Raw genomic sequence first — 144,179 nt, forward strand, 5'->3', positions numbered from 1 at the left:
GACTGAGGGTCCCAGTTTGTACAACGACCCGTGGTCGTACGGCAGATAAGTAACAAGTACCTATATGCTGAACGATTGGACCGCGCGTTAGTGGGTGCGATATATAGCGCAACTGGATACCCTTTTACGAGCTTTTGCGTAAAATCGCGGTATCATTAGCGCTGTATAGAGCATACGCAAGCGTGATTTGTGTATAATGAAGTGCATAGGGAGTTTTCGCTGGTCTCTCTCAGGAAGATCTCCAACAACCGATACTTTACTGGAAAGGGTAAGTTATTCCTAAAAACTTCCAGTAAATATAGGTTACTATAGGGCCCTAGGTTGGGTACATTGCCTTTGCTATCAACAGTGTATGGTAGTACTGGCCAACGTGGGCGTGAGTGGGTGGAAGCGCTCGGAGAACTTTCACCGTCCATTCGTATCGTGCATTGGGGATTGCGTAAAAGGAAAAAGTCCGCGATGGGATCCAATTGCACAAGCGGTGGACGTTTTGTAACCAGGGTTCAGGTTGAATAGCCGCGGCCCAGGGGGGTCAGCGAGGATTGTTACGTGTGGTAAATATGGATCACACACTGAAGACTTTTTGTCTGAATGGGTACGTATGACTGACAAAGATAGGGTACCATTCCCTAAGGTGAGCAGCTTTGGACCAGAGGTATTACAGAACTTAAGGTTAAGGATATGTCTGATAAAATCCAAGAAAACAAAGGATTAGACATACAGATTGTTTAAATTTATGGCAACAGGAGGGGGATATACAAAGAGAATTAGCTCGCGCAGCAGGTTCCAAACCTAGCGGGAAAATAATGGCGACCGCACCACCACCACTACCGTATATTGCGGGGGAGAAGATGGCTACAGTCAATGGTATATCCGTAAAATATAGTAGTATGTAAAAACAATGTATTAACCCTAATTATTTTTTGCAAGATGTATCCTGTTTTTGAAGTCTTTTCAAGGTTATAGGTCACAAGAGGATGATGGACTTGCTGGCAGATCAGTTCCTGTATTTATTTACACAGAGAGAGAGAGAGAGAGAGAGCCATAAGATGCACTGGAGGGAATGGTAATTGTATCGCTGGCCTGTAACTGTAATTGTATGTAACTGTATGTTTTAACTGCTTACTGTATGAGTTGTAACTATAGGTATACTGTACTTTGTAATATATATATTGAATCTATATCTTTTTTTTTTAATAACAAATATATCCAGCCAAATCGCAGCTCTCCTCCAAGCAGTCACCTTGCTGCATGAAACTCAGGTGGGGCCTGTCCAACCAGGTAGAGCAGTAACAATATTCCCCAATGAAAGAACTGGTGAGGTCACAGCTACCGGTAAGTGTGAGATGGGTCATTGCACAGAGACAACAACACCTCACAGTAAACAGATTAGGAACGGAATGGTAGGATTACACCCTGTCTTGGAAATAGTAACCCCCAATGGGGGAACCGATAATCAGGGAATAATCCTCACCAGGAATAATGCAATGTATTGCCCGTGGCCCAGAGATGAGCTGCGATCAATCATTTCAGAATTCCCCGACCCTCGGAAGCATTTAGCCAGATGCCAGAAATTTTTCAGAGATCTGGGTAATGCGTATGAACCGACAAACAAACACTGGCGGATATTTTTGAAAGCGTGCCTACCTCCTAATATTGACACCCAAAAATGTATCACTGATTGTAGATTAGAGTCGGATAGTCTTATGACTGACAAAACACAATCAGGAGAACTTAGAGCAAATTAACATGCAACTAGAGTTGTACTTCCCCACAACTGTTAAGTGGAGAAAAATGTTCTTCATAAAACAGAGGGAAAATGAAATGACATCTGAATACTTCCATCAGGACCTGCAAATAATAGATAGATACATGGGGGTATCCGATACAGGGAACGATGCGAATTACAGGGAGGTAGCTGTTTCTGTATTAATGGATGGACTCAATCAGACAGTAAGGGACAGGGTACAAACATTTTTTGCCTGATTGAAGAGGGGCCACAGTAGCTTGTCGTAGAGAGTGCGCGATTGAACACCATAAGAATATTGCTAGGCGTAGAGAACTGCAGGAGGAGAGGCTGGGGATTGAAAGTATACAGGCTCTTACACCAGAGTCTCATCAGCCTAAACCCCAAAAACCCTGGTGGTAAGAAAAGACTGAGAAATTGTTACATTTGTAAAAAAATAAAGGACATTTTGCTAGAGATTGCAAGAGTAGTAGAGCACATAGCCAATATGGACCCCTAGACAGAGAAAACAAGCCACATTACTAAACACATAGACGGGATCAAGGGACATATAGTAAGGAGTCACGAGCCATATAGAAAACACAGATTCGGTTAATGGGAAGAATGGAATAAATGCAACTTTACCCTTTTGACAGAACTTACTGGGGTTGGGAGGAGGTCTCTAAACTTCTGCTTCTTTCTCTAGCAGAAGTGACCTCTAATTAATTTAGCAGAAGTTTTGTTAGAGATGGTATACATATAGCGTGCTCCCGCCCAGGAAGCACAAAGTATGTTGGATACCCACGTAGACTAATGTTGCATTTCACTGTTCTAGATACATGTCCATCACAGGTAGAGGAAATTATCTCAAAGATACCGGGTTCCCTATGAATTTAGAATGGACAGTACACTGGATTGATGGCTGGGATAGTCCCAGTAGAGATATAACACACATAGATTCTTTTGGGGGGGAGCAGACCGAGTAGAGAATCATTCCCCTTAGTGCCCAATCCAGATGTCAAACTTTGTAAAATCTTCTTTGCCTCTACCAACTTATCTGTTACTAAACTCTATGTGATTTGTTTTCAAAGCTTCCTCTTCATCTCTTACGTTCACCGACAGGGTTACAGTTCAGACGCCACAGGCCTACTCGGTCTTTCAGAGTTCTGCCCAAATCCAGTATATCTCACCAGCATAGGGACACCAGTATCAGTGTGCCAGTCATGCACAAAGGGTGGAGAATGGGAATATGGGTGAAGGGAGACTGTATATAGACACCGATATGCATGATGGCGTGACAGCCTGATGGTGAACGCAAATCTGAAAAATTTTCTTTTTATTATTTCCTTTCTCTTTTCACTTTCTACAGATGGTTTACTTCACACAACTGATAATACACAACAGTTAAACACATTGAAATGCAAGATTTATGTTCCCTACAGAAAGGCCGCTGACCCGGAGAGAACTCGTGACAAAGAGCAGAGTGTAGAGAACCTCGTATCACTGGAGTGTCTGTTCCGGGAAGGTTGAGAGGCAGGACTGTTGAAGGGCATCCGAGCACAGATCTAGAACGGTTGTAGTATCATTCTTTTTTTTTCACCTCCCCCTGCATTTTCCTGTCTTTTCCCCTTCTTATTTTCCTCATTTCCCTAAACGAAATGGATCGATCACAAGAGACTGCGTTTAGGGTTCTATTAGTAATTCTGGTTTTGATCAAGGACAGTTTGTTTTGGTGAGGGTCTCAGAGAGGTCGAGCAGGGATCTGGAATGGGTTCTGATGGCAAGTATGAATTTGTAGGATCTCAGGATCAGCACATCGCTCAAGTAAAGGCTAGCATCAGTAAGCGCTCTGGTAGTCAGGGAGCTCGGAGGCACTGTGAGGGGTTATTGTCTGATTAATATTGTATTTGTAGGAATTGTGAGAATATAGTTGAGGATGGGTGCATCCAGAGATGTCAGTCCAACCTTAATATCGACATGGACCGTCATCCGTTGAGTGATTACCACTCACTAGTGGGTAAGGTGTTAAACCAGACAGAATGCTGGGTGTGCTCACAGGTACCTCAAGGTCAGAGCAAGTCAGGATTAGTACCGTACCCTTTAGCAATAGATGAGGTACTCGAATTACGGGGTGGGAGACCGGTGGACAAGAAATTCAATATCTCTAGGCCCCCTAGTTTGAAGCTCCACCAGTATCATGTAGACAGGTCCTTATTGTGTTTTAATATTTCCAATTACCGAAAACCGGGAAATTGGGAAGTGACGTGGAATAACCAGACAATGACCTTTTCACACAGAGCTGATAGGATACCCATAGACTCTGAACTTGTACGCCAAATAGCCAACAGTGGGAGGTATTTTCGGTATAGGTATACTCGTGGAAGCAAGACCATGTGGGTTGGAAAAGTATCGCCAGAGTATTGTGCCCATATCATCCAGCCCGATACTTGTACTGAGCAGATGGGAGAACTAGGGATTGGTTTCTTCACTTGGAAAGTTTGTAATATGGTGATGTCATATTTTGTCCCCTATGTTCTCCCAGATGATGCCTATTTCATATGTGGGAGGAAGGCATACAAGTGGCTTGCCCCGAGCTCAGAGGGATTGTGTTATATTGGGAGAGTACTGCCAGAGGTCATGACCATAACCCATGATAAGATGAAAGACGTTCACTGCAGTGCTCAGGCTCCTTATACTCATACTCACTAGGAACACATCATCAAGAGACACCTCATAGATAGGACAGAGCACGCAGCCTCTGATTTGATCCACGAATCCACCGGGATTCAATTCCTTCTCGCATTAGACATCACCCGTACTGCCAGAGGAATTATAAATGATAGGTATATCCATGCGCTAGCGAACTTGATAGATAATATCACTGAGATGTATGACGACACCGGGAAGGGAGTTACAAGCTTACAAGCAGGAACTGATTCCACGCAATTGGTTCTCAGGTTTAGGAGAGTGGGCTCAAAATGTCATCATGAGTGTAGGGAAGTTTCTCCTTTGTATCCTGGGAGGCGTCATAATTATTGGTTTGATATTTAGGTGTGTTCGAATTCTGACGCGGCACAAGCATGGCACAAAATTGATGAGTCTAAGGAGCAAGGGTACTGTTACAGCAGCAGATTTAGTTTACGACCCATCCATAGAGACTGTGATATGATAAGGATTGCAAATGAATTTCATGGCCTGTTTCGTTCACCCGTTTTTCTTTTGTCTCCCCCTCTGCCCAGATACATCCATCCGGAAAAAGACATCAGCCCTACCCAAAATGTTTATGTGAATGTATTTTATTTATATGTCTTACCTTCATCTCTGCAACCTTCAGTTAATGGCACACATAGTCGACAGGTGATATCCACATATACTAGCACTCACATATGTTTCCCCCTCCATGTATCATCAACTAAATGTGCACCCCATTTGTAGGAACAAGAAGCCGAAAAGAGCTCGGTAGTGTTTGTTGGCCCACTTACAGACCCTTAATACGGGATAAGAAGGATTTAATGTATACTTCGCAATACCTCGAAGCTTATTTAGAACATATACGGCACGGTGATACATGCCCCTCAGACATGGATTCATACATACATGCTTTTTACTATCCCACTAGGTCATACATTTCCCACCTACAACTCTCCCCGATCATCTGTAGATATTGTATTGATATTTTTCTGTTTAGTGATTAGATAGTGGCAGTTATTGGTGACTGCCAAAGGGTGGACTGTCAAAGTCGAAAAATATTGCAGTACACACATCACGTACAAACTACGCACAGATGGCCTCCGTGCACGTACTTGCTCTGCTGTGCGTGCACATATTCGCAATTTGCGTATGGTCGCTCCCGCGGTCCTGCGCATTAGCGCGTGGTATGGGTATTTACTGTAGAGTTTGTGAACGCATGGAAGGCTATCAAAACACATTACATATTTAATCCAAATAGTGCACAATGTACACATAGTATCCCTGCACCACATCAGAAAGTAACAGCAGTTTAAATGGTATCAGAACAAAGGGATTCACCTTTACAGGATAGGAGGGGACAGAACAAGGTTATAAGGTGGTGTTTGGTATCCAGCTGAAGGGTATTTTAAGGGTAACATTCCGGTGTTGGTTTGAGAAAGATCGCATGTTCCTGCGGATAGTTATGTGCAGGAGCAGAATATAGATATAAACTGTATTTACTGTACATTATGTATGCGGCGGGAATCCAGAGGAGACCACCCACAAGAGCAGTTGGGAAAGACATCGCCTACCTATTCAAACCGACCTATGACCTCTCCTGTACTGTAAATGTGCATCCCTGTGTCCAATGGACAAAGAGATTACAGTATCCATTGTGTAAGTTTTGGATGAATTGTATAAAGAGAGCCTGCAGCAGGCCTGGTCAGATACAAGACCCACAACGTTATCTATCAGATGACAGAGGGCCAGACTGGGTAGCGCGGCGAATCCACTCACGTATGTAACATTGACTGTAGCCATTTACTCTGTTATTGTATTGTATTATTTGAATTGTAACCCCCTTTCAGCAATAATATGCTGTGGTGTCGGAACCCAGTGGTTTGGCCACAGACTGGTGTCGTGTCTTTCTTTCCCTGCTAACGTTTAAAGTGTAATAGCATCACACTGCATTGCTGCATAAGGTTTAAAGTGTAATAGCATCACACTGCATTGCTGCATAAGGTTTAAAGTGTAATAACATCACACTGCATTGCTGCATAAGGTTTAAAGTATTAGTAACGCATCACATTGCTGTATAAGGTTTAAAGTGTGTTAATTGGGTGTGTACGCGCTGTGTGTACTTTGTACCGTCAGCGCGGCGTTTGTACGCTAAGTCCGTACACAGCACGGGACTTTGTACGCTAATAGCGTACAAAGTACGTAGAGTGTGTATTAAGTACAGCGGCCGCAGCGGCCCCATGGTAAAGTGTACTTAAGGTGTGTTTAAGGTATAGCTTTCATTCCTGCATATAAAACAGCATTGTCAATATAGTCGTCCATCGCCGCCGTTGGGTAGCGTGTACCCGCCTTAACCTATGGATGACAAGTAAATACAATTAATTATATCATTTATTTATTTTTTGTCTTATGGCTCAATAAGAAACTTTTGGTCTAGGGGGTGACGAAAAAAATGCTGATACTCTAGGATGCTGTGATGTAAGAAAGCTTGGGAACCACTGCCCTAATACATTCAGGTTTTTCTACCTCCTTATACGTTCAGTCATTGTTGAGCTCACCAGTATTCATTTTCTATCCTCAAATTTGGAGACATACAGTAGGAAACATGTTGGAAATACTGGGTGCTGTATGCACTTAAAATGTAAACACTTGTCTGTGCTCCCTCTCTATATGCCAAACCAGGCAGGAACACTCTATTTAGTTAAAGGTGCTCGGCAATGTGCAATAGATTCTTCTTTGGGACTTAGTAGTCTTTTGTGGTTAACTTAATTTTTACTTTAGATCTTTGCGCTGGACCTTGGTTGTGGTCCAGAACTTACCGCAGAAAAGCTTCAGTGACTGTGTAAGACTGGAGGTACCAAAGCATTACCTTTATGACAGGACCCCCTCTCCTGGAGCAGGAGGCTCGAGAGAGAGAGAGAGAGAGAGAGAGAGAGAGAGAGAGAGAGAGAGAGAGAGAGAGAGAGAGAAAGAGCAGGGTCATCCCTGTGCAGGGGCATCAGAATGTTTTTCAATTGGGGTGGGAGCAAGATAAAATCTCAGTTTGGCGCCCCTAACTTCTTGCCACATTAGACAGGTCATGTGTACCTGTATGGAACTCTATGGAGCAGCTGGGAGTGAGTGGCCCCTTGTACACATTTACACCTGTAAAGCCCCTTAAAGATATATGCCTGGTAGAACTCCTCCTCATTCCTCTGCGTCTCTCCCCTACCCCTTCCCTATGACCAGTAGCTATGCTGTTTACCTCAGTTGTCACCTCACAGGCAGCACATCGCTGCAGCGCTCAGACACTGCAGGAGACAATGTGAGGGGGCGGAACACATGGGGCAGGCAGCTTCAGCGCTACCCGCACTGTATTAGTAGCAGTGCTTCTGATACTGCTACTATTACATTACACAGCGAGCAGCACTGCAGTTGGTGGTGGCAGACACAAGCGGGCAACTGTGGGTCTGGGTGATGGCGCCTCTCATGTTTGGGGGGAGTGAGCTGCCCCCCCCCCCATTCTGATGCCCCTGTGGAAGGTTTTGACCAGATCAGTCTACTATTCCATAGGTGAGACCCAGAGGACAAAGCTGGGGATTGTAAAATAAACTATATGGACAAAAGTATTTGGATATCTGACCATTACACCAACAGGGACTGTAATTACATTGTATTTAAATATATATACTTTGATATGAAGTTGGTCCTCCTTTTGCAGCTGTAACAGCTTCAACTCTGTTTGGAAGGCTTTCCACAAGATTTTGGAGTGTTTCTGTGGGAATTTGTGCCCATTTATTCTGTAGAGCATTTATTAGATCAGGCACTGATGTTGCACGAGAAGACCTTGCTCGCAATCTCCATTCAAGTTCATACCAAAAATGCTCGATGGGTTTGAGGTCAGCGCTCTGCGCGGGTCAATCGAGTTCTTCCACACCAAACTCATCAAGCCATAGGCGGGATGTAATGCCGCCCAAGTCCGGCGACCATGCGGGATGCCGGCCAAACTCAGATGTTTTTTAAAGGAGCAATTACTTACAAGGCATGGTATTGCCTTGTAAGTGATAGCCCCTTTAAAAAAACGTCCGAGTTCGGCCTCATCCCGCATGGCCGCCGGACTCGGGTGGCATTACATCCCACTGCATGTTTTTATAGTCCTTGCGTTGCGCACTGGGGTAGTAATGTTGGTTTAGAAAAGGGCCTTCCCCAAACTGTTGCTACAAAGTTGTAAGCATAGCATTGTCCAAAATGTCTAGGTATGCTGAAGCATTAAGATTGCCCTTCACTGGAGATAAGGAGTCTAGCCCAAACCCTGAAAAACAGCCCCAAACCATTATACCTCCTCCACTATACTTCACAGTTGTCATAATGCAGTCAGGCAGGTAACATTCTCCTGACATCTGCCAAACACATACTTGCCCATCCGACTGCCAAAGAAGAATAATTCGTCTCTTCACAGAACATGTTTCCACTGCTCCATAATCCAGTATCTGTGTGTTTTACACTACTCCATCCCATGCTTGGCATTGAACTTGGTGATCCAAGGCTTCCATGCAGCTGCTCATCCATAGAAACCCATTCCATTAAACTCCCGCTGCACAGTTTTTGTGCTTACATTAATGCCAGTGGACGTTCAAAACTCTTCAGCTATGGAATCAGAAAAGCGTTGGCGACTTTTACGCACCATGCGCCTTAGCAATCGTTGACCACACTCTGTGATTTTACTTGGTCTTCGACTTTCTGGCTGAGTTTCTGTTGTTTCATAACGCTTCCACTTTCTAATAACATCACGTACAGGTGACTATGGAATATCCAGCAGGGATGAAATTTCATGAACCGTCTTATTGCAAAGGTGGCCTCCTATCACAGTACCACACTTAAAGTCATTCAGCTCTTCAGAGCAACTCATTTTGTATCCAAAATGTTTGCAAATGGAGACAGCATGGCTAGGTGCTGGATTTTATACACTTGTGGCAACAGGTCTGATTGAAACACCTGAATTCAATAAATAACAGGTGTGGTCAAATACTTTTGTCCATATAATGTATCTGATCATGGAAAAGGGAGTACATTATTCTTTATTAGTGATAATGTTAAAATATAACGTTTAATTAATTAATTAATTAAAAATATAGCCCAAAGTGATGTACAATATATGGCAGTGATTTTCAACCTTTTTTTACTCGCAGCACACTGAACAATATTTAAAAATTGCCAAGGCACACCATCCGTTCATTGGCCCTCACAGTAATAAAAAATCCACACATACATTGGCCTACACAGAAAAAACAATCACATTGCTCCTCACATAAATCATGTTGCTCCTTACATAAATCTTATTGCTCCCCACATAAATCAATCACATTGCTCCCCACATAAATAATGTTGCTCACACATAAATCAATCAATCACATTTCTCCCCACATAAATCCTATTGCTCCCCACATGAATTATTCACATTATTCCCCCCATAAATCCATAAATCCTATTGCTCCCCACAGGAGAAATAACATAACAAATATTAGCCCCTACCGGTCAGCTGTCCTCCTTCCTGTCCCTCAGTGGCGGGGGTTGTTCATAGTGGATTGCTGGGAATACTGAGCAGCGGGCGGTCGGGCAGGTGTGGATGTGGGTGGGCAAGGAAAGCTGTGGATGCAGGTGGGAAAAGGAAGATGTGCATGCAGGTGGGTGGGCTGGCTGGGTGGCAAGATGCGGTGGGAGTGACCTATGATATCACGCCGCTGCGTCCAAAGGCGTAGGGAGGGCGGTTCCAGTGCAGCTTGAGCTCCAGGCGCCCAAGACAGTACAGGGCGCTGCAGCTCGACTCCGCTGGAACCTCTGCCTGGCCGCAAGCAGCTCGCAGCAGCAGCTGTCAGTCACTGACAGCTGGAAGCCCGAGCTGCTTCAAATCTGTCCCTCCCCTCCTCTCCCCTCCCATGCCTCCTCTACGCTCCCTTCCCTCCTCCCCTCTGGTCCGTGACTTGCATGTGACGTCATGCGTCACACGCATGGACGGCGGATACGCGGCCAGCAGCAGTCAGGAAGCAGAAGCGGGCAGGTGAGTTTTTAAAAAAAATATATATTTTATTTTGTGTTTTTGGCGCTACCAGGGGGCACAGCTACAGGGGGCACACCTACTGGGGCCATAGCTACAGGAGGCACACCTACTGTAGCCACAGTTACAGGGGGGCACACCTACGGGTGGACAGCAGTTGTCAGTCACTGACAGCTGGAAGCCCGAGCTGCTTCAAATCTGTCCCTCTCCTCCTCTCCCCTCCCCTCCCGTCCCTCCTCTCCGCTCCCCTCCCTCCTCCCCTGTGGTCCGTGACTTGCGTGTGACGTCACGCGTCACACGCTTGGATGGCGGAGACGCGGGCAGCAGCAGTCGGGAAGCAGGAAGTAGATCTGGCCATTGAGGGAGCAGAATTGGAGTATCCATCAACATTCTCTGCAGATCTATGTACCAATGCCTTCTGGGCCAAGCCGGAGCTATTAGAATCACGGCACCCTCTGCTTGTTTTATTTTCCTCACCACCCTGGGTAACAGGGTGATCGGAGGAAACAGATATGCCAGATGAAAATCCCACTTCACTGACAGTGCGTCCACAAGGACCGCTCCCGGGTCCTTTGTTCTTGACCCGTATGCCGGAACTTTGTTGTTCAGATGGGACGCCATGAGAGCTACCTCTGGCAACCCCCACTTGTCTGCTAGAGTCTGAAATACTTCCGGGTGTAGAGCCCATTCGGTTGCACGAATGGTGTGTCGACTGAGAAAGTCTGCTTCCCAGTTTAGTCAAGACTTGCTTTCTAGAACGAGACAGACCCACATCTAACATGACCCTAAGTATTTTAATTTTTATTCAACTCACCTAAATATTCAACACTTTCAAAATCTGACACTTATTGGGTTCACTCCAAAATAATTAAATTGATGAGATCAGGTCAATCCTCTCTTTCATTAAATCACCAGCTGCATTTTGGTTTCCCGCTCATTTGTGGATCCTCCTCATCAGTAGAGGATTTGCTGCATTATCCTTGAATGGTGGCTTCTAAAGATTTCTCTCCAAACCGATTTTACCCCGATGAAGTCCCTTTAAGGATGAAACGCGTCGGTTTCAGAGTGCATTCTCTTCTTAAAAGGCAGCAACCCCTAAAAATGGATTGTAACATATGGGTTTGACTGCATATATATTTGTTATAATCTTGTACAATTAACAAGTGTACAATAATTTTTTATCTATATCTGTGTTTGGTAGCTGAATGTTATATAACTTTTAATACAATTTATAATATAATAGCGTATTGTGCGCACTCAAAATTTGTTTGTAACATATATATACACACATATATATATATATATATATATATATATACACTGCTCAAAAAAAATAAAGGGAACACTAAAATAACACATCCTAGATCTGAATGAATGAAATATTCTTATTAAATACTTTGTTCTTTACATAGTTGAATGTGCTGACAACAAAATCACACAAAAATGATCAATGGAAATCAAATTTATTAACCCATGGAGGTCTGGATTTGGAGTCACACTCAAAATTAAAGTGGAAAAACACACTACAGGCTGATACAACTTTGATGTAATGTCCTTAAAACAAGTCAAAATGAGGCTCAGTAGTGTGTGTGTGTGGCCTCCAGCACCATAACTAGGTGTGTGCCGAAGGGGCATTGCCCACAGCGCACAGCTAGTTAGAGCGCATTTCCCCTCTGCGCTCCCGCGCCCTCTCTTGGCCCGCTCTGAAGCCGCTGCCTCCGGGTTACCCGCTGCGGCCAGAGAAGAGCCGCTTCCGCCGGGGGGACAGCCGCTGATTCCGCCGGGGGTGGGGGAGAGTCGCTGCCTCCGTTACCTACACTGCTGCCGGGGAAGAGCCGCTTCCGCCGGGGGGGAGAGCCGCTGCTTCCGCCGGGGGTGGGGGAGAGTCGCTGCCTCCGTTACCCACTGCTGCCGGGGAAGAGCCGCTGCCTCCAGGTAAGCCACTTACGCTGGGAAGGGGGGGAGCCGCTGCCACCAGGGGAGAAGCGCTGCAGCAGGGGGAAGAGCTGCTGCCGCCGGGAGGGAGTCGCTGCTGCGGCTACAGATGTGGTTGAAAATAAAAAGTGGTCGCTGTCTACTGTAATGTGTAAGAAGGGGATGCTGTCTGCCGTAATGTGTAAGAAGGGGATGCTGTCTGCCGTAATGTGTAAGAAGGGGACGCTGTCTGCCGTAATGTGTAAGAAGGGGATGCTGTCTGCTGTAATGTGTAAGAAGGGGATGCTGTCTGCTGTAATGTGTAAGAAGGGGACACTGTCTGCCGTAATGTGTAAAAAAGGGACGGTGTCTGCCGTAATGTGTAAGAAGGGGATGCTGTCTGCTGTAATGTGTAAGAAGGGGATGCTGTCTGCTGTAATGTGTAAGAAGGGGATGCTGTCTGCTGTAATGTGTAAGAAGAGGATGCTATCTGCTGTTATGTGTAAGAAGGGGACGGTCTGCTGTAATGTGTAAGAAGGGGACGATGTCTGCCGTAATGTGTAAAAAAGGGACGCTGTCTGCCGTAATGTGTAAAAAAGGGGAATCTGTCCGCCATAATGTGTAAAAGGGTGTCTACCTGGTGTAGTGGCGCTACTGTGTGGCGTAATTTGAATAATGGAGACTACTGTGCACCGTTATATGAATTGGTATTATTTTGTGGCCACACCACTCCCCCATGAAGCCACGTCTCTATATTTTTTGCGCACGCCTACGGCGCGCACTGCCCGTTTTGCATGGGGGGGCGCCAATGCCGTTTTTTGCACACAGCGCTAAAATGTCTAGTTACGGCACTGGTGGCCTCCATGTGCCTGTATGACCTCCCTACAACGCCTGGGCATGCTCTTGATGAGGTGGCAGATGGTCTCCTGAGGGATCTACTCCCAGACCTGGATTAAAGCATCCGCCAACTCCTGGACAGTCTGTGGTGCAACGTGGCGTTGGTGGATTGAGCGAGACATGATGTCCCGGATGTGCTCAATTGGATTCAGGTCTGGGGAACGGGCGGGCTAGTCCATAGCATCAATGCCTTTGTCTTGCAGGAACTGCTGACACACTCCAGCCACATGAAGTCTAGCATTGTCTTGCATTAGGAGGAACCCAGGGCCAACCGCACCAGCATATGGTCTCACAAGGGGTCTGAGGATCTCATCTCGGTACCTAATGGCAGTCAGGCTACCTCTGGCGAGCACATGGAGGGCTGTGTGGCCCCCCAAAGAAATGCCACCCCACACCATTACTGACCCACTGCCAAACCGGTCATGCTGGAGGATGTCGCAGGCAGCAGAACGTTCTCCTTGGCGTCTCCAGACTTTGTCACGTCTGTCACATGTGCTCAGTGAGAACCTGCTTTCATCTGTGAAGAGCACAGGGCGCCAATTTGCCAATCTTGGTGTTCTCTGGCAAATGCCAAACGTCCTGCACGGTGTTGGGCTGTAAGCACAACCCCCACCTGTGGACGTCGGGCCCTCATACCACCCTCATGGAGTCTGTTTCTGATCGTTTGAGTAGACACATGCCCATTTGTGGCTTGCTGGAGGTCATTTTGCAGGGCTCTGGCAGTGCTCCTCCTGTTCCTCCTTGCACAAAGGCGGAGGTAGCGGTCCTGCTGCTTGGTTGCTGCCCTCCTACGGCCTCCTCCACGTCTCCTGATGTACTGGCCTGTCTCCTGGTAGCGCCTCCATGCTCTGGACACTACGCTGACAGACACAGCAAACCTTCTTACCACAGCTCGCATTGATGTGCCATCCTGGATGAGCTGCACTACCTGAGCCACTTGTGTGGGTTGTAGACTCCGTCTCATGCTACCACTAGAGTGAAAGCACCGCCAGCTTTCAAAGGTGACCAAAACATCAGCCAGAAAGCATAGGAGCTGAGAAGTAGTCTGTGGTCACCACCTGCAGAACAACTCCTTTATTGGGGGTGTCTTGCTAATTGCCTATAATTTCCACATGTTGTCTATTCCATTTGCACAACAGCATGTGAGATTGATTGTCAATCAGTGTTGCTTCCTAAGTGGACAGTTTGATTTCACAGAAGTGTGATTGACTTGGAGTTACATTGTGTTGTTTAAGTGTTCCCTTTATTTTTTTGAGCAGTGTATATATATATATATATATATATATATCATGAAAAGGAATAATGAAGGCGCACTCAGTGAATCAAGAATAAAACAGATTTACTGGAAATAACAAGCTCACATACATCAAGGTAAGAAATCACCGGCTCATGGAAATCGACCAAGCTGCATCTCATATCACTCTCAGCGGTCCGTCACACCCCCTGACGAAGTCATATCGTGACGAAACGCGTTGGACGTGGCCTAAACCAAGACGTGGTTGTTCCAACTGTGAACTTTTGTCCTGCAAGCTAAGACGCGGACTTGAGAACTACCACATGCCGGCAACCTGAGAAACGGACCGCTGAGAGTGATATGAGATGCAGCTTGGTCGATTTCCATGAGCCGGTGATTTCTTACCTTGATGTATGTGAGCTTGTTATTTCCAGTAAATCTGTTTTATTCTTGATTCACTGAGTGCGCCTTCATTATTCCTTTTCAGTTCATACCAACAGTGTGGTTACACTGTTTAGAAGCGCCTGCACCATCATCAAAAATATACATGGACTTTATGGATTATTAAGGACGTTAAACATTGATTGCACAGCCTTCTATTCCTTGCAAACTACAATAACCAATTGGTTTGTTGCTATCTGTTTTTGTCCTATGTTTGTGAAATTGCTATATATTGTCTGGTTTTAGGTCACTTTACTGTGGTCATTTTTTATTATGGAAAAAGACACACCCCCTGACGAAGTCATATCGTGACGAAACGCGTTGGGCGTGGCCTAAACCAAGACGTGGTTGTTCCAACTGTGAACTTTTGTCCTGCAAGCTAAGACGCGGACTTGAGAACTACCACATGCCGGCAACCTGAGAAACGGACCGCTGAGAGTGATATGAGATGCAGCTTGGTCGATTTCCATGAGCCGGTGATTTCTTACCTTGATGTATGTGAGCTTGTTATTTCCAGTAAATCTGTTTTATTCTTGATTCACTGAGTGCGCCTTCATTATTCCTTTTCAGTTCATACCAACAGTGTGGTTACACTGTTTAGAAGCGCCTGCACCATCATCAAAAATATACATGGACTTTATGGATTATTAAGGACGTTAAACATTGATTGCACAGCCTTCTATTCCTTGCATATATATATCATGTATTAAAGTCAGCCCCTAATTTATCGTTATTTTACCAGCAGTGCAGGAGTCAGCAGGACTACACCTCACCTCAGGACAGGAGTATCTTTATAGAGCAGCCTAGCTGCCTACTCAGAGGCCGTCACTGTGCAGCAGCTGCTGCTTTCTTCAGATCATGTGCGGTGGTGCCGGGGCGGCGCTCTATGACGTCACACATCCTGACATCACTGTATACACGGCGCAATGAGCCGGGGGAGCCAATGCAGGTGAAGCAAGCCTTCCATTGCGCCGCTGTAAGGGCACAGTTTATGCCGCTGCTGCTGATGGAGGGGGTGAGGGGGGGTTGAGGCAAGGGGGTGGGACCTTGGACGGACCTTGGCAGGCTGCTGTAGCAGGATTTTTTTTTCCCCTGTCTACAGTAGCACAGCAGATGCAGTGGGCCTATTTTGATGGGGGGCTTGGAGCTGCAGCTCCATCTTCCCCATTGTTAATCCGGCTCTGACTGTACGGACAAATCTGGATTATTTGCTTGGACTGTTAGCCCTCATTATGCCTACTTTTAAGAACTGACCCACTGCCCTAAAGTGTATCGATTTTCCTTTTTGGTATTTTGTGATATGTTGTCTACTGAAAACTTTTAGTAAACACATTTTGAAAAATAAAAAAATAAAAAATAAAATGAGTAGATTGACTGTAACTGACTCATAAATCCTGAGATCATATATAAAGCATTGGAATAGCCTGAGATACTAGAAATCTATCATTGTATTGACAAACTCCTAAGATTAATCAGTTGCCATTTTGTTATATGTGTGTAATACCACTATTCCTGTGGATACACAGTTACTATCATTATTATAGTTTACCACTATAATAGCTGAATAAGCTGTTAATAGGGTACATTTTGGTTATTCATAAATATCAGTATCTTTGACAGATTAGCAGCAAGACTAATAGTACTTTTAATTAGCCGCCAGATTTATTACCTTCTCTCTGATACACTTTAGCACTAATGTAATTATTTATCGTTGTGTTAATATTGTAACCAACTACAGTGTATATACTAATTTATCTTAATAATAACAGTGAGAGGGTTATTTATTTCCTGACATTAGGTTGCTCAGAGGGTATATTTAAGCTTTCTATAATTCCACTACTTTACCAACAGCAAGCTTAATATTGTCACGGTCCGGCGGGAGACTGTGCAGGGGAGCCGGCTCTTATCTGTCCGGTTCCTTTGGAGAGGTCCAGCTGGCGGAGGTGCCGGCTGCTGGCGCCAGGCAGGGTGTGCTGGGAGGACAGGCAGGGGCACTGTTTGGCAGCTCAGCAGACTGGAAGCATGTTCCTCCGGCAGGGGTTAGCAGTGCTGCTGTGGAGCCAGGGCTTCTGTGAACAGGCTGGGCTGTGTTCCCGGTGGCCATCTTGGATGTGTGCAAAAAGCCTGTCTTGCCCACACTTCACCAATTTATCACTTTCCTGTGGCCAATTAGCTCTGAGCAGCTGCTATAGACAGGAAGGCCTGGAGGAGGGAACTTGGCAGTGCAACGTCTTTCATGGTATCTGTGAAGCTAGTTCTCTGTGCTCCCGCAGCGTCTCCAGTGTCAGGTTCTTGTTACAGCAAATTACCCAAGCTTCCTGATATAGCCTTACGCAGACTGCCGACTCTGTTCCCGTGTCCTACCCAGCTACCTGTTCTGGACGCCGCAGTATCCAGCCTTCAGAATTCCTCCTTTTAAGTACTGGATCACGGTCCCGGTATCCTCAGCCACCCGCTAACCTACAGGAGTATCTCTATTCAACTGTCTTTGGCGAACTCTGTTAAACTACTCCAAGTAATAAATGCGCAAGACCTTCATCCGTCCCGCTCGTTTGTTATTCAGAGATCCAAGTGCACCAGAATCATCTTCCCCAAATATATATTGTATATACTGTACTGGGAGATGTATTTCTTTTTGTTAAGCTATTGGCTCCATGGTTCAGAAATTAGAGTAGTCTAGGGGCTCGGCCATGTTGGGTTTCATGACAATATGTAAGGCTGGGTACACACCTGTCACATCCCCCGACCAATCTACTGACTGGTAAGTGTGTATGCACAAACGATCTTGTGCGTACACACTAATCTGCCCACTTGTGACATCATATTTAATGGCTGCTGTGGCCGACCTATTACGTGGTCCACAGGTCAGCCATACACACCGACCTGAAATGTCTGTAAATTACATTCACAGACATATCAGGTATACACACCCGCCAACGTGCTAGCAATATATTGTTTATCAAATGATATATTGAAAAGTGTGTACCCAGACTAAAGGTGCATACACACGGTGCAATGTAACCTTACAATTTTGACTATATAGTTAATATCATAAGGAAAGTTAATGCAAATAGCACCGCGTGTATACAGCTTGCGATACTGATGCGTTCTCCTGTGGGGTCGTTATCGCAAGAAAAGATAGACTGTGCAGGCAAGTCAATCTTGACCATGGGCCTATTTCAGACGTGTTCGTAGCAGCAAATTTGTTAGTAGATGGACAAAACCACGTGCACTCCACAGGGCTGGTTCTACACCTTGTGGCGCCCAGTGCGAAAGTTTACACTGGCGCAACCCCCCCCCCCCGGTGGTAAAACAGTTAGTGCGCGCCGGATTTGCGTGCCAAAAAATAGGGGTGTGGCTTCATAGGGGAGGGGCGTGGCCACAGTTATGCCCCCCCAGTAGCTGTGCCCTCATGCCCCCAGATTTGCCCCTAGTAGTTGTGCCCCCTAGTTGATTTGCCCCAAGTAGTTGTGTCCCCCCACTGATTTGCCCCCAGTAGATTTGCCCCCTGTAGCTGTGCCTCCAGTAGCTGTGCCCCCTGAAGCTATGCCCCCAGTAGTTGTGCCCCCTATAGCTATGCCCCCAGTAGATTTGCCCCAGTAGTTGTGCCCCGTCGCTGTGCCCCCTGTTGCTTTGCCCCCAGTAGTTGTGCCCCCTATAGGGGGCACCCAGTAGTTGAGCCCCCTGTAGCTATGCCCCCAGATTTGCCCCAGTAGTTGTGCCCCCTGTTGCTTTGCCCCCAGTAATTGTGCCCCCCAGTTGATTTGCCCCAAGTAGTTGTGCCCCCCAGCTGATTTGCCCCTAGTAGATTTGCCCCCTGTAGCTGTGCCTCCAGTAGATTTGCCCCAGTAGTTGTGCCCCGTTGCTGTGCCCCCTGTCGCTGTGCCCCCAGTAGTTGTGCCCCCTGTAGCTATGCCCCCAGATTTGCACCAGGAGTTGTGCCCCCTGTTGCTTTGCCCCCAGTAGTTGTGCCCTCTGTTGCTGTGCCCCCAGTAGTTGTGCCCCCTGTTGCTGTGCCCCCAGTAGTTGTGTCCCCTGTCTCTGTGCCCCTTAGTAGCCGCTTACAAACACACACACACACACACACACACACACAAATAAAACCAATCCTTACCACTGCCCCGCTCCTGCTTCCCGACTGCTGCTGCTGCTCCGTCTGGCCTCCCGCGGCTCCTCTCTATGGGAGAGACGTCATGACGTCTCTCCCATAGCAGCGCCGCACAAACACTAGAGGTCAATGATGACCTCTAGTGTCTGTCACTGGAGCCGTCTGCAGCGGACGCCCACGGCATCTGCTGCAGCCGGGGAGCGGGTGCAGGTAGGCGGCGGTGCCTGAGGGGTGACTGCGGCCAGAGCGCCCCGGGCGCAGGCACTGCTTGCCCACACCAAGAACCGCTTCTGGCACTGCAAAAGGGGAGGGGGGGGGGAGATATAACAGGTGCAGAAAGAGTTAGATTTGGGTGGGTTATATTGTTTCTGTGCAGGGTAAATACTGGCTGCTTTATTTTTACATTGCAATTTAGATTTCAGTTTGAACACACCCCACCCAAATCTAGCTCTCTCTGCACATGTTATATCTGCCCCCCCTGCAGTGCACATGGGAGGTCATTCCGAGTTGTTCGCTCGCAAGGCGATTTTAGCAGTATTACACACGCTAAGCCGCCGCCTACTGGGAGTGAATTTTAGCTTCTTAAAATTGCGAACGATGTATTCGCAATATTGCGATTACAAACTTCTTAGCAGTTTCAGAGTAGCTTCTGACTTACTCGGCATCTGCGATCAGTTCAGTGCTTGTCGTTCCTGGTTTGACGTCACAAACACACCCAGCGTTCGCCCAGACACTCCCCCGTTTCTCCAGCCACTCCCGCGTTTTTTCCGGAAACGGTAGCGTTTTTTCCCACACGCCCTTAAAACGGCCTGTTTCCGCCCAGTAACACCCATTTCCTGTCAATCACACTACGATCGCCGGAGCGAAGAAAAAGCCGTGAGTAAAAATACTATCTTCATAGCAAAATTACTTGGCGCAGTCGCAGTGCGGATATTGCGCATGCGCACTAAGCGGAAAATCACTGCGATGCAAAGAAATTTACCGAGCGAACGACTCGGAATGAGGGCCTTGGTTTTGCCCAACTGCTAACAAATTTGTTGCTATGATCAGGTCTGAATTAGGCCCTATATTGTACATAGTATAGTCAAAATTGGCACATAGTCCAAATCTCACATAGTAAAAATCTCAAGTAAAGTCAGGGCTCCGGGGAGTCCAGGGGAAATCGCAAAGTCAAAATGGAAGGTAAACAAAATCTCACCGTGTGTATGCACCTTAGCAGCAGCAGGCACAATCTTCAGACTGGGACCTGGGGGAGATGTTCCCTCCTTCTTCATACACTTCCTCCCTGGCAGGATCTCACACATTGCAGCTACGATTTCAGCAACTTTAGCACTCCTTGTTTGTACTCTGTTTCCTTTGAGGAGCCAGAGTTGGGGTTGTATTTCTGAGTCGTTAATGGCCTCATATTTACTGGGCTCTATGGTCTGTCTTGCAGGTCAGAGGCGTAACTAGGGGTTTTGGAGCCCAGGGCAAGATCAAAAAATGGCGCCCCCCCCCCCAAATGAATAAATAAATAAATAAATAATAATAAATAAAATACAAAAGGAAAGTATGTGCGCACGCTAATGGCGATGTGCCAACATGACACGCCAGCTGTTTCAGGTCATACTGGGAACATTCTTTTCAATTCCACATGCACCTTACCATCATCATCTCCTACACAAATAGGTGTCACTGTGTATAAAGATGTTAGAGTGTGTATGTATAGATGTAGGTGCAGTGGTCGAAGTTTAATTTTGAAGGGGGGTATGAAAAAGCGGAGGTTTGCATTATGCGCGCACCGAAGGCGGGCGCGCGCCCTGGAAAAGGGGGCGTGGCCATTCAGAAGGGGGCGTGGCCTTTAGTGTAGTAGGACCCATTATACTATCTAGTACTGGTGCCCCTTTCATATTATATCACACGGTAGGAGCTGAAATTCACATTATAGAGTGAGGGGATTCAACCCCCTTAATTAACAAGACCTCTGGGGCACTGTGGTGAGGGGAGCCTACCGCCTTAATCGACTAATTGCAGAGTTTAGCAGTGGAAGGGTTGCAGCGGTTTCTCACCCCAAGCTGCGGCGCTTCTGCCACCTCCGACACTCCACATCTTCGGCGCCACCGGGGATGCAGAGCACCGCACCGGGGATGCACCCTTTTCAGTGTGGTCTGCTGCGCTCCGAAGGGGAATCTTCTCTCCTGCTGCAGAATCCCGATCTGCGCCATCCTCCCCGCTGTTCCGCGCCGTCTTCTTTAAGCCAGCCAGGGTCTTCTGCCGGTGCTCCCATTGTTGGTCAGTCTCCTCCCTTGCTGCAGTGTCCCGGTCCACCGGAGGTTGGATGTCCTTCCCCAGTCTTGCGTCTGGCTGGACTCCTCTTCTGCGGCATCTTCTCCACTCAGCGCGGACGGCTCTGGTCGCTCCGGTGACAGGTGCAGGCGTGAATCCTCCAAGGCCTCCTTCCTACGTGCTGCTGCTGTCTGCTAATTAAAAAATAAGTAAGTTACGCCTCTGGTCGTCTCTCACTCAGCACACCATCACCTCCCCCTGCGTCGTCACTCAGCACACCATCACCTCCCCTGCGTCGTCACTCAGCACACCATCACCTCCCCCTGCGTCGTCACTCAGCACACCATCACCTCCCCCTGCGTCGTCACTCAGCACACCATCACCTCCCCTGCGTCGTCACTCAGCACACCATAACCTACCTCTGCGTCGTCACTCAGCACACCATCACCTCCCCTGCATCGTCACTCAGCACACCATCACCTCCCCCTGCGTCATCACTCAGCACACCATTACCTACCTCTGCGTCGTCACTCAGCACACCATCACCTCCCCCTGCGTCGTCACTCAGCACACCATCACCTCCCCTGCGTCGTCACTCACTCAGCACACCATCACCTCCACCTGCGTCGTCACTCAGCACACCATCAGTTGGGAAATCCTAGGGTTAGTAACTGACTTTTGGAAATTCTTGTTATAGTTCGAAGACCAGCTACGACAAAATGGATGATACTTCTCAGGTCTCATCCACTGTCAGTCTTCCATTAGTTCTAAATTACTAACTTCGTGTGTGTGTGTGTGTGTGTGTGTGTGTGTGTGTGTGTGTGTGTGTGTGTGTGTGTGTGACAGTGTGACTGTGTGTCAGTTTTTGCAGTCCAGTGTGTGTGTCGGAGGGGAAAGAATGAGAATGTGTGTGTAGTCTGAGTGGGTGTGTGTGGAGTTTGGGGGTGGCCAGTCTGTGTGTGTGTGTGTGTGTGTGTGTGTGTGTGTGTAATCTACAGATTACACACACACAGACTGGCCACCCCCCAAACCCCACACACACACCCACTCAGACTACACACACATTCTCATACTTTCCCCTCCCCCCCCCCCCCCCCACACACACACAGGACTACAAATATTCACTTACACTCACACTGTCCCACACACACACACTTAACCCACACACACACTGTACCGCACCCCCCCCCCCCTCCCGACAATAAACTACTGCTGCCGCCGCCTGCCTTCTCACCTGCCACCTCTGAAGCCGCACGCGCGCACCTCCGAGGTCGTGTACGCGCGCCTCCACAATTAGACACTGCTTGGGGGGGGGAGTAGGGGGAGGCTCCGTCCTAGCTGCTGCTGCCTGTACAGTGTGACAGGCACAGCAGCCGGGGCTGGGGAGCCAGGGAGAGCCCGCCGGCGGAAACCATGTCGCATGGGGCGAGCGGGCCGTGCAGGTGGCGGTGGCGCCCCCCTCTGCTGGGGCTGCCACGGCGCCCAGGGCACGTGCCCTGCTCGCCCCATGCTAGTTACGCCTCTGTTGCAGGTTCAGTTTATTTTTTTCTGCAGCTGTTTGCTGGCTTTCATGTCATATCTGACAAGAGGAAAGGCATTTAAGAACACCCACATCAAGTGGTTGCCTGCCTCACCTCCTTGTTAACTTGCTAATTGTACTGTTGCTTTTTGTGCAACCTGACAAATAAGGGCTCTGTTGTTGCCCTGTGCTATGTGGTTTTTCATTTGATGTGTAGGTTGCATTGCAGCCACTCAGTGTTGACTTGGGTTAGAAGTTGACAATCAAGTTTTAACATTGTGGAGTCAACATTATGACTTTATTTATTTTAATAAAATATTTAAATATATGATTGAAAATACTTTTTAAAGTTTATTAAGTAATTTTAAAAAGCTGCCAATTTCTGAGTGTTTTTTTTTTTTTTTTTTTTGGGGGGGGGGGGGGGGGGGATGGTCAGTTAAGTGAATAATTTACCTTAAAGTCAATGTACAAGTATTGATAAAATAAACACACATGGACATCTTTTGTACAGCATTGTGTTGGTACCATTTGCATAAATGCGAAGGATGTATATAGTAAATTTTAAGGATATTAGCGTTCACAACCTAAGTCTGGATATAATTTTTTGTTTTTCACAGCTGTATGTAAAACATAATAGTGGGGGCGTTACAGGTCAGGTAACTGATAATATGCTCATAATTAGTAGAGATGTGCGGCTGGCACTTTTCGTGTTTTGTGTTTTAGTTTTGGTTTTAATTCCACTTTCGTGTTTTGGGTTGGTTTTGCCAAAACCACCCTTTCGTGTTTTGGTTTTGGATCTGTATGATTTTTGAAAAAAACATAAAAACGGCTAAAATCACAGAATTTTGGGGTAATTTTGATCCTACGGTATTATTAATCTCAATAACATTCATTTCCACTCATTTCTAGTCTATTCTGAACACCTCACAATATTGTTTTTAGGCCAAAAGGTTGCACCGAGGTTGCTGAATGACTAAACTAAGCGACACAAGTGTGCAGTACAAACACCTGGCCCATCTAGGATTGGCACTGCAGTGTCAGACAGGATGGCACTTTTTAAAAACTAGGCCCCAAACAGCACCTCATGCAAAGATGTAGAAGAGGTGCAATGAGGTAGCTGTATGACTAAGCCAAGCGACACAAACAATTGGCCCATCTAGGAGTGGCACTGCAGTGACAGACAGGAGGGCAGATATCAATAAAAGGTCCCAAACAGCACATGATGCAAAGAAGTAAAAGAGGTGCACCGAGATTGCTGTATGACTAAGCCAAGCGACACAAGTGTGCGGCACAAACACCTGGCCCATCTAAGAGTGGCACTGCAGTGTCAGACAGGATGGCACTTTTTAAAAACTAGGCCCCAAACAGAACCTCATGCAAAGATGTAGAAGAGGTGCAATGAGGTAGCTGTATGACTAAGCCAAGCGACACAAACAATTGGCCCATCTAGGAGTGGCACTGCAGTGACAGACAGGAGGGCAGATATCAAAAAAAGGTCCCAAACAGCACATGATGCAAAGAAGAAAAAAAGGTGCACCGAGGTTTCTGTATAACTAAGCTAAACGACACAACCACCTGGCCCATCTAGTAGTGTCACGCAGTGGATGAATGTCGAGAGTGGGCCGCAATTGTTTGGTCCACTGACAGCATCTCCAGCACGCCCCTGTCATTTTTTAAAAATTCTGCAATTGGTGGACTTATACGCCAGTACCCCAGGACTAATACAGCAGTACCCCTGGACTCATACGGCAGTGTCAGACAGGATGGCACTTTTCAAAAACTAGGCCCCAAACAGCACCTCATGCAAAGATGTCGAAGAGGTGCAATGAGGTAGCTGTATGACTAAGCCAAGCGACACAAACAATTCTCACTGGAATTATACGTCCAAATCACTGGAATTATACATCCAAATCACTGGAATTAAATGGCAAAATCATTGGAATTATATGTCCAAATCAATGTAATTATACATCCAAATCACTGTAATTATACGTCCAAATCAGTGAATTTATACGTCCAAATCACTGGAATTAAATGGCAAAATCACTGTAATTATAAGTCCAAATCACTGGAATTAAATGGCAAAATCACTGGAATTATACTGTAAAATCACTGGAATTATACTGCAAAATCACTGGAATTATACGTCCAAATCACTGGAATTAAATGGCAAAATCACTGGAATTATACATCCAAATCACTGGAATTAAATGGCAAAATCACTGGAATTATACATCCAAATCGCTGGAATTTAATGGCAGTACCACTGTACATCTACTGAAGTGTCAGACAGGATGGCACTTTAAAAAAACACCTGGCCCATCTAGTAGTGTCACGCAGTGGCTGAATGTCGAGAGTGGGCCGCAATTGTTCGGTCCACTGACAGCATCTCCAGCACGCCCCTGTCATTTTTAAAAAAATTCTGCAATTGGTGGACTTATACGGCAGTACCCCAGGACTAATACATCAGTACACCTGGACTCATACAGCAGTGTCAGACAGGATGGCACTTTTCAAAAACTAGGCCCCAAACAGCACCTCATGCAAAGATGTCGAAGAGGTGCAATGAGGTAGCTGTATGACTAAGCCAAGCGACACAAACAATTCCCACTGGAATTATACGTTCAAATCACTGGAATTATACGTCCAAATCACTGGAATTATACATCCAAATCACTGGAATTCTACATCCATATCACTGGAATTATACTGCAAAATCACTGTAATTATACGTCCAAATCACTGGAATTAAATGGCAGTACCACTGGACATATACGGAAGTGTCAGACAGGATGGCACTTTAAAAAAATAGTCCCCAAACAGCACATGATGATAAGAAGAAATAAAGGTGCAAGATGGAATTGTCCTTGGGCCCTCCCACCCACCCTTATGTTGTATAAACAGGACATGCACACTTTAACAAACCAATAATTTCAGCGACAGGGTCTGCCACACGACTGTGGCTGAAATGACTGGTTTGTTTGGGCCCCCATCAAAAAAAAAAAAAGCAATCAATCTCTCCTTGCACAAACTGGCTCTACAGAGGCACGATGTCGACCTCATCCTCATCCTCCGATTCCTCACCCCTTTCACTGTGTACATCCTCCTCCTCACAGAGAATTAATTTGTCCCCACTGGAATCCACTATCACAGGTCCCTCTGTACTGTCTTGAGGCAATTGCTGGTACAGGTCATCCCGGATGAATTTATAATTCATTTTGATGAACATCATCTTCTCCACATTTTTTGGAAGTAACCTCCTACGCCGTTCGCTGACAAGGTTACCGGCTGCACTAAATACTCTTCCAGAGTACACACTGGAGGGGGGGCAACTTAGGTAAAATAAAGCCAGTTTGTGCAAGGGCATCCAAATTGCCTCTTTTTCCTGCCAGTATATATACAGACTGTCTGACATGCCTACTTGTATGCTAATACGCCACCATTCTTTCAATGGTGACAGAATCATATGCAGTGACATTAGACATGTCAGTAATCGTTGGCAGGTCCTTCTGTCCGGACCAGATGTCAGCTTTCGCTCCTGACTGCCCTGCATCACCGCCAGCGGGTGGGCTAGGAAATTTTATCCTTTTCCTCGCAGCCCCAGTGGCGGGATAAATCGAAGGAGGAGCTGTTGACGGGTCACGTTCCGCTTGAGTTGAAAGAGAGATACAACGTAAGCTTTAAACCTAGGATCGAGCACGGTGGCCAAAATGTAGTGCTCTGATTTCCACAGATTGACCACCCTTGAATCCTGGCAAAGCGAATGAAGGGCTCCATCCACAAGTTCCACATACTTTGCGGAATCGCTCTGTCTTAGCTCCTCCTTCAATTTCTCCAGCTGCTTCTGCAAAAGCCTGATGAGCGGAATAACCTGACTCAAGCTGGCAGTGTCTGAACTGACTTCATGTGTGGCAAGATCGAAGGGTTGGAGAAACTTGTACAAGACGGAAATCATTCTCCACTGCGCTTGAGTCAGGTGCTTTCCACCTCCTTTGCCTATATCGTAGGTGGATGTTTAGGCTTTAATGGCCTTTTGCTGCTCCTCCATTCTCTGAAGCATATAGAGTGTTGAATTCCACTTCGTTACCACCTCTTGTTTCATTTGATGGCAGGGCAGGTTCAGGAGTGTTTGCTGGCGCTCCAGTCTTCGGCACGCGGTGGCAGAATGTCGAAAGTGGCCCGCAATTTTTCGGGCCACTGACAGCATCTCCTTTACACCCCTGTCAATGTTATTATTATTATAATACTGGAGCAGTGGACATATAGCAGCAACGTATACCACTGTAACTGCCTGGTCACTGGAATGACTGATGGCTGATGCACAGGACACTAGCACTGGTCTGATGCAGGACAACACAGATAATTATACAGCAGCACTGGGCATATGCAGCAGATGACACCATCACTGTGAATGGTCCCTGGACTGACTGATGCACAGGACACTAGCACTGGACTGATGCAGGACAACACAGATAATTATACAGCAGCACTGGGCATATGGCAGCAGATGACACCACCACTGTGAATGGTCCCTGGACTGACCGATGCACAGGACACTAGCACTGGACTGATGCAGGACAACACAGATAATTATACAGCAGCACTGGTCATATGGCAGCAGATGTCACCACCACTGTGAATGGTCACTGGACTGACTGATGCACAGGACACTAGCACTGGTCTGATGCAGGACAACACATAATTATACAGCAGCACTGGACATATGGCAGCAGATGACACCACCACTGTGAATGGTCACTGGACTGACTGATGCACAGGACACTAGCACTGGTCTGATGCAGGACAACACAGATAATTATACAGCAGCACTGGACATATGGCAGCAGATGCCACCACCACTGTGAATGGTCACTGGACTGACTGATGCACAGGACACTAGCACTGGTCTGATGCAGGACAACACAGATAATTATACAGCAGCACTGGACATATGGCAGCAGATGCCACCACCACCACTGTGAATGGTCACTGGACTGACTGATGCACAGGACACTAGCACTGGTCTGATGCAGGACAACACATAATTATACAGCAGCACTGGGCATATGGCAGCAGATGACACCACCACTGTGAATGGTCACTGGACTGACTGATGCACAGGACACTAGCACTGGTCTGATGCAGGACAACACAGATAATTATACAGCAGCACTGGACATATGGCAGCAGATGCCACCACCACCACCACTGTGAATGGTCACTGGACTGACTGATGCACAGGACACTAGCACTGGTCTGATGCAGGACAACACATAATTATACAGCAGCACTGGGCATATGGCAGCAGATGACACCACCACTGTGAATGGTCACTGGACTGACTGATGCACAGGACACTAGCACTGGTCTGATGCAGGACAACACATAATTATACAGCAGCACTGGACATATGGCAGCAGATGACACCACCACTGTGAATGGTCACTGGACTGACCGATGCACAGGACACTAGCACTGGTCTGATGCAGGACAACACAACAACACTGTAAGGGACTTATTATACAGCAGCACTGGACATATGGCAGCAGAGGACACCACCACTGTGACTGGACTGATGCAGCACAATACACCACCCTGAAGTGATGCAGCACAACACAGCACCCTATACAGAAGCACTGGACATATGGCAGCAGAAAACACAAGCACTGTATCCACTGGACAGATTCAGCACAAGACATGGACACCGAGGACACTGAGAGAACGGAGACACGTCCTCTCTACACTCTCCAATGCCGGAGTGAAAATGGCGGCGTCGCGCGGCTCCTTATATGAATCCAAATCCCGCGAGAATCTGACAGCGGGATGATGACGTTTTGCCTTGTTCTGGTTTCCGAGTCAGGCGGGAAAACCCGAGCCTTGCTCGGAACCGGACTCGAATGGTGAAGTTCGGGGGGGTTCGGTTCTTTGAGAATCGAACCCGCTCATCTCTAATAATTAGTAACAGTGAATTTTAATATAGGGAAGAAAAACATTTTAAAGGACTCTGGGGGTTATTCAGAGTTGTTAGCAAACCAAAAAAGTAGGCAATTGGGCAAAACCATGTTGCACTGCAGGGGGGGCAGATGTAACATGTGCAGATAGAGTTAGATTTGGGTGGGTTATATTGTTTATGTGCAGGGTAAATACCGGCTGCTTAATTTCTACACTGCAATTTAGATTTCACTTTGAGCATACCCCACCCAAATCTAACTCTCTCTGCACATGCACATCTGCCCCCCTGCAGTGCACATGGTTTTGCACAATTGCTTACTTTCTCTGATGTCCTAGTGGATGCTGGGAACTCCGAAAGGACCATGGGGAATAGCGGCTCCGCAGGAGACTGGGCACAAAAGTAAAAGCTTTAGGACTACCTGGTGTGCACTGGCTCCTCCCCCTATGACCCTCCTCCAAGCCTCAGTTAGATTTTTGTGCCCGAACGAGAAGGGTGCACACTAGGTGGCTCTCCTGAGCTGCTTAGTGAAAAAGTTTAAGTATAGGTTTTTTATTTTCAGTGAATCCTGCTGGCAACAGGTTCACTGCACCGAGGGACTAAGGGGAGAAGAAGCGAACTCACCTGCGTGCAGAGTGGATTGGGCTTCTTAGGCTACTGGACATTAGCTCCAGAGGGACGATCACAGGCCCAGCCATGGATGGGTCCCAGAGCCGCGCCGCCGCCCCCCTTACAGAGCCAGAAGACAGAAGAGGTCCGGGAAATCGGCGGCAGAAGACGTCCTGTCTTCAATAAGGTAGCGCACAGCACCGCAGCTGTGCGCCATTGCTCTCAGCACACTTCACACTCCGGTCACTGAGGGTGCAGGGCACTGGGGGGGGGGCGCCCTGAGACGCAATAAAAATACCTTAGATGGCAAAAAATACATCACATATAGCTCCTGGGCTATATGGATGCATTTAACCCCTGCCAGTTTTTCCTTATAAAAGCGGGAGAAAGGCCGCCGAGAAGGGGGCGGAGCCTATCTCCTCAGCACACTGGCGCCATTTTCTCTCACAGCTCCGTTGGAGGGAAGCTCCCTGACTCTCCCCTGCAGTCCTGCACTACAGAAACAGGGTAAAACAAGAGAGGGGGGGCACTAATTTGGCAGATAAATCAATACAGCAGCTATATAAGGGAAAAACACTTATATAAGGTTATCCCTGTATATATATAGCGCTCTGGTGTGTGCTGGCAAACTCTCCCTCTGTCTCCCCAAAGGGCTAGTGGGGTCCTGTCCTCTATCAGAGCATTCCCTGTGTGTGTGCGGTGTGTCGGTACGTTGTGTCGACATGTATGAGGAGGAAAATGGTATGGAGGCGGAGCAATTGCCTGTAATAGTGATGTCACCCCCTAGGGAGTCGACACCTGACTGGATGGTCTTATGGAAGGAATTACGTGATAGCGTCAGCACTTTACAAAAGACTGTTGACGACATGAGACAGCCGGCAAATCAGTTATTACCTGTACAGGCGTCTCAAACACCGTCGGGGGCTCTAAAGCGCCCGTTACCTCAGAGGGTCGACACAGACCCAGACACGGACACTGACTCCAGTGTCGACGGTGAGGAAACAAACGTATTTTCCAGTAGGGCCACACGTTACATGATCACGGCAATGAAGGAGGTTTTGAACATTTCTGATACTACAAGTACCACAAAAAAGGGTATTATGTGGGGTGTGAAAAAACTACCCGTAGTTTTTCCTGAATCAGATGAATTAAATGAGGTGTGTGATGAAGCGTGGGTTTCCCCCGATAAAAAACTGCTAATTTCTAAAAAATTATTGGCATTATACCCTTTCCCGCCAGAGGTTAGGGCGCGTTGGGAAACACCCCCTAGGGTAGATAAGGCGCTCACACGCTTATCAAAACAAGTGGCGTTACCGTCTCCTGAAACGGCCGCCCTCAAGGAACCAGCTGATAGGAAGCTGGAAAATATCCTTAAAAGTATATACACACATACTGGTATTATACTGCGACCAGCAATCGCCTCAGCCTGGATGTGCAGTGCTGGGGTGGCTTGGTCGGATTCCCTGACTGAAAATATTGATACCCTGGACAGGGACAGTATATTATTGACTATAGAGCATTTAAAGGATGCATTTCTATATATGCGAGATGCACAGAGGGATATTTGCACTCTGGCATCAAGAGTAAGTGCGCTGTCCATTTCTGCCAGAAGAGGGTTATGGACGCGACAGTGGTCAGGTGATGCGGATTCCAAACGGCATATGGAAGTATTGCCGTATAAAGGGGAGGAGTTATTTGGGGTCGGTCTATCGGACCTGGTGGCCACGGCAACGGCTGGGAAATCCACCTTTTTACCCCAGGTCACCTCTCAGCAGAAAAAGACACCGTCTTTTCAGGCTCAGTCCTTTCGTCCCCATAAGGGTAAGCGGGCAAAAGGCCACTCATATCTGCCCCGGGGCAGAAGAAGGGGAAAAAGACTGCAGCAGGCAGCCTCTTCCCAGGAACAGAAGCCTTCCCCCCGCTTCTGCCAAGTCCTCAGCATGACGCTGGGGCCTTACAAGCGGACTCAGGCACGGTGGGGGCCCGTCTCAAGAATTTCAGCGCGCAGTGGGCTCACTCGCAAGTGGACCCCTGGATCCTGCAGGTAGTATCTCAGGGGTACAAATTGGAATTTGAGACGTCTCCCCCTCGCCGGTTCCTGAAGTCTGCTTTACCAACGTCTCCCTCCGACAGGGAGGCGGTATTGGAAGCCATTCACAAGCTGTATTCCCAGCAGGTGATAATCAAGGTACCCCTCCTACAACAGGGAAAGGGGTATTATTCCACGCTGTTTGTGGTACCGAAGCCGGACGGCTAGGTGAGACCTATTTTAAATCTGAAATCCTTGAACACTTACATACAAAGGTTCAAATTCAAGATGGAGTCACTCAGAGCAGTGATAGCGAACCTGGAAGAAGGGGACTATATGGTGTCTCTGGACATCAAGGATGCTTACCTCCATGTCCCAATTTGCCCTTCTAACCAAGGGTACCTCAGGTTTGTGGTACAGAACTGTCATTATCAGTTTCAGACGCTGCCGTTTGGATTGTCCACGGCACCCCGGGTCTTTACCAAGGTAATGGCCGAAATGATGAATCTTCTTCGAAGAAAAGGCATCTTAATTATCCCTTACTTGGACGATCTCCTGATAAGGGCAAGGTCCAGGGAACAGTTAGAGGTCGGAGTAGCACTATCTCAAGTAGTACTACGACAGCACGGGTGGATTCTAAATATTCCAAAATCGCAGCTGATTCCGACGACACGTCTGCTGTTCCTAGGGATGATTCTGGACACAGTCCAGAAAAAGGTGTTTCTCCCGGAGGAGAAAGCCAGGGAGTTATCCGAGCTAGTCAGGAACCTCCTAAAACCAGGCCAAGTGTCAGTGCATCAATGCACAAGGGTCCTGGGAAAAATGGTGGCTTCTTACGAAGCGATTCCATTCGGCAGATTCCACGCAAGAACTTTTCAGTGGGATCTGCTGGACAAATGGTCCGGATCGCATCTTCAGATGCATCAGCGGATAACCCTGTCTCCAAGGACAAGGGTGTCTCTCCTGTGGTGGTTGCAGAGTGCTCATCTTCTAGAGGGCCGCAGATTCGGCATTCAGGACTGGGTCCTGGTGACCACGGATGCCAGCCTGAGAGGCTGGGGAGCAGTCACACAGGGAAGAAATTTCCAGGGCTTGTGGTCAAGCATGGAAACGTCATTTCACATAAATATCCTGGAACTAAGGGCCATTTACAATGCCCTAAGTCAAGCAAGGCCTCTGCTTCAGGGTCAGCCGGTGTTGATCCAGTCGGACAACATCACGGCAGTCGCCCACGTAAACAGACAGGGCGGCACAAGAAGCAGGAGGGCAATGACGGAAGTTGCAAGGATTCTTCGCTGGGCGGAAAATCATGTGATAGCACTGTCAGCAGTGTTCATTCCGGGAGTGGACAACTGGGAAGCAGACTTCCTCAGCAGACACGACCTCCACCCGGGGGAGTGGGGACTTCACCCAGAAGTCTTCCACATGATTGTGAACCGTTGGGAAAAACCAAAAGGTGGACATGATGGCGTCCCGCCTCAACAAAAAACTAGACAGATATTGCGCCAGGTCAAGGGACCCTCAGGCAATAGCTGTGGACGCTCTGGTAACACCGTGGGTGTACCAGTCAGTGTATGTGTTCCCTCCTCTGCCTCTCATACCCAAGGTACTGAGAATCATAAGAAGGAGAGGAGTAAGAACTATACTCGTGGCTCCGGATTGGCCAAGAAGGACTTGGTACCCGGAACTTCAAGAGATGCTCACGGAGGACCCGTGGCCTCTACCTCTAAGAAAGGACCTGCTCCAGCAGGGACCCTGTCTGTTCCAAGACTTACCGCGGCTGCGTTTGACGGCATGGCGGTTGAACGCCGGATCCTGAAGGAAAAAGGCATTCCGGATGAAGTCATCCCTACCCTGATCAAAGCCAGGAAGGATGTAACTGTGCAACATTATCACCGTATTTGGCGTAAATATGTTGCGTGGTGTGAGGCCAGGAAGGCCCCTACAGAGGAATTTCAACTGGGTCGTTTCCTGCATTTCCTGCAAACAGGACTGTCTATGGGCCTAAAATTAGGGTCCATTAAGGTTCAAATTTCGGCCCTGTCGATTTTCTTCCAGAAAGAACTAGCTTCAGTTCCTGAAGTTCAGACGTTTGTCAAGGGGGTACTGCATATACAGCCTCCTTTTGTGCCTCCAGTGGCACCTTGGGATCTCAATGTAGTTTTGGGGTTCCTAAAATCACATTGGTTTGAACCACTCACCACTGTGGACTTAAAATATCTCACATGGAAAGTGGTAATGCTGTTAGCCCTGGCTTCAGCCAGGCGTGTCTCAGAATTGGCGGCTTTATCCTATAAAAGCCCTTACCTAATTTTTCATACGGACAGGGCAGAATTAAGGACTCGTCCTCAATTTCTCCCTAAGGTGGTTTCAGCGTTTCACTTAAACCAGCCTATTGTGGTACCTGCGGCTACTAGGGACTTGGAGGATTCCAAGTTGCTGGACGTAGTCAGGGCCCTGAAAATATATGTTTCCAGGACGGCTGGAGTCAGAAAATCTGACTCGCAGTTTATCCTGTATGCACCCAACAAGCTGGGTGCTCCTGCTTCTAAGCAGACTATTGCTCGTTGGATTTGTAGTACAATTCAGCTTGCACATTCTGTGGCAGGCCTGCCACAGCCAAAATCTGTAAAAGCCCATTCCACAAGGAAAGTGGGCTCATCTTGGGCGGCTGCCCGAGGGGTCTCGGCTTTACAACTTTGCCGAGCAGCTACTTGGTCAGGGGCAAACACGTTTGCTAAATTCTACAAATTTGATACCCTGGCTGAGGAGGACCTGGAGTTCTCTCATTCGGTGCTGCAGAGTCATCCGCACTCTCCCGCCCGTTTGGGAGCTTTGGTATAATCCCCATGGTCCTTTCGGAGTTCCCAGCATCCACTAGGACGTCAGAGAAAATAAGAATTTACTTACCGATAATTCTATTTCTCATAGTCCGTAGTGGATGCTGGGCGCCCATCCCAAGTGCGGATTGTCTGCAATACTTGTACATAGTTATTGTTACAAAAATCGGGTTATTATTGTTGTGAGCCATCTTTTCAGAGGCTCCTCTGTTATCATGCTGTTAACTGGGTTCAGATCACAAGTTGTACGGTGTGATTGGTGTGGCTGGTATGAGTCTTACCCGGGATTCAAAATCCTTCCTTATTGTGTACGCTCGTCCGGGCACAGTATCCTAACTGAGGCTTGGAGGAGGGTCATAGGGGGAGGAGCCAGTGCACACCAGGTAGTCCTAAAGCTTTTACTTTTGTGCCCAGTCTCCTGCGGAGCCGCTATTCCCCATGGTCCTTTCGGAGTTCCCAGCATCCACTACGGACTATGAGAAATAGAATTATCGGTAAGTAAATTCTTATTTTTTTTTGGTTTGCTAACAAACCTGAATAAGGCCCTCTGTTTCCTTATTTATACACTGGCAAAACAGAGACAACACTAAGGGGTATATTCAATTGAAGTCGGATCCATTCTGACATTCATTTGTCGGAATGGATCCGACCTGGGCTATTCAATGCATTCTCAATTCGACTTTAAAAAAAGTCAAATTGAGATGCGGGAGCTTAGACGGGAGAGAGCCACGGGCAGACGGGGGAGAGCAGTGCCAAAGCAGTGGCTATATACAGATGTAGCCACCTTTATCTTGAGTGGCTGCGGCGTTTGTCCCGTTCGACCATACGCAGCGTACTGTGGCGTAGCGAGGCGCGCCTAGTCACAGAGAGGCTATCTAATCGCACGGAGACAGACATTTGACGTTTGGCGTTACCTTTACGTGTAATACCTGCGATCAGCCACCAGATGTCGCTTTTTACAATCACCACTGCGCATGCGTGTGGTCTCCCGTAAAATACAATACTGAAATACATAATAAGGACTACTTTACTAAGGCGTCTCATTACGCTGCATACAGTAAATACTGTACTCATTACGCTGCATTATTTAATACAGTACTGTACTGTATATACGACACCGACGCAAATAGTACAGCATACAGTATATGATCCATCTACAATACTTTATGAATACTGTATGTGAGCGTCCAAGTCCCGCAGACAAAACATACAGTACTGTAAAACCAGTAGTGTACACTGTCGCAAATGGATGTGTGTTACAAGTTCACTATTGCCTCTCAAGATTAGGAATTTTGTACAGTATGTTATCGTCCTAATCCCGTAGCCATTACAGCATAATCAAAACCAACGGATTTATACATTTGTCTGCGGCGAAGTGGTGAAGTGTTTCGCTTCCTATACTCAGAGTCCAGGGTTCGATTCCTTAAGTACGAATGCATGTTAGTTTTTTTCAGACACTTTATTATTTTTTTTATTCACATACTGTAAACCAGGGCATACAGTAGCTGCATGAGCGGTTCTATGCGATCGAGTCCGGTGTACCATAATGTGCAGGTTCTATGCAGGTTAAGGTTCTATGCTCCGTACAGTACACATACAATTCTGTAGCTGGGCAGACTGAATAGAAATGGCTACCACCTATGACTCCTTGCCCCACAGAGGCCCTAGGCTACGGAGCAAGTAATAGTCCAGATTGTACAGACTATGGGGCAATGCTGAAGGAGCGTCACAATCCCCTAGCTAAAATACACAGTATGCATATTATGGTACACCGGACTCGATCACATACTGTAGCACACTGGCAAAATGGCCGCCGCCCCTGAACCCTTGTGCAGGTTATGGGGCAATGCTGAAGGAGCGTCACAATCCCCTAGCCAAAAATACACAGGGGAGATAGGGATAAGCTACAGTACTGTAGGATTGCATACAGTATTACGGTACACCGGACTCAATCGCATAGCACACTGTCAAAACGACCACTACCCATGACCCCCCACCTCCTGAACCCCCACCTCGTGGCAGGCAGCAGTTGGGTATGGAATGAGAAATGGCATAAGCTGTGTAGGCTACGGGGCGATGCTGAAGGAGCGTCACAATCCCCTAGCCAAAAATACACAGGGGAGATAGGGATAAGCTACTGTAGGATTGCATACAGTATTACGGTACACCGGACTCAATCGCCAAGCACACTGTCAAAACGACCACTACCCATGAACCCCCACCTCCTGAACCCCCACCTCGTGGCAGGCAGCAGTTGGGTATGGAATGAGAAATGGCATAAGCTGTGCAGGCTACGGGGCGATGCTGAAGGAGCGTCACAATCCCCTAGCCAAAATACACAGAGATAAGCGAGGTCTATGCACATTACAGTACGTTACACCGGGCTCGGTCGCATAGCAAACTGACAAAACACAAGTTTTACAGTACAGTACATACAGTAAAGCAGGCCAAAGCTGCAGGAGAGTTTCTACTGTAAAGGTTCTATGCACCGTACGGTAATGTACACATACTGTACCTGTACAATTCTATAGCAGGGCAGACTCAATTGAAATGGCTACCGCCTGTGACTCCTAGCTCCTAGGAGGCACTCAGCTATGGAGCAAATAACAGCACAGATTTTGCAGGCTACGGGGCAATGCTGAAGGAGCGTCACAATCCCCTAGCTACAATACACAGGGGTGATAGAGATAATCGAGTGGCTGGAGGGGGGTCCCCTTGATTTAAGGGGCCCCCACTCCTCCAGGGTACTCCGGCCAGGTGTGACTAGTTGGGTATTTAATTCCATGGCCGCAGGGACCGGTATAAAAGTCTCCCCCGGCTGTGCATTATCTGTCCAGCTAGTGGAGCCCAGTGCTGATTCAAAAAATATGGGGAACCCCTACGCTTTTTTGTCCCCCTTATTTTTTGCACCAGGACCAGGCGCAGAGCCCGGTGCTGGTTCTAAAAAGATGGGGGATCCCGTGTCCATTTTTTCCGTATTCCTGCCGGAATTCGACTGCAATTGCATATACAGTACTGTACCCCTTAATGTCACTGCTTACAGTATACAGTATTTAGACATGAGCTTGTGTACAGTATCTGTCATGAGGTGCTTTTTTCACTGACACTATAACTTTTTTCTATTGTAATATACTGTACAGAGGCGGCAAACTAGCCAAACGGGAATAATCAGCTTCTGCAGAATAAAATGAGATGCTACAGAACATGCCTATATTCTGTGAGTGACTGCGGCTCTATGAAATTAAATCAGAAAATTTAAATATGAAATGCATTACTAATGTGTGGCATTACTGTACTGTATGTGTATAAGGTGTACTACAATATTTTCTGGTGTAACATAAGGAAAGGGCACTACTGCATGGTCTAATGCAGTGGTTCTCAAACTTGGTCCTCAGGACCCCACACAGTGCATGTTTTGCAGGTAAACCAGCAAGTGCACAGATGTATTCATTACTAACTGACACATTTTAGAAGGTCCATACAGTAGGTGGAGCTAATTTTTTCACTTGTGATTCTGTGAGACCTGCAAAACCTGCACTGTGTGGGGTCCTGAGGACTGAGTTTGAGAACCTGTGGTCTAATGTAAATAAAGATGAATGTGGTGGGGTGTAATGTGAATAAGGGGCATTACTGTTAGGAGTAATGTGGTACTATGATATGATGTCATGAGAATAAGAGACACCACTGCATGATATAATGTGAATAAAGTTGCAGTACTGTGTTGTGTCATTTCATCTTCGGGTATTATTGTGTTACCATGCCCCTTCCCAGCAAGAACATACTGTACACTGTTTTGGGCTGGCACTAAATGTGCACATTGTTCTTATTTAGATTATAGGGGGTAGGAGCGCCAAAATGGGTGATGGTGCTGGGAAAGGGGTGCAGGGTTAGAGGCGGAACTACGTAGCATCTGTGCAAGAGGGCATCAGCCAAAATCTAGCCTAGGGCATCATGTTGGTCAGGTTTGGCTCTGATAATACTGTATACTGTACTCTTACTGTACTTTGCATTCAATACAGATACTGTTTGCACACAGGTTTTACATGAATCATTGGCAATGCTGCAGGAGTGTCTCATTAGGCAATCTAAAATATACCACGACTATGGGTGGGGATACAGTAGGGAAGTTCTGTCACCATAAGCTGTCTGCTGTGTATAGCATATTTCCATCTGAGATGCATTTGTGTGTTTGTAATAAGAAAAAAACATTTTACTGTACATTTAGTGGATACAGTATTTCTCCCCCATAATGACGTATCATACTGTACAGGTACCCTCATGTACTGTACCATACTGTAAAATTGAATATTTATTGGAAAAACATCAATATTAATGTAAAAATAAAGTATTACAACATCCGATTCCATGTACTGCACTGATCAAAATGTACAGTACTCTTATTCAGGACTTATAAAACTGAAAATAACTGTTCATACACATCAATAACATTACTACTGTATAATATTCTACATTAGTTTATGCAATAATCAGACAAAGGCAATTTTATCATTTTTTTTAATAATGCACCAATTTAAAATTTTAAACAGAAAATACAGTACAGAACTACATATTTGTGGCTTGACCATTTCTTTCGACTACAACAGGTAATACTTTATACAGGTGATTTATATAATTATTACAATGTTCAGGTGTGAGTACTTCTAGCCAAAATTTCTTTATCCCATCCACCAGTTGCTGTTTTGTTGTTGGCTTTGCAACACTCCTAACGTACCTCTTCAATTGAGCCCACACTAATTCGATTGGGTTCATGTCTGGTGATCTATATAAAAATAAAAAAAAAGCGTATAGAAAAAATTAATTACATTACAGTAAATAGAGAAAATTAAACATACAATATTGTACTGTTTATTAAACAAATTTTTTTTTTACAGTACTAGAGTGCTATCCAAAATTTTACTTGTACACTGTTGAAAGAATACTCACTCTGGTGGTGTGCGTTCCCAATTCATACCTTTCTCTTCCATAAATTTGGCTGAGGCGGAGTGTTTAGGATCATTGTCTTGGAATATCCTATGGTGAGTTGGGTAATATTTATTCACAAATGGCACCATACATTCCTCTACTATTGTTTCTTGGAAAAATTTCTTATCCATGATTCCTACAGAAATCAAAAAATGTTGTTCATTAATAAGCAACTCCTTTTATTGTGCAGTTACACGTACTCTACAGTACAACATGTATTTTTACAGAACACAGGCACAGAATAAAGTATAGTACTGTACCTTCGAAAAATAATAGGGGACCAGCTCCTAATCGTGATATGCCTCCCCATACATGGACTTTCAATGGATGCTTTGGGCGTGGTTTTAAAGAGATATGGTTACGTTTCCTGAATGACATTCTGGAGAACCGGTCAAGGGCAACAGACGATTCATCTGTGAAAATGACATCATCAAATGTTTCACCACTCTCAATCCATCGCCGTGCCTGTTCCACTCTCTTTTCTTTATTCACATCTCTTATCATTGGAGATATCCTGTGAAGAGCCAAAAATAATGAAATCAGATACAGTTATGAAATTACAGATTTACAGATTACTGTATATACAGTAGACTGTATGTGCAGTATACTGTATTATATACCTACTGTATACATTAAACTGTACATACAGTACATTAAGTTACATACAGAGTAATATATATATACATACTGTACATACACACAAACACACACACACAGTATACAGTATGTAATCATCACAATAAGCCGGCAATGCTTCATTGCTGTCTCTGAGTGCCTATACAGTAGGTATCTCTTTTGGGATAGAATATATACAGTACTGTATATACACACACACATACTGTATATAGTATAAAGTACACACTCTGTATAATGATTTATGGCATTATTATATCACGTATCAAGGGATTATTAACAGTGCATTTACTGTATGGTTTATACTGCTTTCAGTATTTTACCTTGTTGCGCCAAAGGTCCATCCCATTTTCCGTCGCATCCTTCTGATGCTGGTGGCCGATATGTCCAGGTCATACTTGGAATGGAGAATTCGTTTTATTTGCAGAGCAGTACGCTCATCATCCTCACGAGTTAGTTCCTCCACAATTTGTTGCACTCTCCTACAGTACAATACAGTATGAAAAATATGAATTCATGAACAGCACAATCACAGTTACAATTGATGAAGTTTTTATTTTATTTCAAAAAAATTGTTTATGGTATAAAGCAAGTCATTTAAACATTACAGTAGTGTACAGTACGTACCATGTGCATTTTGTAGGAAATACAAATCTGGGCGTTGTTCTCTCGAATGCATGATAGCGCACCGTTTCTAAAGTGACTATAATGCCACTTTCCTTGAGCCATGCATGGATCTCTTTGATGGTTTTATTTTCTTTTTTCATGTTGGCGATTATCTTGCTCATCGTTTTGTTGATAGTTACTGGCATGTTGTCCAACTATAATTCCTGTATGGAGAGAAAACATTTGTGAATACTGTAGTCTAAAATTTACACATCTGAAAATGCATAAGAGTTTTATGATAGAAGTTAATACTGTACATGTTTACTATCCAGTACCTGATGTTCAAATTTAAGTATTGTATACTGTACAGTACTGAAAATACCACTTCAGTGTTATGGACTGCAATTAGTTTCCTGTAGGAAACAGATACAGTACAGTAAATAACCCTCCTTGGAAGTGCATGGGCCCTGTGAGACTTACAGTAGTGTACAGCATAAGGGTCGACTGACATGATGTACAAGCATTACATACAGTACATGTCAGTACTGTATGTAAATTCTTCAATTATTGCCTAACAACAATGCTGCTTACTGTATATTAAATACTGTAGGCCTAGAAATGTGCATCTCAATATAGTAGTTAAAAACACAGGGGCCTATGTGGATAAGCGAGTTCTATGCACACTAAAAATGGCCACCGACCGTGAACCCCCAGCACGTGGCAGCGCTCGGATATGTAGTGAGATACAGTATGGCATACATTTCACACTCCAGGGGGCAATGCTGAAGGAGCGTCACAATCCCCTAGCTCAATTACATTGGGATAAGCGAGGTCTATGCACATTACGGTATACCGAGCTGGATCGCTTAGCAACCTGACAAAATGGCCGCCGACCGTGAACTCCCAGCACGTGGCAGCGCTCGGATATGTAGTGAGACAGTATGACATACATTTCACAGTCCAGGGGGCAATGCTGAAGGAGCGTCACAATCCCCTAGCTCAATTACACTGGGATAAGCGAGGTCTATGCACATTACGGTATACCAAGCTGGATCGCTTAGCAACCTGACAAAATGGCCGCCGACCGTGAACTCCCAGCACGTGGCAGCGCTCGGATATGTAGTGAGATACAGTATGACATACATTTCACAGTCCAGGGGGCAATGCTGAAGGAGCGTCACAATCCCCTAGCTCAATTACACTGGGATAAGCGAGGTCTATGCACATTACGGTATACCGAGCTGGATCGCTTAGCAACCTGACAAAATGGCCGCCGACCGTGAACTCCCAGCACGTGGCAGCGCTCAAATATGGAGTGAGAGATGGTATACATTTTAAAATACACCGGGATAAGTTGTACAGGCCATGGAGCAATGCACAGGGACATTCATCATTTACGTATATAAATAATTGTAAACCGTAAATGAAAGAATTACCGGTCAAATACTGTATGACGAAACTGTGTCAATGAGCTGGAACAGTATGAGCTGGAACAGTATGAGCTGGAACAGTATGGCCTGTGAAGAAGTTTTCGAAGGCAGAAACAGAGAGCAAATTATCAGGAGATTTCTGAAAGGTCGGAGAAGATCCACACAGCAAGTCTGCTTACGAGGAAACAGCTTTGCAAAGTGGGTAGCGGGGCGGTGACTGAGACGCTCTTTTATTCACATTCACACAAAAGGAATTCTTACCGCTGTGATTGGTGCCAATATAGGCGCATTCATCCTTACACCAATCACAGAGCATACTGTACTTTTGAATGTGAATAAAAGAGCGTCTCAGTCACCGCCCGCTACCCACTTTGCAAATCTGTTTCCTCGTAGGCAGACTTGCTGTCTGGATCTTCTCCGACCTTTCAGAAATCTCCTGATAATTTGCTCTCTGTTTCTGCCTTCGAAAACTTCTTCACAGGCCATACTGTTCCAGCTCATTGACACAGTTTCGTCATACAGTATTTGACCGGTAATTCTTTCATTTACGGTTTACAATTATTTATATACGTAAATGATGAATGTCCCTGTGCATTGCTCCCTGGCCTGTACAACTTATCCCGGTGTATTTTAAAATGTATACCATCTCTCACTCCATATTTGATCCAGCTCGGTATACCGTAATGTGCATACTGTAGACCTCGCTTATCCCGGTGTAATTGAGCTAGGGGATTGTGACGCTCCTTCAGCATTGCCCCCTCGACTGTGAAATGTACTGTATGTCATACTGTATCTCACTACATATCCGAGCGCTGCCACGTGCTGGGAGTTCACGGTCGGCGGCCATGTTGTCAGGTTGCTAAGCGATCCAGCTCGGTATACCGTAATGTGCATAGACCTCGCTTATCCCAATGTAATTGAGCTAGGGGATTGTGACGCTCCTTCAGCATTGCCCCCTCGACTGTGAAATGTATGTCATACTGTATCTCACTACATATCCGAGCGCTGCCACGTGCTGGGAGTTCACGGTCGGCGGCCATGTTGTCAGGTTGCTAAGCGATCCAGCTCGGTATACCGTAATGTGCATAGACCTCGCTTATCCCAATGTAATTGAGCTAGGGGATTGTGACGCTCCTTCAGCATTGCCCCCTGGAGTGTGAAATGTATGCCATACTGTATCTCACTACATATCCGAGCGCTGCCACGTGCTGGGAGTTCACGGTCGGCGGCCATGTTGTCAGGTTGCTAAGCGATCCAGCTCGGTATACCGTAATGTGCATAGACCTCGCTTATCCCAATGTAATTGAGCTAGGGGATTGTGACGCTCCTTCAGCATTGCCCCCTCGACTGTGAAATGTATGTCATACTGTATCTCACTACATATCCGAGCGATGCCACGTGCTGGGAGTTCACGGTCGGCGGCCATGTTGTCAGGTTGCTAAGCGATCCAGCTCGGTATACCGTAATGTGCATAGACCTCGCTTATCCCAATGTATTCGAGCTAGGGGATTGTGACGCTCCTTCAGCATTGCCCCCTGGAGTGTGAAATGTATGCCATACTGTATCTCACTACATATCCGAGCGCTGCCACGTGCTGGGAGTTCACGGTCGGCGGCCATGTTGTCAGGTTGCTAAGCGATCCAGCTTGGTATACCGTAATGTGCATAGACCTCGCTTATCCCAATGTAATTGAGCTAGGGGATTGTGACGCTCCTTCAGCATTGCCCCCTGGAGTGTGAAATGTATGCCATACTGTATCTCACTACATATCCGAGCGCTGCCACGTGCTGGGAGTTCACGGTCGGCGGCCATGTTGTCAGGTTGCTAAGCGATCCAGCTTGGTATACCGTAATGTGCATAGACCTCGCTTATCCCAATGTAATTGAGCTAGGGGATTGTGACGCTCCTTCAGCATTGCCCCCTGGAGTGTGAAATGTATGTCATACTGTATCTCACTACATATCCGAGCGCTGCCACGTGCTGGGAGTTCACGGTCGGCGGCCATGTTGTCAGGTTGCTAAGCGATCCAGCTCGGTATACCGTAATGTGCATAGACCTCGCTTATCCCAATGTAATTGAGCTAGGGGATTGTGACGCTCCTTCAGCATTGCCCCCTGGAGTGTGAAATGTATGCCATACTGTATCTCACTACATATCCGAGCGCTGCCACGTGCTGGGAGTTCACGGTCGGCGGCCATGTTGTCAGGTTGCTAAGCGATCCAGCTTGGTATACCGTAATGTGCATAGACCTCGCTTATCCCAGTGTAATTGAGCTAGGGGATTGTGACGCTCCTTCAGCATTGCCCCCTGGACTGTGAAATGTATGTCATACTGTATCTCACTACATATCCGAGCGCTGCCACGTGCTGGGAGTTCACGGTCGGCGGCCATGTTGTCAGGTTGCTAAGCGATCCAGCTCGGTATACCGTAATGTGCATAGACCTCGCTTATCCCAATGTAATTGAGCTAGGGGATTGTGACGCTCCTTCAGCATTGCCCCCTGGAGTGTGAAATGTATGTCATACTGTATCTCACTACATATCCGAGCGCTGCCACGTGCTGGGAGTTCACGGTCGGCGGCCATGTTGTCAGGTTGCTAAGCGATCCAGCTCGGTATAACGTAATGTACATAGACCTCGCTTATCCCGGTGTACTATGTGCAGTAGTACTGAATGATTGCTATCACTTGTGGTGAAACACCTATCTTATCAAATACAGTAACTACTGTACAGTATAGTTGTTCGCACAGGTGATGGTAATCATACTGTATATTTAAACTGAAGTCCGTAACAGAGCATTCTGTCCCTCCTGCAGAGGTTCATGTTGGGAGGCACAGGGAAAAAAGTATAATACTGTACAGTATTTGCACTTTACTGTTGTGCACTTTATTTGAAAATGTACAGTTGTTTGCTATTTTTAGCATGCTGTGCTTTACATGTATTCTTATTGTGGTTTTTATATTTTTAGACAAAAGACAAAGAATGCAGACTACCAGATTTTACGGGAGTGCCAAAACCCACGCATCAGTGGCACCGAAACTTGCTGCAGTAGTCCCACAAAAGAAGAAGAAAACTGCCAAGGCGGCTCAGAAAGAAAATGTGGTGAAACCACGAAAAAATGCCAAGGCAAAGAATAATAAGTTGGAGCTGATATGTGGTGTGGCAAATGATGTAATTGTTCCATCTCCTGCAGATCACAGTGTTCAGCCAATGAATCTGGAAATACCGGTGCTAGAGGACGTGACAAACACGCTGCATCAGGAAGCTTCTTTTTTGGACCATGTAGCCACCCCTGGACAAGAAGACATGACACATTCACCACGAAGAAGGTTGCATTTCACAGATGTGAACACCAAAGTGCAGGACTGCCAGTGTACCTGTCCTGTTTTACTAAAGGAGCTACTCAGTAAGGTGACCAATATGGAGTCAGAAGTTGGTGGACACGTCAATCAGCTGCAGACCGATGTGGCTGGCCTTAAAGAAGGCATAAAGGAACAGATGGTAGAAGCCATGAAGAAAGTCATTGAACAAACGAGGGAAGAATGGCAAGTTGGAGTTTGCCGCACCATAATTGCAACACACCACCAAGCGGTTCAAGTCAGCGGCCTGGACGACCGAGGCCTGGAGGACCGCAGAGGAGGCCTGGAGGACCGCAGAGGAGGCCTGGAGGACCGCAGAGGAGGCCTGGAGGACCGCAGCGGACTGGACGAAGTCAGCGGCATGGACGACCACAGAGGAGGCCTGGACGACCGCAGAGGAGGCCTGGACGACCGCAGAGGAGGCCTGGACGACCGCAGAGGAGGCCTGGACGACCGCAGAGGAGGCCTGGACGACCGCAGAGGAGACCTGGACGACCGCAGAGGAGACCTGGACGACCGCAGAGGAGACCTGGACGACCGTAGAGGAGGCCTGGGGGACCGCAGCAGCGGACTGGACGAAGTCAGCGACTTGGACGACCGCAGAGGAGGCCTGGAGGACCGCAGAAGAGACCTGGAGGACCGCAGAAGAGACCTGGAGGACCGCAGAGGAGGCCTGGACGACCGCAGAGGAGGCCTGGACGACCACAGAGGCCTGGAGGACCGCAGAGGAAACCTGGAGGACCGCAGAGGAGCCCTGGAGGACCGCAGAGGCCTGGACCACAGCAGCGGACTGGACGAAGTCAGCGACTTGGACGACCGCAGAGGAGGCCTGGAGGACCGCAGAAGAGACCTGGAGGACCGCAGAGGAGGCCTGGAGGACCGCAGAGGAGGCCTGGAGGACCGCAGAGGAGGCCTGGAGGACCGCAGAGGAGGCCTGGAGGACCGCAGCGGACTGGACGAAGTCAGCGGCATGGACGACCACAGAGGAGGCCTGGACGACCGCAGAGGAGGCCTGGAGGACCGCAGAGGAGGCCTGGAGGACCGCAGAGGAGCCCTGGAGGACCGCAGAGGCCTGGACCACAGCAGCGGACTGGACGAAGTCAGCGACTTGGACGACCGCAGAGGAGGCCTGGAGGACCGCAGAAGAGACCTGGAGGACCGCAGAAGAGACCTGGAGGACCGCAGAGGAGGCCTGGACGACCGCAGAGGAGGCCTGGACGACCGCAGAGGCCTGGAGGACCGCAGAGGAAACCTGGAGGACCGCAGAGGAGCCCTGGAGGACCGCAGAGGCCTGGACCACAGCAGCGGACTGGACGAAGTCAGCGACTTGGACGACCGCAGAGGAGGCCTGGAGGACCGCAGAAGAGACCTGGAGGACCGCAGAAGAGACCTGGAGGACCGCAGAAGAGACCTGGAGGACCGCAGAGGAGGCCTGGAGGACCGCAGAGGAGGCCTGGAGGACCGCAGAGGAGGCCTGGAGGACCGCAGAGGAGGCCTGGAGTACCGCAGAGGGCTGGACGACCGCAGAGGCCTGGATTCAAGTGTGCTGTTGCCAGGAACACCAATGATGACCAGCACACCTGCTCACAGGCCACTTCTCAATACATTCGGAGGCTCTCTGAACAATATTGCCCTGGCTGTCATCTCAACTTCCCTGGACGACCATCTGTACAGAGCTTCAAATGGACATATTCAGAAATATGCATATTCTCTGTTCCAGCACCATGTACGGTACGACAAATACTTGACGTGGGCCAATCGTGTGAACTTTGATGGTTCCAAGGGCAAACTTCCGCTGCCCAAAAATCTGGTACATGACATCATGGCTAGGTGTGAACGCCGCGTGAGGATTGGTGATCCAGAAAAGAGGAAGATAAGGGATACCATAAACTCTGTGCTGAGAACGAAGAGGAAAATGACTTGGAAGCTCGACTATGATGAAACCAGATCATTACCTACCTCCTAGCTTCAGCACATCAGCTTCACACAGCTGAAGCTAAAAAATTGTGTCAATGTACCTGTATGACCTGTACATTTTCTGGGGCTGCATGCACTGTGCTGAATCCACTTGGAGCAGCTCGGTTACTCAAAGGGGAGTGCATGAACTTGGCTCACCACATTCCTGGTAATGTAAGGGCCTGTTACAAGTTGCCCCTTTTATTCCTGTTGATTTTTTGGGCGCTGCTGTATCTATCCAGTAGCAGCCGAGTCCATTGTGCTGTGTCCATCTGGGGCCTTGGGCTGCGTTTCCATCCAGGGGCTGCTGTTGTCAGTCCTCTATTCTGGTGTCCGTATGCGACAGTGTTAAAAAGCAAAAGACAAAAACGAAAAATAATTCAAAAAAGCAAAACCTAAAAATAAAGTACAAAAACCATCACCCCGCACCACCACCACAAAAAAATAAATTATAAAAATGTTAAAGTTGATATTGTTACTGTATTTGTGCTGTTACCTTTTGATTAAAGTACCGTACAGTATGTGTGATGTTGGCTTTCTTATTACAATACAGTACAGTATGTGTGATGTTACATGTTCCAAATGATTTTGTCCGTAAATAAAGTGTTTCTTAAAATAAACATGACGTGGTTTCCAATGTTTGTATTCCCAACTTCCTGTACTGTATAAATTAGTACTACTGTATGATGGGAATTCAATTAAGAGTGGTATACTGTATGTAAAACAACTTGGTTAGGCATCTTGCATTTCATATTTTAATAAAAACCACAGGAAACTTCTATTTTTAAAAGTTTATTGAAGAAAAAAAAGGTGTTTTTTTTAAATAAAGTTTGAAAGTTAATTAAAACAAAAAAGTAGTTTGTTCTTCGTTACATTCTTTTCTTGTGTATATAGATATCTGTGGAAAAAAAAAAAAAAAAGTATTAAAGTAAAGACACTCATGTTCATTTGTTTTCCAAGAAAATTTGTGGAACCACACAGCCCAGCAATAAGTCATGCTGGGCTGTGTGGTTCCACAAAAGGCATGCGGTCCAAAGTGAAATAGTGGTGTCAGTGGTCAGCACTTTGACACGCTAACATTTGTGGAACCACACAGCCCAGCAATAAGTCATGCTGGGCTGTGTGGTTCCACAAAAGGCATGCGGTCCAAAGTGAAATAGTGGTGTCAGTGGTCAGCACTTTGACACGCTAACATTTGTGGAACCACACAGCCCAGCAATAAGTCATGCTGGGCTGTGTGGTTCCACAAAAGGCATGCGGTCCAAAGTGAAATAGTGGTGTCAGTGGTCAGCACTTTGACACGCTAACATTTGTGGAACCACACAGCCCAGCAATAAGTCATGCTGGGCTGTGTGGTTCCACAAAAGGCATGCGGTCCAAAGTGAAATAGTGGTGTCAGTGGTCAGCACTTTGACACACTAACATTTGTGGAACCACACAGCAATGCCTGACACACATAAAATGCCTGACACACACAAAATGCCTGACACACACAAAATGCCTGACACACACATGCTGGAGGGAAAACACATGTTTGCCAAACAGTCGACAGCACATGTCGGCCAGATGGCCGACCAAACTTGCTCCAAATCACCCCAAACTGGACAGAAAGCACGCCAGCACACTCAGGAGGTACACCACAGCTAAATTACGAGAGAATTTCATTACAAACAGCCAGATCTTGCAGATTATCTGCCAGATAATTGTATGGTGTACAGTATGCCTATCTTATACAGTAGAAAAAGATACTATACAATGGAGTACAATAACAAACATTTATTAAAAAAAAAAAAAAAAAATTTAAAATGATCTTAATAACAAATTAAAAAAGTGGTCCACTAAGAGGTGGACCACCACCCGCAGGAGCAGAACGGCACGCTGCAACTGTTCTGTGGGAAAAAAAGGACAGTATTACAAAACAAATACTGAATACTTTACAGTGTAGTAATGGCAATACAGTACTTTACTCTATATTAGACAATCTTGTTATTTACAATGTACAGTACTGTATTGTCAGTACAGTAAATCAAACACTACTGTATGCTGTCGAGGTAATTTAAACATTGCTTTAGTTTACCTCTTGTATAAGTGGGCTGCTGCCTGCCCGCTTCTGGGCCAGCCCACCTATCTTGCCCCTGTCTGGGGCCCCCATAAATCATTGGCACTATATTGGAGAAAAAAAAACATTTAGTCACATTCAAATACTATACAATTATTACTGTATACTGTAGGTACAGTATTATACTGTATTGCTGGTATTCAAAATATAAAGTACTGTACAAGAGTTTAGCTTCAATAGGTCATAAACAAATTGTCAAAGGAATAAAACACCACAGTACAAATACTGTAGACATTTACTGTATGTATTAGCAGTCATGACATTTCATGACCGCTTCAGAAAAAAGAGGGTTACAGTACTGTAGGTGGTGTTGTAGGGAGTACTATCAATAATAGTGGACTGTACTCAGAGCCAGCCATAAATAATATGATTCCCTAGTCAAGTTTTTGGATGCTGCCCCCTTGCACAGACGCTATTTCCGCCTCTGATCCTGTACCCCTTTCCCAGCACCATCACCCCTCAACCATAGCAGTCCTCATTTTGGTGCTCCTCCAACCTACAGTACTGTATGTTTAAAATAGCAACAGTGTGCACATTCGGTGTGCATCCCAAAACGGTGCATGTTCTTGCTGGGAAGGGGCATGGACACACAGTAATTCCCCAATCTGAAATGACGCCACACAGTACTGCAACTTTATTCACAACATATCATGCAATAGTGTCTCTTATTCTCGTTATGCTTGCTTCGCTCGCCATGCGGTGGGCACGGTGCCTCGCTACGCTCTGCACACTATTATATCAGTAGTCAGGAAAGGCAGCATGCATTTGTGGAGTGAAGAGGGTGAAAAAAGAGAGAAAGTACAGTATGTACTGTAAGGTTATGTCAGAGGGTGTGAAGATGATCAGCTCAGTGTTATACATGTTACAGTAAGTTAGAATACAGTACAGTGCATTATGTATTTATATTTTATTACCAGGTGTCTCCTCCACTGGTTGGCGACGGACTGTAAAAAGATAAAATACAGTTAGTCATATCAGTTTGACTTAAAATAATGTTGGAGAAAAAAAATACTGTAATTACAGTACCAACTATTGCTACTGTACAGTATATTTACCAAAAATGTATTCTGGCTCGTCGTCTGTGGGTAAAAGAGAAGAATATTATAAGATACAGTATACAGTAAAAAGTATAGTAATAGTACACTAGTGTCCAGGCCCAGTGCAGTGGCGTAACTAGAAATTTTTCTCCCCCAAGCCAAAAGTTTCTGGCGCCCCCCCCCCCATTTTTTTTTGGGGGGGGGGGGGGAGGTGCAGGGAGAGGAAGAAAAAAAAACACAGGAAAACAATGCTTGCGATTAGCCATATTTAATTTGTTTTTCAAAATAAAATTTTACAATACAAAACACCAGGGTTCTGTCATTCTCAAATGACTACTGTAAAGAATGTGTTACAAAATTATATCTTAGCAAGTCGACTCATAAATACATCAGCAACACAATTACAGTATAAATAGTTTGCTCAGACATTGGGCCGGATGTAATGCTGTGTGAAATGGCCACTGTTCCAAGATTCCGCCCGTAATCGTAAGTTCTTTTTAAAGGAGCCAACATCTACAAGATGAAACCAGGTTTGTTTTGCTTAGTAAATGATTGAAGCTTTATAAAAAAAATAAATTAAAAAAAATATGAGTTTGGCCGGAATCTCGCAGCTCCAGCCATTTCACACTGCATTACATCCGGCCCAATGAGTACCAATAAGTCCACTTGTACCCTTATGCGCAGTCAGCAGTTTTAAAGGGATCCGTCTCCAAAAAATAAAATACTGTAAACAATATTGAATGCACAATGTGGGTGCAACAATAGCAAGGTAATACTGTCATGGGTTATCTGCGGACTTCAAATATCACCTCAGAGACCAAAAGTGTCCAGCAATGAAACATATGTAAGAATGAGTATATTTGCTTATTAATTCTGCAAGCAGCAGATTGTACATCTAAAACAGTGTTAGCATCACACACACAAAACTAACACAATATTGAGAAACCTAAAGAGTGCAGCTGCAGCATAAGTAACTCTGAATTATTTTAATACTAAAAATGGTCCTGTAAGGGTCTGCACAATATCAATATTGCTCAGAAAACCTGTCATGCACATGTAATGAATCCAGAATGATGCAATGCTGTTTACAAGCACCTGTGAGGTTGTGTACAGTGAAACAATACTGAGAAAGCCAAGGAAAATGCAGCTGCAGCATTAGTAACTCTGCATAATCTTAATGAATCCTGAATGATGCAATGCTGCATCTGCGGGCACCTGTGAGGTGGTGTAGTGACTGACAATCCTGAGAAACCTGAGGATAATGTAATTGCTACTAAAGTAATGGTAATCTTATAACCATTAAATACTGTGCAGTTACACAGCTTTGTGCCATAGCTTGCTCCAAGTTAGATAGCAAGTATATCCGTAATGAGAGGCATCGATGAGTTCAGCGATGAGTAGCATCTACAATGGTGTCCAAGAGTTATGGGCCCTACACACTTGCGATCCGCCGCCGAGCTACCACACTCCCACGTCACCATAGCAGTGCAGGCAAATATGGACGAGATTGTCCATATTGCCCTGCAAGCACAAGAGACGGTGCAGCAACAATGAACAAGCGTGGGGCCGCGCATCGTTCATCGTTGCTGCCTCCACACTGAAAGATATGAACAAGATTGTTAATATTTCTCAGTATTATCACCCAGTGTGTAGGGCGCATAAGAGTCAGAAATCCCCTCTGCGGCCTCTCTTCACTGAGCAGAGGGAGGAAAGAGTGATCGCAGACAATGCTTTTGGAAATAGAGCGAGTGTGGGTCACTGAGACTGGTCATAGGCGGAGAAACATGTCAATTTGACCTGTTATACACCATCCGGTAATTAATTTGGTCCCGTTGCTCTGGGAGAATCCAGCCAATTTTTTTTATCATATTGCACCTTACAGTGGTGTGGTGTGCCGACGGGAGCATTCAGCGTGTCTTTGCAACTCTGCCACAACTCAGCTGCAGACTGACGCTGTACAGCTTGGGGAGACAAGTCCCCATACCATCTTTGTCACCAATAAAATCCTCCTCTGGATAAGACCGCGATTAAAGGATGGATTACCACCGGCCGGGAGGACTGCATCCGTGGATGGGTAACGTGTCCCTGCACCTTTTAAATAAATATAAGGCATTTTCTCTCTGCTGGACACTTATGATAATAATTATCATTCTCCACAAGTGCTTAAATTTGCAGTGGACCAATTTAGTAAGTGCTCCTTAATTTTGGGACTTTATTCCTATTTTACGGGTAGTAATTAAATATATTTTTTTAATGTGTCTTTTATACATTGTGTTTTTTTTTTTGTTTTTTATTAATATGTATGTATTATACAGATTATTAAACTGTTACATTTGTCCAAATACCAGCGCTTTTTTTCTCCACTAGTGGAAATTTTGTGCAAGCTTACGATCAGGTGGGTTGAGTATACCTACTTAAAAGCAGCGAGTATTTAGACAAGTCAAAATCCTTTTTTTCAGTGTATAGGGGAGTCTCTGCCTTAATGCTGCCAGTAGTGGCTTCCCCCTGCAGCAGTGATCCGATCAGCTGATTCAGAACACTTTTTGGAATTAGTAAAATAAATTTAACTTATGCACTGCCACACATTTCCTTCAGTTAAACTTTATTTTTTGGAGCTATCTGAATTTCTGTTTCCGTGATTTAGCTTCAGCAAAGTCATCGATAACTTTCTCCATGTTAATTTTTCTAGCCGCGTCACATTCGATGCTTAGGATTGAAAGACATTTCAGCCGCTCCTGAGACATTGTGCTTCGAAGGTAATTCTTGATTAATTTGAGTTTAGAGAATGATCTCTCACATGAAGCCACTGTGACTGGTATGGTCAAGAACAAAAGTAAAGCTGTGCATATGTTACAAAAGCTGCTTGCAATAGAACAGTTTTCCACGATCAGCATATGTGCAAAATCAGCTATGTTTTTTAACTTCTGAATGTCCACTTTTAATGCAGTTTTCAAGGTTAGCAACTCTTTGGCTAGTGAGCTGGACAAAAAATTTGGATAAAATGTTACAATCTTATTTGCCGACCTTACAACTTCTTCATCTGTAGCCTTCAACAAGTTGGCAGGTATAAGAATGCCAAACCTGTCTACAACTTCCTTCATGCCTTTAAACCTGTTTTTAAGCTGTGCAGTAACTACATCAAGTGTGGCATAGAACACGTTAACTCTAAAAGCATCCTCAGGATCTTTGAAGGGCTCATGTTTGGCCAAATCATCAAAGTGTTTTGACACAGCGCGTAAGCGTTTTCTGTAAAAACTGGCATCAATCTTCCAAGTTTTCGCTAATGTCACAGCTTCCTCCTTGGTTGGCTGATAATTCTTTCTTAGTTCAGTCATGTCATTGGTAGCCTGTGCCAGAAAGTTTACACTTTTTGACAAGTCTGTATCTTTTGCCTGAAGAGACTTTGAAGTTGCTTGAACTGATTTCAGGACCTTGTACCAAATAACAAGGATGAAAACAAATTCAAAAGATTCCATAGCTTTTTTCAGGCCCTTAGCCTCAGCTTTTTCATCTTGTTTTCCTTCCAAAATAATTTTTGTTAGTGCCTTCATTACTGTAACAAATCGACACTTCACTGCCAATACAGCATCAAACCTACTAGCCCATCGAGTAGGACACAATTTCTTCAATGTAACATTAGGATGATCCTGTACATGAATGCTTTTAAATTCAAGGTACGGTTCTAGAAGACTCCACCGCTTAATGCTTGCTGCTAAAAAAGTGTACAACTTCTGCAAGACGTCAAAGAACTTTTGAACATCTTGAATTTCTGCTACAACGTCATTCACAACCAAGTTCAGATTATGGGATGCACAATGGACATACAAAGCATTTTCTGATACCTTTTTAATTTTAGCTTGGACACCATTGTAGATGCCACTCATCGATGCAGCTCCATCGTACCCTTGGCCAACACATTTTGACACATCAAATTTTTTTTGCTGTAAACCATTCAGAATTTCATTAGACATCCCCAAGGCACTTTGATCAGTGATACGTCTAAATCCAAGAAACGTCTCTTTAATCAGTACTTCTACTGGTCTGCCACTCTCATCTTTATTTACAGTGACATATCTGAAAACTTCACTCATCTGATCACACTTAGAAATGTCTTGCGTTGTGTCCATGAGAATTGAATAGAATGGTTTTTCAGCAATCTCATCTAGCAATGTCTTCTCCAAATGTGATGAAAGTACATGAATGAACTCATTTTGAATTAGTGGACTTAGGTACTTCACTTTATACTTCGCAGCACCAGAATCCTTCCCCAAAAGTTCTTTAAGAACAGGATCGTATTCGGCCAAGAGCTCAACAATAGCAAGAAAGTTCCCACTGTGTGACTGCCCAATAACTTCACGATGACCACGAAATGGCAAATTACAAATTGCCAATGTCAATGTAACATTTAGCAGACGATCCAAGATTTTCTTCCAAAACTTTTTCTCATTTTGTATTCCGCTCTCCAACTCCTTGTCTATTCTTCCATGCAACCTCCACTGATCAAACACGCAACAGGCACAGGTATGTATGGCACTATGTTCGTGATCCATCACTTTTCGAGACAGTCCCTTCCAATCAGAAATTCCTGATACCCAGGTTTCATGGTATCCTTTCCTATTACGATCGGCAAACAGCCAACAAGGTTCACAGTACACTTTGTTTAGTATTGGTGAATAACATAGCCACATTCTTGGTATTTTAAAGCCACAACCAGACAGTTTCTCATAGTAGAACTCAGTAAAACTTCTACGGTTTTCATCACGTGGAAATGGCCCCACAGGCCTGCAGGAACCATGTTCTATGATGAAAGCTTTAATGTGTGGATCAATAATATTTACAGGGTAGTGTGCTCTGTCCGTTGGATTTACTGCAGTAACTGGTAATTGAAAGCCAACATTGTCATCCTGGCGAGGCTGCGTTTGTTCAGGAACTTGACTAGCGTCTGTGTTTGTATGGCTGTTGGCTGGCAGCGGCAGAAGGGTGTCATCATTATTATTATCATCCTCCTCCTCCGTGATTAAGGCTGTGGATACTTCCTCATTTTCTGAGCATGACACTGGCATGGACGTTGAAAGGTCTTCCGTACATTGACATTCTGTACTTGCCACTATTTCCCCATTTTTTGAATTAGAAGGTGTTTGTACTCTTAGAAAAAAACTATCCAATTTCAGCAGTTTTTTAGCAGCTTCTTGTTCCTTCTTGCGTTTTTGTCTATTCTGCGCTCCACTAAGTTTTTTCATAATGTGCGACATTTTGTATTTGCTTGAACCTTCAGAGTCCACACTCCAAATCAGAGCCCTTTATGGCCACCAGAGGACAATGCAATCCTAATACAATAACCTGTCCACTAATTCAAAATGAGTTCATTCAGGTACTTTCATACAATTTAAATTGTATTAAAGCCAAATGAAGCAAAATAAATCCTAGGGAGGGGCAGTAATTTTGTAAACTGAAATGCTTATTAATAAAGTTAAAATATAGATTTTATTAAGAGGAGCCTCTAAAATATAAGCGTTATATGTAGTTGTTATTTTATTCTCCCTTTTTTGGTCAGTAGGAAATTAATATATTTGAGAAATATACACATAAAAGGTAAAAACAGATACCACAAATGGTCCTGTAGTGAGAATATAGAACAATTGTAATTGATTACAGGAGTGGATGTAGTTATGTATGAACAGTATGAATACGCAAAAGGTACAAGTGGATCATATTGGCGGTTCTTTCAGAAAAAAATTGTAGGTAGAATACCATATGTCTGGGAACCATTCATTATACTTTAAACAACTGAGAGGTAATTATAATAACATGCATATAAATATAGTGAATAAAGTCACTCTCAACCTCCAAAGAGTACCAACATGAATCAGCGTAACGACAGCAAGTTAGTAGATACTATGAAAATATCTGGTTTTAGCACATAGTCATAAGTAGTAAATTGCAATATGTGCTGCAGCTAGAGATTGCAAATATTACCCAATGCAAAACCTGATACAATGGAAATGCCAATTAATATCATACATTTATATTACTCATAGTTTATAAATTTTGGCATAGCCAAGGGTTAACAATCCTTGTAAAGGATACTGCAGATAATTGTAAGAGATCAATCTCTGCATGAAGAACTTTAGCGATTGATACAAGGTAATTCAATTATGAATCGCATCAGCAACTATAGCATATACAAGTAGAAAATAGTGCAATTGGTATAGCATATACAGCTTGTATGGTTCAATTGTTGCTACTACATATGGTGAACTGAGAAACCAGATAATGTGTGTGCTGTTGTATACATAACATATGATAACGTGAAGCACAGTAAATATAGTAAAACTAGTAAGGCCTCTGACGGCTGACCCTTCAGCTTTCCACTGTCTTCATATGAGCTGGCAGCGGATGAGAACTGGAGTGGGGAAGCGCTGATAGAAATAGATCAGAGTGTGTGGGAGACTATTCTGTATTCAGTTAGATGGTCCCTAATATAGTTCAAATGTCGCAGGAAAGTCCATATTCACACCACAAGAAAACATGGAGGGGGTGTGCGAGTATAAGTTGTTGTGGAATCCTGTGCAAGTCAGCTGTGTTGTATCCCCTTGCAGTGAGGAGTCATTGGGTGTTTCATAGAACGATCAGTTCACCATGTTTGACTTGATCACCAATCAGCCTCAATGTAACCCTGCAAGTGGTTCTGCTGCTGCCTGCAATATCAAACTGGAGGGGGGGAAGGGGGGGTTAGTGAAGGATTTCCAGTCCTCTCTATTGTTGCCAACTCAGACTTGGCTAAATATCCCTCCTCCTTAACCCCTGTTTTAATATTGTACTTTTGTTTTAAACAGATGTACACACTTACAGTATGTTTTTGGATTGTGAACCCACACAGGTACTGGGAAATTACACAACCTCCACACAGTTAGGGCCATGGAGTGTATCAAACCCATGACCTCAGTGCTGTGAGGCAGTAATGCTAACCAATACACCATCCGTACTTATAGAATGGAAGAAGAATATTTGTGAAGCTTGTACTTGCTCCAGGCACCATGGGTCCTCTGGCCATGAGATCTTTCACAGAGATTATCTGTCAGGCACATTCACTTGTTATGGGCTGGATATTCCATATAAGCTACAAACTGTGCCTAATGGACATGTAGAACTTTATTAGAGTTTTTTTGGTTTGTTTTTTTAAACAGTTGTTCATCATGGTGGTCATTCCGAGGTGTTCGCTCGCTAGCTGCTTTTAGCAGCATTGCACACGCTAAGCCGCCGCCTACTGGGAGTGAATCTTATCATAGCAGAAAAATTCTCGTAACGATTACCCCGCAGTTTCTGAGTAGCTCCAGACTTACTCAGCCATTGCGACCAGCTCAGTCCTTTTCGTTCCTGGTTTGACATCACAAACACACCCAGCGTTCACCCAGCCACCCCCCCCGTTTCTCCAGACACTCCCGCGTTTTGGAACTCGAACGCCTGCGTTTTTCCGCACACTCCCATAAAACGGCCAGTTTCCGCCCAGAAACACCCACTTCCTGTCAATCACACTACGATCACCACAGCGATTAAAAATCTTTGTTATGCCGTGAGTAAAATACCTAACTTTTGTGTAAAATAACTAAGCGCATGCGCTCTGCGAACATTGCGCATGCGCAGTTAACGGAAAATCGCAGTATAGCGAAAATAGTCAAGGAGCGAACAACTCTGAATGACCCCCCATATGCGATACCACAAATGATAAATTATTGTATTTTTAAATTGCATTTGGAAAAATAAACAACATTGATATAAATTTGTATTTTAAATAATACTCTGAAACATTACAACGGTGACATGGGGCCAGATGTATTAACCTGGAGAAGGCATAAGGAAGTGATAAACCAGTGATCAGTGCAAGCTGATAAACACACCAGCCAATCGGCTCCTGTTAATTTACATATTGGAGCTGATTGGCTGGTGCGTTTATCACCTTGCACTGCACACTGATTTATCACTTCATTATGCCTTCTCTAGGTTAATACATCTGCAGTGGTTTAAATGTAATTATACGTGTACACGACTACACCTGTAATTTAAACGTGTGCTTTATACTTCAATTACATCACACAACACCGCTTAAACTAAGCAAACAAAGTTGATCAATGGCATAGCTACCCGATCAGCAGACAACTCAGTAAAAAAGTGTATGGGAGCTGGTGGTGCATAGAGGAGGGAGAGTACTTTCATATATGGTGGAGACTTTTTGCAAACTCATTAACATGACTCTTACCTGATCTGGAAAGGTCTACATTGAAAATCTGAATATACTGTATTATTTCAAATAGCAGACGATACCGGGAATCAAAGTCAGCAAATGTATCACCCTGTGGACAAGAGTCATTACTTTTTAGCTACTGATATGAATACGACTTTTGTAAAAAAAATGTAAAAACATTTTTTTTTAGGAAAATACCACCATCTATTAACTAACTTTAACAAACTTCTCAAATGCATGCTGCCTCTCCTGCCAACTGATTACATCCTACCAACAAGGTTTTGACTGTGCTGCTCCCTACCTCACTTCACCTTCAGAATGTAAGCTCTCATGAGCAGGGCCCTCTTCTCTCATGTGCTTTTCCTTCTCTTACTTACGCTATCTTCTCAATACTCCCTACAACGGCACCTGACCCTCAGTTGCAGCTATACTGATGCCGACAGTATATCAGTGTCTTGTTTCCTAATGCAGAATTCTTTATATACCATGTACTTGTCCTACATTATTTTTGTACTGTAAGTCACTGTTCTTGTTTTGATCATTCGTTTATGGATTTTGTTAGGCGCTGGGGCACCAGATAAATAAAGGATAATAATACGTTTGGTGTGATTCTGTATTTACTGTATACTGCTACTTTAAATGCCTTTAAAAATACACAACTGTAACGTTCATTTTACACATACACCCTGCTAGTATCAGAAACAATCCACATCACTTTTGGCTACACTACTTCAAAGTACAGATTACTTATTTGTTTGGAACTCTAATAATTCCATGGCACCCTCAGAAATTAATGAGTAGCCAAAGGGAATCTGCACCTTCCATTTTCTCACATATTTGTACGTTTTGCTGCCCTTTGCATATGAAGCCGATGCCAAACAGAATCTAAGAAATTACATCACATAGAAAACCATAATTTAGAATAGTCATCAAGTACAAAAAAAACATGTATTCAATTAATCACACCTGGTTTCTCTCCAACAAAAGGAAGTCTTTGCATCCACCAGTCAGTCGAAGCTCATTGTATGTTCTTACTAAGCATAGGTCAGACTCAGCGTCGTGAGCACTATTGCCTGTCATAAAAACATAATAACAATCACTGATGCACCATCACCTGGAGTTTTCCCTCTTAAATATAATTAGAGATCAGTTCTCAAGAATTATGGGGCAGATTTATTAAGCTCGGTGAAGTGATAAAGTGGACAGAGATAAAAGTACCAGCCAATCAGCTCCTAACTGTCATTTTTCAAACCTAGCCTCTAACATGGAAGTTAGGAGCTGATTGGCTGATCATTTATCTCCGTCCACTTTATCACTTCACCAAGCTTAAGAAATATGCCACTCACTCCCTAATAACTGCCCCCTGGGGTACATTCAATAGGCGTCAAGTGCAGAAGTGAATTATTCATTTTACACATTCTCTCAGTCTCTCCAGACCAGAGACCAAGTGGAGATGGTTCCTGACTCATGAGTCCTTACTCATGGTCTGGGGACTGGGGCAGCTGCATATGTTCAGGTTCAATCAGCCGGCCTCTCTCTCCACACACACCAGCACCACACCATGCTGGAGTGGAGAGACTGACTCGCTCTGCACTGCCTGCGGCACGCTCGGCTCACTGCGTATGTGTGACTGAGAGTCTCACATGATGTCACACAGTGCTGCACGGCACATACAAACAGTATGGAGCTCCTGCTCTGCGTGGCCGGCGACTGCGACCCAGGCTCTGGTTTAGAGTGTCCCAAAAGCTGCACTCGTTCTGCAGGATAAGCAGAGAAACTAGGTCATGTGGACGAGGAGATCCCAGTGATATACTGTAGGTCCGACACTCACTCATTTAATCAAGATAAAGGCCACGCCACATAGATATTAATGAGCATGAACAGTACATTTACATCTACTGCATTAGGGGCTGTAAATGACTGAGAGTCTCACTTGATATCACACAATGCTGCAGTGCACTGTAGCACTGTGTGACATCATGCGAGTCTTGTGAGACTCTAAGTCAGTCATTCACAGCCCCTCACTGGCGTAACTACTGCCCCCGCAGACCCCGCCATGGCGTGGGGGCGACGCCACTTTGAGTGACTAGCTTTGGCGTTCAGCTAGGCTGACAGACAGAGTGGCCAGCCAATTACACAGAGGTGAGGGAGGAGCGGTTTGTAGTAGATGTAAATGTACTGTTCATGCTCATTAATATCTATGTGGCGTGGCCTTTATCTTGATTAAATGAGTGAGTTTCGGACCTACAGTTTATCACTGGGATCTCCTCGTCCACATGACCTAGTTTCTCTGCTTATCCTGCAGTACGAGTGCGGCTTTTGGAAGACTCTAAACCAGTGCCTGGGTTGCAGTTGCCGGCCACGTGGAACAGGAGCTCCATACTGTTTGTGTGTGCAAATGCATTGCACTCACAAACAGTATGGAGCGCCTGCTCTGCATGGCCGGCAGCTGCGTATTACACACAGACTAACTAAGAGTGAGTCAGTCTGTGTTTAGCAGTGAGTGCCCGGTGGATGCCCCCCTTGACAGCCTCCGCACCATCTCTAACACCAAGCGGCAAGCACAGGCAGCGGCGGGCCGGCGGCAATGTATTCCCAGGCCGGGCAGCGGACTTCCAGCTCAGATCCTCAAGTAGACTCCAAAATTTCAGGGAGTGTGTCTTAGAAACCTGGTTGTTCCTCCCGCATCTGACCCACACCCTAGTGAAATTGGCAGGATGGGGAGAAAAATACCAGTAATTGGTGGTTCATGGAGAAGAGACGAACTGTGGCATATATGATGTGATTCAATGAAAAATGCATAATCGCCCCCCCCCCCCCTCCCCACTGCAAGAGGGCAAGTCCTAATGACACAAAGGGTGGTATTCAAATGATATATGACGCCCAATCTCCTTTCTAAAGTGATCCCCGTTATTGTGTATATCGCATCCATGGCAATCAGGTTTAGCTGCGTAAAGGGCTAGGGTGCCTTGCTACCAAATGATGATACCACAACCATCAGCAAAAACAGAACGCCTTTGAGGCTGAGCTCTATGTCTGTCACCAGCACAGCACTGTCACCGGGCTCATGGGCTGACAGGAGACAGTCAGTGTGGGCAGGCGGACGGGAGGCTTCCCAAGCGGCGCGGGGCGGCGGGACGGACCGACTATCACTTACTAAGACAGCGGGCGGGCAACAATAAAGGGCAGGCAGCCGGGAGTGACAGCGATGTCTTCCCAGGCGGTGCGACCCAGACTAGGCCGCAGTGACAGCCACACGCAGCCGCGCACTTACCAAGAGAGCTGGCGGGCGGCAATAATGGGCATGGATGGCAGCAGCCGCGGGCGGCAATGAACTCCTGGCTGGCCTCCACTGCTTCCAGACCCTCCGGCAGCAGTAGGACTCGGAGGACCCTGCACAATAAGTCATAAAGGATTATCTAAGATTTTTAATTGCAGTTAGATAGACTTCAAGTTTTCTCTTGCAGACTTTAAGTTAATGTGAAAAAGTGATTAAGTACATTAATTTCTTTCACATTCTTTGGGAGCATCCTATTACCAATACATTAGCTGGGGCTGTCAATCATAGTTCTATTTTTACTACATTTCTTATTGTTTTTATGGGGGAGATGTACTAAGCCTGAAAAGTGATAAATATCACTGTGATAAAGCACCAGCCAATCGGCTCCTAACTGTCATGTCACAAGCTGTGTTTGAAAAAAGACAGTTAGGAGCCGATTGGCTGGTGCTTTATCACAGTGAAATTTATCACTTTTCAGGCTTAGTACATCTGACCCTATGAGTTTTTGAGCAATTAAGATAATGTCAAGATCACTCTGACGAAAGGATATTTTTGAAATGTTAAACTGTAATATAATGTTATGTAGCTTTATATTCAGTGTGGTAGAAAAGGAAATATTTGCACTTTTTGCAGTACAACAAATGTAACACACAGGACTACAGGAGCACAACTAGAAAGATGCAGGCAGTGAGGCTGAGCTGAGCTCTATGTCTGTCACCGACCCGACACCAGCACAGCACAGCACTGTCACCGGGCTCATGGGCTGACAGGAGACAGTCAGTGTGGGCAGGCGGACTGGAGGCTTCCCAAGCGGTGCGGGGCGGCGGGACGGATCGTCGACTATCACTTACTAAGACAGCGGGCGCCGGGCGGGCAACAATAAAGGGCAGGCAGCCGGGAGTGACGGCGATGTCTTCCCAGGCGGCGCGGCCCAGACTAGGCCGCAGTGACAGCCGCACGCAGCCGCGCACTTACCAAGAGAGCTGGCGGGCGGCAATAGATGGCAGCAGCCGCGGGCGGCAATGAACTCCTGGCTGGCCTCCACACACTGCTTCCAGACCCTCCGGCAGCAGTAGAACTCTGAGGAGCCTGCACAAACGCTCAGCGTCGCGACTCGCCAGCCTCTCCTCACTCGGTCTTCCCACGTGCAGGGGAGTGTACACAGCTGTCAGCTGACCTAACCCTCCCTCCTCAGTCACAGATATATAAATAAATCCGCCCACCCTATAAACCGCTCCTCCCTCACCTCTGTGTAATTGGCTGGCCACTCTGTCTGTCTGCCTAGCTGACAGCCAAAGCTAGTCACTGAAAGTGGCGTCGCCCCCACGCCATGGCAGGGTCTGCAGGGGCAGTAGTTACGCCAGTGGCCCAGTGTCAGGTGGGTAAAAAAAGGTATGCTTGTGACAGGCATGGTGATTCCAAGGGACCCCACCGAGACCATCAGAAAATTTGTGAGTGACCCGTATGCCGGTGATTATGACTAGAATAAGGTAGCAACTCTTTTTTCTTTTGAATTATGTATACTGTACAGTACTGTATGTGCATATTGTACAGTACACTTAAAATATTTAGCAGTTACTGTAGTGGTAATTTTTGGGATGACAGTATTAGCATACTGTAAGCATCCAACTGAGGCCCCCAAACAGATGCCGCCACTAGGTACAGTACGTGCCTCTCGTGCCTAATGGGAAATTCATCACTGACAGTATCTAGAGAGATGAATGGAGAGACAGTGACAAGGGGTGAGAGAGAGAGAGAGAGAGAAATTGAGTAAGATGGGTGTTTTTTTTAGAACAGGATGTTGTCCATACAGTAGCAACCAATCAAATATTACCTACTGTACTGTATTATCGTCTGTAAGTGTAACTAGATACTGTAAATGTTAATGTGGGATGTGATCGGTTGCTACTGTATGGGCAATATCACCAGTTCAAACAAAAACAATTTTCATCCGATTTCTACGCATTTGCCAGAAAAATCTGATGAAAAGTGCTACTCTGATGGCATCAGATCAATGTCAGTAATAATTCTTACCACTAAATGCAGCAGCATCATCATCATCATCATCCTCCTCCTCCTCCATGGCCTGTTCCAGTGTAGGGCCTGTGAAAAAAAACATTAATGTGAAAAAAAAAAAGGTTCATTCCAGGAAATACACATACCCTCCAACATGACCCGCCCCACTAGGTACAAAATGCTCTGGTTCTGGACTTCCCTCTTAATTTATTATTGCCATCACCTGTGAAGAAACAGCTTTCTTATCATATAACTAGTTCAACACAGGTGATGGAAATCATAAATTAAGAGGGAAGTCTAGAAACAGAGCAGTGCGGCGGGTCATGTTGGAGGGTCTGCATACAGAAACATAGAATTTGATGACAAATACTGTAAGAACCACTTTGGCCATCTAATCTGCCTCTTTTTTTTAACCTTTTTTTTACATCAAACCTTATTTGATCCTTATTTCTTTGTAAGGATATCCTTATGTATGTCTCTTCCATGCATGTTTAAATACTGTAGCTCTACTGTTTTAGGCTCTATCACCTCTGATGGGAGGCTATTCCACTTGTCCACTGCACTTTCTGTGAAGTAATTTTTCTTAAAATTCCCCCTGAACCTCGCCCCCCTCCAGTCTCCGTGCACATCCTCGTGTCCTATTGCTTGCAGTGTCTTCATTAGGAGAATGTTTCCCTCCTGGACTTTATTAAAACTAGAGATGTGCACCGGAAATTTTTCGGGTTTTGTGTTTTGCTTTTGGATTCGGACTTGTTTTGGATCCTGGTGCTTTTTTTCAAAAACCTCTCAAAAACAGCTTAAATCGTAGAATTTGGGGGTATTTTTGATCCTACTGTATAGTGTTATTAACCTCAATGACCATAATTTCCACTCATTTCCAGTCTATTCTGAACACCTCACAATATTATTTGTAGTCCTAAAATTTTCACCGAGGTCACTGGATGACTAAGCTAAGCGACCCAAGTGGCCGGCACAAACACCTGGCCCATTTAGGAGTGGCAGTGCAGTGGCAGACAGGATGTCACTTATAACAATTTTCCCCAAACATCACATGATGCAAAGATAAATAAATAAAAAAAGAGGTGCAAGATGGAATTGTGATTGGGCCCTCCCAACCACCCTTATGTTATATAAACAGGGTCTGCCACACGACTGTGGCTGAAATGACTGGTTGGTTTGGGCCCCCACCAAAAAAAGAAGCAATCAATCTCTCCTTGCTCAAACTGGCTCTACAGAGGCAAGATGTACCGGACTGGACTTACTTAATGGGTGCAGTGAGGTGATAGACATAGAGTCCTGGTCCTCCTCCTCCGCCACCGCCTGTGACAGTGTAGGGCCTGTGAAAGCAAAAATTCCATGAAATATACTTTTGTATTCTGTGTTGAATACAGTAAAGCAAAAATTCAGTCAGGAATTGGAGGAGGAGAGTAGATTTCGCACACAGAGACGAGAATGTCGAGGCCAGAATCAGGGGGTAGTGGAGGAGGGTTAGGATACCGTACCTCACCCTGTTGGGATTGCTGCAATCAGGATGCCACTGTCGGTCACCTGACCGCTAGAATCCTGACTGCTGGTCACGCAAACCCAACCCATTGGTTTAACACAATGTACAGTACAGTACAATACTGCAGTTTACTTACCAAGTTGGGGAGAGGGTTTTTCATCCTCATCCTCATCCTCACTGTCAATAATTACTGAGTTGAAAATAAAAAAATATTATAAACAAAATACAGTAGAGTACAGTTACTACAAAATTGCACAGTAGTACAGTGCTACAGGAGGCAGAGATATATTCATAATACAGTAGGAGCAGAATGACTGTCCAGCGGTAGGGGACATACAGTACTGTATTTAAAAGACCTGCTGTCTGGATCCCGACATTCAGAATGCAGAGTGTGGATTCAGAGTATGATTGGAGGGTTAGGCTAGTGGAGGGTGGGTAGGATGCACAATTTTGGGCACCATAATACAAAATGGATATCGTGGAACTACAAAAGGTTTAGAGGCGGGCGACCAAAGTGATGAAGTGGATTGAGAAGATGGAATACAAGGAAAGGCAGGCTAGGCATGTTTACATTGGAAAAGAGGAGATTAAGAGGGGACATGATTAACCTTTACAAATATACTGTATACAGTAAGGGGACAATACACAGGAACTGTTTTTGATAAGATGGACACAGAGGACACGTGCACAGTAACTCTTGTTGAAGTAGAGGCGATTTCGCACAGAGGCGAAAAGGGGTCTTCACAGTGAGGGAAATACTGTACAGTACATGTTTGGAATTCCCTGCCTGAAAAGTAATAAAAGTGGACTTGGTCAATACTTTTAAGAATGGGCTTGAGAAAATCCTACTGTACTTACTATAATCTGGCTCCTCTTCCTCCCCCGACTCAATGGAAATGAGCTCCTCCTCCGCCTCTGTATCAATTACGAGGCGGTCTGTGTGTAAAAGATGACAAGTATTGTAAAATACAAAAATTACAGTAATACTGTAGGAAACTAGTGTGTCTGTAACAAAAAGTAATTATTACCACTTCCGGAGCTCTCGGATGGTGTCGGCGGTGGTGGTGGTGGTGTTGGTACTGTGGGAAAAAAAATAACAGTACTGTAAGTGAAGCTGTCAATTGGAAACATGTACTGTACAGTATCCAGGACACATGTACAGTAGTGTAACAACGATGACAGTAGCACCAGAATTCTCGTTACACAATACCTGGCAGCGCAGCAGGTGGTGGTGGTGGTGGTGTTGTTGGTACTGTGGGAAAAAAAATAACAGTACTGTAAGTGAAGCTGTCAATTGGAAACATGTACTGTACAGTATCCAGGACACATGTAGAGTAGTGTAACGATGACAGTCACACCAGAATTCTCGTTACACAATACCTGGCAGCGCAGCAGGTGGTGGTGGTGGTGGTGGTGGTGGTGGTGGTGTTGTTGGTACTGTGGGAAAAAAAATAACAGTACTGTAAGTGAAGCTGTCAATTGGAAACCTGTACTGTACAGTATCCAGGACACATGTACAGTAGTGTAACAACGATGACAGTAGCACCAGAATTCTCGTTACACAATACCTGGCAGCGCAGCAGGTGGTGGTGGTGGTGGTGGTGTTGTTGGTACTGTGGGAAAAAAAATAACAGTACTGTAAGTGAAGCTGTCAATTGGAAACATGTACTGTACAGTATCCAGGACACATGTACAGTAGTGTAACGATGACAGTCACACCAGAATTCTCGTTACACAATACCTGGCAGCGCAGCAGGTGGTGGTGGTGGTGGTGGTGGTGGTGGTGTTGTTGGTACTGTGGGAAAAAAAATAACAGTACTGTAAGTGAAGCTGTCAATTGGAAACATGTACTGTACAGTATCCAGGACACATGTACAGTAGTGTAACGATGACAGTCACACCAGAATTCTCGTTACACAATACCTGGCAGCGCAGCAGGTGGTGGTGGTGTTGTTGGTACTGTGGGAAAAAAAATAACAGTACTGTAAGTGAAGCTGTCAATTGGAAACATGTACTGTACAGTATCCAGGACACATGTACAGTAGTGTAACGATGACAGTCACACCAGAATTCTCGTTACACAATACCTGGCAGCGCAGCAGGTGGTGGTGGTGGTGTTGGTACTGTGGGAAAAAAAATAACAGTACTGTAAGTGAAGCTGTCAATTGGAAACCTGTACTGTACAGTATCCAGGACACATGTACAGTAGTGTAACAACGATGACAGTAGCACCAGAATTCTCGTTACACAATACCTGGCAGCGCAGCAGGTGGTGGTGGTGGTGGTGGTGGTGGTGGTGGTGTTGTTGGTACTGTGGGAAAAAAAATAACAGTACTGTAAGTGAAGCTGTCAATTGGAAACATGTACTGTACAGTATCCAGGACACATGTACAGTAGTGTAACGATGACAGTCACACCAGAATTCTCGTTACACAATACCTGGCAGCGCAGCAGGTGGTGGTGGTGGTGGTGGTGGTGGTGGTGGTGGTGTTGTTGGTACTGTGGGAAAAAAAATAACAGTACTGTAAGTGAAGCTGTCAATTGGAAACATGTACTGTACAGTATCCAGGACACATGTACAGTAGTGTAACAACGATGACAGTAGCACCAGAATTCTCGTTACACAATACCTGGCAGCGCAGCAGGTGGTGGTGGTGGTGGTGGTGGTGGTACTGTGGGAAAAAAAATAACAGTACTGTAAGTGAAGCTGTCAATTTGAAACATGTACTGTACAGTATCCAGGACCAAAAAGGGGTCCGGCCAATAAACAATCTGCATCAGAGAAGCAAGATACAGTATGCTTAAAGTATACAGTACTATATACTAGATCGCCAACAAACGTAAATTAACAAACAACTATCACTGGAATTGACCATCCTCATCCCGTAGCGAAGCACGGGTATTCAGCTATCTACAATGTTATTTATACTTTGTGTTTAATATTTACATTTAGTTTTGTAAACAGACATTCTTAACATTAACGGATTGCAGCGAGTTATCTGTGATGGTCAGGACAGGGGGTTGGGACTATAGAAATCACTATGTACTGTACACTACTGTATTTGACAATACTTACCAGCTTGGCGGCGCCTGTCCCGCCTCCTGTGACGTCGTGCTACCAGCCCTGTAAAAATATATATATATACACAGTATAATGGCAGCATACTGTACAGCCAATGAAATTCAACATTGACAGCATCTTTATGACATCACAATAAATGGAATTGTTCATTCTAGTACCCTGCACCTAATCACTCAGGAGGGCATAGTGTACTGTACTGTCTTCAAAACTTAAGGGGCACATTTCTAAATGTGACATACAGTACAGTACACTTACAGTATCGCTACAGTACAGTAGGTCCAGGGTATTAGACAGAACACTACCTTTATAGACATTGTAACACACATAAGCATTGCCCTTATAAACATTATGACACACATCAGCATGCAGCCCTCCCACCCTTAACCATCTCAGTACTGTTCATTACATTACAAATTGATTTCATGACAGATGATGCAGTACTCACCTGAATTCATCTTATTCACGTCATGTCACAGTAGTGCAGTTTATTCACGTCACAGTACTGTCCTTGATTCACGTTGTGTCACACAGTAGAGCACCGTATTCACGTCACAGTACTGTCCTTGATTCACGTTGTGTCACACAGTAGAGCACCGTATTCACGTCACAGTACTGTCCTTGATTCACGTTGTGTCACACAGTAGAGCACCTTATTCACGTTACTGTACTGTACGTCACAGTAGTGCAGTAGTATATCCACATTACGTCACAAAGTAGAGATCTGCCACAGTCATGAACCTTATAACACATTATGCAAGAGTAATGCACGTCAGAACACATTAGGCCACTGTAACATCCCTTAGAATAATTTCTGCCAAAGTAACATCCCTTAGAACACTGTACTATCTGAAACACAAATTTCTGCACACTGCACGACACACTGCAATTAAACCACACAATGCACTGCACGACTGCATAGTGTATGCACTGCGTGATATGACAAACTGCACATTTCCCTGCAAAATATGATACAATGTACACTACACAAAAAACTGCAATTACCACATGTGTATACAGTACACTGCACGACAGTGCTGGCCCTAGCCAGATACAGATACAGCCGCAGTCACGCAAAATATAGGCATGCCGCATATCATTTTAATCAGCAGAAGCTGCTGGTGCCCCTAAGCATAGCAAATGCCCTAGGCATTTGCCTACTGTAGTTTGCCTATGCCTAAGGCCGGCTCTGCTGCACGATGTGATTCACTATGCATTACACTCACTGCACAATACCATATACTGAATGTACACTGCATGACACGCTGCAATTACGCAGCACGATACACTGTGATACATTGCATATACTGTACACTGCATGATACTGTACACTGCACAATCGTAGACCACGTGGATTGTAAAGAACTACTGTATATACACAAGTTTAAAAAATAACAATTGTTTTTGTAAAACGCATGTCGATCTTTTTCCATGTCAACTTAACGACCATGTCAACCTACAGTAACTGGTGTCAACCAATTTCAAAAGCCGCACCATCTAGGTCGACGAAAAAAAACAAATTGACCTTTTGACCCGGGTTAATGTTTGGTCCTTGTTTAACCATTTGTTTACCACAAATACTGTACAGTGCTGTATAGACCGGATACCTGCTGCTACAGCAGCCCCTGCTATAATGTACTGTACCTGTAACTACAGTAACTTAAAGTACAGTAATCTACAGTAATGTACTGTACTTACAATCCCTTATGGCCTGCAGGCGTCGTGGGGTCCTCCTCACGAGGTCACTCCATCTCCTCTGGAGAGACCTCACCGTTCTCCTCCGGTTGTAGGTCCGGAGGATAGCCCTACTTGCCCTCCTGTATGCTCTCACCTTCTCCTCGTTGCTGGCGAGAGTTCTGTCCCGCCAGCGAACGAGGAGACGCAGCTCACCCAGAGCATAGGGACGGTCCCGTACAGCAGCCATGACCGTCCTTATGCTCAATGAGCGTCTCAGACGTCGTGCGCCTCAGACGTCGTGCGTTCCAGGCATTCAACGTACAGTACTGTAGTTACTGTACTTTGTGACAGTTTCCCTTAGTTTTAAATATGCCCTTTCTTTGACCACAGTATTTTCCACTGTCTTGCCCTACGCCCTTCCCTCCTGGGAGCCTTCACAGGTCTTCTGCTATACACAAATACCGAAGATGCACAGTCCGTCAGAATACACTCATTTCATTCCCGCTGTTTAGGTGCATTTAGCGTAAAGAATCGCTCCTGCAGATGTACTTTGATTTATGTGAAACCTGTGTGCATCCTTCCATTGGATGTACTGTATTGGAGAGGAAAAAAAAAATGTTAAAGTGAATGTCACGGGAACACATTAAAAATAAGGTTGGCACTTCCTTCCCATTGGTGTTGGTTTACAGTATGCCGTAGTGTACTCAGACGCTCATGTAATTGCATTTCAAAGGCACAGTATTTTCCATCGTCTCCCCCCTACCCCCATCGCCCTTCCCCCCTGGGGGCCTGCACAGGGAGGAAATTCATGTCCTGTGCAATACACAAACGCTGAAGATCTACAGTACTGTTTTGCTTAGTTGGTAGCGTCCGAATACACTCATTTCATTCACGCTGTTTGGGTGCATTTAGCGTAAAGAATCGCTCCTGCAGATGTACTTTGATTTATGTGAAACCTGTGTGCATCCTTCCATTGACTGTCTTACAATGTAAATAAAATAATACAGTGCATTATTACAGAAAAAAAAAAAGAAAGAAAGCACATCATGTCTCGAACCCTGGACCCCCAGCGAGGGAGGTGGGAGCCTTCACCCCTAGCCCACGACGCCTCATGAGAGATTTCCAATTTCATGTGTGAAAGTACTGCAAACAGCGCCCGGCCCCCGCCCCATTGCTGTTGGTTTATGCCTTAGAGGACTCGGACGCTCGCATTTGTAAAGCACGGTGTTTTCCTCCGCCTCCTGCTAGCCTGTTGCCCTTCCCCCATGGGAGCCTGCACAGATCATGCAGTAGACAGGGAGGGAATGCAGGTCATGTGCAATACACAAACGCACACTGTAGTACTGTTTTGCTCACTTACAGTACCGTACTGTAGGTTGCATTTAGCGTAAAGAATCGCTCCTGCAGATGTACTTTGATTTATGTGAAACCTGTGTGCATCCTTCCATTGGATGTACTGTATTGGAGAGAAAAAAAAAAAATGTTAAAGTGAATGTCACGGGAACACATTAAAAATAAGGTTGGCACTTCCTTCCCATTGGTGTTGGTTTACAGTATGCCGTAGTGTACTCGGACGCTCATGTTATTGCATTTCAAAGGCACAGTATTTTCCATCGTCTCCCCCCTACCCCCATCGCCCTTCCCCCCTGGGGGCCTGCACAGGGAGGAAATTCAGGTCCTGTGCAATACACAAACGCTGAAGATCTACAGTACTGTTTTGCTTAGTTGGTAGCGTCCGAATACACTCATTTCATTCACGCTGTTTGGGTGCATTTAGCGTAAAGAATCGCTCCTGCAGATGTACTTTGATTTATGTGAAACCTGTGTGCATCCTTCCATTGACTGTCTTACAATGTAAATAAAATAATACAGTGCATTCTTACAGAAAAAAAAAAAAAAAGAAAGAAAGAAAGCACATCATGTCTCGAACCCTGGACCCCCAGCGAGGGAGGTGGGAGCCTTCACCCCTAGCCCACGACGCCTCATGAGAGATTTCCAATTTCATGTGTGAAAGTACTGCAAACAGCGCCCGGCCCCCGCCCCATTGCTGTTGGTTTATGCCTTAGAGGACTCGGACGCTCGCATTTGTAAAGCACGGTGTTTTCCTCCGCCTCCTGCTAGCCCTCCATTCCCATTATGCATTAGCGAACTCAGACGCTCATATATTTTAAAAGCACGGTGCTTATACATTGTACTGTACATTCTTCCTTTTACACAATTACTGTAGTTGCGTCTCCATACACATACAGTACTGTACAGTACTCCATACTTTTTCCACCGCCTCCCGTTACGCCTACAGTATTGCCAGAGCTGTAGATCAATCCGCCGCTATACTGTACGATCGAAAGTACTGGATTAGTGGAGCATTAGCCACACAGTGGTGGAGATGTGTAATGCATGATGAGTATCTAGATCGTCTCAACGCGCCTGCCTGTGATTAAACTCAGCTATCGCCTTAGCGTGGCTAAACGCCCGTCTCGGCGGAGAAACAGTCAAGATAAAGGTGGCTACATCTGTAGCTGCTGCTGTAGCACTGCTCTCCCCTGTCTGCCCGCGTCTTTCCCCCGTCTCCCCCCCATCTCTCTGCCTCTCCCCATCCCTCCTCTCCCCGTCCCCGCATCACAACCGCTGCTCACGGCAGCGTCCACCCAGCTCCAGCAAGCGAGGTCTCGCTTGCTGCTGTGAGCGGCGGTTGTGACATCCTCCGGCGTTGCTCTCCCCGTCTCTGCTCCCGCATCTCACTTCGACTTTTTTTAAAGTCGAATTGAGATGGTCGACAGGTTTTGGCCCCCGTTTTCGACAAAAGCACACGGATCGGCAGCTATTCCGTTGATCCACGTGCTTTTCAACAAGTCGAGGAATTTGGGGTTAGATTGAATAGGTCGGAACCCCTTCCAACCTAAAAAAGTCGAAAACTGCCGTCTTTTCGACAGACGGCAGCTTTCGACTTCAATTGAATATATCCCTAAGGTGGAATTAAATAGTTTTTTTATTTGCTGGCAGCCAGCAAATGGCACCCAACGAAACTATTCAATTGTAGCTGTCCAGGCACTATAGGCTGGAAGAGCCAGAGCCAGCATTTCAGCTTGTACTCACCCGGGGTGGTGAGCTGAAAAGCGAGAAAGTGACCTGTTTGAGTGCTCAAATGGGACTTTTCTCATTGCGCCCATTATCTTGGTCAGGTTTAGCTGCTTTATGCAGCTAAAACCACATCTTTCTGTGCGAAAAAAACCCCATACAATTGAATTGTGCCCTGAGATCTTCCGTCATTTTAGATGGGACATCGGGCGTGCAAAACAATTGATTTCCCCACCACCAAATGTCGTTTATATATGAGATATTGAACTACAGTACATACTGCACATATTAAAGGACTCAAAGGCGTTCTATCACTATATATCTTTTATAGAGAGCACATATGTTTTGGGAGGATTATTATTCCTTTTGCTATGTTTGTTTTCCTAATGAGCATGGAAGTGATGACATCTGCTCTTGTTGTTTATAAAGATATTTTCCGCAGCAGTTTATACATATAGTAAAATTGCTGGTTTATTATAAGAATACAATACATGGTTTTCTTTTTCTATTACAACTGTACTTAAGATGTACAAGCTGCAGGTGATGTTAGAATGATTTTAGAGGAATTGTGGGAATTTTGGCTATTCAGGCTTATTCATATGACTAATCTGTCACACATCCGAATCTGGGTCCCAGTTATCGGGTCTGAGCGTGTCACCTTACAGCCATCTGTGTCCCCAGTGCCAGCCTGCGGCATCCCCAAAGTCGTCACTTATCTATATACGTGGCTGGCGTTCCACACACGGTAGTTTCCGCTATTCTACTATTACTATTCATATACTATTCTGCATAATGGGTGCAGCCATCTTGAATGATATCACATTATCTGCTCCATTAGCCAATCTCCCAGAAACTCTGGACACATTTCACCTAGCCTGTCAGTTCTAAGGGTGCCATATTTTAACCAGAAAGTAGGGATGACTATCGGAATGCCTGGCCAGCTTTGTGCTATGGTTAGTTAGTACTTCTGACTCGAGGGCGAGCATGAGGGGAGAAGTCTAGATGGACCTCTCACCACACTGTATGTATGTGTGAGACAGGATAGTGCAGGGCTGCTGCCAGCTAAGCCTGTTAAGTCATTTATAGAGTGAGGCGTGCCATTGGCATCCCGACACACTGTATGTGTGTTATTCACATATAGTGTTACAGGATTTTGATGGCCTGTCTCGCTTGACAGGCTCAGCTATCAGTCAGCAGCCTTGCACTACCTCTGCCTCTTACACACGGTGCAGCACTGTGTAAGGAAGTAAGGAAAAAAAAAACATTGGGGAAGAGGGTACTATCGAAAGCAGACAGCTATTAAAATAGCAGCCATTGATGGCAAAACTATTCAACATTTGTAGGAGACCATCAATGGTTTTAAATCGTCAATAGCTAATGGCCATCCCTACGAGGAAGTGCCAGTACATTCTCTCTCTCAGAGTATCAGTACCCTGGGTCCTGGTTCAGTACTTGCTCCTGTATTGCTTCACAGCATTCTGCCTCCATGTGTTCCAGCAAACTTGGTTCAGTATTGCTTTACAGCATATATCACTGCAATCTGCTTCATTTGTGCTCCTGCCACCCAGTTGGCGTGTATTCTTGCTGCCTGCTTTAGCTGTGTTTCTGACACCCACTTTCAGTGTTGGAGACATAGGCATTTCTATAATAGGTGCAGTGTGTGCGGTGCACACGGGCCTCTAGGTTCGGGGTGGGGCCCACACCGCACCCTGAGTGATTTGCGCATACACCCTGGAGATGTCTCCCAGGAACAAGGTGCCATGTTCCCGGAGACCTGCGCATGCGCAGTAAACTCTGGCTTTATGGCAGAGTCTACATAGCTATCGGAGAGGAGAGGGCAATGCCAGTCCCCTCCTCTCTTAAAATGCCCCTGGTTGGAGATGTTGCCCATAGCAGCCAATCAGATTCTACTTATTTATCTAGCACCTTCTAGAAGATAATAGCTAGAATCTTATTGGTTGCTATACCTAACATATCCCCAAACTCCTAGTGCCATGACATACTGTAACCTTTAAAAACAACAGAGTTTCAGGAAATAATATGTGTTTTGGAGAATAACAACAGCAACTTTTGTCATTATAATACCCAAAATACACAGTTTACCACTAACCAAATCAGTGTTATGATCTGTAATGGAAACAAAATACATCCATATTACTATGCCAGTTTGATAGCTATTCATTTAACACTGGTGTGTGGTGCCCTCTAGTGGAAAATGTACTGAAGCTTGGTGGCAGGAAATTATATAGATCTAGGGAAATATTGTCAATCACACACACTATATATATATATATATATATATATATATATATATATATATATAGCAAATAAAAAATCTGCGGCACTCAGGGTCTTGTAGAAAAACAAATTGTATTAAGACATCAAAGTGGTATCCATCAACGTTTCGGGGAATTGAACCCCTTTGTCAAGATGTGACAAAGGGGTTCAATTCCCCGAAGTGTTGATGGATACCACTTTGATGTCTTAATACAATGTGTTTTTCTACAAGACCCTGAGTGCCGCAGATTTTTTGTTTGCTATCTGATCCTACACTGAGGGCACCGGGGCACTTTTGTCATACAGAGGAGTGCCGGGCTGCTTCCATTTGTTATATATATTGTGACAAGAACACTGGGATAGTGTTTGAGGGCAGGTATGTTTGTCCCAGGTTCTTGTCTTACATGTTTTAGAAAATGAAAACTTCTAGGAAAATGCTTTTGTTTTGTTAGAACCTTTTCATTTTGCTGGAAAAGCTGGATAAGGGCTCTGAGAGAGAGATAGGGCGAGTTCCAGACATTGGGCCCAGTTCGGATCTTTGGCCTCACAGAGGGCTAATCAGGGCTTTCAGCTGTGCAAGAGTCTTATAGGGCTTCTAGCCTGATTAATGTGTGCAGACTGCCTGGGAAGACTGCAGGATCTCTGTGAGAGAAACACGCTTCCTGATACAAGTGAGCTATACAGTGTTTACTGGAAAACTCTGTGTTTTTTTGTTTAATGACAGTTAGGAACATCTTGTGTTTAGTTAGTGCCGGACAGGCAAGGTATTTTCTTTTGGTGTTTGTTTTATTTTCTGTATAATAAAACTGGCTGGGGCCAGTTGTACCAGAAACTGGACTTGTGTGGTTCCTCAGCCGCTGCGTGCTGCCAGTTACCCCAGGAAACGGCACCTTGTACCCTTACAGTGTTACAACTTGGTGGAGAATGCGAGCACGCCGTTCTGCGCATGAGTGAAAGCAGCAGCTTTGTGAGGCCTGCAGAAAACAGTGGTTTATGCAGATACAGCCCAGTGTGAAGTTACTGAGACTCGCCCTGAGGATTTGATATATGTCCTGGGTGAAAGCAGCTACAAAGCCGCCTGAAAAGTCTGTCGACATGGAGGAACTGCTCAAAGCCTTGCTGCAAGCTACAGCGGCTCAGCAGGAGGCCAACAGACAGCAGCAGGTGGCAATGGAGGAAAATTGGAGACTACAGCGAGAGGCCTTAACTTAAGTGGTGCAGAGCCTTGCAGCCCGGATTGAAGATATGGCCGTCAGTGCTCCGACCAGCTCTAGTTCTATACCGGCCAGTCACTTCCTGCAGAAAATGACAGAGGCTGATGATGTGGAGGCCTACCTGACCACATTTGAAAGGACTGCCGAGCGTGAGAACTGGCCGAAAGCACAGTGGGCCAGTCTGCTGGCACCTTTTCTGTCAGGTGAACCCCAAAAAGCGTACTTTGATTTAAGCCCTGCTGAGGCTCGGGACTATGATAAACTAAAGACTGAGATCCTGACCCGCCTGGGAGTCACGCTGTCAGTACGAGCACAACGGGTGCACCGTTGGGTGTACGCCATGGAGAAGCCTCCCCGCTCCCAGATGCACGACCTTATTCAGCTAACAAAAAAATGGTTACAGCCAGAGACATTAACTGGTCCCCAGATGGTTGAAAGAGTCGTCATGGACCGCTACTTGAGATCTTTGCCCATGGTCCTGCGCAAGTGGGTGAGCCATGGAAACTCGTGTACTGCTGACCAATTAGTGGACATGGTAGAGAGGTATTTGGCAGCAGAGGAACTACTGATGACCACCCAGCAACCCATAGATCCTCGACAGCGCCCTTCAGTAAAGACTGGTAAGACTGTTCCGTGGGAAAACGTTGCTGGGCGGTTAAGAGAACGCAAGGCTGGAGAGACTGTAAACACTGGCCCTGGAGACAGGCCAATGGGGCTAGAACGGTCTATGCTGCCCAAACGGGTTGATAATCGTGTGGTTAAATGTTTTAGGTGTGGTATGCCAGGTCTTGTTATTGCCAATTGCCCAGTCACGCAAGAACCCATGCAATGTGATGCTGCCTTTGAATGTCGCAGAATGTCTTTCTTTGCTAGGTTAGCCTGTACTGTGGTACCTTCACCTGAGCTGGAAAAACAAATGTGTGATGTGTTCTTAGAGGGTAACCGGGTAGAGGCCTTGCTAGATTCAGGAAGTTTAGTTACCCTCGTGAAAGCTGGGTTAGTGAACCCCTTAAAGGTTCAGCAAATACCTATTGGGGTAACTTGCATACATGGGGATACCCAACATTATGTCACTGCTGAAGTGAATATAGAAACTTGTTGTGGGTCAGCAATTGTTAAAGTAGGACTGGTCCCCACCTTGGTGCATGAGGCCATAATAGGGAGGGATTTTCCTCATTTTTGGAAACTGTGGGAATCACGGTTATCAACAGATGTGAGAAGTAAAGAGCCAGTTGATAATACCGGTGATTTTATGGATGTACGTGTGTCTTCGGAACTTTCTGACCCTTTGCCTTTTGCTAGTTTGGCTGGGGAAGTGACAGATGGGGAGTCCAGTGAGGACCCTCTTGCTGGGAACAGAGACATAGTAGTTAGAACTGAAAGCGTGCCTGACCTGGAGGTAAAGAAGGATCTGTTTGCATCTGAACAGTTAAAGGATCCTACCTTAATAAAGGCTAGGGAGAATGTTAAGGTTGTTAATGGGGAACCTGTGGTACCAGGTGACAGGGTTACGTATCCCCACATGGCCATCTGTAATGAGCTCTTGTACCACATTGTCAAAAGGGGTGAGGATGTGGTGGAACAGCTGGTAGTTCCCCAGCCTTATCGGAGAACGGTACTAGACTTAGCTCATAGTCACGTTACCGCAGGACATTTAGGGGCAGAAAAAAACACTGAAAGAGTTTTACAAAGGTTCTTTTGGCCAGGGGTTTATAAAGCAGTGTCTGAATATTGTTCTTCCTGTCCTGAATGCCAGTATCATGCCCCTAGACCCCATTTCAGGAGCCCACTAGTTCCCATGCCTATTATAGAGGTCCCGTTTGACAGAATAGCCATGGATCTCGTGGGGCCCTTGTTAAAGTCTGCTCAGGGCCATCAGTATATCCTGGTAATTATGGACTATGCCACTCGATATCCTGAGGCTGTCCCTTTACGCACTATCACAACCAAGGCAATAGCAAGGGAGCTGGTGCAGGTTTTTAGTAGAGTGGGAATAACAAAATAAATTTTGACTGACCAAGGTACTCCATTTATGTCAAGGATCATGAAGGAATTGTGCAAATTATTTAAGGTCACTCACCTCAGGACGTCCATCTACCATCCCCAAACTGACGGGTTGGTGGAAAGGTTTAATAAAACATTAAAAAGTATGTTAAAAAAGGTTGTTGAGAGAGATGGGAAAAACTGGGATAGTTTGTTGCCCTACTTGTTAATGGCCATCAGAGAAGTTCCTCAGTCCTCTTCGGGGTTTTCTCCATTTGATTTGTTGTATGGTAGACACCCCAGAGGGCTGTTGGACATTGCCAAAGAGACGTGGGAAGGACAGCCCACTCCTTATAGAAGCGTTATTGAACATGTAACACAAATGCAGGATAGGATTGCAGCCGTGGTACCTATTGTCAGAGAGCACATGGAACAGGCTCAAAGTGCTCAACAGAGGGTATATAACCGGAGTGCCAAGATACGGGAATTTGCTCCTGGAGATAGAGTTCTTGTTTTGGTACCCACTGTGGAAAGCAAGTTCCTAGTTAAATGGCAGGGTCCATTTGAGATTAGGGAAAAAGTGAATGAGGTTAATTACAAAGTATACCAGCCGGGAAAGAGAAAACCCGAACAAATCTACCATGTTAACTTAATCAAACCCTGGAAAGATAGGTTGTCTCTGTCAGCGGAGCCTTGCCCTTCGGTGTCTTCACCTCGGTTGCTTCCCGCAGTAAAGGTGTCAGAGACATTATCAGCTGATCAGAACAATCAGGTTAAAGAATTTCTCATCCAAAATAGGGAGATATTTTCAGAGCTGCCTGGCCGAACGACCATAATAAAACATGACATTGTCACAGAACCAGGGGTCAGGGTTCATTTAAAGCCATATAGGATTCCTGAAGCTCAGCGAGAAGCTGTTTCTAAAGAAGTTAAAACCATGTTAGAACTTGGAGTCATAGAGGAATCTAACAGTGAGTGGTCCAGTCCCATAGTTCTCATCCCGAAGCCCGACGGTAGCATACGCTTTTGTAATGGCTTTCGTAAGTTAAATGAGGTGTCCAAGTTTGACGCGTACCCCATGCCCCGTGTGGATGAGCTTATAGAAAGGCTGGGAACAGCCAGGTTTCTCACCACGTTGGACCTGAACCAAAGGTTACTGGCAAATACCTTTATTTGATAGCGCAAAAGAAAAAAAAGCCTTTTCGGTTCCGGAGGGGCTGTACCAGTATAAGATGTTACCCTTTGGGTTACATGGGGCTCCAGCAACCTTTCAACGGGCGATGGATAAAATTTTGAGGCCCCATAGAAAATATGCAGCTGCCTATTTGGATGATGTGGTAATTCACAGTACAGACTGAGGGTCCCATTTGGTTAAAGTACAAGCAGTACTGGACTCAATCAGAGAGGCAGGGTTAACTGCTAACCCAAAGAAGTGCTGCCTCGCAATGGAGGAGGTCAAATACTTGGGCTTCACCATAGGCAGAGGTCTGATTAGGCCCCAACTGAATAAAATTGATGCTATTCAAAACTGGCCTCGTCCAGTGAATAAAAAACAGGTAAGGGCTTTTTTGGGAATAACTGGGTACTATAGACGGTTTATTCCCAATTTTGCGGCCACAGCGGTGCCGTTGTCAGACCTTACCAAAGGGAAGCAGTCAAATATGGTGAAATGGAACCCTGATGCGGAAAAAGCGTTCCAAGCGTTAAAAGTGGCTTTGTGTTCACAACCGGTATTGATAACACCAGATTTTTCAAAAGAATTTGTGGTACAGACAGATGCCTCAGAGGTAGGGATAGGGGCTGTGTTGTCCCAAACCAGAGATGGGGACGAACACCCTATCATTTATTTGAGTAGGAAACTCAATGAGCATGAAAAAAGGTATGCCATTGTGGAAAAGGAGGTTTTGGCCATTAAGTGGGCACTAGATACCTTGAGATATTACCTCTTGGGTAGACAATTCAGACTAGTGACAGATCATGCCCCTTTAAAATGGATGTATGTAAATAGAGGCAAGAATGCTCGTGTAACTAGATGGTTTCTAGCGTTGCAGGATTTTAAGTTTACTGTCGAACATAGACCGGGTACACAATTGGCCAACGCAGATGCATTGTCCCGCATCTTCTGTTTGGGGGCTACAAGTGTTCCGGCCCCTAGGTCGAAACAGGGGAGGGGGATATGTGACAAGAACACTGGGATAGTGTTTGAGGGCAGGTATGTTTGTCCCAGGTTCTTGTCTTACATGTTTTAGAAAATGAAAACTTCTAGGAAAATGCTTTTGTTTTGTTAGAACCTTTTCAGTTTGCTGGAAAAGCTGGATAAGGGCTCTAAGAGAGAGATAGGGCGAGTTCCAGACATTGGGCCCAGTTCGGATCTTTGGCCTCACAGAGGGCTAATCAGGGCTTTCAGCTGTGCAAGAGTCTTATAGGGCTTCTAGCCTGATTAATGTGTGCAGACTGCCTGGGAAGACTGCAGGATCTCTGTGAGAGAAACACGCTTCCTGATACAAGTGAGCTATACAGTGTTTACTGGAAAACTCTGTGTTTTTTGTTTAGTGATAGTTAGGAACATCTTGTGTTTAGTTAGTGCCGGACAGACAAGGTATTTTCTTTTGGTGTTTGTTTTATTTTCTGTATAATAAAACTGGCTGGGGCCAGTTGTACCAGAAACTGGACTTGTGTGGTTCCTCAGCCGCTGCGTGCTGCCAGTTACCCCAGGAAACGGCACCTTGTACCCTTACAGTGTTACAATATACATATATATATATATATCCAATGAATCGGCACTCACTCCATATGTTTAATGCCCTGGTGCCATCCGGAACATATTTATGTATATCGTATACCCAGCAAGCGGCGGCACTCAGAGTCTGGTCTCAGCAGGTAAAGTGCATAAGTGCAAAAAGTGCTTTAATGAAATCACTCCATATCCTCCAACGTTTCGGGGCCACAACGCCCCTTTTTCAAGGTGATACAAATTCAAAAGTGACAACACATACCTTTATAAAGAAGAAAGACCTGCGAACGGGACGAGCTCCCGGCCCTGAGGGTGAACCACGCCTTCGGCCTGGCACTGCAGTGCTGTGTGATGACATACTTCCGCCCCGAGGTTGTGGTGACGCCGGCTTCCTGGAAACCAGGGTTGGTAACGTTGCCGTGGCAATCAGCGCTTCCTAGCAACCAGGCGCCTGGCGGAGCCATCATCCGGGGCTGGAATTATACGAAATAAACTATTTATGTGACACACTTCATGTTGTAAACAGTGAATAAATATACGCTACACCAACGTGTAATGCTAGAAACAGTGAATCAACATACAAACAGTCAATGTATAATAGATAAAAACAGTCGCTTACTGCAGCTGTGCCTGCCTTGTATATACAACAGCTTTTATATCAATAGTTTATAAATAACTTAATATCTAGAGGACAACTGGACAGTCATGCTGAATCCTTTTCCCAGCATGGAAACTATTCCTAGGTAAAACTGCAAATTAATAACATCTATGTCAAAGGGCACTAACATCCCCTCACAACAGACCCTTATCCTTGTATCTTCTGGGCCATGAATGAATCTATTGGAACGTATTCCATTGGATTTTATCATTTAACCCTGCTGGTTTGATGGTATTGAGGGTAAAAATCCATCTGGCCTCTTTACGTAAGAGTTGACCTCCTCGGTCTCCCCCTCTCAGAGTTTTAGGAACATGGTCAATAATTTGAAATCTTAGGTCATTCAGACCATGTTTCAAGTCTGCATAATGACTAGCCACTGGTTGGTCTGACATTTTACCTGACAGGGCACTCTTTACTGCTGATCTATGCATAGCATGTCTCTCCCTAGCATTTTGTACTGTCTTGCACACAAACTGTAAATGGCATGGGCAGGTGATTACATACACAATGGTGATCATTCCGAGTTGTTCGCTCGCTGCTATTTTTAGCAGAATTGCTAACAGGCTAAAATCCAGCAGTTCTGCGCATGCATATGCACAGCAGGGCGCACGCGCTAAGCAATTTTACACAAAACTATGCTATTTTACTCACGGGCGAACAAACCTTTTCAATCGCTCTGCTGATCGTAGTGTGATTGACAGGAAGTGGGTGTTTCTGGGCGGAAACTGGCCGTTTTCAGGGAGTGTGCTAAACGCAGGCGTGCCAGGTAAAAACGCAGGAGTGGCTGGAGAAACGGGGGAGTGGCTGGCCAGACGCTGGGCATGTTTGTGACGTCAAACCAGGAACTAAACGGACTGAGGTGATCGCAATCTAGGAGTAGGTCTGGAGCTACTCAAAAACTGCAAGGAAATACTTAATAGCAGAATTGCTAATCTTTTGTTAGCAATTCTGCTATGCTAAGATACACTCCCAGAGGGCGGCGGCTTTGCCTTTGCATTTCTGCTAAAAGTAGCTAGCGAGCAAACAACTCGGAATGAGGGCCAATACGCGACGTGGTACAAGAGAGAACATGATTAATTTTAAAAGATCTGCCTGTCGAACTTGAAGTGAAAGATGACCCCATTTGTAAGTTGTTACAAGTCTTACAACCCAGGCAGCGTTAGCAGCCCGGTGGTTTAGACAAAAAAATTGTAGATGAAGATGCCTCAAATCCAGTGATATCCGTATGTACCACATGATCTTTGATGCTTTTACCTTTGTTAAAGCAAGTGAGAGGACGTCTGTTTTTGAATGTCGGTAAAACTTTTATCCGTAGCCACTATAGGCCATAACGCCTTGAGTGCTCGGGGAACAACTGGGCTGGTGATGTTGTATTTGGTGACAAAAGGTAGAATTTGCTGATCTGTTTTAATTCTAGGTTCTAACAAGCCTACCCTGGGCATGGCCATTACTTCCAATTTACTCCGCATTAATTCAGTGCAGTTATACCCTCGTGCGGCAAAGCATTCCACCACTACAGAGAGTGCTTCATCCAACTTATTGCCGTCACTGGTGATCCTGGCAGCCCTTATGAGCTGAGATCGTGGGAGACCCTTCTTTAAGGCCCTTGGATGATGACTGTTATGGCGCAAAAGTGTGTTTTTATCCGTGGGTTTATAATAAACCTCTGTGTGTATTTTGTTCCCCATCGCACATCCGCTTGTTTGGCAAAAAAAATTGCCATCAAAAAGAAAATAGTTTCTAACCAGACTGAGCTCTAATAACTGTACAAACAAATCAGTGTCTATTGTAGTCATATTTTCACCAGTCAAAACCGATCTCATTGCTGCTAGTCCAAGTCCATGTGGTATACTGGTATAGAGGCTACAAATGTCTATTGTGCAAATTAGCGTGCCGGCTGGAATGTCCTTCACTGTCATGAGGCGTGTTAAAAACGAGGTAGTCTCCTTGATGAAGTTTGGTTGTTTCAAGATCAGCGGCTGTAATATGCCATCCAAAAAGATCAAAACTGGCTGATAAAGTGACTGCTGTGCAGAGATTATAGGCCTACCTGGTGGCCTACTAGTACTATTATGGATCTTGGGTACGGTGAAAAAAAATGGTACCTTGGGGTGCTCTTGTTTTAGTGCCTGACATAGTTTATCCGAAATTTTCTTAGATCTTAACGCTTGATCAAGGATGGAATCTATTTCTGTTTTAAAGCTTGCTGTAGGATCAGTAGACAATGGTTGATACACTGATGCATCAGATAGCTGAGTATAAATCTCTGCTTTGTAATCAGTTAGATTTTGAATAACTATCCCGCCCCCCTTATCGGCGGGGTGGATTACTATATCCTGATACGATCCCAGTTGTTTTAAAGCTCTAAATTCGGATTTAGAGAGATTAGAATTAACACTAGTGGATGCCATGGCATACTTGCTGACGGATTCATCCATTAGTCGTGTCACAGTCTTTATAGATGGATTACTGGACTGTGGGTCAAAAGTGGATCTGTGCCTTTGTTTAATAAAGTACTGGTGCGGATCAGTGTTAACTTTCACCTCCTGGTTTTGAAAAAATTCTTGCAATCGCATCTTGCGGGCAAATCTGTGCAATTCCGTCTGCCACTCAAAACCATCAAAACTATTGGTGGGTGTAAAGGAAAGACCGTTATTAAGCACAAGGTTACTTAATTGTCTGTCAGACAGATTAAAAATTAAATCCTCTTTCTGGTGGCAGCATTTCTGGATCCTGTTGTTCTGGTGCCCCCTACGGGTGAGCGTCCTCTTGTTTTTACAGGTTCCACGGGAACCGGGGAGGTCCCTAAAGGGATCGAGCTATTGCTATCGGGGGGAACTTCTGATTCTGCCACTGCGAACTCATTATCGCTATTTGATGTGGCAGAATCTTTATGCCGCATCTCTCGGCGATTACGCCAGCTATGTTTAGCCATATGGTTGTATGGCCTGTGGTTGCCAGGCTCACCTCTGGAAACCCAGTTTCATAGTCTTCCTTAACAATCTGGTGTTTGTTGCGTTTGAATTTAATCAGTTCTTTCCTGTGGTTCTCACATTGGGTTTGTAATTTATGTAACAGATGCTGGCTAGATTCCAACATTAAAGTGTCTTTGTGCTCAACCTCCAACTCTTGTATCCTTTCTCTGGTCACTTTCAGCTCGCGCCCCGATTCCTCTATTACTAGTAACACCAAGTCGAAGTTGCATTTATTTAAAATGCCCATCTACTTGGTACAGAACTCCGGATTGAAACGGCCAATCGTTGCGTATTCTAAATCCGCGTGGGATCATCTTGTCCCGAAAATAGTCCGATAGCGAGATGCCATGCATCAAATAATCTGTTTCTCGTCTTTTTAATTTGTGCAATTGATGGTAAATATCATCCATGCCGAGACCTCTCTCAGTCTCTGCCAGTTCCTCAGTGAACAGCAATCTTGCTGCATCGGCTTCAGTGAAGCTGTACATATCAGCTGTGTTAGTGGTCATGGTGCTGATAGCGTCACGCAGGTTCACAGCGTATAATAAAGAAAGAAAGTGTCCCAGCGCCTTAAAGTGTATAAGTGAGTGCAAAAGTGCTCGTGCTCAGTCCTTGGTACTTCACCTCTCACAAAGCGTAGGCTGTGCCAGATGATAAATGAACGCATTCAATATATAAACCTCTTTAAATCCTGAGCTGTGCCTTATTCCAGATGAGGGACGCAGTCAGCCAACCGGGTCCTTCCAAACATATATAGCCAATGAATCGGCACTCACTCCATATAATGTTTAATGCCCTGGTGCCATCCGGAACATATTCATGTATATCATATACCCAGCAAGCGGCGGCACTCAGAGTCTGGTCTCAGCAGGTAAAGTCCATAAGTGCAAAAAGTGCTTTAATGAAATCACTCCATATCCTCCAATGTTTCGGGGCCACAACGCTCCTTTTTTCAAGTTGATACAAATTCAAAAGTGACAACACATACCTTTATAAAGAAGAAAGACCCGCGAACGGGACGAGCTCCCGGCCCTGAGGGTGAACCACGCCTCCGGCCTGGCACTGCAGTGCTGTGTGATGACGTGCTTCCGCCCCGAGGTTGTGGTGACGCCGGCTTCCTGGAAACCAGGGTTGGTAACGTCGCCGTGGCAACCAGGGCTTCCTAGCAACCAGGCGCCTGGCGGAGCCATCATCCGGGGCTGGAATTATACGAAATAAACAATTTATGTGACACACTTCATGTTGTAAACAGTGTATAAATATACGCTACACCAACGTGTAATGCTATAAACAGTGAATCAACATACAAACAGTCAACGTATAATAGATAAAAACAGTCGCTTACTGCATCTGTGCCTGCCTTGTATATACAACAGCTTTTATATGGCAAAGAGGCCAGATGGATTTTTACCCTCAATACCATCAAACCAGCAGGGTTAAACAATAAAATCCAATGGAATACATTCCAATAGATTCATTCATGGCCCAGAAGATACAAGGATAAGGGTCTATTGTGAGGGGATGTTAGGGCCTTTGACATAGATGTTATTAATTTGCAGTTTTACCTAGGAATAGTTTCCATGCTGGGAAAAGGATACAGCATGACTGTCCAGTTGTCCTCTAGATATTAAGTTATTTATAAACTATTGATATAAAAGCTGTTGTATACACAAGGCAGGCGCAGCTGCAGTAAGCGACTGTTTTTATCTATTATACATTGACTGTTTGTATGTTGATTCACTGTTTATAGCATTACACGTTGGTGTAGCGTATATTTATTCACTGTTTACAACATGAAGTGTGTCACATAAATTGTTTATTTCGTATAATTCCAGCCCCGGATGATGGCTCCGCCAGGCGCCTGGTTGCTAGGAAACGCTGGGTGCCACGGCGACGTTACCAACCCTAGTTTCCAGGAAGCCGGCGTCACCACAACCTCGGGGTGGAAGTACGTCATCACACAGCACTGCAGTACCAGGCCGGAGGCGTGGTTCACCCTCAGGGCCGGGAAATTGTACCGTTCGCGGGTCTTTCTTCTTTATAAAGGTATGTGTTGTCACTTTTGAATTAGTATCACCTTGAAAAAGGGGCGTTGTGGCCCTGAAACGTTGGAGGATATGGAGTGATTTCATTAAAGCACTTTTTGCACTTATTAACTTTACCAGCTGAGACCACACTCTGAGTGCCGCCGCTTGCTGGTTATACGATATATATATATATATATATAAATACGTCAAATATTCGGCACAATATAACAATATGTTGGATAACAATATGTGCAACTTGCCCGGTGCCCTCCTCAGCTTATGTAGCGATATAGACCCGACATCAGGCAGCACTCACGGACTTGAAGGTAATAAGAATGGAGATCACTCCATGCTCAGGCTTAACGTTTCGGTTTTATTCAAACCTTTGTCAAAAGCAACAATAACCAAGTACAAAATCTCACCTTTATACATCCAAGAAAACACCACCTATGCAGGTACACGGAGCTCCGGGGACGAACATCCGGAAACGTCATCACCAATGGACGAGCCTGTGCCGCTGATGATGTGACCCGGTAACTGCAACCATAACCCTAACAACAATGTAAACAAAAGCAGGGGAAGTAGTGCTGTAAAAAAGTTAAACAGATTGCTTTTACTGGAGCATACAGGGTTAGCATTAGAAGCACAAAACTGTTAAACAAATGCAAAGCTACAAGCAGCCTAATGAATCTATAAAAAAACATGCAAAAGACAGCGTTTCATTAAGGCCATTGGGAGACACCGTATTTAAACGGTGGATCCACCGTGCCTCAAGTTGTAACAGGGCTTTTACTCTATCACCACCCAGCTTAGAGAAAGCAACCTGATCTATCATTTTGTAACGCACAGAAGAAGATAAATTATGTTTATAAAGCTTAAAATGCTTGGCAACAGGTTGATCAATAGTTTTCCCTTCAAGGATCTGTTTAATTGCGCTCCTGTGCTGTGTCATACGCTCCTTGAATTGGCAAGTGGTCTTCCCAATATAATAAAGACCGCAAGGACAGCGTATATAATAGATGGCAAATTTACTTGTACAGGTTAACACTTGCCTAATACTAATCTTTTTGCCAGAATGTGGATGTAACATGTTATCTCCAACCTCAAAGTACAAGCAGGTTGTGCAACCCATGCATTTATAAGTGCCGGGTTTTCTGGACAGAAACGACTAAGTAGTAGATGAAAGGAATTGAGAAATATCAGTGTGTACTACCCCTTTCGAAACATGGTAGATAGCGACTAGTAGAAAAACTACGTAGATCAGGGTCTGATTGTATGATGGGCCAAATGCGTTTAGCTGTAGTAGTAATCTTATTGCTAGAAGTAGTAAAATTGGTCACGCAAATCACGGCCTCATCAGTTTTCTGCTTCAATGTTTTAGTGACAGGAACTTTAGGATCAGATAATGCCTTTAATTTTGCTTGTTCTAACAACTTATTGCTGTAACCTCTTCGTAAAAATTTTTGATTCATGAGGTTCATCTGAATCATTTCATCTTCCACATCACTACATATACGATGAACCCTGAGGAATTGTGAATAGGGCAGGCCGTTTTTCAGGGGGACAGGATGATGGCTAGAAGATAATAATAAACTATTTATATCAGTGGGTTTATTATAAATAGAGTTGATGAATCCACCTTGGGACTTAGTAATCCTGACATCTAAAAAAATAATGGTATCTGCCTGTATATCAAAGGTAAATTTAATAGACTCATCTACCAAATTTGCCTGATCCATCATATAGATAAAATCCTCTTTAGTACCCGCCCAGAGCATAAATACGTCGTCAATGTAACGTGTATACATTGCTAAATTCGACGTCTTGTAACGTGTATACATTGCTAAATTGCATTCCCCTATTGATAAATTTGGTTGATAAGGGGTTTTCACTGTGGAGTGTACCTTATCCAGAAGTCTATGAAACGTTTTCATGGACGAGCTGTTGGAAACAGGATCAAAGCGAGACGTAGTTCCCAAGCGCGCCATTCGTGCAGGTAAAAATGCTTGTGCAGAAGGTGTCTGTAGTTTGGAAAAGTGCTCTTTCATTTTTAACGACCGTACAAATTTACACGAATCAACTTTCCACAAAAAATCATCTGGGCGATTAGTGGGTACAAACGATAATCCCTTCATTAGTACCTGTTCTTCTATTGCCGTAAGGGGAGTGGAGGAGAGATTAAAAATTAATTATTTTTGTTTCTCTTTGGTCTGTTGACCATCTTGTCTCCTATTTTGGCCTCCCCGTCGTGTACATTTCTTCCTCGGCCAGCCACCGCTGACCGAGTGCTTGTCCCTAAAGGGGTCTTTACTGTAGATGGTGTCATAATATCCTCTGTTTCACTAGCCGAGGTACTGGAGAACCGTACTCTCTGAGTTCTCCTCCGGAACATGGACGGATGTTCTCTTCTCACAGGTCCAGAACTTCCACTAAGCCATTTGTATACTCTGTGTTGGGCATAATCTGTTTGCACCTTCTTGAATTTTTCTGTTTTAAATTTGACTGTCATTTTTATATGTTTCAATCTGGGGGCGCATCTTATGCATCCAATCCACGTCCGTGTCTGCCGTCAATAAGGGGACTTGAACTTGTTCAAACGTTGCAAGATTTTCTTAGTGGATTCTTCTATTACCAATAAAATAAGGTCCATTGAACACCAGCAGGAAGTTGCCATGGGAACGGCTGTAATACAGCAAAAGCATGTGCTTGTTAAACAAAAAATAAACCAGTGCATCTAGTGCAGCACACAAAACACACCAAGAGCGACATAACAATAAATAGCAGTACAAAAGTGACATAGTGCATATATGATATAGTATAAAGCATTCTAATAAGCATATAAAAACAAAACCCTCTAGAGATACCCAGGACATATCCAGTTCATATATATATACACACACACACACACACACACACACACACACACACACACACACACACACACACACACACGCGCGCTGACAGGTTGAGTATCCCATATCCAAAATGCTTGGGACCAGAAGTATTTTGGATATGGATTTTTCCGTATTTTGAATAATTACATACCATAATGAGATATCATGGCAATGGGACCCAAATCTAAGCACAGAATTTTTATGGTTCATATACATAGGTTTCACTAGTCTCACTCAGAAAATTCTGTACTTTATTCCGGAATATTTGGTTATGGGTTACTCAACCTGTGTGTGTGTATATATATATATATATATATATATATATATATAGTGTGGCAGTGCGGAGCCGGACACCGGCGCCAGTAAAGTTGCTGCTGCTGCCTGCCGCATTTGTTGCTGGGCATCACCGTGAGCCTCCTCCATTGGCACCCCTGGTGAGTGCCATCTTGACCAATGGGTAGATACGCTTCTGATGTCTTGATAGATTGGAAGGTAGCATTTCGAGATTCACATCAAAGACAGTCAAAATAGCAATATGGGACAAACTGGGCAGGCAAGCTGTCCATTTCTGTACACCAGGAACTTCTTCCATTAGGGCAATTTCTGGTCTAATTCTAGCATAGATAACAGAGGTAGAATATGTTCCAAAACTAGTGTTTCTATGACATTAACCAAATCTGGTGGCTGTGACTTTGAGAGAACCAAAGACAAATAATTTGAAGCTTGAAGAAAGGGAAATCTATGTTGCAATGGAAGACAATATTTACCTGCCCCTTCTGTTAGTAAGCAGCTTGTGAGAAGGGCCTAAAAGGTGCCTAATGTTTGTAATGCAAAGTGACATCCAGGAGAAAATTGATTGTGCAGCTCTGAAAGTCTGAGTTTCCCAGTATAAGGAAAGGGTATGGTATAAATCAAGAGACATCCTCGCTAACTGCCAGGCTTTGCAGGTGGCGACAAGAAGAACATCCTCCGGGTAAAGAGTCTTAAGTGTAGCTAATGGAACATGAAGGAGATAATTAAGTGTAAGGGGGGCACTTAACTGGAAGTCTAAAGGGTTGTCAGTCAGTTTCTGTCTGGTCTGCTGGATGACTAGAATAAGCTTACAGACAGGGACGGACTAGGTCCACAAATCAGCCCTGGCATCAGTGAACGCACATGGTCGGCGTCTTCCTACTTTGTCAGCAGACACCAAGCCGCGGACTCCCCCCCCCCCGGGACTTGCACTCCAATTACCGCCGCTCCCGCTACTGCCGCATCGTCCAGGAGCACTGGACAAGGCAGCAACGACATCCATCAGGCGGTGAGCAGCGCTGCTATCAGTTGGTGGGGGGTGTAGCACAACGCGGGTGTTCGGAGAAACAATCTAAACCTCCGTGCTGACATATCAACTATTGTAATGATCCCTGTATGAACTACCTTGCAAGGAAAAGCAGGAATCACTGTGATCATACCACTTAACATAAGGAAATACGCAACTTTCAGGTGGAATTTCAATCTTTATTTTGCAAATCAATGGACACAGTTATTTTATACAAATTGGGACTATAAAGGTTCCTTATATTGTGTCAAAATACCTTGATACATCTTGGACATTGAGTAGCTAATTGTTACTGCGGTTCAATATAATCTATTTGTATACATGTTAACAGAATTACAATTGTTTTTATAATAAATTATGTATTTTAAATGTAAAATGTAAATGTAAACTCCCTTTATATCTATTACAGCATTATTGATTACCGTATATACTCGAGTATAAGTCGACCCGAATATAAGCCGAGGCACCTCATTTTACAACAAAAACCTGGGAAAACTTATTGACTCGAGTATAAGCCTAGGGTGGGAAATGCAGCTCTAGCCGTACACAGCCCTCATACTGCCAGATATGCCCTCATACTGCCAGATATGCCCCCACAGTGCCAGATATGCCCTCACACTGTCAGATATGCCCTCATACTGCCAGATATGCCCCCACAGTGCCAAATATGCCCTCATAATGCCAGATATGCCCTCATGCTGCCAGATATGCCCCAGTGCCAGATATGCCCTCATGCTGACAGATATTCCCCACAATGCCAGATGTGCCAGATATGCCCCACAGTGCCAGATATGCCCTCATGCTGCCAGATATGCCCCACAATGCCAGATATGCCCCACAGTGCCAGATATGCCCTCATGCTTCCAGCTATGCCCCACAGTGCCAGATATGCCCCACAGTGCCAGATATGCCCTCATGCTTCCAGCTATTCCCCACAGTGCCAGATGTGCCAGATATGCCCCACAGTGCCAGATATGCCCTCATGCTGCCAGATATGCCCCACAGTGCCAGATATGCCCCACAGTGCCAGATATGCCATCAGTGCCAGTTTGTTACTTACCCTCCATCGCTCCCGCGCTGTCCCGTCGCTCCCACGCTGTCCTGTCGCTCGTGCGCTGTCTTCTGAAGGAGGGACACGGAGGGCACAGCGCGCGGCTCTCCTGTGTCCCTCCTGCGTCTCCGGCGGCAGCGGCGTGTGTGTGTTAAAGGAAGTGCCGTTTCGTGCACTTCCTTTAACACACACACGCCGCTGCTGCCGGAGACGCAGGAGGGACACAGGAGAGCCGCGCGCTGTGCCCTACGTGTCCCTCCTAAATACTGACTTGAGTATAAGCCGAAGGGGCTTTTTCAGCACAAAAAAAAGTGTTGAAAAAATAAGAATTTACTCACCGGTAATTCTATTTCTCGTAGTCCGTAGTGGATGCTGGGAACTCCGTAAGGACCATGGGGAATAGACGGGCTCCGCAGGAGACTGGGCACTCTAAAGAAAAGATTAGGTACTATCTGGTGTGCACTGGCTCCTCCCTCTATGCCCCTCCTCCAGACCTCAGTTAGGGAAACTGTGCCCGGAAGAGCTGACATTACAAGGAAAGGATTTTTGGAATCCAGGGTAAGACTCATACCAGCCACACCAATCACACCGTACAACTTGTGATAACCTTACCCAGTTAACAGTATGAACAACAACTGAGCCTCACTCAACGGATGGCTCATAACAATAACCCTTATTTAAGCAATAACTATATACACGTATTGCAGAAAGTCCGCACTTGGGACGGGCGCCCAGCATCCACTACGGACTACGAGAAATAGAATTACCGGTGAGTAAATTCTTATTTTCTCTGACGTCCTAGTGGATGCTGGGAACTCCGTAAGGACCATGGGGATTATACCAAAGCTCCCAAACGGGCGGGAGAGTGCGGATGACTCTGCAGCACCGAATGAGCAAACACAAGGTCCTCCTCAGCCAGGGTATCAAACTTGTAGAACTTTGCAAAGGTGTTTGAACCCGACCAAGTAGCCGCTCGGCAAAGTTGTAAAGCCGAGACCCCTCGGGCAGCCGCCCAAGAAGAGCCCACCTTCCTTGTGGAATGGGCTTTTACTGATTTTGGATGCGGCAATCCTGCCGCAGAGTGAGCCAGCTGAATCGTGCTACAGATCCAGCGAGCAATAGTTTGCTTTGAAGCAGGAGCACCCAGCTTGTTGGGTGCATGCAGGATAAACAGCGAGTCAGTCTTCCTGACTCCAGCCGTTCTGGAAACATATATTTTCAAAGCCCTGACTACGTCCAGCAACTTGGAGCCCTCCAAGTCCCGAGTAGCCGCAGGCACCACAATAGGTTGGTTCAAATGAAACGATGATACCACCTTTGGGAGAAATTGGGGACGATTCTGCAATTCTGTCCTGTCCATATGGAAGATCAGATAGGGGCTTTTACATGACAAAGCCGCCAATTCTGACACACGCCTAGCCGATGCTAAGGCCAACAGCATGCCCACTTTCCACGTGAGATACTTTAGTTTCACGGTCTTAAGTGGCTCAAACCAGTGGGATTTCAGGAAATCCAACACAACTTTAAGATCCCAAGGTGCCACTGGTGGCACAAAAGGGGGCTGAATATGCAGCACTCCCTTAACAAACGTCTGAACCTCAGGCAGTGAAGCCAGTTCTTTTTGAAAGAAAATGGATAGGGCCGAAATCTGGACCCTTATGGACCCTAATTTTAGGCCCATGGACACTCCTGACTGTAGGAAGTGCAGGAATCGACCCAGCTGGAATTCCTCTGTAGGGGCCGTCCTGGCCTCACACCAAGCAACATATTTTCGCCATATACGGTGATAATGCTTTGCTGTCACGTCCTTCCTAGCCTTTATCAGCGTAGGAATAACTTCATCCGGAATGCCTTTTACAGCTAGGATCCGGCGTTCAACCACCATGCCGTCAAACGCAGCCGCGGTAAGTCTTGGAACAGACAGGGCCCTTGTTGCAGCAGGTCCTGTCGGAGAGGCAGAGGCCATGGGTCCTCTGTGCGCATTTCTTGCAGTTCCGGGTACCAAGTCCTTCTTGGCCAATCCGGAACAATGAGTATTGTTCTCATCCCTCTTTTTCTTACAATTCTCAGCACCTTTGGTATGAGAGGAAGAGGAGGAAACACATATACCGACTGGAACACCCACGGTGTCACTAGCGCGTCCACAGCTATCGCCTGAGGGTCCCTTGACCTGGCGCAAAATATCTTTTTAGCTTTTTGTTGAGGCGGGACGCCATCATGTCCACCTGTGGCCGTTCCCATCGATTTGCAATCTGTGTGAAGACTTCTTGATGAAGTCCCCACTCTCCCGGGTGGAGGTCGTGTCTGCTGAGGAAATCTGCTTCCCAGTTGTCCACTCCCGGAATGAACACTGCTGACAGTGCTTGCACGTGATTCTCCGCCCAACGAAGAATCTTTGTGGCTTCCGCCATTGCCACCCTGCTTCTTGTGCCGCCCTGGCGGTTTACATGGGCGACCACCGTGATGTTGTCTGACTGAATCAGCACTGGTTGGTCTCGAAGCAGGGGCTCCGCTTGACTCAGGGCGTTGTATATGGCCCTTAGTTCCAGTATATTTATGTGCAGACAAGTCTCCTGACTTGACCACAGCCCTTGGAAGTTTCTTCCCTGAGTGACTGCCCCCCATCCGCGGAGGCTTGCATCTGTGGTCACCAGGACCCAGTCCTGTATGCCGAACCTGCGGCCCTCGAGAAGATGAGCACTCTGCAGCCACCACAGAAGAGACACCCTGGCCCTGGGGGATAGGGTGATTGACCGATGCATCTGAAGATGTGATCCGGACCATTTGTCCAGTAAGTCCCATTGGAAGGACCTCGTATGGAACCTGCCGAAGGGAATGGCCTCGTATGAGGCCACCCTCCTTCCCAGGACTCAAGTGCAGTGATGCACTGACCCCTGTTTTGGTTTTAATAGATTCCTGACCAGTGTCACGAGCTCCTGAGCTCTCTCTATTGGGAGATAACCCTTTTCTGGTCTCTGTCTAGGATCATGCCTAGGAGAAGCAGATGAGCTGTAAGAACCCACTGCGACTTTGGAATATATAGAATCCAGCCGTGTTGCCATTACACTTCCAGAGAAAGTGATACGCTGTTCAGCAACTGCTCTCTTGATCTCGCTTTTATGAGGAGATCATCCAAGTACGTGATAATAGTGACAACTTGCTTCCGCAGGAGCACCATCATTTCCGCCATTACCTTGGTGAACATTCTCAAGGCCGTGGAGAGACCAAACGGCAACCTCTGAAATTGGTAATGACAATCCCGTACCGTAATTCCGAGGTACGCCTGATGAGGTGGATAAATGGGGACCTGAAGGTATGCATCCTTTTTGTCCCGAGTCACCTTTCAGGCTTGCAATAACCGCTCTTAGCGATTTCAACGTGAACTTGAACCTTTTCAGGTATATGTTCAGGGATTTTAAATTCAATATGGGTCCCACCGAACCGTCAGGTTACGGGACTACAACATGGTTGAATAATAACCCCCTCCTTGTTGAAGGAGGGGAACCTTGACCACCGCCTGTTGAAGATACAACTTGTGAATTGCAGTTAACACTGTTTCCCTCTCGTGGGGGGAAGCCGGCAAGGCCGTCGGTGAGGGGGCATCTTCTCAAAGTCCAGCTTATATCCCTGAGACACAATATCGATCGCCCAGGGATCTAACAGGGAGTGAACCCACTTGTGGCTGAACTTACGAAGGCGTGCCCCCACCGGGCCTAGCTCCGCCTGTGGAGCCCCAGCGACATGCAGTGGATTTTTGTAGAGGCCGGGGAGGACTTCTGTTCCTGGGAACTAGCTGTGTTGTGCAGCTTCTTTCCTCTGCCGCCGCCTCTGGCAAGAAAGGACGCACCTCGGACTTTCTTGTTTCTTTATTCGAAAGGCTGCATTTGATAATGTCGTGCTTTCCTAGGTTGTGCAGGAATATAAGGCAAAATATTAGAATTTACCAGCTAAAGCTGCGGAGACCAGGTCCGAGAACCCTTCTCTACACAATCCTCAGCCTTCCATATGCCTCTTAAGTCGGCATCATCTGTCCAGTGCATATTCTACAGGACACGTCAAGCAGAAATCGACATAGCTTTGACTCCAGGACCCAGTATACTCATGTCTCTTTGGGCATGTTTTATATATATATATATATATATATATCTTAAGACAGCATCTTCAATATGTATATATCTATATATATACATTTATATATATATATCTATATGCATACTAGGGTCTCAATCTCTGCTGATAAGGTACCTGTCCACGCTGCCACAGCGCTATAAACCCATGCCGACACAATCGCCGGTCTGAGTAGTGTACTAGAATGTGCACGCTATCTGCAGGATCCCTGGGAACAGCTAGTGCTACCGTCTGGGCAAACGTGACACCCTAGGGGGAGATTCCCATCACATCCTGGCCCTAGTGGGGAAAGGATACTGCCTGAGAATTCCTTGTGGGAAGCTGCAGTTTCTTGTCTGGAGATTCCCGCCCTTTTTCCTCATGAGAGGAGGGAAATTTACCTCAGCTTTCTTCCCCGTAACATGTGTACCCTTGTGTCAGGGACAAATGAGTCATCAGTGATATGCAAATCATCTTTTATTACAATAATCATATATTGAATACCTTTCAGCCATTTTGGCTGTAACTTTGCATTATCGTAGTCGACACTGGAGTCAAACTCCGTGTCGATATCAGTGTGTATTATTTTGGATAGTGATCATTGTGAGACTCTGAAGGTCTCTGCGACGTAGGGACAGACATGGGTAGATTTCATGTCTGTTCTCTAATCTTTTGTGCAATAAATTCACCTCAGCACTTACACATATCCAAACAGGTGTCGGCGTTGTCGACGGAGACACCCTCTCACACACATATTTGCTCTCCTCCTCCTCAGGGGAGCCTTTTACCTCAGACATGTCGACACACGCGTACCGACACACCGCACACACAGGGGATGCTCTATTTGAAGACAGTTCCCCCACAAGGCCCTTTGGAGAGACAGAGAGAGAGTATGCCAGCACACACCCCAGCGCTATATAACCCAGGGATTACACTACAACTCAGTGTTTACCCAGTAGCTGCTGTATATACAAATTTGCGCCTAAATTTATGTGCCCCCCCCCCCTCTTTTCACCCTTTGTGTATCTGGATACTGCAGGGGAGAGCCTGGGGAGCTTCTTTCCAGCGGAGCTGTGAATAGAAAATGGCGCTGGTGTGCTGAGGAAGAAGGCCTCGCCCCCTCAGCGGCGGGCTTCTGTCCCGCTTTCTGTGAAAAAATGGCGGGGGTTTTTACATATATACAGTGCCAGACTGTATATATGTATTTTTATTGCCAAAAGGTACTTCAATTGCTGCCCAGGGCGCCCCCCCCCCCCTGCGCCCTGCACCCTACAGTAACCGGAGTGTGTAAGTGTGCTGGGAGCAATGGCGCACAGCTGCGGTGCAGTGCGCTACCTTAAATGAAGACAGGAGTCTTCTGCCACCGATTTCGTCGTCTTCAAGCTTCTGTTCTTCTGGCTCTGCGAGGGCGACGGCGGCGCGGCTCCGGGAACGGACGATCGAGGACAGGTGCCTGTGTTCGAACCCTCTGGAGCTAATGGTGTCCAGTAGCCTAAGAAGCACAAGCTAGCTGCAAGCAGGTAGGTTTGCTTCTCTCCCCTTAGTCCCACGTAGCAGTGAGTCTGTTGCCAGCAGAAGCTCACTGAAAATAAAAAACCTAATAAATACTTTCTTTACTAGTAAGCTCAGGAGAGCCCACTAGGAGCACGCAGCTCTGGCCGGGCACAGATTCTAACTGAGGTCTGGAGGAGGGGCATAGAGGGAGGAGCCAGTGCACACCAGATAGTACCTAATCTTTTCTTTAGAGTGCCCAGTCTCCTGCGGAGCCCGTCTATTCCCCATGGTCCTTACGGAGTTCCCAGCATCCACTAGGACGTCAGAGAAAGTCGGCTTATACTCAAGTATATACGGTATATTGTTTAATATTACAAATTACCAAACATCAAATGGTAAAGTTAACTTATAAAAAAATCCGCCGGTATAACTTCATCAATAACAATAAACCATACTAAAAATGCATTATTTCATAAATTGGTTACAACATACATATGTACTGGAGTATAGGATTGAGTAGTTGTCCATAATATTAAATGCAAAAATGTGCCATTCCTTTTTGATTCCAATCTGTATTTGACCTTCTGTTGGAATCCCACAATTCCACAATTCGGACCACATGCTTAAATAAAATGATATATTGTTCTTTGTTGATATTGGTTACCTAAATAACCACACGTCCTCTCCCTCTGTGTTACGTATCCCGCTGGCACTGTCTGGACCGGAAGTCACATTCACACATTTCCGGTTATTGGAACGCAATCCGGAAGTGTGTTTTTACTGCTGTGAAACGACCTGACTCCCTTGCTGGTATTTTCTGGTCTCGACAGTTTCGCTTGAAACAGAGATCCTCTTTATGTATATCTGGTGTTTGGAACTCAACAAGGAATTTGTCCCAATGGAGCGCACATACCCTTTCAGTGTCATCCATCGGTAATTATACATTCATGTGGAAGAGATAACATACATCAATATCAAATATACATTGCATTTTACTCTTATGCTCTTTATAAAAATTATCCTTTTTGTTAAAAAAGGGGAAAAAGAAGAAATCCACACAGATCTACAACTGGTCACCACTGAATTTAACCCTCTGCAGTATACCTCTTCTTTTATATCAAATGGATAATTCTTCTTAAAATAAATTATAATGACCATAAAGTAAATAACCATGGGGGTAATTCCAAGTTGATCGCAGCAGGAATTTTGTTAGCAGTTGGGCAAAACCATGTGCACTGGGAGGCAGATTTAACATGTGCAGAGAGAGTTAGATTTGGGTGTGGTGTGTTCAATCTGCTATCTAATTTGCAGTATAAAAATAAAGCAGCCAGTATTTACCCTGCACAGAAACAAAATAACCCACCCAAATCTAACTCTTTCTGCACATGTTATATCTGCCTCCCCTGCAGTGCACATGGTTTTGCCCAACTGCTAACAAAATTCCTGCTGCGATCAACTTGGAATTAGCCCCCATATACAAAGAGCTATAATGGGGATATATATATATATATATATATATTCCTTATAATCAATTATATTAAATGGCATATAAATCAGATGTGTAGTAATCATTCTCTTTACAGAAACCATTTAGTCTCAAATTCCACATTTAGTCCCCTAGGGACCAATGTTTGTAGCTCATAAATCTTTCTCATTTCTGCTCGAGCTAGTTTAGCTTCTCCGCTGTGAAATGACCTGACTCCCTTGCTGGTATTTCCTGGTCTCGACAGTGTCGCTTGAAACAGAGATCCTCTTTATGTATATCCGGTGTTTGGAACTCAACAAGGAAGTGTATATTCGTCCCACTGGAAGGCACATACTCTTTCATTGTTATCCATCAGTGATTTTATGGTGATCATCATGTGGAAGAGATAAAAAAAAATCAATATTAAATATACATTGCATTTTACTCTTATGGTCTTTATAAAAATTATCCTTATCATTTCATGCCACTTAATTAGTGTAGGTTTTTTTCCCACTTAGTACTTCTCTACTTTATTTCCATCCGAGAGTTGTGAGATGGTTTCTGGCCTTGCCGATCTATAGGGATTGTGATTTGCATTGTATTATATGGATCATTTTTTAGGTTTTTGATTTTTATAATATTTTATGTAAAAAAATTTTTTCATGTACCTACAACAACAAGAGGTATATATATTTCTTTGCCGGTTCATACGATGTAAGGGGAATCATATCCATACATTCCACCTGCGGGGGAACATAGAGCTTTGATTGGAGGTGAGCCATATATCAATAAGACAAGCAATGATAATGTGTTTGAATATACTGATGGTTAAGATCTAAAGAAACCATTATAGGAACATAGGGCTTTGTTTGCAGGTCAGTGGTGGATTATCTGCATTACCAAATTGATGGAATAGAATAATGAATGTGTATGCAGTTCAATTATCTTCTTTTCTTTGAGGATACCTATCATTGGAGTCCAGCAGAAGGAAACTCGTGTATATATAGATAACAGCGCTTGGTAGTCATTCCGCTTTTTTATGTATTTATAGAGAGAAGAGTGGTGAGAAGAAAGCACAATACCTAAATACAGTATGCAATGGAGTTTCCAGCTCACTGACAGGAGAAAGTGAGCTGGCAACGTCAGCTGGCAGCATCACATGGCTGCCAGCCCTTTTCAATAGTTTGGGGGACACCCTTGAAAGAAGGTCAATGAGCTCATGTCTATTGACAATTTCTGAAATGCAAATCACTGTCAATTTGTTGCGAAGGCCTCGGTTCTCCAAATCATCCAACTTGTCTGTTAACCACTTGCTTGGCATGCCAACAAGTGCATTATCTGATTTCACACAATGCGACCGATTAGATACACAGTGTGTGCAGCTGCAAGGAAGAGAGGTTTCCGGCAGCTGTCGCTCTCAGAGGCAACATACCCCAGTGTTTGCCGTGCTGCCAATCACTGCTTCAGATACTCTGTGGCACCACCGAGATCATGAAAATTCAGTCACTGCATTATTTTGTCCTCTTGCCACAAAGTTGATATTAGCACCACTGTGGGCCGGCTCACTTTTCTGATTCCACATTCCAAAGGCTCGGCATGGTTAGGACAGTCTCGCCAGATATGTCTCAAATCCCTGCACTCATAACACAGCATGACTCCCATCTTGGCAGCGACCTTTGTGCACGGGCGAGATACAGGTTTAGGGCCTGGTCTGAAGGTTTCACCATTTTCCCCAAGGCCAAATATCTTTTGATGGTCTGGGCTAAGTCCTCACAGTTCAGAGAATCCATCTTTGTAGGCCCCATTCAAGACTCCTTACACAGTGGTCAACAGCTATTATATCTGTGATTTGTAAAGCTGTATTTGGTCAGGTACACACTAGGCGAGATAACTGTGTATGTACAGAGTCACCTTGATTATAGCGCAAGTCATAAAACTTGTGAGCTTTCATCGGACCTGTCACTGCACTTCTAGCAAAAAGAGCAGTTTCAAATGGGAGTATGATTTTGCATGCTGCTCCAGCACGTCCACGTACACTTTTTGGGGTTGCCCTGTTAAATATGGGGCGAGTCTGCCAATGCATTCCTCCGCTGGCCATTTCAGGTGAGTGGCAGTGCTCTCAAAAGTAAGTAAATAAGATTCCACATTGTCGGCTGGCGTCATTTCTTCGAAAGAGGGAGGCCCTGACACATTCTGTTTCAGCTCTATTACCTCTGCCTTGAGGAGCTGATTATAATTCATTTGAGCCTGAGCAAGGGTAGCAAGTTGAATTAAATATGTGTCTATTGTGTCTGCTGACCCACGGCTAAATTGGTAATGGTTTGCAAAATTTCCTCTTTAAGGCTTTCACCATTTCCCATGCACAACACTGCGGTTCACCCAGCTTAATACATACCATAGACTTTGCAGGAAAACAACCACCATTTTAGACGGGTTGGCTGCGCTCGCCTCAGGATCTATTCCCATTATATGGGTGTCGTGGACACCCATGAGAAAAGCCCTGATGCACCGGGATTCCGGCTGCCGGCATTGTCGGCTGTCGGGATTTCGGCATCGGTATCCTGAACGCCAGGATCCTGACAGACTGCATTTTAACTGCATCACTATGTAACTCACTAATTCTGACTGCAGTATATGGCTGTTACCAGGGCAGTCGAGAGCTTGGATGGGGCCAGGTACTTTTAAAGGGGCATGGCCTAACCACAGGAGGTGTGGTCATGTACATTTAGAAAACAATACTGAAAAAAATTGTATTTTTATCACCTCCATGGCCACACTGCAGCCCAGTACACAGCAGTGTGTGCTGGGCTGAGGAAAAGAGCTGCAGCTGCTGCTGCTAGGTAAGTGGGAGGGGGCCTGGGCCCCTACTGGGCCCCTCCATAACACCTGGGCCTGGGTAATTTGTACCCCTCCCCCCTCTATCGGCACCACTGGCTGTCACTAATGCTTTGTGGAGTACATGTCAATTACTGATACTATCTGTATTGCATGGTGTTCATATAGTAGAAAGAAGAAAAAAAGGACTGTATTGCCGGTGCACAAAAGGAAGAGTGACCTGATACTCACATCTACCTATATGTTCATAAAATTTAACTTTTATTGTTATTGAATTAAAACAATGTGACAATAACTAATACAGAGACTACAGGTATAGGCGAAACATAGAGGTTAAAATTTAGACACATACAAAACATACAGAAAGTGCATGAGAATAATAAATGTGATTGAAGATTAAAAATGTGTATCCGCGTGTTTAATCTAATGCCCAATTAGATATCCTATTGTTCTTAGTTTAAACCAGTGTATTGATTTGTTCAATTATCAGTAATTATTACCTAGGTCACTTCATCATATATCAATATATCATAATTGTCCCACTTGTAATGTTGGTGGCTGACAGTAGAATTCGGCTATTTTCAGCCGATAATCATATGTTGCTTGTCATGTTTTCCAACACTCTCATAAGAGTATTAAGAGTACTGATAATGTAGTTTACAATTATCCACACTGTATAATTCCCCTAGAGGATGAAATCCTTGGTTAGATGTTACTTATTATTCCACTGTTCAGATAAGACTCCTTGCAGACATATAAAGTGTCCAGGTCAGATGACAATCTTGGTTATTTATCAGTAATTTGTCTCCCAGGTCACTTATTCATATAGTGAATGCCATAGTTATTCCACTCATGTGGTAATGTTAGTGGCTGACACCACAAATCGGCTTCACTCAGCCGATAATCATATATGAGTTGTCATATCTCTTACATTCTCATAATGATACTAATAATACTGATAATATAGTCTGCATTTATCCACAGTGTCTGATTCCTCTAGAGGATGATATTGTTTTTTGTATATTAATTATTATATGACTGCTCAAACAGTACTCTTTGCAGAAAATTAAAGTGTCTAGGTCACGTGATCCAGACCCAATTCTGGTATATACAGTATGCAGTAAGGAATTAATATCTCTCCCACTCCTCAGTGTTGATTTATTTAAATAGCAAATCACCGTATTGGTCAACTGTTCACAATTTGCATATCCCTAAAGGGGAAGCATATTTGCTAATAGGGATTAAATACCTATAAGCTGGAAAGAAAAAAGTATCATCCTATACTATTGGGTGACCAGTTAATTGTAAGTCATTTTCACACTGCTCCTAGGTTGCTGACATAAATGCATAACACCCAGCTGCTGAGTTCACTCAGCCAATATCTGTGTACTATAGAATGTTAGAACATATGAAACTTAATGTAGCACTCTCATTGAGCTGGTTGTCTGATAGGTAGGAGTACAGATTCCTATAGCAGAGTGTAATTATCTACCTAATACTAGGTTTAATTGTGTCATAGATACTTCTTCATAACTATATGGTGGTTTGGGAGAATGATTTTACCTCATGCCACTTCTAATTCACTGATCAAGATATACAGCATGAGTCTGCTAAATTAACATGAGTCTGCTAAACTAACACGGCTATCATCCCTCTTTAAGGAGGTATCAGAGTGTCTGACAATTAGCATAACTTAGGTGGCAATTGCATTAAACCATCAGCTGGAGAACAGGACTAAGTTTCTATTATTAGGTATAATAATCCATTTACTGTTCAGTGCTTAGAGTTGTAGGAATTGTCAATACATATAGATTAAAGCTGGTTAAACTTTCATTATATGATAGAACACGAGCATAGATAACATGCGGACACACGCTGCCCACACGCGTGTTCCGCCGTTACACTGACAGCTTCATCAGGGCTGAACCCGAACGTCTCCCCTGGCAAGGTATTTGAGCTTTCCCCGTTATCCAATCCGTGTGGTTCGGCTAGTCACGTGTAGTTACTGGCCAATCGCCATGCTCATTTCATGTTCACGTGACCTATGTAGCCAATCACTGGGTATTGTGACCCCCATGGTAACGGCCGCTGATGGCGCCGCATTCCAGGACATCATGAAACATTAATACCCCTACATCTGTATACAAATAATTACAGTCCTTAATTACATATGTTATATCGGGTCTAGAAGTCCGTCCTTCATTGGCCAAATTCTCATTAGTTCAGATGTATATGGGGAATCTGATTCTAGTTCATTTGATGTGATTCATGTTTATTTTTACCGAGGGTGCTCTTGTAAATATACAGATTCGGCACCCGTATCTCCCTGTACTCTGTGTAATATGAAGGTCACCTGGATTTGAGTATCTGAGTTGTTCAAGCCCAAATTATCATTTCTTGATGTTATTCCATTATCCATCAGACTGTAATTATAATGAGAAAGAATAAAGTCAAAACTTATATTTATGGGATTTGGCTCAATCAGTCCCAACATCTGAGAATATCTGGATTACATAGCCAGATGTGAGACTGAGTATATACACTCAGTAGTGTTCCCACCTACTATATGGTTTAACTGCTTCATTGAAACAAAGGTAAGTGTATATATATATTACATTGAGAATATATATGGTTAAATAAGTTACTCAGAATTACGACTTAATTCGTTATTAATCCACCTGGAAAGGTATTCTCATGATAAATAATTACGTATTGTGTAATAAACCATTCTAAAAAAAAATTAAAAAAAATATTTCTATATTGAAGTTGCATGCATATATTGTTTAATATTTTATTAGATGAAAATGTTCCAAAGGTAAGTATTAATAAATAATAATATTCATAACTAATACTAGATAAATATGGTGATTCCTATATACATAATATGGATATATTATATATAATATGGATATATATTATGGACATATAATATGTATGTCGTAATAATATTATTCCAGATTTGTCCAAAGAGAACAGATTAATACCTCAATCCTAATGGAATGTGTTGAAGGCAAGGTGTTCGCTGGTGTTTTATATAATATCAGTGAATGAATCAGATAAGATGCATAAAATCAAAAAATGTTATTTAAGTATAACTCTAATAGGTGGAGCAGAACTTAGTGTGACATTGGTGTGTCATACTTGAATGGAGTGAAAATAATATGGAAGAGAAGATATCTAATATGTTTAAGACCCCCCTAATATAATTAAAACATGATCCAAAAATTGTGTCGCTCCATTAGAAAGAGCTAGGTCGGGTGTGACATTGATATGTCATAAAAGTGAATTGAACAGACGTGATAGGGAAAAGAGGATATCTAGTGTGTTTAGGACCCCCATGGTGTAATTGAAACAATAATCAGGAAAAAAGGGAGAGGGGGAGGTAAAAAAGCAAATTTGTGCCAGTTACTTACAAATACTGTGCCTACACTAAAGTGCATGTCAAAGAAAGTGATAAGAAAACAGTATTACAAGGAAAAACAGAGAAGACCCTCAAGAGCCAATTCACAATATTAATGTCTAGTATAATATATTACAACAGATGGGAATCATATTGATTCGATTTCATAAATTACACATTTAATATTGATTTAATTTAATGAGTCACATGTTCCACATTAGTTCTCTTCAGAGTATTGTTGATATATTAAATCTAATATTTGGGTGATCTTAAGTCACCATGAAGGTGGATCCACTCTAAGGTGATATCAACAGCTAGTATGACATGTTTCAAAAAATATAGAGGTCATATATGGTGGATTTTTCGGAGTGATATAGATATTATGAATCCAATCCCTACAGTTGAGACTTCGTCATTGGAAAATCAACCTTAAGGAAAAAGATGATATAATCAATAATGCTGCCTATTGAGTGATTTTTAAATTATCATAACAATAAGTCAGCTCCAATAAGGAGTAATAGATGGATGACCACATCTATACTCTGGGCCTGATTGAATATTCTCAGATCCTCATAATATGATCATGGCAAAAAAAGGTATGTAGCTATTGGATTTATTCAGTCCATTGGGATACAGGCTATCCAAAAGAAAAATCATTTTGGTCTCAAATTGAAGTAATTCTTGATCTACGTCGCCACCACGTATCCCCAACTGGATATGCCTCAACCCAAAGGCTTTGAGACCCTTTGGGTCGCTGTTGTGGTAGCTGAGAAAATGTCTCGCTACCGGTTGTAAGGTTTTAAAATTGGAGGCATCTTTTTTGGCATTACGTATGCTCCCAATATGCTCTAAAATTCGGACTTTCAATGGTCTGATGGTTTTCCCTACATATCTTTTATGACATGGGCATTCTAGCTGGTAAACAGTTCCCACAGTTGTACAGGTAATCTTTGGAGAGATTACCCATTTCTTGCCAAATTTATCAAAAAAGTGGTCTACGGGGACCATGTGAGTACAGGCTTTACACTTACCACAAGGTAATGAACCTACTGATTTGGATTTACTATCCGAAATTTTGGTCAGATGACTGTGAACAAGTCGGTCTTTTATACTCTTGGATCTTCTCCAACTCGCTTGAGGTGTTGTAGGTAAGACTAGAGATAAATCTCTCTGTTTGAAGTATAGGCCAATGTTTCTGTAAACTGTTCATAATCCCTTTCCATTGGGCATTAAAGGTGCCCACAAATCTTATCGGTTCTTCCCAGAGGGTTTTCTGTTTGGGTTTTAGTAAAGTGTCCCGTTCATACAAACTTACTTCTCTAACCGTCCGCTTGAGGAGTCTCTTACTGTACCCTCTTGTCTGGAGACGTTCACAGAGCTCATTCTGTCTAACGTGAAAGGCCTCATCAGTAGAACAGTTCCTTTTTGTCCTCGGATAGTAAATCCAAATCAATAGGTTAATTACCTTGTGGTAAGTGTAAAGCCTGTACTCACATGGTCTCCGTAGACCACTTTTTTGATAAATTTGGCAAGAAATGGGTAATCTCTCCAAAGATTACCTGTACAACTGTGGGAACTGTTTACCAGCTAGAATGCCCATGTCATAAAAGATATGTAGGGAAAACCATCAGACCATTGAAAGTCCGAATTTTAGAGCATATTGGAAGCATACGTAATGCCAAAAAAGATGCCTCCAATTTTAAAACCTTACAACCGGTAGCGAGACATTTTCTCAGCTACCACAACAGCGACCCAAAGGGTCTCAAAGCCTTTGGGTTGAGGCATATCCAGTTGGGGATACGTGGTGGCGACGTAGATCAAGAATTACTTCAATTTGAGACCAAAATGATTTTTCTTTTGGATAGCCTGTATCCCAATGGACTGAATAAATCCAATAGCTACATACCTTTTTTGCCATGATCATATTATGAGGATCTGAGAATATTCAATCAGGCCCAGAGTATAGATGTGGTCATCCATCTATTACTCCTTATTGGAGCTGACTTATTGTTATGATAATTTTAAAATCACTCAATAGGCAGCATTATTGATTATATCATCTTTTTCCTTAAGGTTGATTTTCCAATGACGAAGTCTCAACTGTAGGGATTGGATTCATAATATCTATATCACTCCGAAAAATCCACCATATATGACCTCTATATTTTTTGAAACATGTCATACTAGCTGTTGATATCACCTTAGAGTGGATCCACCTTCATGGTGACTTAAGATCACCCAAATATTAGATTTAATATATCAACAATACTCTGAAGAGAACTAATGTGGAACATGTGACTCATTAAATTAAATCAATATTAAATGTGTAATTTATGAAATCGAATCAATATGATTCCCATCTGTTGTAATATATTATACTAGACATTAATATTGTGAATTGGCTCTTGAGGGTCTTCTCTGTTTTTCCTTGTAATACTCTTTTCTTATCACTTTCTTTGACATGCACTTTAGTGTAGGCACAGTATTTGTAAGTAACTTGCAGAAATTTGCTTTTTTACCTCCCCCTCTCCCTTTTTTCCTGATTATTGTTTCAATTACACCATGGGGGTCCTAAACACACTAGATATCCTCTTTTCCCTATCACGTCTATTCAATTCACTTTTATGACATATCAATGTCACACCCGACCTAGCTCTTTCTATTGGAGCGACACAATTTTTAAGTCATGTTTTAATGATATTAGGGGGGTCTTAAACATATTAGATATCTTCTCTTCCATATTATTTTCACTCCATTCACGTATGACACACCAATGTCACACTAAGTTCTGCTCCACCTATTAGAGTTATACTTAAACAACATTTTTTGATTTTATGCATCTTATCTGATTCATTCACTGATATTATATAAAACACCAGCGAACACCTCGCCTTCAACACATTCCATTAGGATTGAGGTATTAATCTGTTCTCTTTGGACAAATCTGGAATAATATTATTACGACATATCATAACCTTATCCATATTATGTATATAGGAATCACCATATTTATCTAGTATTAGTTATGAATATTATTATTTATTAATACTTACCTTTGGAACATTTTCATCTAATAAAATATTAAACAATATATGCATGCAACTTCAATATAGAATTTTTTTTAAAAATTTTTTAGAATGGTTTATTACACAATACGTAATTATTTATCATGAGAATACCTTTCCAGGTGGATTAATAACGAATTAAGTCTTAATTCTGAGTAATTTATTTAACCATATATATTCTCAATGTAATATATATACTTACCTTTGTTTCAATGAAGCAGTTAAACCATATAGTAGGTGGGAACACTACTGAGTGTATATACTCAGTCTCACATCTGGCTATGTAATCCAGATATTCTCAGATGTTGGGACTGATTGAGCCAAATCCCATAAATATAAGTTTTGACTTTATTCTTTCTCATTATAATTACAGTCTGATGGATAATGGAATAACATCAAGAAATGATAGTTTGGGCTTGAACGACTCAGATACTCAACTCCAGGTGACCTTCATATTACACAGAGTACAGGGAGATACGGGTGCCGAATCTGTATATTTACAAGAGCACCCTCGGTAAAAATAAACATGAATCACATCAAATGAACTAGAATCAGATTCCCCATATACATCTGAACTAATGAGAATTTGGCCAATGAAGGACGGACTTCTAGACCCGATATAACATATGTAATTAAGGACTGTAATTATTTGTATACAGATGTAGGGGTATTAATGTTTCATGATGTCCGGGAATGCGGCGCCGTCAGCGGCCGTTACCATGGGGATCACAGTACCCAGTGATTGGCTACATAGGTCACGTGAACATGAAATGAGCATGGCGATTGGCCAGTAACTACACGTGACTAGCCGAACCACACGGATTGGATAACGGGGAAAGCTCAAATCCCTTGCCAGGGGAGACGTTCGGGTTCAGCCCTGACGAAGCTGTCAGTGTAACGGCGGAACACGCGTGTGGGCAGCGTGTGTCCGCGTGTTATCTATGCTCGTGTTCTATCATATAATGAAAGTTTAACCAGCTTTAATCTATATGTGTTGACAATTCCTACAACTCTAAGCACTGACTAGTAAATGGATTATTATACCTAATTATAGAAACTTAGTCCTGTTCTCCAGCTGATGGTTTAATGCAATTGCCACCTAAGTTATGCTAATTGTCAGACACTCTGATACCTCCTTAAAGAGGGATGATAGCCGTGTTAGTTTAGCAGACTCATGTTAATTTAGCAGACTCATGCTGTATATCTTGATCAGTGAATTAGAAGTGGCATGAGGTAAAATCATTCTCCCAAACCACCATATAGTTATGCAGAAGTATCTATGACACAATTAAACCTAGTATTATTAGGTAGATAATTACACTCTGCTATAGGAATCTGTACTCCTACCTATCAGACAACCAGATCAATGAGAGTGCTACATTAAGTTTCATATGTTCTAACATTCTATAGTACACAGATATTGGCTGAGTGAACTCAGCAGCTGGGTGTTATGCATTTATGTCAGCAACCTAGGAGCAGTGTGAGGTTTCTGTGATTGAATCTACAGACAGAAAATGCAACAATGTTTTAAACTATTTCCCAAAGCTGCCCAGTAGCGAGATTGAAACATTTGTGATACAAACTGACAAATACAAACACAATAAATACCTCAGCATTAACTTTTGTAGCCATATAGCAAATACACTGAAGCCACAAGGAATATTTGAGCTATAATAACAAAATCTGCACTTGAATTGGTATTATTGATTATATATAGTACAGATAAAACAGATACATATATTCCCAGTGGTGGCATTGATAGTCATTAATATATAAAATGACTTACAATTAACTGGTCACCCAATAGTATAGGATGATACTTTTTTCTTTCCAGTTTATAGGTATTTAATCCCTATTAGCAAATATGCTTCCCCTTTAGGGATATGCAAATTGTGAACAGTTGACCAATACGGTGATTTGCTATTTAAATAAATCAACACTGAGGAGTGGGAGAGATATTAATTCCTTACTGCATACTGTATATACCAGAATTGGGTCTGGATCACGTGACCTAGACACTTTAATTTTCTGCAAAGAGTTCTGTTTGAGCAGTCATATAATAATTAATATACAAAAAACGATATCATCCTCGAGAGGAATCAGACACTGTGGATAAATGCAGAATATATTATCAGTATTATTAGTATCATTATGAGAATGTTGGAGATATGACAACTCATATATGATTATCGGCTGAGTGAAGCCGATTTGTGGTGTCAGCCACTAACATTACCACATGAGTGGAATAACTATGGCATTCACTATATGAATAAGTGACCTGGGAGACAAATTACTGATAAATAACCAAGATTGTCATCTGACCTGGACACTTTATATGTCTGCAAGGAGTCTTATCTGAACAGTGGAATAATAAGTAACATCTAACCAAGGATTTCATCCTCTAGGACAGTGGTTCTCAAACTCGGTCCTCAGGACCCCACACAGTGCATGTTTTGCAGGTAACCCAGCAAGTGCACAGGTGTATTAATTACTCACTGACACATTTTAAAAGGTCCACAGGTGGAGCTAATTATTTCACTTGGGATTCTGTGAGGAGACCTGCAAAACATGCACTGTGTGGGGTCCTGAGGACCGAGTTTGAGAACCTGTGCTCTAGGGGAATTATACAGTGTGGATAATTGTAAACTACATTATCAGTACTCTTAAAACTCTTATGAGAGTGTTGGAAAACATGACAAGCAATATATGATTATCGGCTGAAAATAGCCGAATTCTACTGTCAGCCACCAACATTACAAGTGGGACAATTATGATATATTGATATATGATGAAGTGACCTAGGTAATAATTACTGATAATTGAACAAATCAATACACTGGTTTAAACTAAGAACAATAGGATGGGATCCGGTCTGAAGATCGACAGTGTCTAGGTCGACAATGTTTAGGTTGACCACTATAGGTCGACAGTCACTAGGTCGACATGGATGGAAGGTCGACAGGGGTTCTAGGTCGACATGTGCTAGGTCGACAGGTCTAAAGGTCGACATGAGTTTTTCCATTTTTTTTTTCTTTTTTTGAATTTTTCATACTTAACGATCCACGTGGACTACGATTGGAACGGTAAAGTGTGCCGAGCGAAGCGGTAGCGGAGCGAAGGCACCATGCCCGAAGCATGGCGAGCGAAGCGAGCCATGCGAGAAGACGCGGTGCACTAATTTGGGATCCCGGTCACTCTACGAAGAAAACGACACAAAAAATAATAATCCTCATGTCGACCTTTAGACCTGTCGACTTAGCACATGTCGACCTAGAAACCCTGTCGACCTTCCATCCATGTCGACCTAGTGACTGTCGACCTATAGTGGTCAACCTAAACATTGTCTACCTAGACACTGTCGATTTGATGAACCACACCCCAATAGGATATCTAATTGGGCATTAGATTAAACATGCGGATACACATTTTTAATCTTCAATCACATTTATTATTCTCATGCCCTTTCTGTATGTTTTGTATGTGTCTAAATTTTAACCTCTATGTTTCGCATAGGCAAACGCAGGGGGGGTTTCCGGTTGCACGGAAACCCCCTCCTCTTGGCAAATGGCTCAAATTATGACAATAATAGCAATGGTATATAATATGATTACTAGAGATGCCACCACATCATGCAGTTTAAAGCAGATCTGATGCACATGGCCAGTGGTAGCAGCTTTTTCTACCAAGTTTTCTGTGTGTGTGGATCCTGAGGTGTCCCCAATCAGTGCTCTGGACTAGAGAGTAGCTACCATGAAGAAGAGACAGGAGCCTTACCATGAGGTGGGAGAATGTGTTCTTAGAAAATACAGTTCTGTCTCCTACTGGTTCTATTATATTTGTGTATTTATGTATTATGGAATGTTTAACCTTCCATAGTGTTAAATATTAATACTGTATGCTATACAGTATCCAGTGTATAAATGGACCAATGTTTACATTAATGTCCAGAGTTATTGCTAGGTTCTTCTGCTACCCCTGCACTTGCTCCAATGTAACGCAGAGTTGGAGATTGTGGACTGCATTTGGAAACCCCCCTCTAGAAATCCTGCGTTTGCCACTGTTTCGCCTATACCTGTAGTCTGTGTATTAGTTATTGTCACATTGGGGTAAATTTACTAAGGTAAGGATTTTTAGAACTGGTGATGTTGCCCATGGCAACCAATCAGATTCTACTTACCATTTATCTAGCTGCTTCTAGCAGATAATAGATATAATCTGATTGGTTGCTGTGGGCAACATCACCAGTTCTAAAAATCTCCCACCTTAGTAAATTTACCCCATTGTTTTAATTCAATAACAATAAAAGTTAAATTTTATGAACATATAGGTAGATGTGAGTATCAGGTCACTCTTCCTTCTGTGCACCGGCAATACAGTCCTTTTTTTCTTCTTTCTACTATATTTGCTGTAACTGCAGTTGGTAGCACCCCCACAATAAATGGTAATTACCATAATTCAATTGGGGTTATCTTGGAGCTTTAAGTTCCACGTCTTTATTTAGAAAGTTGTGTGTGTGCAGATACAATCTCGCCTTTTGTATGGTGTTCATAAAGGCAAAGGGTGATTGCTTTCCACTCGGACAGGAGGTCACTATAATAAGTCTTTGCCCCGATGACTGTCCATGGTGCAAAAACCCAGGGAGTAGAGTTGGAGCCGCCCTCCATGTGCTGCAGTTCTGGTGTGGGCCCAGGTAAGACTCTTTGGAATTTCAGCCTACCCCATTCACACTTCTGCTGTGCGGTCTGACCCATTCCCTACAGACACAGCTCTCACTCCACAAAGTGTATAAGTATTATTCATGTACAATGTTTATACTGATTTGATTGAAGACTATTTTGCAATGAATAATATTGATACCAATAATTGCCTACTCCTCCAGAATGGCCGGGATGCACCCAAAACTCGGGTGGTGCTCTCAGTACCCCCATAAAAATTTGAAAGTCTCCGGAGGCCACCTGTGCCCTTCCACTCACTTATTGAATAAAGTGGACGGACTGAGTGGTCGATAACGTGGTTCGCACTCATAGCTAAACCACCTGCTGTACAATGTACCTCCCAGTCAGTAGCGGATCTTGCCACGGGCAAGCAGGACTTTTGCCCGGGGCGCCGGCGCCATCCGGAGGGCGCCGCACCATGGCAAAATCCGCTGCTGCTGTGGTGCCCCCCGCTGCTCTGTGAAGGGAAACTAGACGCTACGCGTCGTTTCCCTTCGTGAGCTGCCCGCTGTGAAAGGAAACTAGACGCTACGCGTCTAGTTTCCCTTCCTGGAGAGGACCTTAACTGTAATGATGTGCGGTGCGCGTTGACATCATCGCGCACTGCACAGCAAAGGTCCTCTCCACGAAGGGAACTAGACGCTTAGCGTCTAGTTTTCCTTCGTGGAGAGGACCTTTGCTGTGCGGTGTGCGATGACGTCAACGCGCACCGCACATCCTACTACAGTACAGGGGGCGTAACTGAACACGCCCCCTGTATGAAGCCACGCCCCCTAATGCCGCCCGGGGCGCAAGAAGCCTCGGAACCGGCCCTGCTCCCAATTCCCTATGCCAACAGCTGTGCTGACCAAAAGTCAGCAACCAAGTTGATACCCTGTGTCCCACAAGGCCACGCCCCCTCCCCCACTAAGCAATACCTCATAAAGGGGCAGATTTATTAAGCCTGATGAAGTGATAAAGTGGACGGTGCACCAGGCAGTGAGCTCCTGTCATTTTTCAAACCCATCCTGTGACATGGCAGTTAGGATCTGATTGGCTGGTACTTTATCACCTTTCACTTTATCACCACGAGGCTTAATAAATCTGGCCCAAAGAGTCTCTGATTTGGGGTTCGGCATTGGGGCCGTGCGTGGGGAGGGCGGTAGGGGAGCATAATGTTACACTTGAGCCCACTACTCACTAGAACTGCCACTCACTGTAATAGACCTATGCTTGTTGGCTAGGAATCCATGCCGACTTGGACGAGGAGAGAAGTAGGAAACCTGTGATGTTGCGCTGAGCCTTGTAGTTCTATAATAGCTGCGAACGACAATAACTGTATACTCACGAGGCTGAAGTTAGCTTCTTATTCGGCCAGCTTCTTATTCACTTCTTATTCGGCTCCAGCTTCTTATTCACTTCTTATTCGGCTCCAGCTTCTTATTCAGAAATTATTATATTAAAATAAATTAAATAAGGATAGATCACTAAGTTAACATTGCATAAACTTCAAATAGTGTCCCTTACACCAATTTACATGACATTTTGCAATAAACAAAAATGATTTAGGCATGAAAATGGTGGTAAAGCGGGCACAGACACCAGATTTCATCATTTTGAATAAGAAGCTGTAGCTGTGCAAGGGTTAAACAGCGTTGGTCAAATGATTTGACACTTGAAACTCACACAGCGTGGTCACTTACATATCACCCACTTGCAGTTTGTCTTGACCAACAAGCATTTGGGCATGAAAATGGTGGTAAAGCGGGCACAGACACCAGATTTCATCATTTTGAATAAGAAGCTGTAGCTGTGCAAGGGTTAAACAGCGTTGGTCAAAAGATTTGACACTTGAAACTCACACAGGGTGGTCACTTACATATCACCCACTTGCAGTTTGTCTTGACCAACAAGCATTTGGGCATGAAAATGGTGGTAAAGCGGGCACAGACACCAGATTTCATCATTTTGAATAAGAAGCTGTAGCTGTGCAAGGGTTAAACAGCGTTGGTCAAAAGATTTGACACTTGAAACTCACACAGGGTGGTCACTTACATATCACCCACTTGCAGTTTGTCTTGACCAACAAGCATTTGGGCATGAAAATGGTGGTAAAGCGGGCACAGACACCAGATTTCATCATTTTGAATAAGAAGCTGTAGCTGTGCAAGGGTTAAACAGCGTTGGTCAAAAGATTTGACACTTGAAACTCACACAGGGTGGTCACTTACATATCACCCACTTGCAGTTTGTCTTGACCAACAAGCATTTGGGTATGAAAATGGTGGTAAAGCGGGCACAGACACCAGATTTAAACATTTTGAATAAGAAGCTGTAGCTGTACAAGGGTTAAACAGCGTTGGTCAAAAGATTTGACACTTGAAACTCACACAGGGTGGTCACTTACATATCACCCACTTGCAGTTTGTCTTGACCAACAAGCATTTGGGCATGAAAATGGTGGTAAAGCGGGCACAGACACCAGATTTCATCATTTTGAATAAGAAGCTGTAGCTGTACAAGGGTTAAACAGCGTTGGTCAAAAGATTTGACACTTGAAACTCACACAGGGTGGTCACTTACATATCACCCACTTGCAGTTTGTCTTGACCAACAAGCATTTGGGCATGAAAATGGTGGTAAAGCGGGCACAGACACCAGATTTCATCATTTTGAATAAGAAGCTGTAGCTGTGCAAGGGTTAAACAGCGTTGGTCAAAAGATTTGACACTTGAAACTCACACAGGGTGGTCACTTACATATCACCCACTTGCAGTTTGTCTTGACCAACAAGCATTTGGGCATGAAAATGGTGGTAAAGCGGGCACAGACACCAGATTTCATCATTTTGAATAAGAAGCTGTAGCTGTGCAAGGGTTAAACAGCGTTGGTCAAAAGATTTGACACTTGAAACTCACACAGGGTGGTCACTTACATATCACCCACTTGCAGTTTGTCTTGACCAACAAGCATTTGGGCATGAAAATGGTGGTAAAGCGGGCACAGACACCAGATTTCATCATTTTGAATAAGAAGCTGTAGCTGTACAAGGGTTAAACAGCGTTGGTCAAAAGATTTGACACTTGAAACTCACACAGGGTGGTCACTTACATATCACCCACTTGCAGTCTGTCTTGACCAACAAGCATTTGGGCATGAAAATGGTGGTAAAGCGGGCACAGAGACCAGATTTCATCATTTTGAATAAGAAGCTGTAGCTGTGCAAGGGTTAAACAGCGTTGGTCAAAAGATTTGACACTTGAAACTCACACAGGGTGGTCACTTACATATCACCCACTTGCAGTTTGTCTTGACCAACAAGCATTTGGGCATGAAAATGGTGGTAAAGCGGGCACAGACACCAGATTTCATCATTTTGAATAAGAAGCTGTAGCTGTGCAAGGGTTAAACAGCGTTGGTCAAAAGATTTGACACTTGAAACTCACACAGGGTGGTCACTTACATATCACCCACTTGCAATTTGCCTTGACCAACAAGCATTTGGGCATGAAAATGGTGGCAAGGCGGGCACAGACACCAGATTTCATCATTTTGAATAAGAAGCTGTAGTTGTGCAAGGGTTAAACAGCGTTGGTCAAAAGATTTGACACTTGAAACTCACACAGGGTGGTCACTTACATATCACCCACTTGCAGTTTGTCTTGACCAACAAGCATTTGGGCATGAAAATGGTGGTAAAGCGGGCACAGACACCAGATTTCATCATTTTGAATAAGAAGCTGTAGCTGTAAAAGGGTTAAACAGCGTTGGTCAAAAGATTTGACACTTGAAACTCACACAGGGTGGTCAATTACATATCACCCACTTGCAGTTTGTCTTGACCAACAAGCATTTGGGCATGAAAATGGTGGTAAAGCGGGCACAGACACCAGATTTCATCATTTTGAATAAGAAGCTGTAGCTGTGCAAGGGTTAAACAGCGTTGGTCAAAAGATTTGATACTTGAAATTCACACAGGGTGGTCACTTACATATCACCCACTTGCAATTTGCCTTGACCAACAAGCATTTGGGCATGAAAATGGTGGCAAGGCGGGCACAGACACCAGATTTCATCATTTTGAATAAGAAGCTGTAGCTGTGCAAGGGTTAAACAGCGTTGGTCAAAAGATTTGACACTTGAAACTCCCACAGGGTGGTCACTTACATATCACCCACTTGCAGTTTGTCTTGACCAACAAGCATTTGGGCATGAAAATGGTGGTAAAGCGGGCACAGACACCAGATTTCATCATTTTGAATAAGAAGCTGTAGCTGTACAAGGGTTAAACAGCGTTGGTCAAAAGATTTGACACTTGAAACTCACACAGGGTGGTCACTTACATATCACCCACTTGCAGTTTGTCTTGACCAACAAGCATTTGGGCATGAAAATGGTGGTAAAGCGGGCACAGACACCAGATTTCATCATTTTGAATAAGAAGCTGTAGCTGTGCAAGGGTTAAACAGCGTTGGTCAAAAGATTTGATACTTGAAATTCACACAGGGTGGTCACTTACATATCACCCACTTGCAATTTGCCTTGACCAACAAGCATTTGGGCATGAAAATGGTGGCAAGGCGGGCACAGACACCAGATTTCATCATTTTGAATAAGAAGCTGTAGTTGTGCAAGGGTTAAACAGCGTTGGTCAACAGATTTGACACTTGAAACTCACACAGGGTGGTCACTTACATATCACCCACTTGCAGTTTGTCTTGACCAACAAGCATTTGGGCATGAAAATGGTGGTAAAGCGGGCACAGACACCTGATTTCATCATTTTGAATAAGAAGCTGTAGCTGTGCAAGGGTTAAACAGCGTTGGTCAAAAGATTTGACACTTGAAACTCACACAGGGTGGTCACTTACATATCACCCACTTGCAAGTTGCCTTGACCAACAAGCATTTGGGCATGAAAATGGTGGTAAAGCGGGCACAGACACCAGATTTCATCATTTTGAATAAGAAGCTGTAGCTGTGCAAGGGTTAAACAGCGTTGGTCAAAAGATTTGACACTTGAAACTCACACAGGGTGGTCACTTACATATCACCCACTTGCAGTTTGTCTTGACCAACAAGCATTTGGGCATGAAAATGGTGGTAAAGCGGGCACAGACACCAGATTTCATCATTTTGAATAAGAAGCTGTAGCTGTACAAGGGTTAAACAGCGTTGGTCAAAAGATTTGACACTTGAAACTCACACAGGGTGGTCACTTACATATCACCCACTTGCAGTCTGTCTTGACAAATAAGCATTTGGGCATGAAAATGGTGGTAAAGCGGGCACAGAGACCAGATTTCATCATTTTGAATAAGAAGCTGTAGCTGTGCAAGGGTCAAACAGCGTTGGTCAAAAGATTTGACACTTGAAACTCACACAGGGTGGTCACTTACATATCACCCACTTGCAGTTTGTCTTGACCAACAAGCATTTGGGCATGAAAATGGTGGTAAAGCGGGCACAGACACAAGATTTCATCATTTTGAATAAGAAGCTGTAGCTGTGCAAGGGTTAAACAGCGTTGGTCAAAAGATTTGATACTTGAAATTCACACAGGGTGGTCACTTACATATCACCCACTTGCAATTTGCCTTGACCAACAAGCATTTGGGCATGAAAATGGTGGCAAGGCGGGCACAGACACCAGATTTCATCATTTTGAATAAGAAGCTGTAGTTGTGCAACGGTTAAACAGCAATGGTCAACAGATTTGACACTTGAAACTCACACAGGGTGGTCACTTACATATCACCCACTTGCAGTTTGTCTTGACCAACAAGCATTTGGGCATGAAAATGGTGGTAAAGCGGGCACAGACACCAGATTTCATCATTTTGAATAAGAAGCTGTAGCTGTGCAAGGGTTAAACAGCGTTGGTCAAAAGATTTGACACTTGAAACTCACACAGGGTGGTCACTTACATATCACCCACTTGCAGTTTGTCTTGACCAACAAGCATTTGGGCATGAAAATGGTGGTAAAGCGGGCACAGACACCAGATTTCATCATTTTGAATAAGAAGCTGTAGCTGTGCAAGGGTTAAACAGCGTTGGTCAAAAGATTTGACACTTGAAACTCACACAGGGTGGTCACTTACATATCACCCACTTGCAGTTTGTCTTGACCAACAAGCATTTGGGTATGAAAATGGTGGTAAAGCGGGCACAGACACCAGATTTAATCATTTTGAATAAGAAGCTGTAGCTGTACAAGGGTTAAACAGCGTTGGTCAAAAGATTTGACACTTGAAACTCACACAGGGTGGTCACTTACATATCACCCACTTGCAGTTTGTCTTGACCAACAAGCATTTGGGCATGAAAATGGTGGTAAAGCGGGCACAGACACCAGATTTCATCATTTTGAATAAGAAGCTGTAGCTGTACAAGGGTTAAACAGCGTTGGTCAAAAGATTTGACACTTGAAACTCACACAAGTGGTCACTTACATATCACCCACTTGCAGTTTGTCTTGACCAACAAGCATTTGGGCATGAAAATGGTGGTAAAGCGGGCACAGACACCAGATTTCATCATTTTGAATAAGAAGCTGTAGCTGTGCAAGGGTTAAACAGCGTTGGTCAAAAGATTTGACACTTGAAACTCACACAGGGTGGTCACTTACATATCACCCACTTGCAGTTTGTCTTGACCAACAAGCATTTGGGCATGAAAATGGTGGTAAAGCGGGCACAGACACCAGATTTCATCATTTTGAATAAGAAGCTGTAGCTGTGCAAGGGTTAAACAGCGTTGGTCAAAAGATTTGACACTTGAAACTCACACAGGGTGGTCACTTACATATCACCCACTTGCAGTTTGTCTTGACCAACAAGCATTTGGGCATGAAAATGGTGGTAAAGCGGGCACAGACACCAGATTTCATCATTTTGAATAAGAAGCTGTAGCTGTACAAGGGTTAAACAGCGTTGGTCAAAAGATTTGACACTTGAAACTCACACAGGGTGGTCACTTACATATCACCCACTTGCAGTCTGTCTTGACCAACAAGCATTTGGGCATGAAAATGGTGGTAAAGCGGGCACAGAGACCAGATTTCATCATTTTGAATAAGAAGCTGTAGCTGTGCAAGGGTTAAACAGCGTTGGTCAAAAGATTTGACACTTGAAACTCACACAGGGTGGTCACTTACATATCACCCACTTGCAGTTTGTCTTGACCAACAAGCATTTGGGCATGAAAATGGTGGTAAAGCGGGCACAGACACCAGATTTCATCATTTTGAATAAGAAGCTGTAGTTGTGCAAGGGTTAAACAGCGTTGGTCAAAAGATTTGACACTTGAAACTCACACAGGGTGGTCACTTACATATCACCCACTTGCAGTTTGTCTTGACCAACAAGCATTTGGGCATGAAAATGGTGGTATAGCGGGCACAGACACCAGATTTCATCATTTTGAATAAGAAGCTGTAGCTGTACAAGGGTTAAACAGCGTTGGTCAAAAGATTTGACACTTGAAACTCACACAGGGTGGTCAATTACATATCACCCACTTGCAGTTTGTCTTGACCAACAAGCATTTGGGCATGAAAATGGTGGTAAAGCGGGCACAGACACCAGATTTCATCATTTTGAATAAGAAGCTGTAGCTGTGCAAGGGTTAAACAGCGTTGGTCAAAAGATTTGATACTTGAAATTCACACAGGGTGGTCACTTACATATCACCCACTTGCAATTTGCCTTGACCAACAAGCATTTGGGCATGAAAATGGTGGCAAGGCGGGCACAGACACCAGATTTCATCATTTTGAATAAGAAGCTGTAGCTGTGCAAGGGTTAAACAGCGTTGGTCAAAAGATTTGACACTTGAAACTCCCACAGGGTGGTCACTTACATATCACCCACTTGCAGTTTGTCTTGACCAACAAGCATTTGGGCATGAAAATGGTGGTAAAGCGGGCACAGACACCAGATTTCATCATTTTGAATAAGAAGCTGTAGCTGTACAAGGGTTAAACAGCGTTGGTCAAAAGATTTGACACTTGAAACTCACACAGGGTGGTCACTTACATATCACCCACTTGCAGTTTGTCTTGACCAACAAGCATTTGGGCATGAAAATGGTGGTAAAGTGGGCACAGACACCAGATTTCATCATTTTGAATAAGAAGCTGTAGCTGTGCAAGGGTTAAACAGCGTTGGTCAAAAGATTTGATACTTGAAATTCACACAGGGTGGTCACTTACATATCACCCACTTGCAATTTGCCTTGACCAACAAGCATTTGGGCATGAAAATGGTGGCAAGGCGGGCACAGACACCAGATTTCATCATTTTGAATAAGAAGCTGTAGTTGTGCAAGGGTTAAACAGCGTTGGTCAACAGATTTGACACTTGAAACTCACACAGGGTGGTCACTTACATATCACCCACTTGCAGTTTGTCTTGACCAACAAGCATTTGGGCATGAAAATGGTGGTAAAGCGGGCACAGACACCAGATTTCATCATTTTAAATAAGAAGCTGTAGCTGTGCAAGGGTTAAACAGCGTTGGTCAAAAGATTTGACACTTGAAACTCACACAGGGTGGTCACTTACATATCACCCACTTGCAAGTTGCCTTGACCAACAAGCATTTGGGCATGAAAATGGTGGTAAAGCGGGCACAGACACCAGATTTCATCATTTTGAATAAGAAGCTGTAGCTGTGCAAGGGTTAAACAGCGTTGGTCAAAAGATTTGACACTTGAAACTCACACAGGGTGGTCACTTACATATCACCCACTTGCAGTTTGTCTTGACCAACAAGCATTTGGGCATGAAAATGGTGGTAAAGCGGGCACAGACACCAGATTTCATCATTTTGAATAAGAAGCTGTAGTTGTGCAAGGGTTAAACAGCGTTGGTCAACAGATTTGACACTTGAAACTCACACAGGGTGGTCACTTACATATCACCCACTTGCAGTTTGTCTTGACCAACAAGCATTTGGGCATGAAAATGGTGGTAAAGCGGGCACAGACACCTGATTTCATCATTTTGAATAAGAAGCTGTAGCTGTGCAAGGGTTAAACAGCGTTGGTCAAAAGATTTGACACTTGAAACTCACACAGGTTGGTCACTTACATATCACCCACTTGCAAGTTGCCTTGACCAACAAGCATTTGGGCATGAAAATGGTGGTAAAGCGGGCACAGACACCAGATTTCATCATTTTGAATAAGAAGCTGTAGCTGTGCAAGGGTTAAACAGCGTTGGTCAAAAGATTTGACACTTGAAACTCACACAGGGTGGTCACTTACATATCACCCACTTGCAGTTTGTCTTGACCAACAAGCATTTGGGCATGAAAATGGTGGTAAAGCGGGCACAGACACCAGATTTCATCATTTTGAATAAGAAGCTGTAGCTGTACAAGGGTTAAACAGCGTTGGTCAAAAGATTTGACACTTGAAACTCACACAGGGTGGTCACTTACATATCACCCACTTGCAGTCTGTCTTGACAAATAAGCATTTGGGCATGAAAATGGTGGTAAAGCGGGCACAGAGACCAGATTTCATCATTTTGAATAAGAAGCTGTAGCTGTGCAAGGGTTAAACAGCGTTGGTCAAAAGATTTGACACTTGAAACTCACACAGGGTGGTCACTTACATATCACCCACTTGCAGTTTGTCTTGACCAACAAGCATTTGGGCATGAAAATGGTGGTAAAGCGGGCACAGACACAAGATTTCATCATTTTGAATAAGAAGCTGTAGCTGTGCAAGGGTTAAACAGCGTTGGTCAAAAGATTTGATACTTGAAATTCACACAGGGTGGTCACTTACATATCACCCACTTGCAATTTGCCTTGACCAACAAGCATTTGGGCATGAAAATGGTGGCAAGGCGGGCACAGACACCAGATTTCATCATTTTGAATAAGAAGCTGTAGTTGTGCAAGGGTTAAACAGCAATGGTCAACAGATTTGACACTTGAAACTCACACAGGGTGGTCACTTACATATCACCCACTTGCAGTTTGTCTTGACCAACAAGCATTTGGGCATGAAAATGGTGGTAAAGCGGGCACAGACACCAGATTTCATCATTTTGAATAAGAAGCTGTAGCTGTGCAAGGGTTAAACAGCGTTGGTCAAAAGATTTGACACTTGAAACTCACACAGGGTGGTCACTTACATATCACCCACTTGCAGTTTGTCTTGACCAACAAGCATTTGGGCATGAAAATGGTGGTAAAGCGGGCACAGACACCAGATTTCATCATTTTGAATAAGAAGCTGTAGCTGTGCAAGGGTTAAACAGCGTTGGTCAAAAGATTTGACACTTGAAACTCACACAGGGTGGTCACTTACATATCACCCACTTGCAGTTTGTCTTGACCAACAAGCATTTGGGTATGAAAATGGTGGTAAAGCGGGCACAGACACCAGATTTAATCATTTTGAATAAGAAGCTGTAGCTGTACAAGGGTTAAACAGCGTTGGTCAAAAGATTTGACACTTGAAACTCACACAGGGTGGTCACTTACATATCACCCACTTGCAGTTTGTCTTGACCAACAAGCATTTGGGCATGAAAATGGTGGTAAAGCGGGCACAGACACCAGATTTCATCATTTTGAATAAGAAGCTGTAGCTGTACAAGGGTTAAACAGCGTTGGTCAAAAGATTTGACACTTGAAACTCACACAGGGTGGTCACTTACATATCACCCACTTGCAGTCTGTCTTGACAAATAAGCATTTGGGCATGAAAATGGTGGTAAAGCGGGCACAGAGACCAGATTTCATCATTTTGAATAAGAAGCTGTAGCTGTGCAAGGGTTAAACAGCGTTGGTCAAAAGATTTGACACTTGAAACTCACACAGGGTGGTCACTTACATATCACCCACTTGCAGTTTGTCTTGACCAACAAGCATTTGGGCATGAAAATGGTGGTAAAGCGGGCACAGACACAAGATTTCATCATTTTGAATAAGAAGCTGTAGCTGTGCAAGGGTTAAACAGCGTTGGTCAAAAGATTTGATACTTGAAATTCACACAGGGTGGTCACTTACATATCACCCACTTGCAATTTGCCTTGACCAACAAGCATTTGGGCATGAAAATGGTGGCAAGGCGGGCACAGACACCAGATTTCATCATTTTGAATAAGAAGCTGTAGTTGTGCAAGGGTTAAACAGCAATGGTCAACAGATTTGACACTTGAAACTCACACAGGGTGGTCACTTACATATCACCCACTTGCAGTTTGTCTTGACCAACAAGCATTTGGGCATGAAAATGGTGGTAAAGCGGGCACAGACACCAGATTTCATCATTTTGAATAAGAAGCTGTAGCTGTGCAAGGGTTAAACAGCGTTGGTCAAAAGATTTGACACTTGAAACTCACACAGGGTGGTCACTTACATATCACCCACTTGCAGTTTGTCTTGACCAACAAGCATTTGGGCATGAAAATGGTGGTAAAGCGGGCACAGACACCAGATTTCATCATTTTGAATAAGAAGCTGTAGCTGTGCAAGGGTTAAACAGCGTTGGTCAAAAGATTTGACACTTGAAACTCACACAGGGTGGTCACTTACATATCACCCACTTGCAGTTTGTCTTGACCAACAAGCATTTGGGTATGAAAATGGTGGTAAAGCGGGCACAGACACCAGATTTAATCATTTTGAATAAGAAGCTGTAGCTGTACAAGGGTTAAACAGCGTTGGTCAAAAGATTTGACACTTGAAACTCACACAGGGTGGTCACTTACATATCACCCACTTGCAGTTTGTCTTGACCAACAAGCATTTGGGCATGAAAATGGTGGTAAAGCGGGCACAGACACCAGATTTCATCATTTTGAATAAGAAGCTGTAGCTGTACAAGGGTTAAACAGCGTTGGTCAAAAGATTTGACACTTGAAACTCACACAGGGTGGTCACTTACATATCACCCACTTGCAGTCTGTCTTGACAAATAAGCATTTGGGCATGAAAATGGTGGTAAAGCGGGCACAGAGACCAGATTTCATCATTTTGAATAAGAAGCTGTAGCTGTGCAAGGGTTAAACAGCGTTGGTCAAAAGATTTGACACTTGAAACTCACACAGGGTGGTCACTTACATATCACCCACTTGCAGTTTGTCTTGACCAACAAGCATTTGGGCATGAAAATGGTGGTAAAGCGGGCACAGACACAAGATTTCATCATTTTGAATAAGAAGCTGTAGCTGTGCAAGGGTTAAACAGCGTTGGTCAAAAGATTTGATACTTGAAATTCACACAGGGTGGTCACTTACATATCACCCACTTGCAATTTGCCTTGACCAACAAGCATTTGGGCATGAAAATGGTGGCAAGGCGGGCACAGACACCAGATTTCATCATTTTGAATAAGAAGCTGTAGTTGTGCAAGGGTTAAACAGCAATGGTCAACAGATTTGACACTTGAAACTCACACAGGGTGGTCACTTACATATCACCCACTTGCAGTTTGTCTTGACCAACAAGCATTTGGGCATGAAAATGGTGGTAAAGCGGGCACAGACACCAGATTTCATCATTTTGAATAAGAAGCTGTAGCTGTGCAAGGGTTAAACAGCGTTGGTCAAAAGATTTGACACTTGAAACTCACACAGGGTGGTCACTTACATATCACCCACTTGCAGTTTGTCTTGACCAACAAGCATTTGGGCATGAAAATGGTGGTAAAGCGGGCACAGACACCAGATTTCATCATTTTGAATAAGAAGCTGTAGCTGTGCAAGGGTTAAACAGCGTTGGTCAAAAGATTTGACACTTGAAACTCACACAGGGTGGTCACTTACATATCACCCACTTGCAGTTTGTCTTGACCAACAAGCATTTGGGTATGAAAATGGTGGTAAAGCGGGCACAGACACCAGATTTAATCATTTTGAATAAGAAGCTGTAGCTGTACAAGGGTTAAACAGCGTTGGTCAAAAGATTTGACACTTGAAACTCACACAGGGTGGTCACTTACATATCACCCACTTGCAGTTTGTCTTGACCAACAAGCATTTGGGCATGAAAATGGTGGTAAAGCGGGCACAGACACCAGATTTCATCATTTTGAATAAGAAGCTGTAGCTGTACAAGGGTTAAACAGCGTTGGTCAAAAGATTTGACACTTGAAACTCACACAGGGTGGTCACTTACATATCACCCACTTGCAGTCTGTCTTGACAAATAAGCATTTGGGCATGAAAATGGTGGTAAAGCGGGCACAGAGACCAGATTTCATCATTTTGAATAAGAAGCTGTAGCTGTGCAAGGGTTAAACAGCGTTGGTCAAAAGATTTGACACTTGAAACTCACACAGGGTGGTCACTTACATATCACCCACTTGCAGTTTGTCTTGACCAACAAGCATTTGGGCATGAAAATGGTGGTAAAGCGGGCACAGACACAAGATTTCATCATTTTGAATAAGAAGCTGTAGCTGTGCAAGGGTTAAACAGCGTTGGTCAAAAGATTTGATACTTGAAATTCACACAGGGTGGTCACTTACATATCACCCACTTGCAATTTGCCTTGACCAACAAGCATTTGGGCATGAAAATGGTGGCAAGGCGGGCACAGACACCAGATTTCATCATTTTGAATAAGAAGCTGTAGTTGTGCAAGGGTTAAACAGCAATGGTCAACAGATTTGACACTTGAAACTCACACAGGGTGGTCACTTACATATCACCCACTTGCAGTTTGTCTTGACCAACAAGCATTTGGGCATGAAAATGGTGGTAAAGCGGGCACAGACACCAGATTTCATCATTTTGAATAAGAAGCTGTAGCTGTGCAAGGGTTAAACAGCGTTGGTCAAAAGATTTGACACTTGAAACTCACACAGGGTGGTCACTTACATATCACCCACTTGCAGTTTGTCTTGACCAACAAGCATTTGGGCATGAAAATGGTGGTAAAGCGGGCACAGACACCAGATTTCATCATTTTGAATAAGAAGCTGTAGCTGTGCAAGGGTTAAACAGCGTTGGTCAAAAGATTTGACACTTGAAACTCACACAGGGTGGTCACTTACATATCACCCACTTGCAGTTTGTCTTGACCAACAAGCATTTGGGTATGAAAATGGTGGTAAAGCGGGCACAGACACCAGATTTAATCATTTTGAATAAGAAGCTGTAGCTGTACAAGGGTTAAACAGCGTTGGTCAAAAGATTTGACACTTGAAACTCACACAGGGTGGTCACTTACATATCACCCACTTGCAGTTTGTCTTGACCAACAAGCATTTGGGCATGAAAATGGTGGTAAGGCGGGCACAGACACCAGATTTCATCATTTTGAATAAGAAGCTGTAGCTGTACAAGGGTTAAACAGCGTTGGTCAAAAGATTTGACACTTGAAACTCACACAAGTGGTCACTTACATATCACCCACTTGCAGTTTGTCTTGACCAACAAGCATTTGGGCATGAAAATGGTGGTAAAGCGGGCACAGACACCAGATTTCATCATTTTGAATAAGAAGCTGTAGCTGTGTCAAAAGATTTGACACTTGAAACTCACACAGGGTGGTCACTTACATATCACCCACTTGCAGTTTGTCTTGACCAACAAGCATTTGGGCATGAAAATGGTGGTAAAGCGGGCACAGACACCAGATTTCATCATTTTGAATAAGAAGCTGTAGCTGTGCAAGGGTTAAACAGCATTGGTCAAAAGATTTGACACTTGAAACTCACACAGGGTGGTCACTTACATATCACCCACTTGCAGTTTGTCTTGACCAACAAGCATTTGGGCATGAAAATGGTGGTAAAGCGGGCACAGACACCAGATTTCATCATTTTGAATAAGAAGCTGTAGCTGTACAAGGGTTAAACAGCGTTGGTCAAAAGATTTGACACTTGAAACTCACACAGGGTGGTCACTTACATATCACCCACTTGCAGTCTGTCTTGACCAACAAGCATTTGGGCATGAAAATGGTGGTAAAGCGGGCACAGAGACCAGATTTCATCATTTTGAATAAGAAGCTGTAGCTGTGCAAGGGTTAAACAGCGTTGGTCAAAAGATTTGACACTTGAAACTCACACAGGGTGGTCACTTACATATCACCCACTTGCAGTTTGTCTTGACCAACAAGCATTTGGGCATGAAAATGGTGGTAAAGCGGGCACAGACACCAGATTTCATCATTTTGAATAAGAAGCTGTAGTTGTGCAAGGGTTAAACAGCGTTGGTCAAAAGATTTGACACTTGAAACTCACACAGGGTGGTCACTTACATATCACCCACTTGCAGTTTGTCTTGACCAACAAGCATTTGGGCATGAAAATGGTGGTATAGCGGGCACAGACACCAGATTTCATCATTTTGAATAAGAAGCTGTAGCTGTACAAGGGTTAAACAGCGTTGGTCAAAAGATTTGACACTTGAAACTCACACAGGGTGGTCAATTACATATCACCCACTTGCAGTTTGTCTTGACCAACAAGCATTTGGGCATGAAAATGGTGGTAAAGCGGGCACAGACACCAGATTTCATCATTTTGAATAAGAAGCTGTAGCTGTGCAAGGGTTAAACAGCGTTGGTCAAAAGATTTGATACTTGAAATTCACACAGGGTGGTCACTTACATATCACCCACTTGCAATTTGCCTTGACCAACAAGCATTTGGGCATGAAAATGGTGGCAAGGCGGGCACAGACACCAGATTTCATCATTTTGAATAAGAAGCTGTAGCTGTGCAAGGGTTAAACAGCGTTGGTCAAAAGATTTGACACTTGAAACTCCCACAGGGTGGTCACTTACATATCACCCACTTGCAGTTTGTCTTGACCAACAAGCATTTGGGCATGAAAATGGTGGTAAAGCGGGCACAGACACCAGATTTCATCATTTTGAATAAGAAGCTGTAGCTGTACAAGGGTTAAACAGCGTTGGTCAAAAGATTTGACACTTGAAACTCACACAGGGTGGTCACTTACATATCACCCACTTGCAGTTTGTCTTGACCAACAAGCATTTGGGCATGAAAATGGTGGTAAAGTGGGCACAGACACCAGATTTCATCATTTTGAATAAGAAGCTGTAGCTGTGCAAGGGTTAAACAGCGTTGGTCAAAAGATTTGATACTTGAAATTCACACAGGGTGGTCACTTACATATCACCCACTTGCAATTTGCCTTGACCAACAAGCATTTGGGCATGAAAATGGTGGCAAGGCGGGCACAGACACCAGATTTCATCATTTTGAATAAGAAGCTGTAGTTGTGCAAGGGTTAAACAGCGTTGGTCAACAGATTTGACACTTGAAACTCACACAGGGTGGTCACTTACATATCACCCACTTGCAGTTTGTCTTGACCAACAAGCATTTGGGCATGAAAATGGTGGTAAAGCGGGCACAGACACCAGATTTCATCATTTTAAATAAGAAGCTGTAGCTGTGCAAGGGTTAAACAGCGTTGGTCAAAAGATTTGACACTTGAAACTCACACAGGGTGGTCACTTACATATCACCCACTTGCAAGTTGCCTTGACCAACAAGCATTTGGGCATGAAAATGGTGGTAAAGCGGGCACAGACACCAGATTTCATCATTTTGAATAAGAAGCTGTAGCTGTGCAAGGGTTAAACAGCGTTGGTCAAAAGATTTGACACTTGAAACTCACACAGGGTGGTCACTTACATATCACCCACTTGCAGTTTGTCTTGACCAACAAGCATTTGGGCATGAAAATGGTGGTAAAGCGGGCACAGACACCAGATTTCATCATTTTGAATAAGAAGCTGTAGTTGTGCAAGGGTTAAACAGCGTTGGTCAACAGATTTGACACTTGAAACTCACACAGGGTGGTCACTTACATATCACCCACTTGCAGTTTGTCTTGACCAACAAGCATTTGGGCATGAAAATGGTGGTAAAGCGGGCACAGACACCTGATTTCATCATTTTGAATAAGAAGCTGTAGCTGTGCAAGGGTTAAACAGCGTTGGTCAAAAGATTTGACACTTGAAACTCACACAGGTTGGTCACTTACATATCACCCACTTGCAAGTTGCCTTGACCAACAAGCATTTGGGCATGAAAATGGTGGTAAAGCGGGCACAGACACCAGATTTCATCATTTTGAATAAGAAGCTGTAGCTGTGCAAGGGTTAAACAGCGTTGGTCAAAAGATTTGACACTTGAAACTCACACAGGGTGGTCACTTACATATCACCCACTTGCAGTTTGTCTTGACCAACAAGCATTTGGGCATGAAAATGGTGGTAAAGCGGGCACAGACACCAGATTTCATCATTTTGAATAAGAAGCTGTAGCTGTACAAGGGTTAAACAGCGTTGGTCAAAAGATTTGACACTTGAAACTCACACAGGGTGGTCACTTACATATCACCCACTTGCAGTCTGTCTTGACAAATAAGCATTTGGGCATGAAAATGGTGGTAAAGCGGGCACAGAGACCAGATTTCATCATTTTGAATAAGAAGCTGTAGCTGTGCAAGGGTTAAACAGCGTTGGTCAAAAGATTTGACACTTGAAACTCACACAGGGTGGTCACTTACATATCACCCACTTGCAGTTTGTCTTGACCAACAAGCATTTGGGCATGAAAATGGTGGTAAAGCGGGCACAGACACAAGATTTCATCATTTTGAATAAGAAGCTGTAGCTGTGCAAGGGTTAAACAGCGTTGGTCAAAAGATTTGATACTTGAAATTCACACAGGGTGGTCACTTACATATCACCCACTTGCAATTTGCCTTGACCAACAAGCATTTGGGCATGAAAATGGTGGCAAGGCGGGCACAGACACCAGATTTCATCATTTTGAATAAGAAGCTGTAGTTGTGCAAGGGTTAAACAGCAATGGTCAACAGATTTGACACTTGAAACTCACACAGGGTGGTCACTTACATATCACCCACTTGCAGTTTGTCTTGACCAACAAGCATTTGGGCATGAAAATGGTGGTAAAGCGGGCACAGACACCAGATTTCATCATTTTGAATAAGAAGCTGTAGCTGTGCAAGGGTTAAACAGCGTTGGTCAAAAGATTTGACACTTGAAACTCACACAGGGTGGTCACTTACATATCACCCACTTGCAGTTTGTCTTGACCAACAAGCATTTGGGCATGAAAATGGTGGTAAAGCGGGCACAGACACCAGATTTCATCATTTTGAATAAGAAGCTGTAGCTGTGCAAGGGTTAAACAGCGTTGGTCAAAAGATTTGACACTTGAAACTCACACAGGGTGGTCACTTACATATCACCCACTTGCAGTTTGTCTTGACCAACAAGCATTTGGGTATGAAAATGGTGGTAAAGCGGGCACAGACACCAGATTTAATCATTTTGAATAAGAAGCTGTAGCTGTACAAGGGTTAAACAGCGTTGGTCAAAAGATTTGACACTTGAAACTCACACAGGGTGGTCACTTACATATCACCCACTTGCAGTTTGTCTTGACCAACAAGCATTTGGGCATGAAAATGGTGGTAAAGCGGGCACAGACACCAGATTTCATCATTTTGAATAAGAAGCTGTAGCTGTACAAGGGTTAAACAGCGTTGGTCAAAAGATTTGACACTTGAAACTCACACAAGTGGTCACTTACATATCACCCACTTGCAGTTTGTCTTGACCAACAAGCATTTGGGCATGAAAATGGTGGTAAAGCGGGCACAGACACCAGATTTCATCATTTTGAATAAGAAGCTGTAGCTGTGTCAAAAGATTTGACACTTGAAACTCACACAGGGTGGTCACTTACATATCACCCACTTGCAGTTTGTCTTGACCAACAAGCATTTGGGCATGAAAATGGTGGTAAAGCGGGCACAGACACCAGATTTCATCATTTTGAATAAGAAGCTGTAGCTGTGCAAGGGTTAAACAGCGTTGGTCAAAAGATTTGACACTTGAAACTCACACAGGGTGGTCACTTACATATCACCCACTTGCAGTTTGTCTTGACCAACAAGCATTTGGGCATGAAAATGGTGGTAAAGCGGGCACAGACACCAGATTTCATCATTTTGAATAAGAAGCTGTAGCTGTACAAGGGTTAAACAGCGTTGGTCAAAAGATTTGACACTTGAAACTCACACAGGGTGGTCACTTACATATCACCCACTTGCAGTCTGTCTTGACCAACAAGCATTTGGGCATGAAAATGGTGGTAAAGCGGGCACAGAGACCAGATTTCATCATTTTGAATAAGAAGCTGTAGCTGTGCAAGGGTTAAACAGCGTTGGTCAAAAGATTTGACACTTGAAACTCACACAGGGTGGTCACTTACATATCACCCACTTGCAGTTTGTCTTGACCAACAAGCATTTGGGCATGAAAATGGTGGTAAAGCGGGCACAGACACCAGATTTCATCATTTTGAATAAGAAGCTGTAGTTGTGCAAGGGTTAAACAGCGTTGGTCAAAAGATTTGACACTTGAAACTCACACAGGGTGGTCACTTACATATCACCCACTTGCAGTTTGTCTTGACCAACAAGCATTTGGGCATGAAAATGGTGGTATAGCGGGCACAGACACCAGATTTCATCATTTTGAATAAGAAGCTGTAGCTGTACAAGGGTTAAACAGCGTTGGTCAAAAGATTTGACACTTGAAACTCACACAGGGTGGTCAATTACATATCACCCACTTGCAGTTTGTCTTGACCAACAAGCATTTGGGCATGAAAATGGTGGTAAAGCGGGCACAGACACCAGATTTCATTATTTTGAATAAGAAGCTGTAGCTGTGCAAGGGTTAAACAGCGTTGGTCAAAAGATTTGATACTTGAAATTCACACAGGGTGGTCACTTACATATCACCCACTTGCAATTTGCCTTGACCAACAAGCATTTGGGCATGAAAATGGTGGCAAGGCGGGCACAGACACCAGATTTCATCATTTTGAATAAGAAGCTGTAGCTGTGCAAGGGTTAAACAGCGTTGGTCAAAAGATTTGACACTTGAAACTCCCACAGGGTGGTCACTTACATATCACCCACTTGCAGTTTGTCTTGACCAACAAGCATTTGGGCATGAAAATGGTGGTAAAGCGGGCACAGACACCAGATTTCATCATTTTGAATAAGAAGCTGTAGCTGTACAAGGGTTAAACAGCGTTGGTCAAAAGATTTGACACTTGAAACTCACACAGGGTGGTCACTTACATATCACCCACTTGCAGTTTGTCTTGACCAACAAGCATTTGGGCATGAAAATGGTGGTAAAGTGGGCACAGACACCAGATTTCATCATTTTGAATAAGAAGCTGTAGCTGTGCAAGGGTTAAACAGCGTTGGTCAAAAGATTTGATACTTGAAATTCACACAGGGTGGTCACTTACATATCACCCACTTGCAATTTGCCTTGACCAACAAGCATTTGGGCATGAAAATGGTGGCAAGGCGGGCACAGACACCAGATTTCATCATTTTGAATAAGAAGCTGTAGTTGTGCAAGGGTTACACAGCGTTGGTCAACAGATTTGACACTTGAAACTCACACAGGGTGGTCACTTACATATCACCCACTTGCAGTTTGTCTTGACCAACAAGCATTTGGGCATGAAAATGGTGGTAAAGCGGGCACAGACACCAGATTTCATCATTTTAAATAAGAAGCTGTAGCTGTGCAAGGGTTAAACAGCGTTGGTCAAAAGATTTGACACTTGAAACTCACACAGGGTGGTCACTTACATATCACCCACTTGCAAGTTGCCTTGACCAACAAGCATTTGGGCATGAAAATGGTGGTAAAGCGGGCACAGACACCAGATTTCATCATTTTGAATAAGAAGCTGTAGCTGTGCAAGGGTTAAACAGCGTTGGTCAAAAGATTTGACACTTGAAACTCACACAGGGTGGTCACTTACATATCACCCACTTGCAGTTTGTCTTGACCAACAAGCATTTGGGCATGAAAATGGTGGTAAAGCGGGCACAGACACCAGATTTCATCATTTTGAATAAGAAGCTGTAGCTGTACAAGGGTTAAACAGCGTTGGTCAAAAGATTTGACACTTGAAACTCACACAGGGTGGTCACTTACATATCACGCACTTGCAGTCTGTCTTGACAAATAAGCATTTGGGCATGAAAATGGTGGTAAAGCGGGCACAGAGACCAGATTTCATCATTTTGAATAAGAAGCTGTAGCTGTGCAAGGGTTAAACAGCGTTGGTCAAAAGATTTGACACTTGAAACTCACACAGGGTGGTCACTTACATATCACCCACTTGCAGTTTGTCTTGACCAACAAGCATTTGGGCATGAAAATGGTGGTAAAGCGGGCACAGACACAAGATTTCATCATTTTGAATAAGAAGCTGTAGCTGTGCAAGGGTTAAACAGCGTTGGTCAAAAGATTTGATACTTGAAATTCACACAGGGTGGTCACTTACATATCACCCACTTGCAATTTGCCTTGACCAACAAGCATTTGGGCATGAAAATGGTGGCAAGGCGGGCACAGACACCAGATTTCATCATTTTGAATAAGAAGCTGTAGTTGTGCAAGGGTTAAACAGCAATGGTCAACAGATTTGACACTTGAAACTCACACAGGGTGGTCACTTACATATCACCCACTTGCAGTTTGTCTTGACCAACAAGCATTTGGGCATGAAAATGGTGGTAAAGCGGGCACAGACACCAGATTTCATCATTTTGAATAAGAAGCTGTAGCTGTGCAAGGGTTAAACAGCGTTGGTCAAAAGATTTGACACTTGAAACTCACACAGGGTGGTCACTTACATATCACCCACTTGCAAGTTGCCTTGACCAACAAGCATTTGGGCATGAAAATGGTGGTAAAGCGGGCACAGACACCAGATTTCATCATTTTGAATAAGAAGCTGTAGCTGTGCAAGGGTTAAACAGCGTTGGTCAAAAGATTTGACACTTGAAACTCACACAGGGTGGTCACTTACATATCACCCACTTGCAGTTTGTCTTGACCAACAAGCATTTGGGCATGAAAATGGTGGTAAAGCGGCACAGACACCAGATTTCATCATTTTGAATAAGAAGCTGTAGCTGTGCAAGGGTTAAACAGCGTTGGTCAAAAGATTTGACACTTGAAACTCACACAGGGTGGTCACTTACATATCACCCACTTGCAGTTTGTCTTGACCAACAAGCATTTGGGCATGAAAATGGTGGTAAAGCGGGCACAGACACCAGATTTCATCATTTTGAATAAGAAGCTGTAGCTGTGCAAGGGTTAAACAGCGTTGGTCAAAAGATTTGACACTTGAAACTCACAAAGGGTGGTCACTTACATATCACCCACTTGCAGTTTGTCTTGACCAACAAGCATTTGGGTATGAAAATGGTGGTAAAGCGGGCACAGACACCAGATTTAATCATTTTGAATAAGAAGCTGTAGCTGTACAAGGGTTAAACAGCGTTGGTCAAAAGATTTGACACTTGAAACTCACACAGGGTGGTCACTTACATATCACCCACTTGCAGTTTGTCTTGACCAACAAGCATTTGGGCATGAAAATGGTGGTAAAGCGGGCACAGACACCAGATTTCATCATTTTGAATAAGAAGCTGTAGCTGTGCAAGGGTTAAACAGCGTTGGTCAAAAGATTTGACACTTGAAACTCACACAGGGTGGTCACTTACATATCACCCACTTGCAGTTTGTCTTGACCAACAAGCATTTGGGTATGAAAATGGTGGTAAAGCGGGCACAGACACCAGATTTCATCATTTTGAATAAGAAGCTGTAGCTGTGCAAGGGTTAAACAGCGTTGGTCAAAAGATTTGACACTTGAAACTCACACAGGGTGGTCACTTACATATCACCCACTTGCAGTTTGTCTTGACCAACAAGCATTTGGGCATGAAAATGGTGGTAAAGCGGGCACAGACACCAGTTTTCATCATTTTGAATAAGAAGCTGTAGCTGTGCAAGGGTTAAACAGCGTTGGTCAAAAGATTTGACACTTGAAACTCACACAGGGTGGTCACTTACATATCACCCACTTGCAAGTTGCCTTGACCAACAAGCATTTGGGCATGAAAATGGTGGTAAAGCGGGCACAGACACCAGATTTCATCATTTTGAATAAGAAGCTGTAGCTGTGCAAGGGTTAAACAGCGTTGGTCAAAAGATTTGACACTTGAAACTCACACAGGGTGGTCACTTACATATCACCCACTTGCAGTTTGTCTTGACCAACAAGCATTTGGGTATGAAAATGGTGGTAAAGCGGGCACAGACACCAGATTTCATCATTTTGAATAAGAAGCTGTAGCTGTGCAAGGGTTAAACAGCGTTGGTCAAAAGATTTGACACTTGAAACTCACACAGGGTGGTCACTTACATATCACCCACTTGCAGTTTGTCTTGACCAACAAGCATTTGGGCATGAAAATGGTGGTAAAGCGGGCACAGACACCAGTTTTCATCATTTTGAATAAGAAGCTGTAGCTGTGCAAGGGTTAAACAGCGTTGGTCAAAAGATTTGACACTTGAAACTCACACAGGGTGGTCACTTACATATCACCCACTTGCAGTTTGTCTTGACCAACAAGCATTTGGGCATGAAAATGGTGGTAAAGCGGGCACAGACACCAGATTTCATCATTTTGAATAAGAAGCTGTAGCTGTGCAAGGGTTAAACAGCGTTGGTCAAAAGATTTGACACTTGAAACTCACAAAGGGTGGTCACTTACATATCACCCACTTGCAGTTTGTCTTGACCAACAAGCATTTGGGTATGAAAATGGTGGTAAAGCGGGCACAGACACCAGATTTAATCATTTTGAATAAGAAGCTGTAGCTGTGCAAGGGTTAAACAGCGTTGGTCAAAAGATTTGACACTTGAAACTCACAAAGGGTGGTCACTTACATATCACCCACTTGCAGTTTGTCTTGACCAACAAGCATTTGGGTATGAAAATGGTGGTAAAGCGGGCACAGACACCAGATTTCATCATTTTGAATAAGAAGCTGTAGCTGTGCAAGGGTTAAACAGCGTTGGTCAAAAGATTTGATACTTGAAATTCACACAGGGTGGTCACTTACATATCACCCACTTGCAATTTGCCTTGACCAACAAGCATTTGGGCATGAAAATGGTGGCAAGGCGGGCACAGACACCAGATTTCATCATTTTGAATAAGAAGCTGTAGCTGTGCAAGGGTTAAACAGCGTTGGTCAAAAGATTTGACACTTGAAACTCCCACAGGGTGGTCACTTACATATCACCCACTTGCAGTTTGTCTTGACCAACAAGCATTTGGGCATGAAAATGGTGGTAAAGCGGGCACAGACACCAGATTTAATCATTTTGAATAAGAAGCTGTAGCTGTACAAGGGTTAAACAGCGTTGGTCAAAAGATTTGACACTTGAAACTCACACAGGGTGGTCACTTACATATCACCCACTTGCAGTTTGTCTTGACCAACAAGCATTTGGGCATGAAAATGGTGGTAAAGCGGGCACAGACACCAGATTTCATCATTTTGAATAAGAAGCTGTAGCTGTGCAAGGGTTAAACAGCGTTGGTCAAAAGATTTGATACTTGAAATTCACACAGGGTGGTCACTTACATATCACCCACTTGCAATTTGCCTTGACCAACAAGCATTTGGGCATGAAAATGGTGGCAAGGCGGGCACAGACACCAGATTTCATCATTTTGAATAAGAAGCTGTAGTTGTGCAAGGGTTAAACAGCGTTGGTCAACAGATTTGACACTTGAAACTCACACAGGGTGGTCACTTACATATCACCCACTTGCAGTTTGTCTTGACCAACAAGCATTTGGGCATGAAAATGGTGGTAAAGCGGGCACAGACACCAGATTTCATCATTTTGAATAAGAAGCTGTAGCTGTGCAAGGGTTAAACAGCGTTGGTCAAAAGATTTGACACTTGAAACTCACACAGGGTGGTCACTTACATATCACCCACTTGCAAGTTGCCTTGACCAACAAGCATTTGGGCATGAAAATGGTGGTAAAGCGGGCACAGACACCAGATTTCATCATTTTGAATAAGAAGCTGTAGCTGTGCAAGGGTTAAACAGCGTTGGTCAAAAGATTTGACACTTGAAACTCACACAGGGTGGTCACTTACATATCACCCACTTGCAGTTTGTCTTGACCAACAAGCATTTGGGCATGAAAATGGTGGTAAAGCGGGCACAGACACCAGATTTCATCATTTTGAATAAGAAGCTGTAGCTGTACAAGGGTTAAACAGCGTTGGTCAAAAGATTTGACACTTGAAACTCACACAGGGTGGTCACTTACATATCACCCACTTGCAGTCTGTCTTGACAAATAAGCATTTGGGCATGAAAATGGTGGTAAAGCGGGCACAGAGACCAGATTTCATCATTTTGAATAAGAAGCTGTAGCTGTGCAAGGGTTAAACAGCGTTGGTCAAAAGATTTGACACTTGAAACTCACACAGGGTGGTCACTTACATATCACCCACTTGCAGTTTGTCTTGACCAACAAGCATTTGGGCATGAAAATGGTGGTAAAGCGGGCACAGTCACAAGATTTCATCATTTTGAATAAGAAGCTGTAGCTGTGCAAGAGTTAAACAGCGTTGGTCAAAAGATTTGATACTTGAAATTCACACAGGGTGGTCACTTACATATCACCCACTTGCAATTTGCCTTGACCAACAAGCATTTGGGCATGAAAATGGTGGCAAGGCGGGCACAGACACCAGATTTCATCATTTTGAATAAGAAGCTGTAGTTGTGCAAGGGTTAAACAGCAATGGTCAACAGATTTGACACTTGAAACTCACACAGGGTGGTCACTTACATATCACCCACTTGCAGTTTGTCTTGACCAACAAGCATTTGGGCATGAAAATGGTGGTAAAGCGGGCACAGACACCAGATTTCATCATTTTGAATAAGAAGCTGTAGCTGTGCAAGGGTTAAACAGCGTTGGTCAAAAGATTTGACACTTGAAACTCACACAGGGTGGTCACTTACATATCACCCACTTGCAAGTTGCCTTGACCAACAAGCATTTGGGCATGAAAATGGTGGTAAAGCGGGCACAGACACCAGATTTCATCATTTTGAATAAGAAGCTGTAGCTGTGCAAGGGTTAAACAGCGTTGGTCAAAAGATTTGACACTTGAAACTCACAAAGGGTGGTCACTTACATATCACCCACTTGCAGTTTGTCTTGACCAACAAGCATTTGGGTATGAAAATGGTGGTAAAGCGGGCACAGACACCAGATTTCATCATTTTGAATAAGAAGCTGTAGCTGTGCAAGGGTTAAACAGCGTTGGTCAAAAGATTTGATACTTGAAATTCACACAGGGTGGTCACTTACATATCACCCACTTGCAATTTGCCTTGACCAACAAGCATTTGGGCATGAAAATGGTGGCAAGGCGGGCACAGACACCAGATTTCATCATTTTGAATAAGAAGCTGTAGCTGTGCAAGGGTTAAACAGCGTTGGTCAAAAGATTTGACACTTGAAACTCCCACAGGGTGGTCACTTACATATCACCCACTTGCAGTTTGTCTTGACCAACAAGCATTTGGGCATGAAAATGGTGGTAAAGCGGGCACAGACACCAGATTTAATCATTTTGAATAAGAAGCTGTAGCTGTACAAGGGTTAAACAGCGTTGGTCAAAAGATTTGACACTTGAAACTCACACAGGGTGGTCACTTACATATCACCCACTTGCAGTTTGTCTTGACCAACAAGCATTTGGGCATGAAAATGGTGGTAAAGCGGGCACAGACACCAGATTTCATCATTTTGAATAAGAAGCTGTAGCTGTGCAAGGGTTAAACAGCGTTGGTCAAAAGATTTGATACTTGAAATTCACACAGGGTGGTCACTTACATATCACCCACTTGCAATTTGCCTTGACCAACAAGCATTTGGGCATGAAAATGGTGGCAAGGCGGGCACAGACACCAGATTTCATCATTTTGAATAAGAAGCTGTAGTTGTGCAAGGGTTAAACAGCGTTGGTCAACAGATTTGACACTTGAAACTCACACAGGGTGGTCACTTACATATCACCCACTTGCAGTTTGTCTTGACCAACAAGCATTTGGGCATGAAAATGGTGGTAAAGCGGGCACAGACACCAGATTTCATCATTTTGAATAAGAAGCTGTAGCTGTGCAAGGGTTAAACAGCGTTGGTCAAAAGATTTGACACTTGAAACTCACACAGGGTGGTCACTTACATATCACCCACTTGCAAGTTGCCTTGACCAACAAGCATTTGGGCATGAAAATGGTGGTAAAGCGGGCACAGACACCAGATTTCATCATTTTGAATAAGAAGCTGTAGCTGTGCAAGGGTTAAACAGCGTTGGTCAAAAGATTTGACACTTGAAACTCACACAGGGTGGTCACTTACATATCACCCACTTGCAGTTTGTCTTGACCAACAAGCATTTGGGCATGAAAATGGTGGTAAAGCGGGCACAGACACCAGATTTCATCATTTTGAATAAGAAGCTGTAGCTGTACAAGGGTTAAACAGCGTTGGTCAAAAGATTTGACACTTGAAACTCACACAGGGTGGTCACTTACATATCACCCACTTGCAGTCTGTCTTGACAAATAAGCATTTGGGCATGAAAATGGTGGTAAAGCGGGCACAGAGACCAGATTTCATCATTTTGAATAAGAAGCTGTAGCTGTGCAAGGGTTAAACAGCGTTGGTCAAAAGATTTGACACTTGAAACTCACACAGGGTGGTCACTTACATATCACCCACTTGCAGTTTGTCTTGACCAACAAGCATTTGGGCATGAAAATGGTGGTAAAGCGGGCACAGTCACAAGATTTCATCATTTTGAATAAGAAGCTGTAGCTGTGCAAGGGTTAAACAGCGTTGGTCAAAAGATTTGATACTTGAAATTCACACAGGGTGGTCACTTACATATCACCCACTTGCAATTTGCCTTGACCAACAAGCATTTGGGCATGAAAATGGTGGCAAGGCGGGCACAGACACCAGATTTCATCATTTTGAATAAGAAGCTGTAGTTGTGCAAGGGTTAAACAGCAATGGTCAACAGATTTGACACTTGAAACTCACACAGGGTGGTCACTTACATATCACCCACTTGCAGTTTGTCTTGACCAACAAGCATTTGGGCATGAAAATGGTGGTAAAGCGGGCACAGACACCAGATTTCATCATTTTGAATAAGAAGCTGTAGCTGTGCAAGGGTTAAACAGCGTTGGTCAAAAGATTTGACACTTGAAACTCACACAGGGTGGTCACTTACATATCACCCACTTGCAAGTTGCCTTGACCAACAAGCATTTGGGCATGAAAATGGTGGTAAAGCGGGCACAGACACCAGATTTCATCATTTTGAATAAGAAGCTGTAGCTGTGCAAGGGTTAAACAGCGTTGGTCAAAAGATTTGACACTTGAAACTCACACAGGGTGGTCACTTACATATCACCCACTTGCAGTTTGTCTTGACCAACAAGCATTTGGGTATGAAAATGGTGGTAAAGCGGGCACAGACACCAGATTTCATCATTTTGAATAAGAAGCTGTAGCTGTGCAAGGGTTAAACAGCGTTGGTCAAAAGATTTGACACTTGAAACTCACACAGGGTGGTCACTTACATATCACCCACTTGCAGTTTGTCTTGACCAACAAGCATTTGGGCATGAAAATGGTGGTAAAGCGGGCACAGACACCAGTTTTCATCATTTTGAATAAGAAGCTGTAGCTGTGCAAGGGTTAAACAGCGTTGGTCAAAAGATTTGACACTTGAAACTCACACAGGGTGGTCACTTACATATCACCCACTTGCAAGTTGCCTTGACCAACAAGCATTTGGGCATGAAAATGATGGTAAAGCGGGCACAGACACCAGATTTCATCATTTTGAATAAGAAGCTGTAGCTGTGCAAGGGTTAAACAGCGTTGGTCAAAAGATTTGACACTTGAAACTCACACAGGGTGGTCACTTACATATCACCCACTTGCAGTTTGTCTTGACCAACAAGCATTTGGGCATGAAAATGGTGGTAAAGCGGCACAGACACCAGATTTCATCATTTTGAATAAGAAGCTGTAGCTGTGCAAGGGTTAAACAGCGTTGGTCAAAAGATTTGACACTTGAAACTCACACAGGGTGGTCACTTACATATCACCCACTTGCAGTTTGTCTTGACCAACAAGCATTTGGGCATGAAAATGGTGGTAAAGCGGGCACAGACACCAGATTTCATCATTTTGAATAAGAAGCTGTAGCTGTGCAAGGGTTAAACAGCGTTGGTCAAAAGATTTGACACTTGAAACTCACAAAGGGTGGTCACTTACATATCACCCACTTGCAGTTTGTCTTGGCCAACAAGCATTTGGGTATGAAAATGGTGGTAAAGCGGGCACAGACACCAGATTTAATCATTTTGAATAAGAAGCTGTAGCTGTACAAGGGTTAAACAGCGTTGGTCAAAAGATTTGACACTTGAAACTCACACAGGGTGGTCACTTACATATCACCCACTTGCAGTTTGTCTTGACCAACAAGCATTTGGGCATGAAAATGGTGGTAAAGCGGGCACAGACACCAGATTTCATCATTTTGAATAAGAAGCTGTAGCTGTACAAGGGTTAAACAGCGTTGGTCAAAAGATTTGACACTTGAAACTCACACAGGGTGGTCACTTACATATCACCCACTTGCAAGTTGCCTTGACCAACAAGCATTTGGGCATGAAAATGGTGGTAAAGCGGGCACAGACACCAGATTTCATCATTTTGAATAAGAAGCTGTAGCTGTGCAAGGGTTAAACAGCGTTGGTCAAAAGATTTGACACTTGAAACTCACACAGGGTGGTCACTTACATATCACCCACTTGCAGTTTGTCTTGACCAACAAGCATTTGGGTATGAAAATGGTGGTAAAGCGGGCACAGACACCAGATTTCATCATTTTGAATAAGAAGCTGTAGCTGTGCAAGGGTTAAACAGCGTTGGTCAAAAGATTTGACACTTGAAACTCACACAGGGTGGTCACTTACATATCACCCACTTGCAGTTTGTCTTGACCAACAAGCATTTGGGCATGAAAATGGTGGTAAAGCGGGCACAGACACCAGTTTTCATCATTTTGAATAAGAAGCTGTAGCTGTGCAAGGGTTAAACAGCGTTGGTCAAAAGATTTGACACTTGAAACTCACACAGGGTGGTCACTTACATATCACCCACTTGCAAGTTGCCTTGACCAACAAGCATTTGGGCATGAAAATGGTGGTAAAGCGGGCACAGACACCAGATTTCATCATTTTGAATAAGAAGCTGTAGCTGTGCAAGGGTTAAACAGCGTTGGTCAAAAGATTTGACACTTGAAACTCACACAGGGTGGTCACTTACATATCACCCACTTGCAGTTTGTCTTGACCAACAAGCATTTGGGTATGAAAATGGTGGTAAAGCGGGCACAGACACCAGATTTCATCATTTTGAATAAGAAGCTGTAGCTGTGCAAGGGTTAAACAGCGTTGGTCAAAAGATTTGACACTTGAAACTCACACAGGGTGGTCACTTACATATCACCCACTTGCAGTTTGTCTTGACCAACAAGCATTTGGGCATGAAAATGGTGGTAAAGCGGGCACAGACACCAGTTTTCATCATTTTGAATAAGAAGCTGTAGCTGTGCAAGGGTTAAATAGCGTTGGTCAAAAGATTTGACACTTGAAACTCACACAGGGTGGTCACTTACATATCACCCACTTGCAGTTTGTCTTGACCAACAAGCAT

Source organism: Pseudophryne corroboree, chromosome 3 (assembly GCF_028390025.1).
Source record: "Pseudophryne corroboree isolate aPseCor3 chromosome 3, aPseCor3.hap2, whole genome shotgun sequence".
Classification (NCBI taxonomy): Eukaryota; Metazoa; Chordata; class Amphibia; order Anura; family Myobatrachidae; genus Pseudophryne; species Pseudophryne corroboree.